Source organism: Cynocephalus volans, chromosome 12 (assembly GCF_027409185.1).
Source record: "Cynocephalus volans isolate mCynVol1 chromosome 12, mCynVol1.pri, whole genome shotgun sequence".
Taxonomy (NCBI): domain Eukaryota; kingdom Metazoa; phylum Chordata; class Mammalia; order Dermoptera; family Cynocephalidae; genus Cynocephalus; species Cynocephalus volans.
Genome location: NC_084471.1, coordinates 17,591,143 through 17,735,321, shown reverse-complemented (window position 1 = coordinate 17,735,321; position 144,179 = coordinate 17,591,143). Strand labels below are relative to the sequence as shown.

The 144,179-nt window shown below is 37.5% G+C and overlaps 3 protein-coding genes and 1 pseudogene across 5 annotated transcripts; 2 read left to right on the top strand and 2 right to left on the bottom strand.

The window, feature by feature from the left end:
* Positions 1-13,807: 13,807 nt before the first annotated feature.
* TMEM263 (transmembrane protein 263) lies at positions 13,808-29,992 on the top strand. Its single transcript, XM_063075885.1, has 3 exons — positions 13,808-14,111; positions 23,400-23,469; positions 27,136-29,992. The coding sequence occupies exons 2-3, from the start codon at positions 23,406-23,408 to the stop codon at positions 27,420-27,422; spliced, it is 351 nt and encodes a 116-aa protein (XP_062931955.1). The 5' UTR covers positions 13,808-14,111; positions 23,400-23,405; the 3' UTR covers positions 27,423-29,992.
* Positions 29,993-33,646: 3,654 nt separating this feature from the next.
* MTERF2 (mitochondrial transcription termination factor 2) lies at positions 33,647-38,458 on the bottom strand. Of its 2 annotated transcripts, XM_063075867.1 has the most exons (3): positions 38,300-38,458; positions 36,488-36,587; positions 33,647-35,013 (listed from the first exon to the last, which is right to left on the bottom strand). In XM_063075867.1, the coding sequence occupies exon 3, from the start codon at positions 34,953-34,955 to the stop codon at positions 33,798-33,800; it is 1,158 nt and encodes a 385-aa protein (XP_062931937.1). In that variant the 5' UTR covers positions 34,956-35,013; positions 36,488-36,587; positions 38,300-38,458; the 3' UTR covers positions 33,647-33,797. The 2 variants fall into 2 exon arrangements, with proteins under 2 accessions (XP_062931937.1, XP_062931938.1); XM_063075868.1 differs by lacking the exon at positions 36,488-36,587.
* Positions 38,459-41,714: 3,256 nt separating this feature from the next.
* On the bottom strand, positions 41,715-118,023 carry CRY1 (cryptochrome circadian regulator 1). 2 transcript variants are annotated; one of them, XM_063074827.1, is made up of 13 exons: positions 117,003-118,023; positions 67,796-67,904; positions 53,230-53,372; positions 49,810-49,994; positions 49,355-49,443; positions 48,648-48,788; positions 48,255-48,566; positions 46,979-47,130; positions 46,539-46,741; positions 46,343-46,438; positions 43,307-43,378; positions 43,122-43,221; positions 41,715-42,346 (listed from the first exon to the last, which is right to left on the bottom strand). In XM_063074827.1, exons 1-13 carry the CDS (start codon positions 117,158-117,160, stop codon positions 42,226-42,228), a joined length of 1,881 nt encoding a protein of 626 aa, XP_062930897.1. In that variant the 5' UTR covers positions 117,161-118,023; the 3' UTR covers positions 41,715-42,225. The 2 variants fall into 2 exon arrangements, with proteins under 2 accessions (XP_062930897.1, XP_062930896.1); XM_063074826.1 differs by having other exon boundaries at positions 42,258-42,346; positions 43,122-43,225; positions 117,003-118,020.
* LOC134361206 (ferritin heavy chain-like) lies at positions 92,805-93,343 on the top strand (annotated as a pseudogene).
* Positions 118,024-144,179: the final 26,156 nt, after the last annotated feature.

Sequence of the window (144,179 nt, the reverse complement as noted above, 5' to 3'; positions counted from 1 at the left end):
AACAGTAAGCAATACGTTTAAGATGTTAGGTTTTATCAACTGCTGTTGGATTTGTAGACAAAGACAAATGTTGCTTTAAGAAGTAATTATAATTGGGAATAGGCTATAGATGTGATACTTGATATTTTTAAAGATAAACTTGTTTGCTTTCATGCATTATGCTTAAAAACTTTAAAACATGTATTTTCATAGCTTAGGAAAGATTAGTTCCCTCTTCTTTCTCTTCCCCGTCTCCCTCCCTATTTTTTCCCCTTTCCTTGTCTTTGAACAATTCAGTCCAAGGCCATTAAGAGGAACTAGTAAGGAAGGAAGACAGGGTTGGGTGAACATGTGCATGCGGGATGGAGACTGTATGAGATTTCAGAACCCATGTAGAGTGAAAAGGATGTTGGTGTAGGAGGGTGGGTGCTCCTGTGCCCAAGTGGGAGAGGAGGGTATGCACAAGGAAGAGGGGGCTGTGGTGTGGATGTTTGAGTACATGGAGTGGGATTAAACAAATAAGTAAATACATTAGAGATAATGTATATAATTATTTATTACTAAATACATCTATCAGAGAAGGAATATACAAACATGGAAAAGGAAAAAGCAAAAATGAACTCTGTGGTGTTGATTTGGAATTGGAGATATTGGTGTGAACTCATGGTTGTCAATATTACAGACATATAGAAGTATAGTTGTGTATATGTGTGTGTGCATGTGTGTACAACCTAATAGCAATGAGCCTACTCAGCGCCAGATCTTAGTTTCTAGATACCATTCTCTACTAAAAGGACTTTTCCTGATGAAATGAATGATTCAGTGCTGGGGCAGGGACAAAGCTGGAACATCTTGTTGTGCCAGAAAGTTAGAAACTGCTCAGAGTTATGGGGACAGAAAAAAGGACATAGAAGCCGACTTGAAGGGGCTCTCACTAGCCAATTCCAGTATCAAAATAATGATAGTAATGGATTATAACCCATCGAATAAAATAGAAATCCATGAGTCCATATTGATTTAAAGAAGTACGTGAAATAACTGAAAGGCTAATGAGTAAAATGGGAATGTTTACCAAGTCTCACAGTACCTCTCTGCACAAGATACTTATTAATTACAAAGGAAAAATTAACATTATAATAGAGAAGATTCCACCTTAAACAAGTGGTCAAAGTGAACATCATGAGACAGATTGAAATCATTAGCCAAATGATAGTTTGAAATGAGAAGAGCATAGCATCACTTCTGTCATACTCCTGCTGTTCTGGTTATCTCTTGCTGCTTGACAAATCACCCCAAATTTATGATGGGAAACAAAACCAACTTACATGCTCACAGATTCAGATTCTGTGGGTCAGTATTTGTATGATGTACAGCAGAGTAGTTGTACCTGCTCTAGTGTCTGAAGCCTCAGTTAGGAAGACTATAACTTTTGGGGATGACTGAAACAGCTGGGGGCTAGAATCATCTGCAGGCTTTTTTACACAGTTTGGTATCTGGGCTGGGATGATTCAAAAGTTGGCTTCAGTTGAGGCTGTCAACAAGAGCATCTGCTTGCGGCCTCTCCATGATATTTGGGCTTCTCACAGCATGGTGCCTGAGTTCTGAGAGGGAGCATCCCATGAAGAAGTCTGGAGAGTGGAGATGCTAGCTGCAAGAATTCTTTTAATCTAGCCTTGGAAGTCATTTTCTATTGGTTGCAAGAGAGTCATGAAGACCCACCCAGATTCAAAGGGAGAGCAATTAGACTCCACTTTTTGAGGGGAGAGTGGCACAGTCACATTGCAGAAGATCATATGGGTTGGGAGAAAGACTGGTTGGATATGAAAGTTTTTACTATACTTCCTTTGTTTGTGTGTTTTGTAGTTATTGCTTCATTGTCTCCTGGTGTGGAATGTTTCTGTGAGAAGTCACTGCATGTTTTGAGAAGAGCCTAATTTTTCTTCCCTGTATAAATGGCTCAGTGTGTTTTGCCTAGCTGCTCAAATAATCCCTTCTTTCTCTTTCTAAACAGCTTTAATAAGGTATAATTTACAACCATAATATCTGCCTATTTTAAGTATACAACGCAGTGTTTTTTTGTAAATTTACATAGTTGTGTAACCATTACCACAATCCAATATTAGAACATTTTTCTCAACCCCTAAAAATCTTTGTGCCCATTTACAATCAAGCCCTATTCCCACCCCTAGTCCCAGGCAACCACTGATCTGCTCTCTCTATAGATTTGCCTTTTCTGAACATTTCACATAAATGAAATCATATAGCATGCAGTCTTTTACATCTGGCTTCTTTCACATGTGGGAAACTAAACTTATCTAACATTACTGAGGAGGGTTGAACCATGCAACTTAACCATATATACTTCTGCACTGGCAGAAGCAACCATAGGAGGCATTGATAAACAATTACATAGAACACAACATCAGAGTGAGCCTGTTAAATTAAGAAAATCAGAACATAAGAGTAAGACTGATGAAGAAATATGAAAAAGATGTCGGGGAGTAAGCTCAGTATAACTACTGATATAGATTGAAAAACTGCTTCTGGTTTTTAGAAGCAGGATGAAATAAAACAACTGTAGCTTTAATTCCTGCTAAGTAGAGGTGAAAATCCACTATCACTTTATAGCCACTTGTGGGTTACCTGCAAGCACTTTGGTATTTTTTGCTCAATAATGAAATTAACTAATCCCATATTTATGAATTGGCATGTTCCTTTGGGTCTCAATTTCTCATTTCCCCTACATACACAGCAAACAGTTTTTGAGGTTCTTGTATGTTGTAGCATGTATCAATAGTTTGTTCCTTTTTGTGGTTCAACAATACAGTTGACCCTTGAACAACATGAGTTTGAACTACACGGGTCCACTTACATGCAGATTTTTTTTCAATAAGTACTCCAGGCCCTATGTATCCACGGGTTCCACATCCACAAATTCAACAAATCACGAATTGAAAATACAATATTTGAGGGATGTGGAACCTGCCTCTATGGAGGGTGACTTTTCATATCCATGGGTTCGATAGGGCTGACTGGGGACCTAAGTATCCACTGATTTTGGTATTTAAGGAAGGTCCTGGAAACATTGAACTCATGGCCAACAGCACTGTATGAATGCCTGAATGAAACTTATCTAACACATATTTTCTCTGTGAGGTGCATCATAACCTTCTTGTGTTTAGGAACTAGATAGCACTATGCTTGGATGCCATTTTAAACAATAAAATCACCAACAAAAAGCACAAAAATGCAAAAAACATGGCACTGAATAGACTATAAAAAGGACAGTTGTTTATAGTATGAAAGCTAAGAGGAGAAGGCATAGCGTCACCTTGTTTGACCTCAGCTGGGAAAGTGATTTTGATTTACATTTCCTTTTCCCTAATGACTAATGACTTCTGAGCATCTTTCAATTTGTTTATTAATCATTCACACATCTTTAATCCTTTATGGTGGAATATTCATATATTAATATTTTGCTAATTTTTAAATTGGTTTGCTTGTCTTATCATTACTGAGTTCTTTATATATTTTGGAGACAAGCCCTTTATCAGATGCATGATTTGCAAATATTTTCTCTGTAGTTTTGTCTTCATTTTCTTTTTTTTTTTTTTGGAGGCTGGCCAGTATGGGGATCTGAACCCGTGACCTTGGTGTTATAAGGTTGTACTCTAACCCACAGAGCTAACTGGCCAGCCTGTCTTCATTTTCTTAATGATATTTTACGAAGGGCAAAAGTTTTAAATTTTAAGTCCAGTTTGTCAATTTTTTTTCTGAATTGGATCGTGGTGTTGTATCTAAGAATACTTTGCCTAACACAAGGTCATAAAGCTTTTCTCCTATGTTTTCTTCTAGAAGTAATGTTTTGTTGTTGTAGTTTTTATTTTTTGGCGGCTGGCTGGTGCAGGATCCAAACCCTTGATCTTGGTGTTATCAGCACCATGCTCTCCTGAGTGAGCCAACTGGCCAGCCCTAGAAGTTATGCTTTTTATCTTTAAAGTCTAATGATTATAGTAGAATACTGTGTTGACTATTATTAAGCAAAATTTTCCCTAGATTATGACGTACCAGTCAAGATGTAGACTTTTTTTCAGGAAAAATGTATTTTAAAATTTTGCTTATAAATATTTGTATGTTTCACAATTTTGCTTTTTTCCTTAGGGGACTATTTTGCCTATTTTCTATTATCTGTCATTTTCTCTGTAACTCTTTTTATGTCTTTTGTTCTGTTTCATCTTTTCTTGTCTCATTTCTAATCTGTATGCCCCTAATTGTGCTTTTGATCATCTTTAGTCTTCCTTGTGCTTCTTATAATTTAGTCTTTATTTTTTGAAATGGTTTTGCTTTTTGATTGTTTTTTCTTTCTTTCTTTCTTTTTCTTTTTTAAAAGATGACCGGTAAGAGGATCTTAACCCTTGACTTGGTGTTGTCAGCACCACGCTCTCCCAAGTGAGCCATGAGCTGGCCCTTGATTGTTTTTTCTTTGACACATATCACTTTATGCTTTACCTTTGCTATCATTTAGCTATTACCACCTATTATCTGGCCATTTCTTTCCTAAGCTCTTTTACTTCTGCTGTATGTTTTTCCTTCTTAGATTCAATTGAAGCGCTCAGTTTCTAAGAGTTGATGTTGGGGTGTTGGGTATTCTTTTCCTTTGAGTCAACATTTTTCTGTTGAGTTTCTTTGTCCTGAAGAAATTTTGTTGCACTTTTTCATTTTTTTCTTATAGTTTCTTTGTAAAAAAATTCTAAAATCATATATTTAAAAAAATCTATTAGCTATAAATTCTTAAGGAAGGTAGAAGAGGGCAACCTTCTAGGTTTTGCAATATAAAATAAGTTTGTCACAGAAGCCCTCCCTAATAAGTGACATTTGAGCAGACCCGAAGGAAGCGAGGTAGCAAGCTGAGAATTCCAAGCATTCTAGGAGATGGAACAGCAAGTACAAGGGGTCTTTAAAAAGTTCATAGAAAGATTTGTATTATCTTTCTATTTTTCTGTGAACTTTTTGAAGTACCTTTGTATGAAGGCCCTGAGTAAGGAGCATGTTTAATATGTTTGAAGAATAGCAGGGAGCCAATCTGGCTAGGGCAGAATGATTAAGGAGAAGATAATAGAAGATGAAATCAAGGTACAGAGAAGGGGAAGGAGTATGGTTCCCATAAAGCCTTCATAGGGACTGAAAGGATTTTGGCTTTTACTCTGAACGAGATGGAATACCTTGGAAGATTATGAGCAGGAGTTGATTTGAATGATCACTCTGAATGCTTGAGAAGTGACTATACGGAGCAAGGGCTAGAATAAGGAGACTGGTTAGGAGGCTACTGCAATAATCTAGGTGAGAAGTAGTGGAGGCCTGGACCACAGGGGTAGCAAGTGAAAATGGTGAGATGTGATTGGATTTGGAAAAAATATTTGAAGATAGAAGTAACTGGATTTCCCCAGATTTAATGTGTGATGTAGGCAAAAGATGGAGCTCAAGAATGACTCCAAGGTATTTGAACTGAGCAGTTAGAAAAATGCAGTTGTCATCAACTGAGTTGGGAAAGACCGCTGAGGATCAAGTTTGATGGGCAAGATCAGGAATCTGGTTTTGGACTTCAAGTTTGAAATTCCTGTTATATATCTTAATGGAGCCTTCCAGTAGACAATTGATTATACCTACAAGCCTGCAGTTCAAGGCAGAGATCTGGACTAATGATAACTTAAGTAATAATTAGCACATATATAATATTTAAAGCCATTATACTAGAACTAGACGAGTAATGGAAGCTACTCAATCTAGGGAATCACTTTCTTTTTCTTTTTGTTTTTTTTGGGGGGGGTGGTGGAGGGAGATCACTTTCAATTAAGATGTCTAAAGCCCAAACCCTGGGGCACCACAATGTTTAGAAGTCAGGAGAAGAAGGCACCAACATAAGATTCAGATGTAACCTGAAAGATCAGTGAATTCCCAGTGGACAGCCCAAGAACCCATTCACAGAGCAGCTACCCTGTCTACATTGCTGAGTTCATGTACAAAAACCAGACAGACTCTTGGGAAGGGAAAAGGTGACAAAGACCACCCTGAAAGACTAAGCATTTACTGCTACAGAAACTAAGCTGACTCTAAAAAGACTCCTTATAATGGAAAGAGACCGAGTTAACCTTAATAGCAGGCAAATTCATGATTTTCCCCCTGCCTCCCATGGGAATAGGAGCACCAAGACAAGTTATAGAAAATAAAGAGTGCTATATGCTTTACACATTTGTGTAAAGTGTGCAGAATCTAGACTGTGCTACACTGATCGACATCCATGTTTCTCAGTTCCTATAATGCTCCAACAGCCCCGGCAGATCCAGTCTCTTCCCAGACCTCAAAAGCGTGAAGGGAGAAGATGTTGTGCCTTCAACTGTCTATCACAACATACACAGCTACCATGTATTAAGTACTTACTCTGTGGGTGAGGGGTAGAAAACAGCATGTTACTCAATCATCATCACAATCTTAGGAGATGTGGATTATTAATCCACATTTCTGAGATGACAGGAAGAAAGCCCAGACAAGTCAAGAGACTTGACCAAAATAGAGTCATAATTAAAACCCCAGTCTGGTTTTAGTACCCAGACTTTGAGGCACCATACCATATTGCCTCGTCATGTCATTTTGAAACTCAGGTTTCATACTCAAACCTCCAGAAATATGGGGAGAAAAAGGAGGGGGATGGTTAAGGCAACCCACCAGAGACGAACTGAGTCAAGGGAGTTGGAGGTAATAGGCACTACCAGGTATATTCTAGTTCAAATTTTGCTACTCCTATAATCCATCCTTCTAAGAAGCAATGGGCAGTGGAGACAGTGGTATATTTAGAGACTATTAACTAGCACAGAAGCTCTGAAAAACCAATTATTCTGTTGGCAAATAAATGATTAGACTCATGAGAGGATGTGCCCTGAAAGCAAGAAAAGTGGGTCAAGCAGTCACTGATACAGATACAGATTTTAATTCTGCTAAAGGATTGGTGGCTATTTCCTTCACATTCAAGAGGAATATAAAGAAAAAAATTCAAGAGGCGCACTAAAATAGATTCTCCCCCTCCTAGAACTCATTTGTCTTTGCAAGAGGTTTAATATCAGTATTTCAAGTTGAAAGAAATTCATCTACCCTGGTTAAAGAAGACTTAAAATGCTAGGCATCCTCAGGCTTTTCTTCACCTGTGAAAGATGGGCCTTGTCCCACAGAATTCATACAGCATCGCCTAAACCATGGGGTGAGCAAGTGTTCCCAAACACAGGCCAAGCTGAGAGGCTCTTGTAGTTCACACAAATCCCAGACAAACCATATTGTGTTCTGGGGTCATGTAGAAGATAACTCAGAAAATCTCCCTTCTCATGGTAAACATACATGTACTTTCAAGCTGGCTATTGCAGATGACAATAAAGACCCTATGGTTCAGCTTTAGGCTGCTCTATATTTTTTAAAAGGTCCACCTTACCCATCTTCACCAATTCCCATGCAGCATCTCACCATTGATAAGGCTTATGCTGGGTGAGCTCTGCCACCACTTTTGGTGCTTTGCCCCAAGTGAAGTAGATGAAGTTTATTACTAGTACCCCTCCCAGATTCTAACATCTATACTGGATGTGGGTGGAAAATAGTAATTGTTCGTCTGTGCCTATTTGTAAGTATCGAGCTCAAGTCCTTATAAAGGCACTCAATATTCATTAAAGATAATTTCTCTCCTCTCCCTATCCCAGAAGATTTCTCCAGCCCACATCCATATCTATCTTTTCTGCATTCATTCAGTCATTTTTTGACTACTCATTTTGACATTTGTATTTATTTTTTAGTGATTTGTAAATGCTTAATGTGCACACATCTTGTCTTTCCCAACTCCTAAGGTTAAGATTTATGTCCTTTATTTTCTAGTGCTAGACACATGGGTGGTAAATAAAAAAATGCCCGATATTTTGGTTAGATTCTCCTGGTTACAAGAAACAAAGGCTTACTTCCCATAAGTAATGAGGGAGACTATTGAAGAACAATCCAGGGCTGGCTGGTTAGCTCAGATGGTTATATCAACAAGGTCAAGGGTTCGGATCCCAAAACAAAAACAAAAAACAAACAAAAGAAAAAGAATCCAAAGCTAAACAGCCCATAGGAAGAGCAGTACCTGTAGCAGAATCAGGCTATAGCATACTTAGCATTCCACCACTCTAGAGGGTAGAACCAGGGGTAGAAACCAGATACAGACTGGGATATTCAAGTTACTCTACTGGTTACTGTAGAGATAAGGGTATTTGAGAGCAGAAAGGAGCCAACAGTGGTGAGCAACTAGGCAAAAACTAAGAGCAAATTGAGCATCTTCAAACTTTGGTTGTATTACCAAGACTACTGTGAAGTGCTGCCCACTAGGAGCATAATTGGCTGCTCACTTTTAGACAGGTCTTCATATTCATGGTGCCAAGTGGCACTATCTCATCTCTCACCCCCATTTCAACATCTGTCTTTTTAAAGTCAGGCTTATTGAGGTACAATTTACATACAGTAAAACCGCTCTTTTCAGTGTATAGTTTTATGAGTTTTTGCAGATGCATACATTATGTAACCCACATCACAATCAAGATGTAGAACAGTTTCATCACCCCTCAAAATTCCCTCAAGCTCCTTTATACTTAACCCCTCCCACTTTCTAGGCAACCACTGATTTTTCTCTCCCTATGGTTTTGCTTCTTCCAGAATGTCATAAATGTAATCATATAGTATGCAGACTTTTTAACCCTGTATCTTTCACTTAGCATAATGTATTTGAGATTTATTTATCTTGTGTAGGAATAGTTCCTTTTATTGCTGAGTAGATTCCATTGCATGTATGTACCACCATTTGCTTATCCATTTACCAAATAAAGGGCACTTAGGGTGTTTCCAGTTTTTGCTATTATAAAATGTATGTTCAGGTTTTTATGTGAATATTTTAAAATTTCTCTTGGGTAAATATCTAGGAGTGGGATTGCTGGGTCAAATGTTAAGTATATGTACAACTTTATAAGAAACTGCCAAACTGTTTTCCAAAGTGATTTATCATTCTGCATTCCCATCAACAGTGTCTGAGGGTCTTAGTTGCTTCCATCCTCAACAGAATTTTGAATTATTCTTATTTTAACCAAGTAGTGACCTTTGTTGTGGATTTAATTTGCATTTCCCTAATGACTATAATATTGAGCATTTTTTTCATGTGCTTATTTGCCATCCATATATCTTCTTTGGTGAAGCAATTGTTCAATTAAGCACATTTTAAAATTGGTTTGTCTTCTTAGTGAGTAGGAAGAGTTTTTCATATATTTTGGATCAGTTTTTTTAAATCAGATATGTTTTGCAAATATTTTCTCCCAATCTGTTGTCTTCATTTTCCTAACAATGTCATCTAAAGAACACAAGTTTTTATAAATTTATCTTTCTTTTTTAAATTGTTTTGTGTTGTATCTAAGAAATCTTTGCCTAACCCAAGATCACAAAGATTTTCTCCTATTTTCTTCTAAAAGTTTTATAATTTTGTATTTAGATCAATGATCTATTTTTTTTGTTTGTTTTTTCGTGACCGGTACTCAGCCGGTGAGCGCACCAGCATTCCTATATAGGATCTGAACCCGCGGCAGGAGCGTCGCTGCGCTCCCAGCGCCGCACTCTCCTGAGTGCGTAGATCAATGATCTATTTTGAGTTACTCTGCATATGGTGCAAGGTATGAGTTGATGGGTTGAAGTTGCTTTTTTCTTTTTTTTGCAAAATGAGGTCCAATTATTCCAGCATCATATGTTTCTTCTCGCTGTCTTTTAATAAGGCTCCATTTAGCAGACGCTCTATACAGGATTCACAAAAAAGAAGGGAATCTTCTACCTTTGCTGTGACAATCCTATGGCTATAGGTGGAAGGGCAGTTTCCAGTTTCTTTGGCAAGAAATGCCTATGAAGTATGCTTTATAGTCCATAAAAATGCATGGTATAGAACAGTCTAGAAAGAATTATCAATGTTCTCTAGCCAAAGATCACCAGGAACACAGCTGTGGTTGACCAAGTTGAGCTTATTATTCATTGCAGCAAGGGAGAACACACACTATGGGGAACCACGAGACTTCTCAGTAACAGGGTGTTACAAAGGAGTTATATTTGATTTAGGCTTGTGACAGGCAATTTGGTGGAAGGTTTAAGGACATGGAACCTTGCTGTATGCTCTAAATCAGATACTATCAGGAAGGTGGGGGAAGGGGGTAAGTCTATGATTGGGTATCTTAATAAAACTTATCTAGAAAGAAGGAAGACTATAATGAGGTCTTCTTAACGGTGTAACAGAAGCAACAGTCACTTATATGAGTTTGGCATTTTCATTTTGTATATTTCATTTGGCAGCTTGGACAAAATTCATATTTTTATGTTCAGACACAATTAGACTAGTCTTATTTTTCTCCTTATCCATCATGATCATGGAGTGGCCTTGTCTGATGTTGATGTTCAAAAATACTGTTGATGAACAAAAAAATTGTTTTTGTTCAACAGAACACCAAGGCCTAGCTGTGCCAGGCCACCTCCTAGCAACACCAAGTTCTGACGGGGGCTAGGCCATCTACTGGATGTGAAAGACTGTTTTTCTTCTCAGAATATAGAGGTTAAGAACTTGGGCTCTCTAGTCAGACAAAATTAGGTTTGATTCCAGGGTCTACTCTTCACTAGTTGTGGTACCTAAATTATTTCACTTCTCTGTGCCTCAGTTTCCTCATGTGAATATGGGGAATATATTAGTACTTGCCTCATTGGATTGTTGGGAGAAATGAGATGTCACAGGCTAAGAGCCTGTGTCACATAACTCTTAGTTATTATGATTTTATCACAGGAAACATTAAGGAAGATATTGGCACAGGAAAAGGAAAACCAAGAATAGTCTAGGTAATTGTGCTAGGAAAGGCAAAGAGCAATAAGAAAGTGAGGACAGGGCTGGTCACTTGGTTAGCTCACTTGGTTATAGTGCGGTGCTGATAACATCATGGGTAAGGATCCCCATACTGGACAGCCACCAAAACAAAAAAAGGGAGGCCAAAAAAGCATAATTATTTACCTTGGGTGGTAATCTATAAAAAGCTGTTAATTGTCAAGCTCATTTCAAAATGCCAGGATACTGCATGACATTCATGAAAACACGGTGCAACATAGGAAAATGTGTAGGCCTTACACCAAGTGATTTGTTATTTAAATGAGTCCACGTAGAAACATTGGGAAGAGTGACTGACAATTCAACAATGAAAACTATTATGTGTATGACAGGAGGAAGATTCATGTTGAGTAGACGATTGGACTGGATTCCTTTCAACTTCAATGTACTATCAACCTGTGAATAATTTTCTTGCTTTTACATTTTTGGTTTCTGGCTCCATTCTGGCCTCAACTTTTTGAACTATCCCACATTGTTAAGCAGTCTTACATCTAATTTCTCCAGTTTTTCCAATTAGGAAAAAAGCTCTCTGTGTGTACCCAACTAAAGAAAAACCCAACCATTTAAGAAACTGGAAATATGCTGTATTGAGAATTTATTCTGTTAAAAGGCAGTTATTGCCTGAGGCAGTAAGAATTCATCATTTTAACACATTACAAAATCTTTCAAAATAACATCCAGAAATAAATAAAAAGTTTCATTTTAATAATCTAAGAAAGGAATTTCACAGAATGGGAATCAAGAACTGAGAGGAGTTCAGCCTATAAAATGAATAGAGTCTGATGTCCTCGAGGCTCCTTCTGTGGCACCAAGGTACCCTGAATCAGGTTAGCATCCTTCTATAGAAGCCATTCCATCAAAATCACCATTATTTATTCTCATTTTAGACCTAGGAGTGGGTGCACACTGAGTGATGCTATTCATTTTTATAGGTAAGAAAATTGGGGCTATAAAAAATCTAGGGTCAGACTTACAAGATAAATATGACTAGCTATACTTGCAGTTTCAGAAGGTTCTGGTGAACTCAACAACCTCCCAAAAGAGCTCCCCCATATCTTGGTTGGTTTATGATTTAGATTTAACCTCTGCTTTGAATTATGGTCTTAATAACTGAGAAAATGTAAAACCTCCCAGGAGTAGCTACAGTTTTGTAAGTCACTTATAACTGAATAATAGATTCTGTTGTAGAAAGAACTGCAAGGGGAAGAAGAAGCAGAGTGTAGTTGCGCACTTCATAAGTTTACCTAGAGTTCAACCTTGAAAGGTCACATAATAAGGACATATTAAGGACAGAGGTTTCTGTGACAAGAAAACAGAAAAGGTATCTGTCTTTACACATGCTGGGTAAACACAACAATCTATATATTGAAGTGACAAGATTATTTAATTTCCCCCTTAAGCTCTGGAAAACTAAAATATCTTTGTAGTCTCAGTACAGCGGTCTAAGAGGATTTAATTCGCTGATTTGAAAAATGAATGATTAAGGCTGGAGCCATAAACTATATTTAGTCCATTCCATTTAAGACCTGGATCAAACTTAGCTTCTTCTGGGAAGCTTTCTTTGGTTAGCATGGCCTTTTTTCCCTCCTTTTCTGAGCCTTGTCAACAGTGATTATTCAGGTGCACCACACTGATTACTTTGCATTTGAAAAAACATTTTGAGGTTTTTTGCTTCAGGTGTTACGTTCTGACTTGCTAACTATAATTAGATTGTAAAAGGAAAAAATCTCACATTTGTATAGGACTTCACCAGCCTGTAAAGCCCTTTCACACCCCCCATATCTCTTTTGATCTCAAAGGACCTATGATGGATTTACTGTCGTTCTCATTCTACAGGTTTGGAAAGAGTGTCGAAGAAAAGTTAATAGAATCATTTATCTAGTCAAGCAGCTTTTGCGCAGTTTGTCTTGTTTTGTCCTCAAAACCCCCTTTTGAGGTGGCTATCACAAACCCCATTTTGAGGCTCAGAGTGAGATGTCTCACCCACATCGCAGGTGGCCGGACAAGTCGGGGTCAAGGCTACACCCTCTTACTGCTACACGCTTCTCAGCACCTTCGGGGCCGCCAGGCAGGGCAGACCCGCAGAAGGACCTAGTCAGCAGGTGGCGGGGGAGCGGCCAAAGCCAGATTTCCTAACTTCCAATCCACTTATTTTTTCACGACTAAACACCCACTCTCTTCAACGAGTTTCCAGTGCCTGGCAAGCCCTGGGCACTTCACTAAGCGCTGGGTGACGGCGACGTACTGGGCGGGTTGTTACTCTCAAGGAGCTCAATTCTAGGCCAGGGAAGAGTTAAAACCAAAACCCACGTCCATAAGCAAAGTCTCTCCTCACCCCTGTCACTTGGTCGCAAAGGCGTGCAGAGCCCCGACGAGGACGGCCGAGAGAAGGCCCAGCTCGTCACGCCCCCGAAGGCAGCAGGTGAGGAAGGAAGATTGCGGCCCCTGGGCGAAGAAAGCCGGAGAAGCTGGCGACCGTCCCACGTTCCCAGGGCGCAGGTTCTAGATTCCGGAGACCGTTACTCGGCGGCGGAACAGAGGCTTCGGGAATCCTCCGCAGCTAAACCTCCTGGCCTCAGGGCCCCCGCCTACGCGTCTCCCGGGCTTAGCGCCCCTCGCCCGATCTGATTGGACGGTGGAGGGAAAAGGGGCGGGGAGACCTCGGGAGGAGTCGCGCGCGCAGGCCGGGGGGGGGGGGGGGGGGGGGGGGGAGGGGGTCCCGCGGAGGCACCCAGAGGGAGAAGGGGCGGGAGCCGACGTCGGGGCTCGCGCGTGCGCACATTGGGAGGAGGCCGGCTGGGGGCTGCTGGGAGGGCTGGGCGGTTCGAGAAGCGGGTGGGCGTGTGACCGGTGGGTGCGGGAGGGGCGACTCGGGTGTGCGATCGCGCGTGCGCGTCGGAGCCCGAGCGGCTGGAGGAGGCCGGAGCTGAGGAGGTGGCGGAGGGGGCGGGTCGCGTCGGGCGCCACGTCCGCATCCAGAGGCTGCCGCCGCCGCCAACGGAGTCTTCTTGCTCCGCAGCCTGAGAGGACGCCTCCGGAGCCCGCAACTGCTCGGGGTTGTGTCGGCCGCCGCTACCGCCCAGGCCACCTCAGCTTTCCTCAGTGCTGCCCGCTCCTCTGCCCGGCCCCGGCCCCAGCCCCAGGCGCCGGCCCCCGACCGCGGCGGCGAGTAAGTGGGACTGGGGGGCAGGGGTCGCCGTCCCGCGTTAGTACCGTCCTCTCTCGTCGTCCTTCTCAGCTCTCCTGCACCTCACCTCCTCCCTCCCCGGGCCTGGCGGCTTCGAGCCGGGCCTTTCGGGCGCCCCGAGCGGGAAAGGGGGAGGGGCGGGCCGCAGTTGGGGGCGGGTGGAGCTTCGCTTGCAGGGTTCCTCCTCTCTTGTAGACACATCCCTGACTCCGCCGCCGCGCCTGGAGATGGGGGCTCTCCTTGGAAGGCTCCGCCTGACCTCTCAGCATCGTGGGTGTCAGGCTGGGGGCTGAGCTGGGAGGTGTGCGCTAGCCGCCTGGGAGAGGGATGCGGCGGAGGGGCTTGTGTGCTGGGCTTCCTCGCCCCACTAACTCCCGACCTGTTGATAAGGCGCACCGTTGGGTTCAGGCACTCGAGACTTGACCCCCAGTGGACGTTCCTAGTGCTCTCTCTGGGTAGGAAGGCTCTACCCCTACGCCTAAACTAACCTGGAGTGGGAACGGAGAGGTGCGCTGGCAGCGCGACTGGGAGCGCTGGGGCACTCGTCCGTGGTGCCGTCACTGCCTCCCAGTCTAACTGAACCTGCGTGCTGTGCAAACGCAGCCTCAAGACTGGTCCCCGAGCTCCCACTCCCAATCAGATCGCCTCTCCTACACTGTTCTTACGTACAAATCCTGGAACCCTGCGGGAGCGGGGGTGTGGTGGGTGTACAACGTGGAGCCGAGGGAGGAGGTTCCGATCTCAGCCCCAACCACGGCGCCTCCAGGGTCATTTTCTTCCTCTCCTGCCACGTCACTCCCTTTGCTAACGAAAAAAAAAAAAGACTTGGTAGTGCCTAAAGGGATCAGTGGAGGGAGAAGGGGCCGCGGGGAAGGGTTTAAAGACACCAAGCCAGAGAGTTCTTATTTGATTTATTGTGCCCTTATGAACATAGTGCTAATTCCAGATGAAAATACTTTACTGTGTGATGATTTGCTAATGCTATTGTTTAACCTTTAAAACTTGCACTGGTGTGGGTGCTCTCAAGGGCTCCCCAGGAATATTGATATCACACCAAGGGATATAAGTGTGTGTATGTTCTCTTGCCTGTTTTTTAAAAAGAAAAGAAGTAACCTTTGATAAACCCATATACATCCTGTTTTGCTTTTTCCATTTTCCTTTCTTTACTCTTTGTTCTAACAGATGTACCAGAAACCAAGTTCAATAAAAATGTGTCCATATATAGAAAGCATCTTTAGAAAAGTTTAAGTGGTTACAATATTAGATAAATATACAGGTCTGTTTGTGTGAGTGATTTTTTTTTTTTTAAACTCCAGGAAAATCTTTATCTTTCTTTGTCATTGAGCATTTGCTCTTTTCCTACTTCCTGAAGATAACCCACTAGATTATATATAAACACTTTGAGAGAAGGGTAGTAGTGTCTAGCAGAGTGTCTGACACATAATAGGGATGCAAATATCTGTTGAACTAATGAGGCATAATTTAGTGAAGATGACTGGTGTCTCTAGTTTAATAGAGTATTGTAATTTTGCTTAATATTCTATTTAGGGACAGTATCAAAAAATGGCCATTTTGACAGTGTCAGTTGTTAACACTGGCACATTACTTTTTCTTCCTTGCCAGATTCATTGCATTTCTTATAGTCTGTTTGTTGTTGATTTAATGGGCAGAGGCCATCTTTAAAAGCAGCCTGTTTGGTATAGTTGGTTAACTAGAGAAGCCTAAAAACAGTAAGCTGGTGTTTTAATGCACACTGCCTGTTGGTGTATGTGTATTAAAGCTTTGCATAAATTTATTTTTGAATTTCCTTGCAGTTATTTGGCAAAAAAGCTGAAACATGGCAGTGAGAATATGGCAAAAGGCCTATGTATAGAATATGTAGAAGAATTTAGCTAATTCATTTATAGTTGTCTCTTTTTCTTATATAGGGAAATTGGCACTTACTGTTTAATAACAGGTATTTTGAAGCTGTTTTAGAGGTAAACTATTATGCACTGTATTTTGTAGTTAGGCTCTATATATGTTAGTGTTATTTAACTTCCTTTGGTGCACAGAGGAGTGATATCCATAGCCAAATTTGTGTACTGTTTTAAGACTTTGGTTTTGTTATGAATAAAAACTCTAAATTTATTTGTAAAATATTACTGAAACCCACAAACAACATTGATTCATCTGTTTTCCTTTAAAAAAAAAAAAAAAGTTTCCAAGAGGCATTTGTTTACTTATTTCTATTATTGGAATAAATTACCCTCTAGGGAATAGTGTTGTTATTAATTCTTGCTCAGTATATTTGCCAGCTGTTGTATGTATGATACTATTGTACTGGACAAGAATTATTTATCCCTGTCTCCAATGCTTAAAATAACTGCTGATGAATTTGTAGTCATGATATAGAGTCCACAGCAAAGAAGTTTTTCACATTTCACCATTTCTTAAAAACCCACTTAAAAAACCAGTTTTAGTTGGTCTGTAATACGTTTGTTTACATGTCAGGACCAAAAGATAAAACTGATTTATGTCCATAGAATAAGTTAAAACACTTGTCCTAATCTAAAGACTACTGTCTGTCATTATTGCCTTCCTTAGGAAAATACGTTTTTAATAAAAACTTGCGTGCATTATGAGCTCCTAGAGAGCAGGTACATTTTGCTTCTTGAATGAATGATTCATTAAACTGGTAAGTGTCAGGAAAGTGTATTTCCACTGGATTGTAAACTCTGGCTTAGAGAAGTGCCTTTGTGTGCTTAAAATTATGCTCTAATCTTAAATGCATAACAAGGTGCCTGCCATATAGTAGGGCTCAAGTATATGTTGAACTAACGACTCAGGGAGTTTAGGGCAGATGGTTTGCATAGAATTTAATAATTTTGTTTAATATATCATTTAAGGATAACATTTCTAAATTGCCTTTTTTTTTTTTTTTGGTGTGTGACCGGTAAGGGGGTAACCCTTGGCTTGGTTCGTCTGCACTGCACTCAGCCAGTGAGCGCACCGGCCATCCCTACGTAGGATCCGAACCCATGGCCACGGCGCTCCCAACGAGGCATTCTCCCGAGTGAGCCACGGGGTCGGCCCTAAATTGCCATTTTGACACTTTTACTGTCAGTTGGTACTTGTCTCCACATGTATACTTTAAAATTTTAGCAGATTATTTACCTTGCATAGTTTTAGGAGATTAGGAGTGTGTTTGTCTTCAGAATTTTCAATTTAAGAGAAACAGGTCTCCAGCAATGGTAATATAAACAGTATTTCTCCTTAGTAATAAAGTGTAATATCCATAAAAAGATAATATGACTAAAAGTTTGGCACATATATGTGTGCAGAGGTTAGGAATGGAATGGTTTATGTGAATGAAAATAGATGGCACTACAGATGGGGATTTTAGCAAACACCTTTAGAGTGTAACTCAGTGTCTATGACCAGATTAGGAATTCAGAAAAAAATATATCTCAAATACTTGTGGCTTCTACACAATATGTATTACCCTAAGAGTTCTAAAGGAATTTTAATACTACATACTAGCTATTAAGAGCAGTGATGTACAAGAAACCCGAACATTAAAACAAAACAAAAAACAATCTCTGTGGCCCCTTATGACTTTGAAGGCCCTCTAGAAAGCAAGTTTCTTTAGTCTAAGTAGACATGTGCCTGGCCTTGCAGGACTCCAGATTTGCTATTTTATTGTTTACTGATAGTCCTGTTGGTAACTATTGCTAATAATTTTAAATGCTTACTGTGAATATTGCTATGTAATGTTGTTTAGCTTTCGACATTTCAAACACTTCTACAGAAATACTCCTAATTTAAAGGCAGAGTGAACTGATGGTGGGAGTGGGAGTGTGGTTGGGCTGGCAAGGGAGAGCTGGTAAATCTGAGAGTATACCCCGAAGCAGCCCTAGGTAGGAATGAAATTTCTTGAAAATATAATTATCTTTAAAAAATTCCCAAGCACTTTTCATTTTACTTTTTAATGTGTGTGCATTTAAAAATAAAACAGTATTTTAAATTACTGTGGGGTAAACTGTATGCATCATGTCTCTCATGACTCTCTTGAAGTCCCTGGGATACTCTTAAAAAGGTACATTTGAGAAGCATGACTCTAGCTTAGAATTTTTTTTAAAACTAAAAATTTGCATATATTGGTATGCATCTTTTCTTGTGATGCTTAAGGTTAATGTGGATGCAGGTACAAGGGCACTTCAAAAAGTTCATGGAGAAGTGGAATTAAAAAATAATAACGAATCTTTCAATGAACTTTTTGAAGACCCCTCATTTTATCCCATTTATTTCACAAACATTATGTGGCAGCTCATAACAAAAACATGTACTAACAAAATGGTAATATATGGTAAAAATATAAATAAGACATTCAAATTGCAAACCAGGAAAAATAGCAGTCAGAGTGGAGGTCTTGAGGGGGTATGGAGGAGTGGGGGAATAGAAAACAACTATACAGGGCACAAGAGCCTACCTAAGTGAACTGGGATTTTAGCTGTAAGTTTCTTGGAAGCCAAAGAGAGAAGGGAGACATCACAACTTTGTATTTTTTAAATAGAAAAATACATAGATCTCTAAGAAAACATGCTAAATATTTGGGGGAAACAAGACATTTTCTGAATAATTACGTCTAAAGAAATTTCTTAAATGGAGTTTCATATCAGAGCTATGAAGTGATGTAGGGGGTAATGTCCTTAATATTGTATGGTTAATGTAGTAATAACCTGCAGGGTTCATCAGGCTGTTCATCAGGGTTTCCTTACCAAAACCGTGAACAAGATTCAGTAATATTTTCTTAAAGAAAGGATTATATGATTCAAGTATGTTATTTTTTTAGATGATCAACTTCATCTGTGGATAAAAATTTAGAATAAGTAGGACTAGATAAACTGCATAATCTTTGAAAATATTATTTATGAATATCACTGATTTCCAAGACCTAAAAACATGTATGTTTCTTTAATTACAAAAGCAATACATGTTTATAATAGAGAATTAAAATTTAGATGTTAACTACATATAAATACTGTATATAGTATATATTATAAATATATATAAATGCCATATAACACATATATACACATATATAAAATTCTATATATGTTTCTGCCCCCTAGTGGCAATCTTTGTTAACACTTTGGTATTCTTCCAGTCTTTTTGTATACATTTTTTAAAAAATTGGATCATGAGCTGGCCAGTTAGCTCATTTGGTTACAGCGCAGCCTTGTAACACCAAAGTCAAGGGTTTGGCTCCACATACCAGCCAGCCACCAAAAAAATATGTAGGTAAATAATTGGATCACATGATATATGCCTTTTATAGTCCCCAAATAAAACATTAGCATTTTCCTGTAGTGTTTGATCTTCTTAAATTATTTTAGCATCTGCACTGTCTATGTCTTTAGGAAGCTTATACATTTCTCTCTTGCCTTCCATGAGGCTGGACTCATTTGACTATGCATTTTTAGGTGTGTTTCATTTGTTTTTGCTGACTTCTCTTCCACTCACTTATATATGAACAGTCCAACTAAGGTTATCACTTCTTATCACTCTTTTCCTTTATCAGATCACCCAGCTCCCATAGCTGTCACTTCAAACCACTCTCAGAACCTCAACTCTAACTCAGACTTCATGCTGAGTGGCCCCTTAAATCCAGTTGCCTATTAAACATCTCTTGTGGGTGCCCTCAAATAGAACTTGTTCAAAAACAAATCCTTCATCTTCTCTAAATAGCAGTTTCTCTTCTAATATCCCCTCTCTTCATCATTATCTCTGTCTACTTAGTTGCTCACACTAGAAATCTGATGTCCTAGATTCTCCTTTTGATCACACATCAATACGCCAGTTTATATTTCACTTTATATAAAAAATGCAAGTATTTGAGTATCCACCATGCATCAGACATTGATTAAGGCTTTGGGGATGGAGTAGTGAACAAAACCAAGTGCTTGTTCTCATGGAGCTTACATTCTAATTGGGAGAGACAGAAAATAAACAGACACATATCAAGTAACAAGAGCTATGAAGAAAATAGATCAGGATTAGGTGAAAATAATAAGGAGAGGAATAGAGGGTGTTCATCTTTTATAAGGTGGTCGGGGAAGGCCTTCTGATAAGGGGACATTTGCACAAGGATCTGAATGAAGTAAAGAGACAAGCCACGTACGTATCTTGGGAAAGAGCCCTTCAGGAAAGGATGAACAAGGAACTCTGTGTTACTAGAGTCGAATGAGCAGGAGGTAAAATGGTAGGTGACATCATGGTTAGGTGTCTGGCCCCAAAGGCGAAGGTGTAAGGACTCTAGATTTTATGTTGAGTAAAACAGGAAGCAGTTGGAGGGTTTTAAGCAGAGCATGATACGGGTGGACTGTAGAGAGAGCAAAGGTGGAAGCTTGGAGAACAGAAATTTTGCAGTAGTGCAAGTAAGAGATTATGGGGCTTAGCTGGCTTAGACTAAAGGGATAGTAGTAGAGGTGATAAGAAGTGGTCATATTCTGGATTTATTTAGGCAACATAACTACTGATGATTAGATGGGAATGTGAAAAAGGAAGTCAAGGATGACTCCTAGAGTTTTGGCCCAAGCATTTATTTAGATAGGAAAAACTGGCAGAGTTAAGACTGTTACTCTATCTCATTGGACTACTAAACTAGCTACTTACTGTATTTAATCTGTCTGTCCTTCCATCTCTTCTTGCTTCACTTTGCTTCTTGAAGCACAGATCTGGCAGTGGTACTCTGCTCATGACTGCTCATTGCCTATCCACAGAATGATGAAGTCAGTTCATGTTATTTAAATTAATTTGTGTATATCTTTATGCTATCACATAGTATAAAGCAGCTCTAATCTTTTTAAATGGTGTTTTTTTTCTTTTTTAATTATAAGATAGGTACAGTGTAGAAAAATAAGGAATTTTTAAAAAGGGATTCTATATTTGGAGGAAAAGGTAAGACTTTTAGTAGGGAATTGGGGGATAGGGACCAGAAAGGCACTTTTGAAATTTATGCAGTTACTATCATAGTCATAGCTGTTTTTAAACTCTGGCTAAAATATGTAGGATGTATGTCATATTTCTGTATTGATTACTATTGATTAGTAGATCAGCCAGGTGATCTCCTGGATTTGTGTGTTATGTGTATGGTATGTAGATACTGTTATTACAATGATGAACAAATTAGACAAAGGTGTCTGTCCTCTTAACAGTCCAGTGGGAAAGAAAGTGGCTTCAAAATTGTCATATTCCTAGAAGAAACACATATTCTGCCAGGAATTTCTGCATGTTTTGTTTTGGAATTTGTTAAATAATATACTCAGGGTTAGGGCTAGAATATCTTTAATTTCTATTTTAATTCTCCTAAGCAGCAAGTATCTAAAGAAGTTATTTGTCCTCTGCCATATAGCTTATGGTCAAATTGGGATTCAAATTGAGGCTTTCTGATTCCAGAACCTTCACCACTACGCTGTATAATTTATGATCTTACCATGATGATAAATCAAAGAAAATATAAATATGAATGGAAGTAAATGTAACTTTCCGGTTAGAGGGAGTTTTAAAATGAAGGCAAATCAGTCAAGGACCCCTTCTTCCAGTAGTGCACCAGCTGATATTCTTTTTGGGGTTTTTATTTTGTGAGACATTACATAGTTTTACTATTACTTTTTAAATCTTAAGTATATATGGGGTGGTATGTTAAATTCACAGACTAAACCAGGGTAAGATTATGTCCTGTTGATAAGTGACTTGAGTAAGGATTTTCGCTAGAGCAAATGAAAATCTATTTGTTAAATACGTTAACGTGCTGCTGGACTCCGTGAGGTACAGTGAAGTACCATCCTACATAAGATTTAGGTTTTAAAGGCATAGCAAGACGAATTGCATGAAGTTAAAATTACCTTTGAAAATCCCCACTTCTCACAACCTCTGCCTCTATCACCCTGATCCAAGCCACCAACTTTTTTTTGCCTGGATTATAGAAATGGTCTCCTAACAGGTCTTTCTGCCTCTGCACTTACTGTCCTATTGCTAGTTCTCTCCACAGCAGCCAGAATGATCTTTTAAAAATATAAATCAGAACACTTCCCTCCTCTGTTCAATACCTTTCACTGGTTCCCCATCTCAGAGTTAAAAGCCAATCTCCACATTGCCTGCAAGGGCCGATGTGATCCAGACCTCACTCTTTGACTTCCTCTCTCACTGCTCTTGAATGTGGCCCTTGAAATACTTTACTTTCTCTTCCCTTTTGTTGCTTCAGGTAAGCTCCCATCTCAGGGCCTTTGCTCTTGCTGTTTCTTCTGCCTTGAAGATCCTTCGTCTAATGTCTTGTATCCTTACCTCCTTTGGGATGTCACTGCAATGAAGCCTTCATAAAGAACACTTTTAGAACAATCGACTTGTCTTAATCTTTACTTAGTCAAGTGAATTTAAAAGCATTTTTTTTTTCCCCTGGTGGCTGTCGGTACAGGGATTGAACCCTGGACCTTGGTGTTATCAGCACCATGCTGTAACCAACTGAGCTAACCTGCCGGGCCCAAAGCACATATTTTAAGATAGTTAAGGAAATTGTGAGAAGAAAGTTTAACCATGTTTTCTTCACCCCAACATAGCTTATTTATCTCTTAGTTTCCCTTACTACTTTTACTTAGAGGTAATAATAATATATATATTTTTTACAGTAGATTTTGAATTGTTACTACCTTTGTTCATAAGAGCTCTAAGAATAACAAAAAAGTCATCAAAATCTATCTTTTATTGATTCTGACTAGTGGTATCATCTTCATAAAAAGAAAGTGAGGTGTAGGTCATTTAAAAAATGTTTTTAGAACTTTTTCAGATGGAACATCTTTTTTAGTTATGGTGTAAGTTTTTCTTTAAGCCTGTTGTAAAATAAGTTACAACTAAGTTAGTCAGTATTCTGTAGGAGGAAACACTTAAAATTTTTGTCTGCTAACCCCTCTACCTTCTAGCTCTCTTTCAATTAGTATTTTTCAGTTTAAGTTGAAGCACCACAGTAACAATGTAAGGAAGTTTATATTACGACTGCCAATATTTGGTTGGTGTTTCAGATAAGATGTATATTGTTCACTGGTGTAATTTAAAGTATTACTTAAATGCTACACTTTGAAGTAGGAGACAAGATCTAGTAGTCTTGTAGTGGGTGTTTTAAAATGTTTACATGAATATAGTTGATTAAATCTTAATTTAGCATGTGATAAGAGGTAGTTTCACATGTTAAGGTTAAAATGAAATGTGTTTGTATTTTTTTTTTTTTTTTAGGAGATCATGAATCAGGCAGATAAAAATCAACAAGAAATCCCATCATACCTTAGTGATGAACCACCAGAAGGTAAGTATGCATCTATAACACTAAGAATAGAAAAAATATCCTTGTGAATTAAAGCTCTGATTGTTTTTATCAAATTTAAAGAAACATAAACTGTTTACCTTGTCAGTAAAGATGTTCCAAAAATAATTGAAGGTAGACATTTTAAGCCTTGAATAAGAAAGCACAGTGTCTTAGTCCATTTTCTGTTGCTTATAACAGAATAACTCTGGGTAATTTATAAAGAAGTGAACTTTTTTGTTTTTACAATTCTGGAGGGAAGTCCAAGGTTGAGGAGCCGCATCTTGTGAGGGCCTTCTTGCTTGTGGAGACTCTGCAGAGTCCCAAGCTAGTGCAGGGAATCACATGGCTAGGGGGCTGAGCATGCTAGCTCAGGTCTCTCTTCCTCTTATACAGCCACCAGTCCCATTCCCGTGATAACCCATTAATCCATGAATGGATTAATCCATTTTTGAGAGCAGAGCCCTCATTACCGAGTTACCTGTTAATGGCCCCACCTCTCGATACCATAGATTTCGCACTCTCTTAATACTATTACAATGGGAATTGAGTTTCAGCAGGAGTTTTGGAGAGGATAAACATTCAAACCATTGCACACAGATACTGGTGAACCGGGATACGATTTATCATATAAGGTCTATTTTCCTGTCACTCTTTTATTCACAAGTAAGAGTATATCCTTTAATTTTTAAAGGGTAGGGTGGGATAAAGGATGGACAGAGGAAGGATGGACTATGTTTTAAGTTTTGATGTCCTGCATAAAAAAATCAACCTAATTCAAGAGGCATTTGAGATTTGTTGTTAAACTATTATTCATTACTTTATGATTGGTAGCTCTCTGTTCCTACATTAATACATGGTCTGGGGGTCTGCTTAATTTGTCTTTCTAAATCATAATTCTCTTTTAGTTTGAAAATTGTGACATCATGAATCATTTTATTCTTACCTTTGTTTCAAAAATCTTTGGAAACACTAACTGCACAACTAAATGCCCTGACTATGTACAGAAAATGACTGCAGGCATTTTTTATTTATGGTTTTCGTATAGACTATTACTAAACTTAATTCAAATAGTGATCTCATTGGAGAATTGCATGTTGATTGCTAGGGCTGGAAGTCGTGATTCTAGGTATTGTATTTTCCTCCCAGTTCTGTTATTCACTGTTCAAAATTTTCTTCCTATATTTCTTATCTTACATTGGTAGGCAAAAATGAAATTGCTAGAAAAATAACACAACAATAAGCTTACATTTAAGCCTAAAAGAAGATGGAGGAACTAGCTGATTATGTTTAGTTTGTCTGATGGAGGAATGGCCTGGAAAATTATTAGCTCAGCTTTTTCCCTGCTTTATTTTTTTAGGAGTAGAACCATGGAATTTCAAAAAGAAACTTTAGGGCTCAAGAGAAAGTTAGTAAGGACTTTGTGAAAAGGAAATAAGGAAAAGGATCAGTAAAAGGTTGTCCAGGATCATGATTGTCAAGGAAGAAAACAGCCTCAGGAATGCCTTTATATGCTATGAAACAAGAATAATCTGCAAAGCAGATAATTTATATGGTGATAATTAAGAGTACCCTGTAAGTAAAGAGATCAACTGCATTAATATTTGTCTGATTTGATTAGGAGAAATTATCTGTTTTCATTAAATGCATGTGTATGAAATTTGGCATAGCAAGATCATTATACTAATGAGGGATTTGGCATGAAGCAGTTATCTATTTTATCTTCAAATCAGGATTTTGCCTCTTTTCGTAGTGCTGTTGACCTTGATTACAAAAGAATTACCAAATATGGAATCCTTTCCATCATACTTTTATAATTAATATATTCAAATGCTCATCTCTATCTTAAATCTTTCTTTTAGCCATTTAAAAATTTGTATTAACTTTGCTTATTAAGTTTTAATAAAAATATTTAGTTGGTTTTTATAAATTTAGCCATTGCTATGTCTGTACACTATTTTGACTAATCAATACGATTTTCCCACTTGTGATAGAATGTAAAACCTCCAAACAATGAAAAGAAAAATTATCTCAAGGTAAATCTGTATTAGTAAAATTCGATTTTCAGAATTTTTTTTTTCCCCATCAAATATTGTTGGTTTCTCCATGTTACTTTCTCTGATGACCTTATTCTGTAAGGATCTAGTGTCTTTGGTGGTCTTAGTTGGACCTGTGTACCCAAGAATTTACCTTTCATGTGTTAGATTATACTTTTTCAGTTGCTAAAGCCTGAATTGTATAATTACCAAATATTTTTCCACGAAATTTAGAAAAACACCATTGCTTATGTATTGTCACCTAAATCATTGGCTTGCAAAAGAGGAAAGGCTGGTATTTATTTGAAGCTGATGCAATCAGATTTTTATGAAATCTTCCTGCGAGTCATTTTATGCCTAAGTTTGAGGTTACATTTTAATTTGTGTGGCTTTTTTTTTTTTAAAAAGAAAAACAAAAAACCCGAACCAACCACAGAAAACAAACCCATGACTTAAAAGTGAATTTTTCATATTGATATTACCTTTTCTGAGGGCATCTGAAAAGTTTTTTAAAACTAGATGCTTAAGACACAGACTTTCTACTATAAGAATTACTGAGGCGGTGATTTAAGCATTAATCATAGCTGTTGTTTGTCTCCCCTACTTCCATCTGAATAAAAATGATTTTAGGTAGGTAATGTGATTTTATAAATGATGAATAAAAGGCATTAACTCTTTAAATATATTATTAAGGGACACGTAGAGCAGAGACACAAATATATCTAGCAGTGATTCTGAAATTTTTTGGTTTCAGGATCTTTTTATACTCTTAAAAATTGAGATCCCAAAGGGCTTATGTCTTTGTCAATATTTACTATATTAGCAATAAAAACTGAGAAATTTGGTATTTTATTGATTAAAATAACCCAGTTGACGCATTACATGTTAACATGATTCATACAGTTTTATAGGAAGTAACTCTTTTCCAAAACAAAAAAAAAATTGTGAGCAGGGTGACATTGTTTATACATTTTTGCCAATCTCTTTAATGTTTTGATTAATGGAAGACAGCTAGATTCTTGCAGCTGCTTCTGCATTCAGTCTGTGGCATTATCACACATCATCTAGCTTCTGGGAAACTCTTCAGTAGACTGAAAGTGCAAAGACAAATGACATCTTAATATTATTATCAAAATAGTTCTTACCTTGTGGACCTCCTGAAATGGTCTTGGGGAATCCCCACGAATCCCAAATTATACTTTTAGAACCATTGCTGTATTTGAAGAAGATTGTTTCAGCAATGATTGCTTGAATCCTATCAAGGAAATTAAGGCTAAACATATATATTTTTTCATGCTCTTTTTAGGATATAAAATAAAGGTTATTTATTAACAATGAAACTGTAAATCAAGGAAGGATTTAAAATAGCATCCTATTTTATGAAATCTGTCTAGTCTCTAAAGCATTTCTTCTCATAAATACTAAGACTTAGCATTGGACCAAGATGTTGTAAAAACAGGTACATAACTATACCCTTGAGAGAAGAGCTCTTCAGTGTCTTTTCACTCAGTCAGTGTGATTGGTTTTATCAAATCTACCTCCTGATTGTGAGGATGTTTTAGGTTATGTAACGATTTGTACTGCTCTTTTAAAGGCTTATTATATTTGTCTGTCTCATATTTTCTCTCATTAGGTTCAATGAAAGATCACCCACAGCAGCAACCAGGCATGTTGTCCCGTGTGACTGGGGGTATCTTCAGTGTTACAAAGGGAGCTGTTGGTGCCACCATTGGTGGTGTGGCTTGGATTGGTGGAAAGAGTCTGGAGGTGACCAAAACGGCTGTTACAACTGTGCCTTCCATGGGAATTGGGCTGGTGAAAGGGGGCGTGTCTGCTGTGGCTGGAGGTGTTACAGCTGTTGGGTCTGCTGTTGTAAACAAAGTGCCCTTAACAGGAAAGAAGAAAGACAAATCTGACTAAAATATGGAGATAATATTTGCTCTCCACAGCATTATGATGCCAGTGGCATTGAATTGCTCAATTAGGGACTACAACCAAGTCATCTGTTTTGGACATTTATCTTCTAAACTGCTGTGTTGAAAGTATTGATGACTGGCTTTCGTCTAAAAAGAAGAGACCAATACTAGCACAGTGTATGAAGGTTTCTCATACTTAAATTCCAGCTTTTTATCTGGTAAAATGTTACACTTACTCAGTTGTAACTGAAGATATGGTATGTCTTAAGTATTTAGTATAAGTTTTTCAGTTTGACTAAAAATGTGAAAGTTGAATCTAGTAGATGATCTTTACAGTTCCATGTATATAATGTGCCAGGTAACTCATCTGCCCCTTAAGAAGGGAACTTTGAACTACATAAACTGTACCTTTGATGTGCCTAATAGTTTCAGATGTCTTAGTTTTTTATAACCATAGTTGATTAGGCCAAGAGGCTTTCTTTTCTTATTTAAGCTGGCAAAAGTAGCAGGAATTATAGAAATTTAAAAGAAAAGATAAATGGTTTTATGATACTGAGTGTTAACCATATTTTGTTAGATATGCATTTTCTTCATTGAATCATTGATGCCTTACAAAAGAAAACATCTTTTCTAATACCCTAAATATGTGCAGTTTTTAGAATTATCTATGGATTCTTTTAAAGGTTGTTTGTGAAATTAGTTTTCCCTCTTAAGAATCTCAGAAGTAGTGGGGTAAAAGCATTTCTTGATGACAGCAGATAAGATAGTGTTTGTTAACTGTCTTGTTAGTAGTTAAAATTGAATTGTACACTTCAGCCTGGGTTCATGCTCCATCATTAATACACCTCACAGTGCCTAAGGAACATTTCTTTACTGGTCACAAGGTCTATTGGAAGAGTTGCATATTAAGGAGGAAGAAATAATTTTAAGTTCCTAAGAATTACCTGAAGCATTCAACATATAAAAAGAATCCTTCACACTTATTCTGTCTCTATGTGTCTTAAATTATTCGCAGTATCCCTTCTTAAAAACATGGTAAAAGCAACCACAAGTATATGAGGACTGACATTTAAATTGAATGAAATGGGTACCATAGATTGGTTTTGAATATAAAATGTAGTGTTTTCAGTGGTTTATATAGGCTTTTAAAATGTTATCTTACAGTCCTTTAAAGTAGACTTTGTACCATTTTTTAAGCCCATTTCAGGCAGAAAATTGAAGTTTTTGATTATGGATAAGTATGTTATGTCTTATTAACATGTCCCATCATGTCTCATTCATTTTCAAAGAATATGACTTAGCTGGAATTCATTATTTTTTTTGTTTCATGTTAAGTTTCATAAAAATTTTAACCACCAGCATATATGTTTGTTTGGCATTCCTCTTAACTAGGGGTTATAATCCAAGCCTGAAAAATCTTAAATTTCTTTATACCTAAGTTTAGAAATTTGTCTCCATTCTGCTTTTATTTTTTGTAGTGGAGGGAAGGAAAGGCAGTGATACTCTAAAGTAAGTCAAACCTAGCATCCCAGAGAACTTGAAACAGATCACTATAACACCCAAGGCTTAAATGTTTGTTTGTAAACCACCAAGAGTATTACATGGATAATGTGGGTCAACAAATGGATAAGAATATAACAACTTTTAAAAGCTTTCATAAATATCAGCAGGGATTTTAAGAAAATCTCCAAAGGTTCTTGAACCTTTGTATTGCATACAAACTGAAAGGTCATTAAAGAGTTCAGTTCATCAGTTATTAAATGGTTGTTCATTTCATGAAGTATGATTTAGGTGTATTTGTTGGTATATCTGGTCAGGTGTGATAATTTGTAAAGGGGATTTTTTTAAACTCCAAAATTAATAGATGAAGACTAAATAATAAGCTAATGGTATTGGAGAGCTTGTTTCCTGCTATTCGGAAGAAATTATTGCTTCTTTGCTAGTTTATGTTTCTAATAGGCTGTGTTGTGCTTTGTACCTGAATTTCTAAGCATAGAGTTTAGTTTGCTCTTTGCTTGCATATTTATTTTTAACTTTGTCTTTAAAACTGCTTGAGGAAAAATGGTTGTAGTTAATTTCTGCTGCAGTAAAGCCATCTGGTACATTTTATCTCATCAAGATTGTTTTCAGTTCTGAACTATAACTTTGTTCAGGGGGGCTTTTGCAATGATAGCAGAGAACTGTACAAATGTACAGTTAGATATAGAGGTTTTTGTTGAAATGGACTTGCCATATGATGATATGTACAGCTGTATCCTTGAGTCTTTTCCAGTTTATTTACGTAGACTAGCAATTTGACCTGTTAAACAGGACTAGTTCACGTCAAGAAACTAAGGTTGTTGAGTACACCTGGAGGCATCTGTTATTATTCAACTTATCTTTTGAGTGGGTATTTGGTACAATGAGGATAAACTTGTATAACCCACTTGAGTGACTGATGTAATAATGTTGACATGAATCCTGTACTTAGTGAAATGTCAGATGAAAATAACCGATGATTGAATAATTATTTTGTATTAAAGGGATGGGAAAAGAACACATGAATCTGTTAATAAAGCACTATGATCTGCAAAAGATGGAATGTTTCATAAAGATCTGAAGAAATAAAGGAAATTTTAAAACAGGGTAATCTTAAAATTTTTAGTTACACAGCAGTTCAGAAACTGTGCTGTAGTCAATTTTTAAATTTGTTTGATAGTAATGTACAGACATATCCCTGAATATGTATTTTGATGCCAGCACAGCAGTGAAATACAAATATATTTTAAACTCTAATATAGATTTAAAATGCAGATTTCTAGGTTTTACCCCATCTTGCCAAAGTTCTGGGGCCCAGGACTGCATTTTAACAACTTCTACAGGTTATTCTTGTGCACACTAAGGTTTGAAAACTAATGTGGGAATTATAAAGTAGGGAGCACTTCTTTCTATTCTGAACAGGTGTGGAACCACTTAGTCTTCTCATGGGACACAAATGATGAAAAGGGATAGGAAAGAGAAAAATTGTTATTTAGAAAATTATTATTTACTGGGCATCTGCCTTCTTGACAGATACTACCCATACCTTATCGAATTTAATCAGCATGAGGCCCTTATGAGGGAAATATTTTTATTCCTACTTTACAAATACAAAACAGGCTAACTTTCAGTATCAGTTGAATTCCCCATATCACTTTTGAATTAGCGCAGTCACAACTTCTCCAGAAACAGAAATGGGGCTACTCAATAACTAGTTCTTCATTCTGGTGTTGACATTCAGTGTAGCCTGTATGCTTGACTTTCCAGGCTATCTAGTCTGCAGCTCACTGAAAGTCTTCCAGATGATCATATTTACTTTGTCAACTAATTACACTTTGCTATAGAAATGAATTGTGTAATTATATACCAGTTGTCTGAAGAAAATTAATTTTGCTGTTAGTCTTTTTCATAGAGGAAATAAAATTTGATTCTAGTGTTTTATGTAAGGATATCTCCCCTTGCTATGTTGTTGATTTTTGAATTTTTAAAATTCTGTTTCATAGGGAGATCTGAGTGAGAGTATAAGAATGGAAAAAAGCAAAGCAAAACTATTTCAGAGGTTCAAGGGCCAAAAACAATGGAATGGGATTTGGCGTAAGGAAAAGTCAAGTCCGTATACTGCATGATTGACTATGAATGTGGATCTTTTTAATGTAATCTTTTCAAGTTAAAGCAATCTACAAATGTATTTCTATAACCGTAACTGCCTGTGGTTCTGTGCCTGGAGCTGAGCACCTGAATTTGGTGCTGTACTTAGTTTCTTTTTAAATTAATGGCCATAAACATGGCCACTCAACTCTGCCAAACTTTCTTGTACACCCTCTTGTTCGATGTTCACTTTCACACTCCTCAAGATGACTATCTAATGTCTCCTCTTTTAACCCTCCTACACAATTCCTTCCTCCCATTTTACTGGCCTCTGTAAAAAGAGACCACCAGACAGCGGCTCTCCTGCCTCTCACAACCTTCCGTGTTCCATCAACCTGCCTGCATTTCTTCCTACACTGAGTGGACCAGACCAGCATTTCTGCTCTTACCCAAAGTCAACCCACCTTCACTTCCTCAAGTACATTAATCCCACAGTTTTTCCATCTCTTACCTGTCTCTCCTGGGTCATACCCATCAGCATATAAACATTTTTTATTTTTTTTGGCTGGCTGGTACAAGGATCAAACACTGGACCTTGGTATTATCAACACCACACCCTAACCAACTAAGCTAACTGGCCAGCCTTGTTTATTAAACAAAAATGACTCAACTTCACAACCTCAATTTTTCTGATTCCCTTTGCAGAAAAATTTCTTGAAAAACTTTATAGTTCCTGTCTCTTCCTTATCTCCCATTCTCTTTCAACCCACTCCAGTTGGCCTTCTCACCTTCCTCCTCTTTATACCAGAATCACTTGTAATAGGATCAACCAGTGATTTCCTTTTTGCCAAATCCATCCGTCAGTTCTCTGTATCTCACTTGACCTCTCAGTAATACTGACTACATACTCTTTTCTTCCTTTAAGCAACTTCTTTCTCTGATCAATCTTTTCCAGGTGTGGCCAGCCACCATATTCCAAATCTACACTCTTTTCCAGGCAATCTCGTCTAGAGCCATGGCTTTAAATACCACAGACATGCAGATGACCCCCAAAGATATATCTCCAGTCCTTATTTCTCACCACCCCAGACTTAGCCATTTGCCTGTTTGACATCCCTACTAGAATGTCTAGTAGGCATGTCAAAGTTAACATCTAACTACCTAGGTGACCATGTAATGTATAGTGTGTTCCAAACAGACATTCTAGAGTGAAAGGGAGAGACCACCATTGATGACTTGTTAGGACAAGAAGCATAAACTAAAAACTCCCCCTCATACTTAGAATGAGATCTTGCTCCTTAGTTAGACCTGTGATGCTTATGTCATCTTGTGTCACTCTCCCCATCACTCAACCCTGCTCCAGAGTACTGCTATTCTTTTTCTTGAACAAACATTCCTTTATGAAGGTGGGTAAGTGACTTACCGAGTCTCCTCATCTGTAGAACAGTAAACAAAGGTACTTAACTCTTAGGATGGTAAAAGACTTATGATGAACCTGGCACTTAGTAGGTGCCACAGATAAAGCCATCTCTTATGATCCTAAAGAACTGAACAGATTTGGATAGTGAGGGTAACATGCCTTTGCTGAACAAATGGATAGAGAGAGGACATTGCCTGCATTTTTCACAATTTTTCATTATTCTTTAAAGGCCATGCATACATAGTGCACGGATGTTCAGTGATAAGAGTTAATTGTTTGGTTATGGATTTGTTACAGAGTTCAGACTTCACAGTTGAAAGTGAGCCAGTCTTTATCTGAGTAATGTTTATCTTGAAACAATTAGAAATGGAAACTTGAAACACTACCACTAAAATTTGTAGCAACCATCACACACTTTCCCTTATAGGCAGACCTGGATTTCCAGAAAGCTTTCTAAAAAGCTGCACTTATTTCAAATGTATATAAGTTGGATAATTTCAAATTAAGAAACTTTAAAGAGAAGATTTCATAAAGGCCCCCAGATTTTTTGCTAGTACTCATTCCTTTTGGCATGTCAAGTAGGGGTGACTTCTCTTATGCCAACTCATGAATAATCCTTTCCATTCACAATATTTGAACAGAAACCAAATCTTAATAAATCTGGGCTCTGCCACTTGGCAGCTGAGTTTTATCTCTAAGCTTCGGTTTCTTCATCTGTAAAATGAAGAAAGTAATGAATGCACATAAGTTTTATGAAAGATACAATGTGTTTAAAACTGACCACATAAGTAGGCTGTAACTATTCTTTTTGGATGAGTAAACATTGGTTCTTGAAGACATTTACTCCAAACACAAGATGAAATTAGTTTTCTCAAAAAAAAAAAAAAAAAAAAAAAAAAAGAAGGTTTGCTAATGTTCCACTTAACACTAAGCTACGGAACTCCAGCCACAGTAGAGTGATGTTTCAGGGTTGGTAAAAATATTAGATTTGCATTCTAGATGAAATATGCTATGTGAATAAAAATGTAACCGTACCTTGAATTAATGGAGTGTACTTGTCAGTTTCTTAGCAATGATTCATTTATGAAATATCACACTGATGTGCCATTTAATAGTGCATGAATTTTTGAAATAATAGTTAAGTCAAAGTTACCAATTTTATTTAAAATAACTAATTTATATTTGAAAGTATAGCAAATGAGTAAGAGATTATCTCTTTTGAGGTAACTTAAACACAACTCAGAAACTAAGTATGTCCTTAAAATTACTAGCCCTATAAACCTGCCAGAATTGTTGAAGTCTTTGCTAATCAGTTTCACTCTGCACTGCTAGAAAGCACCATCAGTCAGTAAGTCACTCTTCAACATTTAATGGTGCTACCGGGTTAAATAACGGCCTTCCTTTTTTGGCTTGAATTTTATCAAAGTTTGCCTCAAACTCTTTTTTTGTTCCGTTTAGATTTGCAAGATGTCCATCCTTTATTCTATAGCCTAAGGAATTCAGTTTCCTTATCCTGTACTGTGCTATCTGTGGCGTTAATTCAAGAACCATTGGCATCTCTCTTATCTGAGCTATAGAAATTCCTTCTTTCAATAATCCCTGAATTCTCTCTTCTAAAACTGGAACAGAATAATATAAAAGGGCAGGACATTTCAAAACTAATTGCTTCAGGTCATGATCTGTGCATTTAAAAGCATTTTTAGAGAAGGAAATGCTGTTCTGTATATTTCTTAGGCAAAGCTGAAAAAGAAATCCTTTGAGTTTGGACATAAGTTGGAGAATTTCAAAGTTTGTGAAACCTTGCTCCTGGAGAAATTCTAGTGTTTCCTTTACAGCTGCAGGAGAATTTAACAAGATAAATGGGTTTTGGCTTAATAATTTTAGTAGCCAAACTTTCATGTTGGCCTCAGAGCCACCTAAATTTAGATAACTCTCCTGGAGAATCGTTATCATTTGCTTATTCTTCTCAACAGGATTATGAAAAATATTAGATGCAGTTGTCAGAAATCTTCCAATGACCACATTCTTGAGTCCCAACTCTTGAAAGAACTGAACATTCAGCTTCCGGTTTTCCTGGTCTTTAACAGTAAAGAAAGATTCTGGAAACTGTTCTATTAACTTGATTAATTCTTCCTCATTTTTGCAGACCAACTGCCATAGTTTTCTCTGAGTGTTAACAGCAGTTGGACTACAGACAATTGCTTCTGGGCAGCGTTCCAAAATACTGGCTATAGCAGTTTCATTGGCACCTAGTTCTTGTAAAATATTTGCAATTTCTTCAATGTAGGTTTCATCCTCCAAAAGCACCCATCCTTTTAATCTACGAATCTTCCTAATGTCAACTGAAAATTTATAGAGCTTTTCCACTGTTCTTTTATTTTCTTTGTTTGATTGTCTATCAGTTGTATAGGTGAAGCATGCTAAAAAGGGTCTGTATTTTTGAGGTGATAGCATCTTTCTGAAAGAACACAGCCTGCAGGGCTGGGATCTCATCAGCAACTTCCACAACATGCCTGCAATCCAGTGGCTAATTCCCACCGTCCTGGGACTCAGAATGTACTCATTCTACCTGTAAGGAAGAAATTAAAGGTTTTTAATATAAGGGTTGTTGGCTTTTAGAACATATACAGTTACAGATTTGATCTGTAAGTAGTAAGTATGGAAATAATGTAGATTAAATTAGAAAGGAAAAGTCATGGGAATATTAGAAATATCCTGTTAAAACAGTTTTTTGAGGTAATTGTAATATACCTCTTCACAATTCAGACATCTTATAATTGATAAATACATTACGTATTTGAGCTTTGCAACAGCCTTGTGAAGCAGTTACTTCCATTTTACATATTAGTAGCAAGACCACAAAGAGGTCCAAAGGTTCATAGACCTCAAATGTTATTCTGATACAAATTCTCTTTGCTACAACTGTTATGCTTCCTTTTAGGAGACATATATCACACACACACAGGGTTTTAAATGTTTTACATTTTCAAGTTGATGTCTAGCTGAAGCAGATAAGATATTAAGAGGGGGAGTTCATTTCTAATTTTATATTTTAGGGTAAATATTTTTGCTGAATGACTATAATCCAAAGTGGGTTGGTTATTTAAAATGAGTTAATAAATGTGTGTTTTATTATAATTATGTGAATGAAACTCCTTTTTATAAATCCAGAATTAAAATGTCTTAGGCAGGTAAAATGTGAAATGCCACATGATTGCCCAGTGTAGTCATGGAAAATCTGGGCAGCTGTAGAATGGTGACCATACTTATAAAACAGTCTAATCAGCAGTTCCCACTTGAGATCTCTGGGTATCGTGAGATGGCTATACTGTGTCTGATGCGTGATAGCCTTTGCTGTTCTAAGGGCGGGAAAACACCTAGTGCTGGGCCTGAGAATTAAATTGACATAAGATAGAGTAACAGAAGAAAAGCATATACACTTATTTAATACAAGTTTTACATGGCATGGGAGCCCACATAAGGAAATGAAGACCCAAAGAAGCAGTTAAAGTCATTTACTTACATACTCAATTGGACAAAAAATAGTAAGTTATGAAGAAGCAACTAAGTTCTTTGGGGAAAAAGGAGTTACTTTAACAAAGTCTGAACAGACTTTTTTCAACCCCTCTGGCCTGAGAACTCTAGAGCCTGTCTTTTTTACATATTCTGTCCTTCAGCTGTATCCTCCTCTGACGCTCCACTCTTCACATCCAGAGCTTTTCCTCTCACTGCCCCTCCGGCTAATACCCCATCTTTCCCTTCCCCTCAGCTAATTCTTACAGAGCCTTTTCTCCATTTCCTTTCCTCTGACTTACATAGTTTCCAATAATGACAACTTCCACGTGGCTAGACCTGCCTCTTTTGACTTCTGTAGCTTTCAGCACAGCTGACCACTTTCTCCTTGAAATATTCTCTGACTTGACTTCCAGGACATTCCACTGTCCCAGTTCTCTTTCTTCCTACCTATACTTCTGGCCATCCTCTATCTGTTTCTTCCACAGGCTCATCTTCAAGGCTTGGTCTAGACCTTCTCCTCTTCTTACCTTACAGTCTCCCTCCAGGGATCTTGTCTTCGTCCAGGGCTTCAGTTAATCCACTTGGGCTGTCTCCAGCTTCTTCTCAAACTGTGATCTTACCATTTCCCTGCAATCAATGGCACTTTAGAAATGCCTTACCATGGCCTGCAAGACCTCGTCGGGCTCTGCCACCACCCGCATCCCCACTCCTACACCAGCTGCTCCTGATTCCTGTTGATCCCTGGTGTTCTACCCATTCCCACCACATGGTGTTGGAAGACTGTGGGATATTCTCCATGCCCAAAATGTCCCTAACTCCTAGGTCTAAGTGTCACTTTCTCAAGAAAACTCCGACCTTCGTGAACAGATGAAGTCTCCTGTCCCCATTACAGGCTTTCTTGGCACTGTGGCCTGCTACTCGGTACCACTTACCACAGCTGCAGCTGTTCATGTGTTGCTTCTGTTTCAGCACTTCCCAAGGGCACAGACTGTACACCACTGTGTTCTAATGAATTGCTTCCCTACCCTTCACTCAGGTGGAATACTCTAGAGGCATTCCTGGGCAGGTGACCCCCATGTGTGCTCTTCCACACCCTGCCCTTGACCCTACTGTAGCACATATCATACTCTCTTAAGTTCTTCGTTCAACCAGTGGGGTTTTTGTTGTTTTGTTTTTCAAGTTCAAGCTGTGTATAAGGTATTATGCTAGGCACTAGCTCTTCTGCTAAAACAACACTTCTTTGTACCTTTCTTTGGATAACAGACCATCTGAGATTGGAACCTGAGAGACACAGACTCTCTTTCCAGATAAAAAAGACCCATACCCACAACATTTTGCACAAAATTTGAGCAGGATTCATGGACACCTTGTAGCCCAGCCATGAACAACTTGTTCTAGATTTACGAGTGCTGGAAGGGCAGAGACTGAATGCTGTTCTGTGTTATCCCCTGTAGCCAGCAAAGAACTTGGTCCACAGAGGAACAAATCAGTATTGGTCAATTGAAAGTGAACAAACAAATTAAGTTCATGAAGCAACTTAAGGTAATAGGTAAAACTGGGGGTTACTGGAGCCAGACTGCCTGGGCTTAATTCTTGGTCAATACTTATGCTGTGACTTGAAGTTACTTCATCTCTCTGTGCCTCAGTATGGGCAATAGGAAAATAGGAACACCATCTCCAGGGTGATTGTGAAGATTAAATGAATTAATACCATAAATCACTTGGAATATTCAGAAATCTTCACATATACTAACTCATTAAGTCATCACAACAACCTATTTTAAAGATGAGGAAAGAGATGCAGGTCAGGTAACTTGCCCAAGGTTGCTCAGCTAATAGACAGCAGAGTTTAGATTCAAACCCAGCAGCTTGGCTCCAGAGTCCTGCTCTTGCCTTGTGCCCTACCTATAGTAATGCTCCTGGTAAATGTTTGTTAAAATTCACAATGTGGGCTATTTATTCTCTGATGCTTCATGTTTCCTAAGCATATGTGAACAGTGAAATCACTTCTGTAATAGCACAATTTTTTCAGTTTAGTTCTATTTTTATAACACATATGATCCGCTGACAGTTTCAAATTAATTCCAATGTTTATAAGCAAGGAAAAATGAGGGTCCACGGAAGAGGATCCCCAGGACTGATGGAAAGCACATTCACACGCGGGGCCTCCACTTTTCCAGAGGAACCTTCTACCCGCGATGACCGATGTCGGCCCAGGCCAGGAAGGCGGCTGAACGTCCGGCTGGGCGTCCGGTTTTGCTGTGAGCAGGCCCCGGCCCCGGCCGTTGTGCCGCAGGTAGCAGGGTCACCCCCAAAGGCGGCGGAAGGGGGCGACTCACCGATCGGCGTCCACTCCAAGGCAAGGCAAGGCGCAGGGAATACCGGGGCCCTGGCTCCCTCCTTCCTCCTTCCTGGGCCAGTCTCCCGAAGTCTGGGGCTGGGGTCCTGGGGCCCGGGCAGCCGGGCCTAATCACCTGGAGACATTTCCCCAGCGGCGCCCAAGGGACCAGCTACCGCTCGCCCGTAGCCAATCAGGGCTCAGGAGACCGGGGAGTCCGCAGACACGCCCCCGCAGCCCCAAGCAGCCAATCAGAGCGGGGGACACAGGCTACGAGCCCCTCCCCTCGCCGCGCAGGCGGGCCCGCGTGGGAATCAGCTTTGCGGGGAGCAGCACCTGCTACTGGCAGTGATCGCATCGGGAGTTTTCACGCCCTCTCCTTCCCAGCATTTTAGGAAAGCTGGACTTCCGGTCGCTTCGATCCTTAGAGAGTGTCACCAGCCCGTAAGAAAAACGACAGAAATAACTTAGAAACCGCTATATCTTTAAAATAGAGCAATTCAGAATTCCAAAATAGTAAGTAAAGAACCAATGTACAAAAGAAATGTTTTAAAAAACCCAAAACTTCTTTGGAACATGTAACCTCCTCCACGCCCCCACCCTACCCCAGCAGTTAGCGACCGTGTCTGACTGGTCTTTAAAAGCCATCTTCTCCCCTTTCCCCACCCCCTTCACCTAAATAACTCCCCTTTTGCCTTACATTCTAATTATTATCTGTGATGCACAACCTCATAAACTAAATAAATTTGTATCTCCTTAGATACAGGTTCAATGTCTCGTTTATTCTCATTTATCCATCCAATTAACATATTTATGGAACTCCTATTACTACGTGGCCGGCATATGTAACAGCAATGAGAATCGGTGGACAGGACAATGGGGACTAAAATACATTCCTTGTCCTCATGGAGCTTACGTTCTATTGGAGGACAAAGTCCTAACAACTAATAACATGATTAATCACAAATAGAGTTAAATGTTACCCAGGCAGGGTACTCTGACCCTGGCCTAGTTGTCGTGTGGAGTTGGAATCAGGAAAGCTGTGGTTTTCCCAGGCTGTGGTCCCTCCTATCCCGTGTTTACAGCACACCGTGCAGTTCTAACACAGCCTTCATTCACAGCACTGTAAGCCTTCCAGGCTGCCCTCTCACCCTGTGAACTCCTTGACGATACTGATGATTTTTCTGTGAACAATGCTTGGCACACAGGTATGTACATAGGAAATGTTAACCAAATTTTCGGGTCTCGCCTTAGTATGCAGTTTATGCTCAACAGGATTTATTGGGAAGGACTTGCACTTAACTCTACAGAACAGCAGCAATAATCCGGGCTCCTCAACTCAAAATCAACTCTGATCTCTAGGATATTCTAGAATTAACTGAGCAGTTAATGTATATGGGCAAGGGTTGCTTGTTCACATCCCTTCTCCCTCTGAGTAACCCTTATAAAAGCTCTTATTATTCATGGATTTATTGCACACTTTTTCCTGAAATACAAGGATTTGCGGTCCAGACTAACTAAAGTGTATTACTCGCATTTAGGAAGAGGGAATTAGAGTAGGATACAAGACAGAGAAGGGAGTTAAGGAATGTAAACTCACGACTTAGAACTGCATGCCCTGGTCAGGAGGGAGGGAGCAGAAATGTGCACCAGGGTGCTGGAAGCTTGTACTAGGGCTCCACATAATTATGGCAGGAATGACAATACCCTGAATACCCTGTGCCTTGTAATCAAAACTTGAAACTGACCAACTTAGCTATGCCAACTGCATTAAATAAATGATACCCAAAGTTTTTCCATCCCAAATATTTAAACTGCATTTCAGAAAAAAAAAACCTTGGATGGAGAAATTTGAAGGAAAGAACCTACCATTATGCGTATTATTTACAAGAAAATCACAAACATTTTTGAATTGTGGGAAGATCCTGAAGTTTCCAGTATGCAAGAGGTGCATTAAAAACAATAATGGTATTGTTCTTTTATATCTCAAATTTACTAATTTGTTTTAAGCAAATGTGAAAAATGTAAGGACTTTGTATGGGTTCATTCAAAAGCTGGGTGCCGTCAACTCAATTCTTCCAAGTTGTCAGCAGTTTTTGGTAATAAGAATCCAAGAAGTATTTGCTGAATGGATGAAAGGTCTTAAATCCCTCAACCACCAGTAGTACTTCTAGAAAATTAACACTTCTAGTTAGGGAGAGAACACTGCATCCAAACACAGCGCATCTGCTCAAGTTCAGCACCTTGGCTGACACCTCCTTTTCCCTTTCAGTGATTTATTTTGGTCACCATTTAGACCAAACTGAAAAACTTTCCCTCCAAAACCCCTAAATAACGATTCACCCTACATTAATAAGTAATATACCAGTGCCTATGCTAAAATAGTGGTTTTTTTACTAAAATGCTTATTTATTCAAATTAAAACAATATTTTTTCTCTTGGATGGTGATGGTAAATACCAGGCTTATGAATTTCTAAACTCTGCACAGTATAATCGTCCAAAGAGTAGGATGTGAAGTACAGTATTATGAAAAATAATTAAAAATTACTTTTGGCACTCGTGCAAAAAGAAAGATAAAGCACAGGATTTCTTCTTTTCTCAGTAATGGCATTTATTGATTATTGTTAATTCGTTATCCAGTATATTTAAAAAATTCACATCCTCTAAAAACGTTGTTGTTCTTGCATTTTAACTCAAATTTATCTTCAGTTACCCTTAAATACAATTATCATACTGAGTATCTATCACTACTGAAGACAGGAAAATAAAAAGCCACTGGTAATAATTCAGAATGGCAAGAACTAGCCTACTAGAGAACAGTGAAGGGATAATGACAATAGTAGTGACAATGGCAGTTGTGGCGTACAGCTAACCAGAGCTGTGGCATACAGCTAATATACAGCACTGTGCACTGTACAGTCCAGGGAGCTACACAGCACGACAGCCCTGCAGATAACATTTATTGAGTACCCTACCACATATGCCAGGCACTGTTACGAGCAATCTTACATGGAACTGGACTATGAAGCAGATACTACTCTCACTGCTATTTCACAGATGAGAAAAAAGAAGGCATACAGGTTAAGGACCTGCCCATGATCTCAAAGCTAATAAGTGGCAGAGCCAGGAATTTGACTCCAGGGCCCATACTCTTAACTGTTATCCCATACCACTTACTCATAGTTACAAGCCCCATTACTTTAAAAAAATCCCTTTGGGTTTAAATCTTTCTGGCAGGTAATTTTGAAAAATACTGTTTTACTAAATATTTGGTATGTGTTCCTGCATTCAAAATGGTGACATGTGGTTTATAGAATCTGTCTCTGTAATTTGTAATTGTATCTAACTTTAGCAATGTTCTTCCCCTTCCCAAAAACAAAACAAAACAAAAAAAAACACCACCAAGTACACAAGATTACATATTTGCATATACTTTAATAACAAAGTCACTTTAGTTGAAACTGAACAAAGAAAGGGAGACAAGGAGAACTTTACTCATGATACTTCCACAAGCTTGGGTCAAACAGGCACACATAAAGCTTCAAAACATGTATTGTCTGTGTTAACAGAGTCAACCACCAACAATTTTGATTTTGCACATTTTAAAAGATTATCAAAGAGTGCAAAGTTAGATCAAACAATGTCAAGAAAAATTTGTCCTAAAATTTTAACAAAGTCTTTTAAGAAAGTCTAAAAACCTCTATTTTCCCACATTGACTCTCAAAACTTTAAGTTTCATATCAGAATATCAGTTCGCAACTTTAACTTTTACCATACATGAAAAATTATCAAAAATATATTGATGGGTCTATTCTAATTGTGACTATACTTACATTAAGCAAATTCTTTTACCAAGTTCTTTATATACAAATTACCATTTGTACTATGTGAAATTCATTAAAAAGTTAAAAACCATAGAAATGTCACTAGAAACAATGCATTTCAAAATGTAACTGTTTTCCATCAATGAAGAACATTTTTAAATAACTGAAAAGTATTGGACTCCCCACCAATTTCAGCTGCAACGGTATTCCTCCTGAATGTTTTCTGTGATTTAAGGAAAAAAAAAAACAAAACAACTGGGTAAAGTTTGATTGCAAAGAATTAAATAATAAAAATGTGATGAGTGTTTACTGATCTTCAGGATATTTACAGTCTAATTAGGTTGGCATATAAAGCTAAGTGACAGAAGTATAAACAGTTTAAGATAACTGAAGAAACAAAAAGTCTTTCAAAACTGGCAAATACACTGTATAAATACTTTTCATAATAATTTAAATCACAAAATTAAAATTAAATTACATGGCTTTTTGAGATTCTAAAAAGGGCCAGCATTAAAAAAATTTTAAACTATTCCTAGACTGAAAAGAATTTAGATTTTTTTAAATTGAAACATGATTGTACAGAATTTAGATTTTGGGAGCATCACAGCAGATGAAAGAAAGTTACAAACATTTGTGAGGCAAAGATTTTGGGGAAAAAGATTATATTAATGCCACTAAAATAAAAAGGCAACATTGATTTAGACTCATGGTTACATAGTAAGGAAATCAAAAAGTTGTCTTACTTGACCACAAAATCATGAACGTTTAAATTTAAAGATCATTGATTCAGACAACCATAAAACTAAGTGCAGCACTTTTTTGGTAACGATGCATCTCTCTTGTCCAATAATTAACTGATTTTGTAACAACTGCTCAAAAACTTATGCCTCAAGATTCTCTGGTTTGAAAATAGGTATTAGCTCCATTTTGGAAATTATCTAAATTTATGTTAATTAGACACCCTAGTAAAGCAAGATACAAAGCTCTAAAATATTTACCTAATTAGTGCTCTGTCTCTGGACTTTAGGACCAATACTCTGTGTGTCCTCTTCCTGACTAGGACGTTTCCCACTGCTGAGACTAGTGCCCGTGGAGCTTCTTCCTACACATTTAAAAAATGTATGTTTAAGACAGAAAAGGTGAAAAGAACAAAGAACAGTATGCTCAAATTCTTCATTCTTACCTTGCTTCAAGAGATGAGTTTGCTGACAGTCACCATGAGCATAATGTAAAATACCACTCCCTTGAGAGCAACCTGTTAGTATTTCAAATACAGTAAAATTACTTAAAATTCAAGATGTATGTATTAAGACTACAAATCCAATTTTTAGAATCTGTATTTAAGGTTATTTATATGCTTTTTAAAGAATGAATCTCAGTCCTCCCTATGAACAAAAAAATCACATGCCCAAATAAGGAAAACTTAAATTTAGACTCAAAATTACCAGGGGGTTAAAAAATTGTAAAAGGAAATACACCAAAATTTCAATAGTGACTGTCTCTATTGAATTGTGGGTGATTTTTGTTCTTTCTCTTTTCTGTTTTTCTGAGTTTTCTAAATTCTCTATAGTGACTGGTTTTGTTTTAACAACTTAGTGGTGCAACTCACTACACAATTTACCTGTTTTAAAATAAATAATTCCAGGTTACAGCACTGAACGTTCTGTGTCCCAGAAACCCTTTAATCTCAGGCAATCAGTAGCTGCTGATCACCCTAAGTGGGTGTGAAGTTCATTCCATAGCGGTTTTAATTCGCTTGTCCCTAATGACTAATAATGCTGACAGATGCTGTACAACAGAAAAAAAATTAAACTAAAAATTAAATAATAACTAAAACACATGGCTATAGTAAACAGATTGTGGTCTATTTTATTATAAGAACAAAAGTACTTTAAGACATCTATGAATAGCTCATTCTTTCCTGAGAATAAAAAAAATACATAAAAATGAGAGGAGAAAAACGCAATTTGTGTTGTAGAGATTAAGAATTTTTCACAGTCATTTAAAAATCTAAAAAAAAAAAAGTCAAAGAAAATTGTCCTCTGACATGCCTCATACTATAAAATAAAAGCCTACAGACAGGATAAGCGTAGGACATAAAGGGATATGCTTTAGAAACATGTAAGTCCTTTCAAATACAGCAGAAACCTGAAGGAAGAAATGCTTAATAGCATAGTCTAAATCCTAAGGATCTTTCCACAATCACTCCCATTTCCAGGTATAAAATGTTCTCTCTTTTATCTGACTACCCAAATCTACCCATTTCACCATTTTCCAAGAAAATTTCTCTAATTCCTTCAGCTCTCAATGATCTCTCCCTTTTCTCTTATTGTAGCATCTTACAATTAATCACTTTTTCATTTGTTTTTGTTTCCCTCCACACCCCCATTTAGGCTGTAAGCTCTATGTAGCTTTCATGTCTTCTGTGTCTTTTGAAAGACTCATAGAACCTAGCTACAAAGTGTGTTAAAGGTAAATATTTACATGATTAGAATAATTTCAAGATGTATTAATTATTATATCATAAACAACCTTATGTTTACAAGTTTGTGAAGCAAAATTATCCCAATTTAACTTAATACCATGATAGCTTCTGAAGTTAACTCCAAATAAAGGATAGAAATTTGAGTGGACTACAAGGCAGTATAGACCATCACTGTCCATGAGTCAGGTACATGGAGCCTGCTGGTTCCCATGCCTTTGCTACCTGCCTGTTATCTCACTGCTTCACAGAGCTTCTGTCCCTCACACTTGTGTGTGGGCTGACAAGGCAGGCTGTGAACTGAAAAGGAGACTGAATAACTTTTGAAATGATACCTTGTTGAAGTTTACTTCAAATTGTAGGAGACCCTGAGAAAGAACATTTCTGAAGCATATTGCCATCTCTGGCAACTGACTGCTGGGTGAATCACATTCCAATAATAAAATATTTTATCTTCTAAACAATATATATGGCATTACATTTGCAGAGGAGGCCCAATGATGCAGTAAAGAAGACAAGCTTTGCATAGCTAGTCAGACTTGGATCTGAATCTGAGCTCAACTACTAATTCTCAGATCTTGTGAAGTTACCTAACCTTTCTGGGATTATTTCCCCAGTCATAAAATGAGGATCCCACTGCTACCTCCCCAGAAGGTTATTATGAGAATGTAAGCAAAAATCCCCTACTACTGGGCACAAGGTAGGCAGTCAAAATGTGAGTGCTTTTGTTCCTTTCTCCCAAAACTAATTCTTGGAGGATAAAATACATGCTGCTCTTATAAGTATGCAGGATATTTCTTTCTTTTTGTGTGTGTGTGTGTGTGTTTTTGTGACCAGTAAGGGGATCGCAACCCTTGGCTTGGTGTCGCCCGCACTGCGCTCAGCCAGTGAGCGCACCGGCCATTCCTATATAGGATCCAAACCTGCGACGGAAGTGCCGCTGCTCTCCCAAGCGCTGCACTCTCCCGAGTGCGCCACGGGGCCGGCCCATGCAGGATATTTCTGAATTAAAAAAGGTTCAACTTTTTTTAAAGGTTTTATTCCTACTATCAACTTAGAATATCTGACTTTAAAAAAAATAAGCATTCCTCAAATGCTGACTTGTTTTTAATCAAATTACTTAGCCTCATGCTATTTTTCATTAGCAAACTGATACAATAATTCAAATTTCCAAAACATACTGACTTCTTGATATTATGAATATAAATATTAAAAATTAATATAACTAAATACATATCAAACAGAAAACTATCAGAGATCAGACTTTGTAAAACAAACAAACAAAAAACTCAAGTGCAAAAGGATTAAAGGCCCTATATGTGTGTATGATAAATCTTTTGGCCATGTTCACAGGGCCACTGACCTTAATTAATTACCTCAGAGCTGACATGCACCTAAAGAGAGTAAAAAATAATGATCATTCTAAAAACATGAGATTTAAGTTTCATTTTACCCTTAAAATTACTCTCCTCATTCAGTTTGCAAGAAGATCTTTAACTTGACCCAGTATCTACTACATGTATCTATTCCATCTACAAGTACCTACTCCATCTCTAAAATGTCACCAATAGAGAGAGGAAAAATGTGTGTGTATGTGCAAGTGCACATGTATGCCTGTGTACAAAAACTCTAAAACACTAATTTTAAAGATAGATTTTGTAAGACATATTACAGGGAGGTTCAATAAATTATTAATCTCTTTATATTACTAAGTAAAGAAATTTCCTTTTCACTTACTTCCACTGTTGCTACAACCTGGGATATTTTCTCCAGGAGAGTACCCCATGAAACCTCCATTCCCATTAGGATTAGAAGGTACTGATGCAAGAAGACCTACAGGGAAAAAATTTCTAGTAAGTATGATGATCAAAATACAATTCAAGGATGGGTACCTAAACAGCTGACAAAGAAACAAAGGCAGTTACTGACATACCTAGTCCTCTGTATCGTGAAAGCTGCTGATAGATCTGTTTCATCCTTTCAATATTCAAACGGCTTGCCTCAGCATGGTTCACCATTGGTTTAGGATAATTGACTCCTATCAAACATTTGGCTACCTTCTGGATACCTTCTGGTGCATTCCAGGGATCATAGATGTATTTTGCAGGGAATCCTCTTAGGACAGGCAAATAACGCCTTTGGGAAGAAGGAAGATAAATTATTAATAAAATGCACTATAAGCAAACTATAACAAACTAATTATACCAGCTATGGGTAACCAAAATTGAATCAAAATCATTGAAATGATCTGTCTACCCTTCTCTTCATCTCTGCTGCCCATCATGAGTGAGGAATACTTTAAGCATTGCTTAAACATGAAAAGCTCTTCCTGGATTAGCTATTCAAACTGAATAATAGTTACCCTTGATTTACCTGATATAGTCTCCATTGGGATCTGTTCTCCTACCAAAACCAACAGGACAATAGCAGTGAAAAAACTGTTGGAAAAAGGAACTACAAGACAGCCACATCCAACTTCCAGCATTTATGCTCCAATCTGCATCAAGCAATAATTCTTCAAATACCTTCAGAAGTAAGAGTAACCAATTAGTTTGCACACACCATAATTCTTAAAGCAAGCATTTTCAAGGTCACTGTAGGTCAAAAGTCAAGGCAAAGAAAATTTAGCACAAAACTGTAAAATTAAATGTTCCAAAGTTAGTTTCCTTGTGTATGTTCTATTCTATAGCGAGCTATTTTAGGGAAGAAACATATTAGTAATACAGATTTCTGAACAGAATTTCCTTCCCAATCTTTGCAGTGTTATTGGCAGGAGAGTAAAAAGAATCACTCAAGTCACTGACTTAAAAGAATAAGATAGGATATTAGTACATAGAGAAAAAGATTAAATCAATTTCAAGCAGGCAAAAATGCTACCAAAAATCACCAACAAAAAAACTTTTAGAAGCTTTGTATAATGGCCTAGAATAGGGAAGCACACCCAAATATAAATGTGCTTAAAAAATGCACTAACATTACACAGTTTAAACTTTAAATCCCTTGATCCAAAAGAAAACAATTAAAATAAATGCTTTCTATATATTCATTAAGTGCATGCTTTATATACAACCTGGTACTAGGAATATAAGATGCAAAAGAAACACAGGATCAGAAATGATTCTTGGATAATGAAAATTTGATATAGCCAGAAGGGTACTTGTAAGTCCTGTTATGTATAACCACAAGGTGATGTTGCAAAATGTAGCATGATTCACTTTACACAACAGAAGTAGTACTAAGAAGCTGTGACATTAAAGTGAGGTGAAATTATTTATATTTTAAAATTTATTATATGAATTCACTGTTTCTAAGAACTCCTTAGTGAATTCTTTTTATGACAGAAATGATCACCTATAAATATATCTATCCAATAAACACAGAGTATTAAATCTTATAATTCTCTTAACAGCTAGGCTGGTTTAACCATTGAAATTACTTTAGGTTAATCAATTTAAATCAGTTATCACCATTTCTTCTGTCTGATTACACAATCCTCTCCAAAAGTGTGCCTATACTGCAGTGATTAAATGTATTATCCACTAAAAAACTAGACTATAAATGAATCTACATAATAGACAACTTCTAGGATTTGTTTTAATAAGGTATGGATTCTTTCAAGATAAAACCATGCTACATTATCTAGACTTACCTTCATTCCTTCTTCCCAACTAATCCACAGGTCACCTCGCGTCAGGAAGCAAGCAACTGCATGTCTGGCTAAATGATGAATCCAACCCTCCTGACGAAGCTGTGTCATTATGGCATCAATCCATGGAAAGCCTGTCCGGCCTTCTGCCCATTTGGCTAAAGCCTCAGGATTCTTATCCCAAGGAATCTGAACACAGATGGGGTTTCCTTCCATTTTATCAAAGCGTGGATTATTTGTTGCTGCTGTATAGAAAAATTCACGCCATAACAGTTGCCCATAAAGAGAAAGGGGAGGGGAACTATTCTTCTTCACCTACAATTAAAAAGCAAAGAAGTATTATCAGCAATTTTTTAAAAAGTATTTTGAAAAATAAGCTCCAATTTTAGATAATACCTTTTTGTAGAGATCTGTTAGTTTGAAGTAAAAGAGTCGACAGGACAAACAACCAAATCGGAGATAAGGACTGAGTCCAGTAGGGCTTGCAAGCAGGGAATTTGCATTCATCCGAGGTCTTTCAAAGTTTGCCACCCAAGCCTGGAAATACAGAGAATTACATTAACTAATTGCCTTTTCCATTTTAAAAGGGTTAAAAATTGAGATAAGAAAAAAAGTTACACAGTATTTGGGGAATAAAAATCTTATTATCCCAGCCACAAATTACACGTTTTAATAAAAATTAAAAAGTGAGCATTTTGTTTCAACCATCCTCATGCAGCACATACTCATGTGAAATAAATTACCTTCAAATTCCCAACACAAGGCTGAAAACACCTTCAACCTGTCTCTTTGACACTGAGGTAAAGGTGACAGAGAAGAATTCTATCCTAGCTTCAAAGTTATGGTCATCAGATACCAGCTTAGGTAGAAAGAACAGAAGAGGTGTATGGAAGTAGCTAAAGGGGAAATAATCACAAGAGGAGGGAAAGGCCATTTAAATGAGGAACAATTAACTTTCAAACAATTAGGTTTGCGCTATCTTAATATTTCCCTTAATCCTCCTTTTTCAACAGTCTGTTTTTTTATTTTAAAAGAGAGTGAAATTATTTTTAAAATGTCAGGCTGGAAATATGAGCATGGCTATGTAATCTACACCATCATACTTTTCTTTCCAAATGTCTTTCCAAACGTGTAAGTGCTTCAGTTTCTCCACCTGGCCACACTGCAGAAGATAAGCCATCTGTATCAAAACCTAAAAAAAAAAAAAGGAAAACCATTCTTCTGAAACTAATTTTTATTTAACCATAATAATTGGGAGGACAAATTACAGAAAAATTATGAGTAGCATAAAAATGAATTCACAGCCTGGACAGGCTCTCACCTACAGCTTCAGAATGTACATCTTAAGGTGATCACAATAGATCACATATTTATAGGACACATACATAATGTACAGATTAAATCACTTCTTAGTTTAAGAGTTTCTTTTTTTCTTCTTTGTTTTCCCCTTTCTTTCCCTCCTAATGCAAAATACTTTACATGGCAAAATTAGAAGGAGAATTTGAGTGATTTGTGATTTGTTAACTCTTAAACTCCACATTTATTAGTTTACACCTACCTAGTTCTTCCAGTGAAGGGACACCATATTTCTCATCATGGTCATCAGACAGTGGAGTTGTGCACTTTTCTATCACTTCTGAAGTAATTGTCTCTACTGGTATCTCTAGTGTTTCCATTTTGCTGATGAGAGTCTGGAACCTTTTGTAAGTTAGAGGTGGTTGTCCACCATTGAGTTCTATGATCCTATTACAAGAGTTAGTAAAATGCAGTCAGCATAAAAAAAAACAATATATGTTTGTTGATAAGCTCTGAAAAGGCTTAAAATCAGAAAATAAAATTAATCACTTAAGACTTCTAGGAGAATGTTAGCTTTTTATATGACCAGGAAATGTGTTCAAAATAGTTAATGAGTCTAAAAATCATTCTCTTCATCTTCTAGACATCTGCTAGGTGCCAAAAATATACAGTATGCAAATACCAAAACCTTTAAGACAAAGAGTATTAAGGACTTACGAGTGAAAAAACAACTAAGTGGCTAAATTAGCCTAAAAGCAATAACAAAAAATTAATATTCATGGATATGTAAAAAACATATTATGGTCCAGCTCAAAGAATCTTTCAATCATGGATAAAAATTAAGCTAAACTGATAATTATATCAAGATGGAATCAGCAAATCTCATTTTTTAAAAATAAATTTTACTGTGTATATTTGAGGTTTACAACATGGTGTTATAGGATACATATAAATAGTAGTAAAATGGTTACTACCGTGAAGCAGATTAACATATCTATAATCTCACAGTTACTTTTTTTGTGTGTGACAAGAGTAGCTAAAATCTACTTATTTAACACAAATCTCTAATGCAATGCAGTTTTATTAACTATAGTCCTCATGCTGAACAGAATACTTCTAGAATTTTCATCCTACATATCTGCTGTTTTGTACCCTTTGACCTACATCTCCCCACTTCCTCCAGCAAGTTTTACCAACTAGGATTCTATATTACTGTAGTGACAATTACTTACTATTTTCTATTGTGCTCATGCCTTCATTACAGATGCCATCATGTTTGTCTATGTCACATACTTACAAACCCCAAGATTTCAAGTGATTTAAATACAAGTACCTTTTATATTTACTTCTGATCATTAATTGCCTCAATCAAATCAAACGTCAAAAAAAAAAAAAAAAAAAAAAGAATAACTTTGCCAATGGTAGTTTAGATTAAATTTAGACTGGATGCTATTTTGGAATAATTAATTATTCTTGTTCACTATGGCCATTTTAGCATTTGGCCTTAATAAAGAATTACAGGTAAAACCCAACTCCACTATTTTATAGATGCAGAAACTGAAGCCTACCAGGAGGGTTATATAAATTAGTCAAGGTCATATAACTGATAAATGGCAAATCAAAGTTTTCTTAGTACAGGGCCGGCCCCGTGGTGCACTCGGGAGAGTGCAGAGCCTGGGAGCGCAGCGGCGCTCCGGCCGCGGGTTCGGATCCTATATAGGGATGGCTGGTGCGCTCACTGGCTGAGCGCGGTGTGGGCGACACCAAGCCGAGGGTTGCGTTCCCCTCACTGGTCACAAAAAGACAAAAATAAATAAAATAAAATAAAATAACCCCTCCATTAAAAAAAAAAAAGTTTTTTTAGTACAAATATTGTGTATTTTTCATTATATCACATATAATTATGTTTCAACTGCATGTACAAAAAGTAGTCACCATATAAGCCATTCTATCTGCTTTCAATATCTTTTGCTTTGGTGTAGTATTTTATTTTATACATGGGATTATAATGAATTTTGTTGATTGTAGTGATACTGCAATGATACTACTGAAGACCCTGTTAATTACATAACAGTAGCAAAATGAAAACCTTAGGAAAAAACATTTTCTATATGTTACATTTTTATACGATAGAGTACATATGGTAAATACTCACATTCCATCCAATAAACACTATATATATAAAACTATATCCAATAAAATTATATATAACATTGAGTCTCCCTCGTAGAAACAACTGTTCTTATCCTGTTTTGCCTCCTCCTTGCTATCAGCTCCCTAAAATCCAGCAAACTGGTAAACTAGAAGGCAAGTTTATTACCAAAGAATATATGACTTATAGCTTAATATTAAGCAAGACCCTTGTCTTAATAGAACCATGATTTTTTGATACACTTGGAAACCTGGGATAAGATTAATAAATTTGTTATGTACAGAATTAGTTTTATTAACTTGATGAAATGTGTAAATAACTAAAAAAGTAAAATAATTTAAAAGGTACATAAAATATATGGACAACTAGATGCCAAAAGTTTTAATAAGTTAACAAATCTTATGAACCTTCAAAACTCACATCATATAATACATCCTAAACTTAAATTTGACCTCAGAATCTTTGTTGGACAAAGTATCATCAGGGTTTGGTGTTTCAAGAAATATACTATGTATTGCTACAGTAAAATGAAAATATTAACATTATTATGTTATTGGGTTGCTAAGCTTCAATGAATAACAGGAATTATTGTTACTTGCTATTTGCATTTCTTTTATGAGTTGCAGCTTATGTTTGCTTTAGTTTTCTACTGCAGTTCATTTCACTCTCATGAATTTGTAAGATTTCCCTGTATTTTAAAGATAGTAACTCTTTCTCTCATATATGTTGCAAATAATTTTTTTCTAACTAGTACTGCGCAATTTAATTCTATGATTTTTTTTGAGAAATAACACAGTACTATGCCATTGTTCAGAGCTATGCAAAGTTATATTACCTTCATTTTGTATCTGGACTTAAAATCCAGATAGAGAGACAAGATATACACACATGAAATAAAATAACATAAGACAACCATACAAAATATGCAAGGCAGTTTATATGGTTATGTATCATATAAACTATAAAATTAATAATGCTAAGAGATCAGAAAGGCAAGATCACAATAAGCTGAGTTAGTCAAGGAAAGTTTTGCAATAGTCTTAATGATAGTTTTGACACTGAAATGCTGAGTATTTTTATCTTATGCACTATGTCTATAATTTTTTTTTTTGACTGGTAAGGGGATCGCGACCCTCGGCATGGTGTTGGCAGCACCATGCTCAGCCAGTGAGCGCACCAGCCATCCCTATATAGGATCCGAACCCACGGCCTCGGTGCTACCAGCGCTGCAGTCTCCCGACTGAGCCACGGGGCCGGCTCCTATGTCTATAATTTTGATACCTGTCATTGGGTAAATAAAAATCACAGCAGCAAAATAAAATATTAAGGGTTTGACATATTCTTTTAATCCACCTACAACTCTATGATGTATACGTTGTTATTTCCATTTTACAAACTTAAGTTCCAGTGGTTAAAACTTACTTGTCTGTGTAGTTAATACCACTGAACTGTATACTTAAAAATGGTTAAGATGGTAAATATTATGTTATGTGTATTTTCCCACAATAAAAAAATAAGAAAAAAACTTACTTGTCTAGGTCATATAATGTATGTGAAATTCGTACAATGACTTCTACTCCAGCTTCTGTAGCCAATTTCTTAATAGCTGCATCTCGTTCCTTTCCAAAGGGCTCAGAATCATACTCAATTGAGAGTTTAGTAATGTCCCATTCCTAAAATAAGAGAAACGGGCAACAATGTACACCAATTTTAATAATTATCTTTTTCTATTTTAACAAGTGAAAAGCTCAAAATATACATATCAAAGGATTATGCATAAATCAAACTTCAAATATGCAGGAAGAAAATACATAATTTATCAATTCAAAAATATGTAAATAACAAATATACTCACTAGACTCCAGGGATTGTGCTAGGCACTAGACAATCTAGCAATGTTTAAAACCAGCTCTTACACTAAATGTGTTTGTGCAGCACTTAACTTTTTCAAATTACTTACACTTAACATTATCTCATTTGAGCCTCAAAATAACCCTCAGAGTTTGGCATTTTGGTTGGTATCTATGTTTTCCAGATAAGGTTATTTTAAAAATTTAGGGACTAGCTCAGGTTCACAGAGAGCCAGAACAACTGAACTTATTAGGTCTGTTGATTTTGAGACATGGTCTTTAACAAACCTTTGACAGTTGATATGGTACAAGGTGCTTTGCTGAGGTACTCTGTGTATAAATATTTTTTCTTATTCCTAAAAAGTGTTAACTGTTGAAAATTTGGAAATAGTAATAATAATAGTAGCTACCTATTGAGTGTTGGGTTATTAATAAGTTCTGCACATTTCCCTATAATGATTTTTAAATGAGGAGACTGACAAGGGAATTTAGTGATTTTTCTTAAGGCAGTCAAGATTTTTTTTTTTAAATCCTCAAATCTACTCTGATTTATCTCACAAAGAAAAAAAAGTCACCTGTAATTCTACCATTATTTGACTGACTACAATAATAACAAACTGTAATTCTCCAAACCCATACAGATTAGACAGGACTGTTCCCAATGGTGTTTTTTTTTTTTTTTTAATGGTTATTATAAACTGTGCCGTATATTATCTTTACCTTTATGCATACATCTCACTTTGGGGTATTTATCCTATTTTTCCTAGAAATATTCCTTGAAAAACGATTGATGGATCAAAGATAAACACATCTAAAATTTTCAGTCTCCCAAATTTTCTACCAGATATACTGTACTAATTTACATTCCCATTATTAGTACACCAAAGTGCTTGCTACACACGCACTTGCCAGTAATATGTATTTTCGATCTTTTTAAAAATCTGCTAAACTACTAGGAGAAAAATAATACCTCATTTAAAAAATTTTCCTTTATAGGAAGTCTTGAAGAATGCAAACCAAACTGTTAATAGCTGTTATCTTTGAGGAGCAGAATTTGGAAGTGTAAATAAGATAACTTTTTTATTTTACACACTGCTACATTGTTCAGTTTTCTTAGGATAAGCATGTACGACTTTTGAAATTTAAAAATAAAATTAAAATGAGAATAGGAAAGTATATTTCTTTGCTTTATAGTGAGGCAGTATAGAGTTGTAGTTAAAAAACACAGGATCTAAAATTCAGACTTCCTTAGTTCAAAGACTGGCTCATCGACTTAGGCAAATTGCTAAATTCTCCATGCCTGTTTCCTCATCTATAAAATGGGCAGAATGTAAGTAAGGTGCTTAGAGAGTGCCATGCACATAATAAAAACTATGTATTTGCTATAGTAAAATGAAAAAATTAACAATATTATGTTATTGAGTTGCTAAACCATCAATGAATAACAGCAATTATTATTACAAGCCATTTATATATTTCTTTTGTGGGATGTAGCTTGGTTTTCTATTGCAGTTTATTTTACTCTTATGAATTTGTAAGAGTTCCTTATATTTTAAAGATAGTAACCCTTTCTCTGTCATATATGTCACAAATAATTTTTTTCTAACTAGTGGTTTGCAATTTAATTCTGATTTTTTTTTGAAAAATAACATTTTAGATTTTACTAGTAAATGTTTGAGATGAGTCAATAAGTAACACTCCCTGTCCTTTCACCTTCTTGATTTAAGTCACATAAATCAGAGAGCGAAAGATCAAAATATAAACCACATTACCAGTAAAGGTGAATTGGAGAAAACATATCAGGTTTAAGGGTAAGTAAGCTTGCTAATATTTCACTGCTGAATTAAACACATTTACCTCCTCAATCTTTAGCAGTGCCTCTCCTGCAGGGCTGCCCCTATAAAACTTACTACATAGAAGAAGAGAATGTAGTGTGTGCTCTCTGCAACTAAAGAGGAGAAAAGAAACAGTCTGAGTCCAGATCCTCCTAAACTCACCGAGATCATTCACTTCTCTTCCCTGGGGATAAATTAATGAACGTCTCTCCACAAGAAAAATGAAGGTCCCTTCCACCTGGAACTAACTGAGGAAGACTGGCAATACAGAGGTAAATACATAAATACATAGTAACTATTAGGGAAAAATGAATGGTATGATAGAGAATATGGGGGTGGGGATGAGGTGGTAAGCTAATTATCTATTCTTTCTCTTCCATGATTATACATTGGCTAGATTTCCAATAAGTGAGAAAAGCAAATATCCCCAATTTGCTTCCTATCATAGGTGGAAAGCATTCAGTGTTTTACTGTTAAGTATGATTCTGTGTTTCTTTGTAGACAGTCCTTTCTCAAATTACTATTTAGCACTCTTCTACTCCTAGTTACCAGAAGTTTGTTTTTTTAAATCATAAATGGGGGTTGAATTCTGTAAAATGTTTTTTCTTCATGTATTGAGATAATCTATCTTTTCCTTTATTCTATTAATAGGATGGATTACATTAATTGATTTTTTAAATGCTGAGCCAACTTTGTATTGCTGAGGTAAATCCCACTTGATCATGATATACAGACTGAACATCCCCAGTCCAAAAATCCAAAATCTGAAATGCTCCAAAATTCATAACTTTTTGAGCGCTGACAAGATGCTCAAAGGAAATGCTCACTGGAGCATTTCAGATTTTGGATTTTCAGATTAGGAATGCTTAACCAGTGTGCATTCCACAAATATTCTAAAACCTGAAAAAAAATCCAAAATCTAAAATACTTCTGGTCCCAACCACTTTGGATAAGGGATACTCAACTTATAGCATTATTTTAAAATACTGCTAGATTCAATTTGTTAGTATAGCCAAGTGTCCCCAAGGATTTCTGAATCTATGGTTAGGGCAGACACTTAGCTAACTTTTTTTTTCCCCTTAAAATGTCTTCATCAGGTTTTGGTTTTTCTGGCTTTAGTAAGTTGTACTTTTCAAGAAAATTTTTCCCTTCATCTCAGTTGTAGAATTTAATGGCATTAAGGAGTTTACAATATCCTTTATTATGCTTTTAAACTCTGGAGAATCTCTAGTGATGTCTCCTTTTTTATTCCTGATAAAGGTAATTTGTGTTTTCTCCCTTTGTTCTGCTGATCAGTATTACGAGGAATTTATCAATTTTATTAATCTTTTCAAAGATCCAGCTTTTGGCTTTGTTGACTAAATCAGGATTCATCTGGAGACGGAAATCACATAGACAATTTGAAAAAGAAGAATTGAATATAAAGAATTGTTAACAATTAAAAGGTGGTCAACAATGACAAGGAGAAAAAGAGGAGCTAAGGCTATACTGTCCAATATGGAAGGTAGCCATTAGCCACATGTGGTTTCTTTTTTTCTTTCTTTTTTTTAAAAAAAAGATGACCGGTAAGGGGATCTTAACCCTTGACTTGGTGTTGTCAGCACCAAGCTCTCCCAGTGAGCAAACCGGCCATCCCTATATGGGATCCGAACCCATGGCCTTGGTGTTATCAGCACCACACTCTCCCGAGTGAGCCACAGGCCGGCCCTGGTTTCTGAGCACTGAAATGTGACCAGTCAGAATTAAGATGTGCTAGAAGTATAAAATATGCACAGGAGTTCAAATACTTCAAATTAAAAGGTAAAATAGCTTATTAATAACTTTATAATGATTTTATATTGAAATATTTTAGATTTACTGTTAAATTATTAAAATTAATTTTACCTGTTTCTCTTTACTTTTTTAATGTGGCTATTAGAAAGTTTTGAACTACATATGTGGCTTCTATTGGATAGTGTTCCAAAGTAACAACTGCAGAAAGCAACTACCACTTCTATGTGGTGGGAAAATAAGCAAGGAATGAATTAAAAACTTAGTAGAGCTCCCTTCCTTCCAGCCACTGGGATACACATCTCATTGGATAGGGTGTACTACTGCCATAGCCACGGGTAACCTTTCCTGAAGAGGAGAAACTTGCCAGAGGGCAAGGGCCAGAACTGATTCATGTGAATAGCCAGTGTGGGGGCTGAGAAACTTCCTGGTGGATATGGGCTAACGGGCTGATCTGTAGAAGTGATCCACTGGGTGGCATAGAAACTTACCAGAGAATATAAGTAGGCTGGGCCTGGAAGGCTGCAGGGGTGAGTGCTACTCTCGCATGCTCATCTGCTGGCTATTGTGCGAGGAAAAAAAAAGCACAAGGATACAAAGAAGGAAAGCCCCTTCTTTCCTGCTATGACCTTACATCTGTTGACAAGGCCTAATATCAAGCCAGGTGGCAAAGAAGAAATGTTTACAGTGTCTAGCTCTAGTATCACAAAGCAGGGCAAAGGGTGAACTTGGAGTTGAGACAATAAATTGACTACTGCACATTGATTTTTCTGTTCTTTTCTGTTTCACTAATTTCCATTCCTCTATTTATTGTTTCCTTTCTTCTACTTACTATTGATTTAATTTATTCTTTTTCTGTCTTTAAGGTGGAAACTTAGTTCTTTGATTCCTTTTTTTCTAATATAGTATTGAAAGCTACTAATTTTTTTCTAAGCACTGCTTTAGCTGAATCCCATAAATTGTGATATAACTGAATGATAATGGAAACAGTATAAGTATTTCCTATTCTCTTGCTATGCATTTAAAATTTAATTCTGTTGCTTTCGGAGAATATATCCTATAAGACATTAGTCTTTTGAAGTTAACTGATACCCATTTTATGGCTGAGTGTGGTCTATCTTGGTGAATGTTTCATGTGCACTAGAAACGAATATGTATTCTGTAGTTCTTGGGTGTACTGTCCTACAAATAGCAGTTACAACAAACTGTTAGGTTGTTCATATTGCCTGTACCTTTATTAATTTTTGTATGTTCTATCAATAACTGAGAGAGAGGGGTGTGAAAATTACCAACTATGAATGTGAATTTATCTATTTCTCACTTTAGTTTTATCAGTTTGAGATTCATGTGTTTGGAAGCTATTAGTAGGTACACATACATTTACGATGGTTATAGTTTCTTAATGTGAAACTTTACCTTTTATCCCTGGTAATTTCCTTTGTCTCGAAATACTACTTTATCTGATATTAATATAGCCATACAAGCTTTCTTACCCTTACTGTTTGCAAAGTACATCTTTTTCATTCTTTATTTCAACCTATGTGTTTCTTCATATTTTTAGTGTCTCCTGTAATTGGCATATAGTTGGTTCTTGCTTTTCTTAAAATCCAGTCTGACAACCTGTGCCTTTTAAATGGAGAGTTTAAGTAGACCACTTACATTCAATGCAATTATTGACATAGTTGGGTTTCAATTCACCATCTTGGTATATGTTTTCATTTTGCTTATCTCTTCTTTTGCTCCTCTGTTCCTCTTACCTGCCTTCATTTAAATGAGTCAAAATTTTTTAGTATTCCATTTTAAACTCCTCTATTAACTTTTTAGCTACAGCTCTTTGTGTTATTTTAGATCACAACATGCATTCTAATTGAAGTCTACCTTCAAATAATATATTACTATTGAACAACGTAAGAATTCTACATATACTCCAATTATCTTCCTTTCACCTTGTGTAATCTTGTTGTTATAGAATTTGTTTCTATATATTTTACAAGCCCCATAATATTGGCATTATCCCCTACGATTCATTGTTATTAATTGGTTTTAACCTATCAATAGTGTTTTATAGAAAATAGGATATATAAATATACATAGCTAAAAAGAATTAAAAAAGATGGTCTTTTGTATTTACCCATATATTTAGTGCTCCTATTTTCCTGCAGATCCTCTTTCATCTAGAATAATTTCCTTTCATCCAACAGAACTTTCTTCAGCATTTCTTGTAGAACAGACCTGCTGCAAATGAATTATCTCTGCTTTTGCCTGTCTAAAAATGCCTTCATTTTTCCTTCTTTTTTAAAAGAATATTTTGGCTAAGTTAACAGGATATTTGTAGTTCTTTAAAGATGTCTTTCCATTGTATTCTGGACTCTATTATTTTTGATAAGAAACCAGCCAACATTCTTATTGCAGTTGCCCTGAATATAATATGTCTCTTTTCCTCTGGCTACTTATAATATTTTCTGTCTTTGGGTTTCAGTTATTTGATTCTGATGTGGCTAAATGTGGTTTTCTTTGTATTTATACTGTCTGAGGTTTGTTGAACTTCTTGGTGCTGTGGGTTGCTATCTTTTACAAATTAACCTCAAATTTTCTTTTCTGCCCCAATCTCTTTCTCCTCTTTTCTTCTAAGACCCCAGTTATACATACTGTAGATGGTTCATTATTCTTCTGTAAGTCTCAGACACTCTGTCTCCTTTTTTTTTTTTTTAAGTTTACCTTTTCTTTGTGCTTCAGTTTGACTAATTTCTATAGACTGCCTTCAAGTTCACTGATCCTTTGTTCTGCTATGTCCAGTTTGGTTAAGCTCACTGAATGAATTACTTCTAATATTGTATGTTTCAGCTCTAGAATTTCCATTTGGTTCTTTTTTAATAGTTTCTGTTTCTGTGCTGAAATTATCATCTATTCACTATGTTTTTCACCTTTTCTTTTATTGTTTTCATTTAAACATATTTATGGGGAACAGAGTTGACTATCAGTATTTGTGTATAGAATGTGATTATCGAATCCATATTATTAGCATGTTCTTCATTACAAATCATAATTACTTTTTGTGTCCCTTACCCAATTACTCTCTATCCTCCCTCCCCCTCCTTCTTTCCCACCTCTAGGAAATATAGGTCTGTTCTCTCTTTCTGAAGTTCGTTTTATTATAGTCTTTCTTTCTTTGTTTCTTAGCTCCCACTTATGAGTGAGGACATGTGGTATTTCTCTTTCTGTGCTTGGCTTATTTCACTTTACATAATTTTCTCTAAGCTCATTTGTGCTCCTGAGAATGGCAAAATTTCATTCTTTTTTATGGCTGAGTAGTATTCCATTGTGTGTGTGTGTGTGTGTGTGTGTGTGTGTACCACATTTTCCTTAATATGGTGAAAATGTCCATACTATCCATAGCAATCTACAGATTCAATATAGTCCCCATCAAAATACCAATGACATTCTTCACAGAAACAGAAAAAAACAATCCTACAATTCACATGGAACAACAAATTGCAAAGAAATTCTGAGCAAAAAAAATAAAACTGGAGGCATTACACTCACTACCTGACTTCAAATTATACTACAAAGCCACAGTAACCCAAATATCATGGTACTGGCAGACACCTGGACCAATGGAATGGAATAGAGGACCCAGAAATCAGCCTAGGTACTTACAGCCAACTGATATTTGACAAAGGTGCCAAGAACACAGACTGGGGAAAAGACAGCCTCTTCAATAAATGGTGCTGGGAAAACTGGATATCCATGTGTAGAAGAATGGTTTTCATCTTTTCAATGAGATCCTTTAACATATACAGCATAACTTTTTAAAAGTCCTTTATTCTAATTCCAACATCTTTGCCATCTTCATCAACCTCTATTGACTGCTTTTTTAAAAAATTAAACTTAATTGTGAACCATATTTTCTTCCTTCTTCATGTGCCTCACAATTTTTGATTTTATGCCAGAAATTGGAGTAAAAGACTAGAGATGGAATAAATAATATTTACCTTTAGACAAGTACATTATCTTTTGCTCTGTCTGGCTGCTAGGATAGAAAGTAAGTTAATGTAGTCTGTAACTGAGCTGGATTTTGCTCGCCGCATTATTTAAATTCCATTCACCACTGGCTTCAAATATTTTGACGGTAGGAACCAGATTTTCTTTCAACATGGCTTGGGATTTGAGCACTGACAATACTGCAGATCTGTGTAAGACATCTCTCTCTGCTTTGCTGTTCAGGCATCAGCTTTTACTGTTCCTTGGGAGTCCTCTTTGTTTTCCAGCCTCTACTTTTCTAACCCTGTAGAGACATCTTTCCACCCTGCTGCCCTGACCCCAGCTTCAGGGGGCTGCTACTCTGCACTAAGTGAATGCCTAGTGAACCCAAAGGGAGATCTCTCTCAGCTCCTCTATCCTGTTTCAGCTTTTGGCATGCTGCCACTGTACACTCCATGAAGGCACTACAGCAATGAACTGAAGAATAGCTGTAAACTTGCACTGTGACTGGGGCTCCTTGGGATTCTAATCTGTCATGTCAGCCCATATATGGTCATTCAAAGCTTGTTAAATTTTGACTGGTTTCTCTTTACTCTCAACTATGGGCTCCCTTCTCTTCCTGCTGTGTCCCAGGGATGGAGCCATGGGTCTCTTCTTTCCTTACAAAAGGCTCTCATTTCTGGAATTTAGTTATTTAGGTTTCTTTGTGTCCTCAACTCTCTGACAGGTTAAAACAAAATAAAACAAAAAAACCCCTATGACTTTATGGGATATTCACTTTTGTCTCATTGTTAAGATGGGAAATTATGTGCTTTCTACATCTTAACCAGAAGTGGAAGTGCCTATCTACTTTTTAGGACAGGGTCTTTATTTTAAGCAATATGTGATTACCCTTGAAATTCAATACTTGAACATAATGGTAAGAACACAGGTAGTGCTAAGATATTTCCATATGAGTAAGTGTGAAACTCTATAAATTTCCATCCATCCATCCTCCTTCCCTTTTTTTCATAAATCTTAGGGTTTAAAATATTATTTATATACTTAAGTTTTCTAAATTTAGTACAGACTTCTTCCCTGAGCACCGGATGTGAATGCCTCCTCAACATGTGCACTAAGACGCTTAAAAGGTATCTCAAACTTAAAATGTTAAAGCAAACTCCTGATTTTTCCTTAAATTTGTTCCTCCCACAGTCTTTGTCATCCCAGTAAATGGCAATCCATCCTGCCATCTGTCCAGGCTAAAAACCTAGGAGTCATCCTTGACTCTCATATAAGCAAACCTTATAGCCTCTATTTTAAAAATAAATCCCAAATCCTACCACTTCTCAAAACCTCTATTGCTAACCGAGTCCTAGTCACCATCGTCATGTTTCTGAACAACTGCCACGGCCTCCTAACTGGTCTTTCTGCTTTTGCCTTTGGAACATCTTCACCTCTGTCTATTCTCCACAAATGGCCACAGTGATTCTTTTATAAGATGAGTGAGATCATGTCACTCCTTTACTAAAATCTCTCCAATGGCATCTCATTTCACTGAATAAAAGCCAAAGTCTGTAACATGGTCCTTAAAGCCTTATAATCTGGCTCCATCCAGCTTCTCTGACACTATCTCTTACTTTTCATTCGCTGCACTCTAGATATTGGCCTTCTTGCTGTTCCTAAACAAATCTTGCACATTTTTATTTTAGGGCTTTTGTAACTGCTGTTCCCTCTGCCTGCAATGCTCCTTCCCTATGTTGCAGTTATCTTAGTAGCTTAAAACAACAATTTATTAATTCTCAAAATTCTGTTTGTTAACTGGATGGTTCTTCTGTTGTTTTCACCTGGGCTTGCTCATGAGGCTATAATCAGCTGGCAGTTTGGTTGGTGCAGGAGGGCCTAAGATAGTCTCACTCACACATCTCAGACCTTGGTACTTTTACTGGTTGGCACATTCTCTCTACACGGTCTTCCATAATTTGATATTCTAGCCCAGGCTTCTTTACATGGTAGAAGGAGCATTCCCAGAGGGGAAAGGTAAAAGCTGCAAAGTCACCTGCACCTAGCATTTGGAATTCACATGTTTTGATACTTGGCCAAAACAAGGTATAAGGCTAACCCACATTCAAGGGGGTGGGGAAATAAACCCTACCTTGTGATGAAAAGAGCTGCAAAATATTGTGAATTCAACATACCACACCCCAGATATCTGCATGGCTCACTCCCTTCATATGTTTGCTCAAATGTTACCTTATCAGTGAGGCCTCCTATGATTCCATATAAAGTAACTACCTTTCCCTCACCTGGCATTACTATCCCACACTTTACTTTTCTCTATAGCACTTATTACCACCTTTTCCACTACAGTGTAAGCTCTGTGAAGGTGGGACTTTTTACCTTTGTTTCACTACTATATCTCCAGCACTTTAAACACTGCCTTGTACATAGTAGGCACTGAGTCAATATCTCTTGAATGAATTCTACTGAGCATGTGCCATGAAGTAATAAAGTAATAAAGCAAGATCCAAAATAACTCAAAAAGCATAATACAAATTTTACTGTTGAAATGTTAGAGGTTTTATATGTTTCTGTACTCATTTTGTGATTTTGAACAAAACATTTTATTATGCTTCAGTGTGCCCATCTATAAAGATGTTAGCCAAATACCTCTGTTTCTTGGATACAATGAAAATATTTTTTAAAAGTTTAGATATATATTTGATATGCACCTATTCTCTAAAACCAATACTTTAAGCTGTTAGAAGTTTCTGCAGGGCCTAGAATGTGCATAGTTTTGGTAGTTTACCAGTCTGACACCAAATGTGGAAGATATGACAACAGAACAATTATAATAATTTATGAAATATACCTATGATTAGAGTGTCATACAAGTTTTGCCTAGGCTTGTGTCTCATAAGATTATCACTTCTTCAGTAAAACATAAAAACAGGTTAAAAGAGAAAGCTATCTTGTCAGCCTATATTAAGTCAGAATTTAACTTAGAAAATATTTCGGTAGGAAACACATCAGGAAAAACTACAACGGTATATTAGACATACGTGTGTGTACATGTGTGTATAAAAATGTTCTGACCCATTCCTAAATCTACTCAATATTAACAGAATAAAATGAGTGAATGCTATGGAGAAAAGATGCATACAGAAGGAGACATCAATACTGGAGCCACTGTCAACCACTCGGAAAAACTAAAGGCAGTGTTATCAGGTCTAAACCAGTTTTACCCCCAATGTGGGAAACAGGATTAATTAAGTTGTTTAATTCTCACTCTTTGCTATATTAGAATAATAAAACCAGGGAAACTAATTGCAGTCAGCTAGTTACTGACGAAAGAATCTTCTCCCTCAGAGAAACTGTGGGTGTGAGGATTAAGGGTGAGAGGGAGCTCTGCTTTTAATTGTATATCCTTTTAGACACCTTTTTTCTTTTTTTAAAAAACACATACATGTTGTACCTCTAAATAAAAAGTAAAATCAAAATGCTAATTCAATAAAAAAGGAATTAATTCCCTCTATGGTCCTAGACATAGTAAATAAATCTGAAAGGAAGTTTTAATAAATGGTATTTTACATAGAACACTATATGTAGCTGAAGGAAAACTCAGAATAAAATAATAAGTGCTGTATGTGTGTATGTTCATGTATACGTATTTTATGGCCCAAGTGGAAATCCACACCTCTTTGCCAAATTGACATGATTGGACATAATCTAAATGCAAAAGATAGTTTGATCCAATAATATGCTATTTTAGGCAGAAGAAATCTCAAAACAACACAAAAGTCTTGCTGGTTTGAAAAATGTTCATTCAAAACAACTAAATAGGCTTCCGGTCAAGATGGCAGAATAGACGGTCACCAGTGTCACTCTCCACAAATCAACCAATGTACAACTATAAAAAGCAACAACAGCCATGCTAGGGCCGCTAGAGCTCAGGGGAAGAGGAGGAGAGACCTACAGAGTGCATGAAGGTGGGAGAAGCCACGATGAGAAAAAGAAAAAACTGCTCAGAGCATTTTGGGCCATGGCCGTTTTAAGGCTGGAACTGCTGAGCACATGGAGCTGAAACCAGCAAAAGCCACAGCTGTGCCCTTCAGATACAGCAACTTGGAGACGGCAGGGGAGAAGAGTGCCTTGGTGTCCCCCAGGACAGCAAGACCACTAACAGGGTTCCTGTGGACAGACATAGGAGCAAGGAGCAACAACAACTGAAAAAAAGGAGCCATTCAGAAGCTGGCGCATCATCACAAGGGACCGGAGCACAGCCCATGTGACGGGGCACAGCAAGGACAGCTGACCTGCACCCCAATCAGCACAGGACCACTCACAGGAGACTAGTCAGGAATACAGAATTGCATGGGGTGCAGTTTGATGAAAAGACTCAGGCCCAGATCAGAGTTTCTACACAAGCCAGGTGCACCAGGTCTCTGGAGAGCTGAAAGTACCTATAAGGTCAACCATTAAACCCTGAGCTGCACAAAAAGCCTTCCCTAGGGTAACAGCAGCAAGGCAGCAATTTAGCTAAACCACATAGCTCAAGTACTGGTCCCCACAGGAAATTCCCCCATTTTATAAGTAAGCAAAGGACAAAAAATTAGTTCTAGCCCAGGCATACAACCAGTGCCTCAGGGCCTGCCAGGGGACCTGAGGCATGCAGCGGAGAACTGGACCCCCCTCCAATAACCAGGAAAACCACCAGCGCCTCTGGGCCCACCTGGGGTTCTGAGGTATGGAGTCGGGAACTGAACCCCAGCAACAACCAGGCACACCACCAGTGCCAAGGAGCATGCCAAAAACATCACCTCCATGTGGGTGGTCCCCTATAGCCACCACAGTAACCACGGCTGCTGGGAAAGTGGCTAGACATCACAACCACCACACAGATGGTCCACCAGCCACTGGAGTGCACTGACACAATGAGAGTCACCAGCAGAGTCCAAAGAAAAGAGGATGTCTCTCTCCACAAAGCCCATTCCATAGTGACAGAAGAAGCATCTGTTCTACAATAATATGGGAGGACCTGAACACACTTCTCAGCATTGGACAGATCATCTAGGCACCAAATCAATAGAGTAACCATTACTTTTTCAGAGCAAGAGAAGAAATCTAGGGTAGTTAGAGGGGAGAGAGGGGGGAGGAAGAGGGGAATGGGGAGAGACTGGACAAGGGGCATAAAGAATAAGTACAATTTGTAACAATGCATATACTAGTAAGATTGATTTGATCAACAAACATCAACATCGAACCCCCAAAATATGTATAATCAATTATGATTCAATAAATATTAAAACAAAACAAAACAAAACAACCTAAATAAAATTTTGTATTTTAAAGTAACTAAAATCCTCTTAGGATTCATTTTACTTTACTAAATGGATTTAGAGATAGGGTTGAAGCAATTATCCACAGACATTTTTACACTCATGAATTGCTGATAAACTATTACCATTGTTTCTGATATGCTTTCTTGTATTCTATACACCTAGGTTTAAGTCTAAGTTGATGTAGTTATAGTGGTAAACAATTTTTAATGAACGATAAATTTTCACTAGCCAAGAGTGTAACATTAGCCAAACCCTGAACATTGTTTCTCTCATATCAGCCAAAAAAGAAAAGGGGGAGGGGCGGGGACAGGGGACTAGTTAATGTTGATTTGATTCCCAGCACTGGGGACCTTCTCATTCAGGGAAAGGAACTGTTGTTCTCTTCTGCATTTGAAAGAGAAACATTCTACTATAAAAATTTAAAGAATCGAACAGCTGCAAGAAAAAGCAGATATACCTTAGAAATTCTAATGGTAGTAAATAAGAGCGGATGAACATTAAAAGAACAGTCAGGAAACTCACAGCTTCTAATCTGAGCATTTCCATGAGCTAGCTGTATCATACTGAGCAACTCATTTAATCTCTCTAGGCCTAATTTTTAAGATACTACCAAGTTAACACTACAATTTTGTACTATTGGGAGAATTCAACTGTTATAACCCTTTCATGCAGAAAGTTCTCTTCTAAGACTTATCCTACAAATGAACTAGCACAAAGATATGTATACATAGACAAGGACGTTCATTGGTATTATTTGTATTAGCAAAAGGCCTACGGAAAAAATAACGAAATGTTCAATAAAAAGCTAGTTAAAGAAATTTGTAACTATCTACACAATGGAATACAATGGAGTCATTTAAAAGATTGAGACAGTAGTATGGAACAATCTCCAAAATACATTGTTACATGGATAAAGCATGGCACAGAATAGTATATACGGTATGTTCTCATCTCAGTTTTTAAAAAAGGGAACAGTTACATAGACACAAACACATGGATACACATATAAATACACTAATTTTCATATAAATCTTGTTCATGCAAAGAAAATTTCTAACTGGATACACAAGAAACTGGTAGTAGTTGTTGCTTCTGGGAGGGAAATTAGCAGTTTAAAGCAGAAAAAAATTTTAACTTTTCATTGTAAACTATTTTTCCCACTGTCTGATTTTACCATGTATAACTTTTTCATTAAATAAATAAAAAAAAAAAAACCCACAATTTTTAAAATTTAAAAATACTTAAATTCCCCACACTTTAAATTAGCCAAAAGGCCTTATTTACTAAACATGTTATCTTCCCTGACAAAATACTGTTATGCAAATATTTTTCAAATCACCTTAAAAAGCCTGGGAAACACATCTGCTGGTTGTCCACGAATCACAAAGAGACGAGAGTTTAATTTTCGTAGATTGGCATCAAGATCCTCAAGACACTGAAGCAAAAATCTAGAGAGAAGAAAAGCTTATTAAAATTCTTAAAAATACATAATTAGAAGATATAAAGAATTACAAATTTATGTTATCCTAAAATTTGGAATGCCAACCCACTATCTTATATCTTACTGATATATAAATTACTACTTCCAGAAACCATACTTATAAATTTTTTAAAATTACAGCACCCATCAAGGTCAAGGGTTTGGATTCCCAAGCTGGCCAGCTGCCAATAAATAAATGAATACATAAATACAACATACGTTTCCCAGTATTTTAATCAAGTCCTTAATTAAATCACTAATTTTCATTAAATAAAAGTGCCTGTTAGTGAAAATTTAATTTCTGAAAATAAAATTATGTAAAGAAACAGCAGAGTGATTAAATGGATTGATTTCACTGCTGAAACTTGATGAAATAAAACATTTTCTATGTGAAAATGATTTTTCATAAAGAAAGGCCACCTTGAAAAATCTAAAACATCTCCCACTGGGAAAAAAAATGGAAACATCCTGTTTAATGACTCTGAGTGAATAATTTAAAACTATGAATACTTTACTTGAGGATATTGTAATCATCTAAGAGAAAGAAATTATAATACCTATTTTCAAGTTTCCAATCTAATTTTTTTTTTAAAGTGAAAACAAATAGGTGTTAAATTACATGGTATTAACTCCTGAGAGTACAGAATACCAGATTAATTTTAAAAAGAAAAAAGGTTCCATGGAGTAGATGAGGCTACAGACTTTTCCAATAAAATAAGAACTAAAAAGACTTACATCTCACAGATATCTGGGAAAATTCTGGGGGCAGTACCAGAAGACTGCTTACTGTACATCTTCTATAGTTAAGAAATGGAACATTTGCTAAGAGCAAATCTGAAAGAGACATCACCCCTGTAAGGTCAACCTCACTGTTTGCCTCATGTTAATTTTCACCTGGATTCTGTTCCTCTCTGCTTTGCTTCTTTTATGTTTTTGATCTTAAGATTAAATGTTTGTCAGCCTTTTCCACATGCCAGTTGTTCCTAGACAACAATGACTATGACTGACTTGTGAGGAGGAGTGGTTAAGAGGAACAGAAAGGCATATTCCAGAACTGCACTGCCCAATATGGTAACCAAAGGCCACATGTAGCCATTTAAATTAATTAGAACTTAAAATTTAGTTCCTCAGTCATACTTGCCACATTTCAAGTCCTCAACAGCCACCTGTGTGGCCAGTGGCTACCATACTAGATGCACAGATATAGAACTTTTCCATCACTGCAGAATGTTCTACTGGACAGTACTGTTCTAGAAGGTTGCCCAGTCTAGATCATTTTGTTCTCTTTGCCCATTCTGATCCCACCATTTCACCAAAAAAACCTTATTGATTTTTTGCTACTATAGAAATTAGTGACATAAGTGTAAGACATAAGTGTACTAGTCACGTTTGATGTTTTTTCTTCTTTAGGAGTCACCATCTCTATAGCTTGGAGAATCATTGCTATACTCATGAGGATGTTAAAGACATCCCACCATTTTACCTTCAGAAGCCTCAAGGGTGCTCTTAAACAAGTAATAAAAATAAAATAAAAATAAAAGGGTTCTCTATATTCAAATTTTTGGTGGAAATATTTCTAAACAAATAAATCTTTCTTTCCTCACATTTATATTTCACCATGTCCGCTTTCTGTCCTGGTTTGAAGTCACCACCCTAACACCCGATACCACCCCAACCCACCACTACTAATATGCAAATACTTCGAGGGAAAAAACTGTTGTTATTAACTGCATAGCAACATAAAAATATCTGAGTTTCATAAAATTATCCACAACTATGAGTAACATGTCATGTCTGGTGATAAATGTATATTGGAAAGCACCTAATCATGTGTATTTGCTTGGCAAGAAAAGTTTTTAGACAGAACAAAGATCAAAGAATTTTTAGACAGATCAAAACTCAAGAAGTTGAATGAACTAGTAATTTTAAGATTTTTTAAATTGAAACAGTACAAAACCAAAATGTCCTGGAGGGATAATCCAAGGCAAAAATAATCTCCAAATCTCTGTTGTACCATTAGTTTCAGCATCTTCTCTATCAGAGCTGGTAGTAAGTAGGCAGAATTCTCTATATTCAAATTTTTGGTGGAAATATTTCTATGTGGCACAAGAGATCAATGATGAACAATAAGATGAGAAAGGAAAAAAACCAAAAGGACATGATTAATTCATAAAATGAACAATTTAAGTTTATTATTATGAATATTCATGAGATACAAATTACCAGAAATTGCTTTTATACCACATGTCCCCACCCAATTGTCCCCCAACCAACCCCCCCAACTCTGCTTTGCAGCCCTAGGAATGTTCCCTTCCTCTGTAAGACCACTGCACTACTGTGGTCTTTCCTTTCTTCCTTTCTCTCTTAGCTTCCACATGTGAGTGAGCACATGCGGTATTTATCCCTCTGTGTTTTACTTATTTCACTCAACATAAGTTTCTCAAGGTTCATCCATGTTGTTGCAAATGGGAGTATTTCATTCTTTTTTATGGCAGAGTAGTATTCCACAGTATATATATAGCAAACTTTCCTTATCCAATCATCTATTGAAAGACATTTAGGTTGATTCCATATCTTGGCTATTGTAAATAGAGCTGTGATGAACATGGGAGTGCAGGTATCCCTTCGACATGATGATTTCCATTCCTCTGGGTATATACCCAGAAGAGGTATTGCTGGATTGTATGGAAGATCTATCTATAGTTGTTTGAGAAACCTCCATACTGTTTTCCATAGTGGTTGTATTAATTTACAGTCCCTCCAACAGTGTAGGAGTGTTCCCTTCTCTCCACACCCTCCCCAGCATGTTATTGACTGTCTTTTTGATTTTAGCCAGTCTATCTGGGGTGAGGCGGTATTTCAATGTAGTTTTAATTTGCATTTCCCTGATGACTAGTGATGTTGAGCATTTTTTCATGTATCTGTTGGCCAGTATGTCTTCCTTTGAAAAATTCTATTTAGCTCCTTTGCCCATTTTTTTACTGTAGAAGTGCTTAAGTTCTAAGTATATTCTGGATATTAATCCATTGTCAGATGCATAGTTAGCAAAAATTTTCTCCCACTCTGTAAGCTGTCATTTCGCTCTGTTGATTGTTTCTGTTGCTGTGCAGAAACTTTTTAGTTTGATATAGTCCCATTTGTTTTTTTCTTTTGCTGCTTATGCTTTTGGGCCCATGTTCATAAAGCCTGTGCCCAGACCTAATTGCTGAAGTGTTTCACCTATATTTTGCCTTAGTAACTTTACATTTTCATGTCTCATACTTAAGTCTTTAATCCAGTTTGAGTTGATTTTAGTGTATGGTGAGAGATGCATATTTAGTTTCATTCTTCTGCATATGGCTATCCGGCTTCCGCAGTACCACTTGTTGAAGAGGAAGTCTTTTCCCCAATATAGATTTTTGTTGCCTTTGTCCAATATCAGATGGCTATAAGCCTGAGGGGTGATATCTGGGTTGTCAATTCTACTCCACTGGTCTGAATGTCTATTGTTACACCAGTACCATGCTGTTTTGGTTATGATAGCTTTGTAGTATAACTTGAAGTCAGGTAGTGTTTTGTCTCCAGCTTTATTTTTTTTTGCTCAGGATTGCTTTGGCTATTAAGGGTCTTCTGTTTTTCCATATGAAAGGTAAGATTGTTTTTTACATTTCTGTGAAGAATGTCATTGGTATTTTGATGGGGACTGCATTGAATCTATAGCTTGCTTTGGGTAGTATAGACATTTTCACAATGTTAATTCTTCCAATCTAGGAGCATGGAAATATCTTTCCATCTTTTTGTGTCTTCTTTAATTTCTTTCAGAAGTGGTGTGTAGTTCTCATTGTAGAGGTCTTTCACCTCCTTGGTTAAATTGATCCCCAGGTATCTTATTTTTTTTGTGGCAATTATAAATGGGCTTACTTTCTTTATTTCTGTTTCTGTTAATTCATTATTTATGTAAACGTTACTTATTTGGGGGCATTTATTATGTATCCTGCCACATGAGTGAAGTTATTAACTAGCTCTAGGAGTTTTTTGATAGAGTCTTTAGGTTTTTCTATAAATATTATCATGTCATCTGCAAACAGAGAAAGTTTGACTTCATCTTTTCCAATCAGGATTCCCTTTATTTCTTTCTCTTGCCTGATTGTTCTGGCTAGTACCTCTAATATTATGTTAAATAGAAGTGGTGAGAGTGGGCATCCTTGTCTTGTTCTTGTTCTTAAGGGAAAGGTCTTCAATTTTTCCCCATTCAGAATGATACTGGCAGTGGGCTTGTCATAAATGGCTTTTATTGTGTTGAGATATTTTAGTTCTATACCTAATTTGTTGATTCTTTATCATGAAGTGATGTTGAATTTTGTCAAATGCTTTTTCAGCATCTATTGAGATAATCATATGGCCTTTATCCTTGAGTTTGTTGATGTGATGTATCACCTTATTGACTTTCATATATTGAACCATCCTTATATCCCTGGGTTGAATCCCACTTGATCACAGTGTATAATTTTTAAAAATATGTTGCTGTATTCTGATTGCTAATACTTTGTTGAGGATTTTAGCATCTAGGTTCATCAAGGATATTGGCCTATAATTTTCTTTTTTTGTTATGTCTTTATCTGGTTTTGGTATCAGAGTTATGTTGGCCTCACAGAATGAGTTTGGGAGAACTGTTTGGAATAGTTTGAGGAGAATAGGTATTAACTACTCTCTAAAAGTTTGATAGAATTCAACTTGTAAAACCATCCAGACCTGGACTTTTTTTTGTTGGAAGATTGCTAATTACCACTTCAATCTCCTTGCTTGTTATTGGTCTGTTCAGGTTTTCTGTTTCTTCTTGGTTCAGTCTTGGTAGTTTGTATGTTTCTAGAAACTTATCCATAACTTCCAGATTTTCGTATTTGTTGTCATACAGTTGTGTATAATAGTCTCTAATGATTCTTTGTATTTGTGCAGTATTGGCTGTAATGTCTCCCTTTTCATTTCTGATTTTTGTTATTTGAGTCTTCTCTCTTCTTTTATTTTGTTAACCTAGCTAATGGTTTGTCTATTTTATTTATCTTCTCAAAAAACCAACTTTTTGTTTTGTTGATCTTTTCTAATGTTTTTTGGGTCTCTATGTCATTTAGTTCTGCTCTGATCTTAATTATTTCTTTCCATCTACTACCTTTGGGTTTGGATTGTTGTTGATTTTCAAGTTCTTTGAGGCGCATTGTTAGCTTGTTTATGCGAAGTCTTTCCATTCTTTTGACATAAGCACTTATTGCAATAAATTTGCCTCTTAGCACTGCTTTTGCCATATCTCACAGGTTTTGGTATGATGTATCTATATTTTCATTAGTTTCTAGAAATTTTTTGATTTCCTGTTTAATTTCTTCTTGGACCCCATAGGTCATACAGGAGTCTGTTATTTAGTTTCCATGTATTTGTATAGTTTCCAGCATTTTGCTTATTGTTTATTTCCAATTTTAGTCCATTGTGGTCTGAAAAGATAGTTGGAATGATTTCAATTTTTAGAAATTTGCTGAGACTAGATTTGTGACCTAACATGTGGTCTATCTTGGAAAATGTACAATGAGCTGATGAGAAGCAGTGTATTCTTTAGTTGTTGGGTGAAATGTTCTGTATATCTCTGCCAAGTCCAGTTGGTCTAGGGTGTAGATTAAATCCTGTGTCTCTTTGTTGACTTGCTGCCTGGAAGATCTGTCTCATACTGGGAGAGGAGTGTTCAGATGACCCACTATTAATGTATTACGTCCTATTTCTTTCTTTAGGTCTAAGAGTGTTTGCTTTACATATCTGGGTGCTCCGGTATTGGGTGCATACAAGTTTATGATTGTTATGTCTTCTAGCTTTATAGATCCCTTTATCATTATATAATGGCCTTCTTTGTCTTTTCTTGTTTTTTGGTTTAAAGTCTATTCTATCCGATATAAGAATAGCTGCTCCTGCTTGTTTTTGGTTTCCATTTGCATGGCATATCTTTTTCCATCCCTTCACTTTTAGTCTATGTGTGTCTCTACAGGTGAGGTGGGTCTCTTGAAGACAGCATATACTTGGGTCTAGCTTTTTAATACAATCATTCAGTATGTGTCTTTTGAGTGGGGAGTTTAGTCCATTCACATTCAGGGTAGTTACTGACAAGTGTTGCTTGCTTCTTGTTTAGATGGTTTAAATATCTTTTGATCATTATTTCCCCTTTTACTTCTCTTCTTCAGTGTTAGTTGGGAATTTAAGGTGAGATGATTTAGCTTCTTTCTTTTTCTCGCTGGCATTTTTGTTTTAACAGTGTGTTTTGCTCTTTCTTGTGTATTTGTGATAGTAGTCACCATTATTCAGATTCTGGATGAATGACTCCCTTGAGAATTTCTTGCAGGGCTTTTCACGTGGTGGTGAACTCCCACAACTTTTGTTTGTTTGCGAAATATACTATTTCTCCCTCATTTCTGAAGGAGTGTCTTGCTGGGTAAAGAATTCTTGGCTGGCAATTTTTTTCTTTCAGTATTTTGAATATATCATTCCACTTTCTTCTGGCCTGTAGGGTTTTGGTTGAGAAGTGTGCTGTTAGTTTGATTGGGGTTCCCCTATAAGTGACCTGACACTTTTCTCTTGCTGCTTGTAGAATTCTCTGTCTTTGAGCTTTGCAAATTTAACTATAATATGTCTTGGGGAGGATCTATTTGGATTGAATCTGTTTGGAGACCTTTGAGCCTCCTGGATCTGAAGGTCTGTATCTTGCCCTACACTTAGGAAATTTTCTGTTACTATTTCCTTGAGGAAATTTTCAATACTTTTTCCTTTCTCCTCCCCTTCAGTAATACCCACGATTCAGATGTTAGAGCGCTGAGGTTGTCTGCTATATCTCTTAAATTTTTCTCATTATTTAAAATTTTTTTTTTACCTTTTTTGTCTGCCTGAGTTACTTCAAAAAGACCATCTTCAAGCTCTGAAATTCTTTCTTCAGCTTGCTCTACCTGCTGCTCAAGCTCTCAGTTGTGGTTTTTATTTCACTGAGTGAATCTTTCATTTCTAGAAGTTCTGCTACACTCTTTTTTAAGGTATTAATCTCTGTAGATTTCCTCCTTCATATTCTGGATATTTTTTTTCTTGTTTCATTGTGTTCTCTAATTGAGTCTTCCTTTATTTCTTCAAGTTTTCTCAAGATTATTGCTCAAAATTCTTTTTTCAGACATTTCAAAGATTCCCTGTTCCATGGAGTCTGATGTTGGAGCATTACTATATTCTTTTGGTGGTGTCATTTCTTTTGATTGTTTGTACTTCTAGTATTTTTTCATTGACATTTGGTCATTTGGTAGAGGGTCTGCTTCTTCAATTACACTGAAGTTGGCTGTGGAGTGGCCCTGGTTGCTACTGTGGATGTGAATTGTCTTTGCTTGACAGTAGGTGTGGTGGTGGTTATGTTTAACCACCTTGGTTCCTGTTCCAGAATCTGTGGTCATAGAATGAGCTCCTAGTACCGCACGGTTCTGCTTGGCACAGCTCGGTGGGACAGACCCCACAGGCTGGTGCTCCCCCCAACCCAGGACCAAGGAGACGGAGGGGGAGGGGCCACCTCTTTCCCATGCAGTACCACTGCTGCTAGTGCTAGGCTCACCTTTGCGTGGGTTCTGGGGCATGGGGCAGGCTGGCGCTCACCCCTCTGCTTCCCGGGGGGGGAGGGCCACATCTAGGCACGTGGTGCTGCCGCTGCTCGGCTCACCTTGGCACAGGTTCCGGGCAGTCCTAACACTTAGGGGCTATTTCAATTGTCCAAGTCCATTGGTGGATCTCACAACCAAAGAGCTTGATGCTGTATGAGTCAGGGTCCAAAAAGAAGATAAAAACCAATCTCCTTGCCTCCCCGTCACTTGTCCACATACTGGAATCTGCCTTTTGCTCTCCCTTTCTGATCAGTCACTGATAAGAATCCTGAAGCAGCAGGAAGCAACATGTCCCTCAATTTCATGGCTTTCTTGAGCTTCTCCCTGTGCTGGTTCTAAAACTCCAGTGTGCCAACAATTTAAGTCTGGATTAATTAATAATTGGTCCTCTGCCCCCACTTCTTGTTCACAGGCTGAATAAGCATTCTTAGTGCCTTTCAATAAACACTCTGAACCAAACAAATGTTGCAGAGAATGATATGCATTGAACTAATGTATTACAATGGGAAAAGTTTTGCAACTTAAGAATTAATTTTGCTTGGTACTTTATGAAACAAAGAAATAGAAGCTGTGTTTAAGTATGGTATTTTTCTTCCATAGATCTTATTGATAGTGTTTTTCTTCCATCCTACGATGTTTTTGTTCTACAGATGTTATAATTTATATCTCTGATTTCACATAAAAATTACAGAGGTACAGTGGACTCAAATATAGGTACTTTAAAAAACATAGGTACTTTACACTAAAATATTTTAAGTAGAAAAGATCTGTGAAGAAAAGAAAAAGAGAAGGATGGAGTAGAACATACTGTGATGCTGTCTTTTGTCATAAGACTTTTTGCACTATGACTTTTACATTTTTGTATTTTTAATTAAAAAATTTTTTTTGGCTACTGGCCAGTATGGGGATCTGAACCCGTGACCTTGGTGTTACAAGGCTGCGCCCTAACCAGCTGAGCTAACTGGCCAGCCCTGCCAACACTATGACTTTCAAAACTCTATGCATATATTACTTTCATAAAATAAAATTTACCCTGCAAATATCTACTTATGTTTACAAGTGCATAAAAAAATAACTGGAAGGATACTTCCCAAGCTATTAATAATATCTACCCTTGGGGAGTGGGAGTTTGGGGTAAGGATGAGGAAGAGATTTATATACTTCAAATAAATATAAACTTCACATAAAAGTTTAAAATTGATAATTAGCATATATTCCTTCAAAGTAGAACAAAAATGAGTTATACTGTATCTACTGTAAGCCTGGTTTAGTACATGGGAATACCTTCTCAAAGCAACACATATATTTCTATGGCATCAATTTTCAGTTTCATAGTAATCTATTGCATAGATGTCCCATAATTTAGAAAGTCTATTAACAAATTACTATCTTTCAACCAATCCTGAAAAGTCCTATCTAATTTCTTTATCTTTAAAATTGGGGTAGTAACAGGACCCACCTCAGCATCACTTGAGAGAATTAAATAAATTAATATATGTGAACCTCTTAGAACAGTGCCTGCCAATAGTAAGCACTATTATATAAGTGGGATTTACTACTATTTAGTTCCCTCCCTCCTACTCACTTCTATTCTTGCTACAAAAATTCTTTTTTTTTTCTTTTTGGCCATAAAACAAGTCCTTAATACATTTAAAAAGACTTAGATCATAGAAAATATATTCTCTGACCACAACAACAGAAGGAAATTTAGGAAATTCACAAATGTGTGGAAATTGAACAACACTCTTCTAAATAAACAATGAATAAAAAGAAAAATCAGAGGGAAATTAGAGTACTCTGAGATAAAAATCAAAGTGCAACATACCAAAATTTATAGGATGCAGGGCTCATGCAGTGCTTAGAGGAAAATTTATATTTGTAAATACCTATATTAAAAAAAAAATCTCAAACCAGTAATGCAAACTTCTACCTTAAGAAAACAGAAAAAGAGCAAACTAAACCAAAAGCAAATATAAGTAGAAAATAACAAACATTACAACAGAAACATATGGAATTGGGAATTAAAAAACAATAGAGAAAATCAACAAAACCAAAAGTTGATTCTTTAAGAAGATCAACAAAATTTGCAAACCTTTACCTAGACTGTCCAAGATAAAAGAGAGAAGACCAAGACTACTAAAATCAGAAATAAAGCAGGGATATTATTACTGTCATTATGGTTTTTTGTGGTGGTAAGATTTAGTTTCTTTCTCTTTCTCATTTGCATTTTTGTTCTACCTATGGGTTTGTTCTTTTTTGTGTATTCGTGATAATGATTATTGTTTTTTGGATTCCAGATGTAGGACTTCCTTGAGGATTTCTTGTAGGGCTGATCATGTGGTGGTGAATTCCTGCAGTTTTCGTTTGTCTGGGAAATACACTATCTTCCCTCATTTCTGAAGCATAGTCTTGTTGGGTATTGTATTCTTGTCTAGCAGTTTTTTTATTTTAGTATATTGAATATATCATCCCATTTTCTTCTGGGCTGTAGAGTTTCTGTTGAGAAGTCTGCTGTTAGTCTGATATGGGCTCCCTTATAGGTGACTTGACACTTTTCTCTTGCTTCTTTTATGATTCTCTGTCTTTGAGCTTTGCCAGTTTGACTATAATGTGTCGTAGAGAGGATCTTTTGGGGTTGAATCCATTCTGGGATCTTTGAGCCTCCTGGATCTGAAGATCCATGTCTCTCCCTATACCTGGAAAGTTTTCCGTTATTTCACTGAATAGGTTTTCCATGCCTTTTCCTTTCTCCTCCCCTTTTGGAACACCATAATTCAAATGTGTATGTGTCTGCTCTTAGATTTTCTTCTTTTTAAAAACATTCTTTTTTTCTGTCTGCCTGGATTATTTCTAAAAGACTGTCTTCAAGATCAGAAATTCCTTCTTCTGCTTGTTCTATCCTACTGCTTAAGCTATCAGTTGTGTTTTTATTTTGTTGCGTGAATCCTTCAATTCCATGAATTCTGCTACGTCCTTTTTTAAGGTATTAATCTCTTTGTAAATTTCCTCCTTCATATTCTAGATTTTTTTCTTTTTTCCTTATGTTGCCTAACTGAGTCTTCTCTTATCTCAGTGAGTTAGTTTCCTTAAGATTATTGCTCAGAATTCCTTTTCAGTCATTTCAAGGGTTTCCTTCTCTATAGGGTCTGGTATTTGAGAATTACTGTATTCATTTGGTGGTGTCCCATTTTCTTGGATTTTTGTTTATCTAGTATTTCTGCATTGATGCCTGTTCACCTGGCAGAGCAGTTGCTTCTTCTATTACTCTGAAGTGGGCTTTGAGGAGAGAGATGTCTTCTTTTTCTGGTCTCTGCTGGTGACTCTCTTTGTGTCAATGCAATTGAGTGTCTGCTGGGACAAATGCACAGTGGCTATGGCTATTGCTGTGGCATTGAGCCATTTTTGCAGCAGCTGTAGCTATGGCAGTGGCTGTGGTGGGCCACCTGCACAGAAGTGGTGTTTTCAGCATGCTCCATGCCTGCTTCTGGATGGGTGATGCTGCCCTCAGCTCATGCCTTAGGACCCTGGGCATGCTCTGTTTCTTGCCTGCTATGGGGCAGAGGGGGCAGCTCTCAGCTCCTGCCTTAGGATCCCAGGCACGCTCTGTTTCTTGTCTGCTTCCAGGCAGACGGGGTGTCCCTTGGCTCCTGCCTTAGGACCCTGGGTGTGATCTCAAAAATTCTAGTTTTTATTATCCATTGCTTGCATTATTTATCGCAATGCCTTAAAGTAGACTGGCCTATCAACAATCTCTCTATACTCTAATCCATTTTAGACATAATACCAAATCTTTATGAGGCACTTTCATATACAAAGGTCTTCAAAGACTCATTTCCTATATAATAAAGAACAAATTATTTTGCTTGGCCACTAATGTAGAGTTCTACGTTTATTTCCTACCCCACTACTCCCCTTTCTCTCCCACTAAACCAAACTACTTCTCTTTTCCCTACACATCCAATATCCTGGAATTTGCTCCATGCTCTTCCCTTGGCCTGATATACCTTTCCCAATTTCTGTCTCTTCAAGTTTACATCCTACTAATCTTAAGTCTTCCAGCTGAAAGTAATTTCTCCATCGTTTGAACTGTCAAAGGATATAATGTACCTCATCCTAGAGAAACTTTCAGATTGTACATCATATTATAACTATCATTCATACATATATACTCATATATATCACCTCCTCCTGACAGATTTCAAATTAGAATCCCTGGCACTTGGTTGATATTCATTAAACAGAAGTGATTATTATTTTCCTTTGAGAATAATTTCTAATTTTGACAAAAAGCCCATGTATTTCTGTATGTAAATAACTGGGCAATGCAATAGAAAACAATGAATAAGTTGGATGCCTATACCTATATATAGGATCACTCTGAACTCATAACTTCATCTGAATGTGACTTTGAACTAAGCTTTGAAAGAAACCTTTCCCAATGACAAGGCCAATGAGAATATGAATATATATATAAAACAAGGTACGGTACAATTAAGACTCTGAATCAATTAATCTTTAAGCATATAATTCTTCCTTGATAATCCCATAAGAAAACCCTCCAATAGCCCAGGTTCAAAGTATCAACTCATTGACAGGTAGACCTCTTTTTAGTGCTAAACAAATAATGTTACTTGAAAACTATACAAAATCTAACACTTCATCCTTTACCCTCAACTAGGAAGAGAGTTAGATGTTGTTAGATCTATCAGAGTTCAGATTCAGAGTATTCCAGAGAATACACCTATTTCAGCCTTTATACATTATAAACGCATGTGCCTTATAACAGGCATTCAATATTGAATGAAATGAAAGATTTAATATATTCCATTGAAAATGCATAGGGTATAATTTTAACAGGAACATATTTTCAGACCTCCTCCAACTCGGCATATACACTATTTTCATGAACTATACCCATTTGAAGGCTCAGTTATTAATGTATTAACTACATGCAACAGATTGGTTTCTAAATAGGCAAAATGGTAGTAAAACTCACTGCACCCCCTCATACAACTGTACTGTCTACAAAGAAGCACAGTTCTCATGTCATTTAGTTACAACACTGAGTGCACCACTTTAAAATAAATTGAAGAGGTGTTAGGTGAGAAAATATATTTCTCACTTTAAACATTTTAAGAATTTTTTGCCTCCAGAGATCACTCACTACCTATTGCTATTGTATAAAAAAAAGTACATGCACTAAGCTTCCTTATACCATTTCCAAAAGATGACTTCAACATGAATCAACAGAAATAGTTTCTTAAAGTAGGTCATTGCTATAGCAACCAATGGGTGGTTTAGCATACTCCCGTCACAATGACCTACTTTCCAGCCTGTGCTAGACCAGCTTTATATAACTAGAATTTCTAGTTCTATCTATAAAATAGACTAAAAAAGGCAATGGTAAAATACAACATAATCCTATTGTTGCTGAAAACAAGGCATTATGAATTAACACGTATCATACCAGAATGAAGCCATCTGGTTCTGCACTTTAGTTTCTAAAATATATCTTATCATACACTCAGCAATGAAAACTACACTTAGAATATCTAAACCAAACCAATTCATTGCTGACTCTAGAGAACTGATTTACAGAATATAAACTAAAATCATTAAAAACCACATGGAGAATGTCTTTTCTCATCCCCTACCTGAAACAATAACAGAGTTAAATTTAGAAAAGTTCTCGGCATACTATCAAAAAGATAAAAATCGAAGATTCTCAGTCATTAGCCAAATTCTATGTTGTCTATTAGAGATTTAAAAAGTATAAATAGCAATTTGTGTCTCTCTAAATTGAATTAAAATTACATATGCTCCCTTTTCCTGGTCCGCAAAAAAAAATGTTTAGTACTTTCATCTAACTTAATTGTTATTCAAATTGTCAAAATATTTGAGATACACATTTTTCCTGAAGAGAATAGTTTAATATTCAATAAATATAAAATATATATTTTAAAATCAAGTTTTGCACTTGCCAGACTCTGAAGGCAATAAACCATTAACCCATGATACAAGGTCACTTTTTATGACAAATATTTTGAAATGCTATCTTTTAAATCCTGAAATAAAATTCATAGATAATAGAATACCTCCACATACACAATTTAAAAATATTAATATAATGCTCTAACTGTAATATACAGGAGAAATTAAAGGTTCATTTATATTTTAAAAAGAAGTAATATGTACTTTTACCAGGTAAATACCTGGCCATGACATAAGAAGAAAGTGATTAAGTCCAATGCCTACACCTACATACAGAATCATTGAAAATTCAACAGCTACAAAAACAGACTGATACTATTGTGTTATTGATGACCCAAACATCATGAGTAGTAGTACCTTTGGTGATATAATTTTCTGAAATGTTGAGTAAGACTTAGTGAAGTTCTGAACAAAACAAAGCACAATCTTTACTTGATTTATAAAGGCAATAAACACCTTCCAGGAAAACTCAATATATATTAAAATGGTATAAAAATACCTAGTGTTTATATACAAAAATGGATTTAGGGGCTGGCCGGTTACTCAGTTGGTTAGAGCTTGGTACTGACTGAACAAGGGTTTGATCCCTGTATTGGCTGGCTGCCAAAATAAATAAATAAGTAAAAAATGGATTTAGGTTCTAGATTCAGAAAATTATAAAGAAGTATTCACTTTACATTAAACATCTAGTAAGCCATCTGAAAGTTATATGAGACTCAAAACAACTTTTTATTCTGAGGAACTACTCTGAGCATTGAAAGATGTCTTCCATTCTCGGCCTTTCCTCACTAATTCCACTAGCACTTTCCAATCATTGTGACAAGCAAAAATGCCTACACAGAATTCCTAAAATGCCTTCTAAGGAGTGATACTGTTCATTACTTACATAATTTCATTCATTGACTTATGAGAGATACAAAGATAAATGAGATGAGGTTCCAAAACTCATGTAGCTTAAAATCTAGAAAAGGAACTTGAATATGTACGTGATGTATATAAATATAACAGAATCTGCTACAGCAGAATATATACAACATATATGAGCTACAAATGGATACCATTAATATGCTTTGAAAAATCAGGAGGGAGAAATAACTACTGGTTTCGCCTTCCTTTTTTTTTTTTAATTTCAAGGATGTGGTGATGGTAGAGAGGGACACTGAAGTATTAATATGATTTTAATAGCTGGAGATAGGGAAGGAGAATTATTGGCCACTGAACTGTAACTTGAGACTAAGCCTTGTTCACCATTTCCCAGTGCCCAGACAATTCCCGACATATAGTGGAAGTTCAATAAATATTTATCTATATTTATCTAATGACTAACCAAACAAATAAATGAATAAAGGCAAGAGAAATTTTAAAGACATGATTCAATAGTCAATGGAGAAAAAACATTAAAGGGAAAAAAATGTTCTCTTAATGTCTATTGTGCTGGATACTTTATATGTTAGTTACATCCCCAACAACTTTATAAGGTATGCCATTTTTAAAATGATGGACACAAAGGACATTTTCTAAGCTTAACTAAGCAACCAAGTAAAGAATTTAATCTGAATGTATATGACTCCAAACCTATGCTCTTTTCATCATATAATGCTACTTTCCTACAGAATATTAAAATAACTAAAGCTTCTCACTCTGCTATATATCTACTGCAGATCGGCTAAGTCATTTCCATTCACATTTAATTGATTACATGGCCACACCAGACTTCAAGAAGGCAAGAAAGAATAAACTTCCTTTAGGTGGGACATTGAACAATGGTGAACAGTAATTATCTACCACAATATCTAAATATTGATATTTATGTACCATATGGTGAATTTTATTATAAAGGGTATATTATGGCAGCACAGAAGAAACCTAACAGTGGGAGGGAGGGAGTAGACAGAGGAGGGTACAAGGGAAAAAACATTTGAGCAGAGTTTGGAATTAATAGTTGTCAACTAAGAGGTTAAAGCAGGAAAGGGCAATCAAAGAAGAGAAAATAGTATGCTTAAATCAACGAAACTCATAAGAGTTGTGTGTGTGTGTGTGTGTGTGTGTGTGTGTGTACGTGTGGTGGCTGGGAGAATGACAACAATTATTATACTTTCTATACTAAGATGTACATTCTCCTCGGCCCAACATTTAATGTTTCAAAACATATTCAAAATCAATGTCAAAAGAAACCTGTTATCAACTTTTTTTTTTTTTTTTTTTTTAAAGATGACTGGTAAGGGGATCTTAACCCCTGACTTGGTGTTGTTAGCACCACGCTCTCTCCGAACCCGTGGCCTTGGTGTTATCAGCACCACACACTCTAGTTTTGATGAAAGTACCATGGTAATATACAAGATGTTAATAATAGGGGAAACTAGGTACAGAGTACACAGGAACTCTCTGTGTTATGTTTCTACATTTTTTTTTTTTTTTTTTTTGTCGTTTTTTCGTGACCGGCACTCAGCCAGTGAGTGCACTGGTCAGTCCTATATAGGATCCGAACCCGCGGCGGGAGTGTTGCCGCACTGCCAGCGCAGCACTCTACCAAGTGCGCCACGGGCTCGGCCCTCTACATTTTTTATAAATGTAAAATTATGCAAAAAATTTTTATTTAAAAAAATTCCCTCGAGAATGCATAATCTCAATGCAAATTCATGGAATTTATGTGGTCCCAAACATCTCAAGCATAACATTGCATTTAAAGTGCTCCCAGGTTTATTGTGACCTGAGATAATTGTTAAAGGAAATCACATACACACACACATAAAATCACAAATCCTCTCTGGATTCGCAGCTTCAAAATCTATGCTTCAAAGAATTTCCACAAAAAAAATTCCACCAAAAATCACCCAAACACAAAATACATATAGAAGAACTTAATCTGAGTGGCAGAATGAGAGGTGTGAAAATGACTGAGAACTTCCCGGAACTGTTGAAAGACACCAATTCAAAAAGCTCATGAATTCTAAACGGGATAAGAAAGAGAAAGACACAGGACAGGGGCTAGGCGTGGGACTAAAAGGAGAGAAGTGAAGATAGAAATAAAGAGCAGATGTGAATGGGCAGAGATAACGAGAGGGAGAGAGAGGGGGTTGGTGAGGGATCCAAACCTAGACATATCATATTGAAACTATACAAAACCAAAAACAAAGATATAATTTATATAATAAAGCCACCAGAGAACATTATACTGAACAAATGGAGTGTACTTATTCAAGTATACATGAAATATTTATGAAAACTGACCTGTACTACGTTATAACACTGTATTCAACAAATTTTAAAGAATTGGTATCATTCATATATTCTGAAATTAAAAAAAACTTTTCTAAACACTATATGGGACAAAGAACATCGTAATGAATTTTACGAAAGACCTAGAACTGAATGACAATTAAGAAAATACACCTACAACTTATAGAATGTAATTGAAGTAGCACTAAATCTTATCAGCAAAATCATCCTAAAAAAGTAGAAAGAAGAAAATGATAAAGAGCAGAAATTAGTAAAAGTAGAACACAAATTCATAATGGAAATAAAAATCCAAGTTTACCACACAAAGAGACAACAACATAAATTTCTGACAAGAGTAATTAAGGGAAAAATGGGAGAGGGCAAAATAAGCAATATTAATAATAAAAAGTGGATATAATTTTAGATACTGTAGGGATTAAACAGAAAATAAAATCGTATGAAAAATTTTATGCAAATAAATTTGACAACTTAGATGAAATCGATAAATTCCTTACTAAAACTGACTCATGAAGAAATTTAAAGCTTACCAAAATGTACTTGGACTCAAGAGCAAAAAAAGAACATAAACAGTCCTAACAGACATTAAAGAAATTGAAGTAGTAGTTAAAAATCTTACAAGGAAAACACAAGAGCCAGTCAACTATACAGATTTTACAGAGGATTCTTATCTAATACAGAGGATAGACTAAAAAGGAACTCAACTGGTTTTACAAGGTTAAATTTACCTTGATCCCAAAATCAAACAGAGACAGTACAAAAGGAAAATTATAAATTAATCTTATTGAGTAGTATATTATATATCAGCAAACCAAATCCAGCAATATATAAAAAATATATATCGTGATCATGTTGGGCTTATTTTCAAAAAGTTGATTAGTTTAATATTTGAAAATTGTGGGTGCTATAATTTGCCTCATTCACAGAATTAAAAAGAAAAATTTTATGACCAGTTGAAAAGACAAAGAAAGAGTAGCAACAAAAACTCAATTTCCATTTACCCTCAACAAAATAGGACTAGAAGGTACTTCCTTAATCTGAAAAAGGGTTACCTACACCAATACTTACAGTAAACATCATATTTAATGGTGAATTGTTGAAAATGCTTCCTTTAAGATTGAGAAGACAAGGATGCCTGTTACTACTACTAGTTATCACTAACTACTAGTAGACCTAATCAATGTAGTAATAGAAGTATAAGAAATAAAAGATACAGAGATGAGAAAGGAAGAAACAAAACTGTGATTATTTATAGATGATTAGGTGTATCAATACTATCAACACAGAAAAAAAAAAGAAATACACAGAATTAATAAGAGTTTCAAAGGGTTAAAATGACTTAACTTCTGGAATCAATTTACACTAATATAATCTATGTAAGTTATGCCTCTCTGATCTCAAAATCACACAGAGCTATTTATAACCAACAAATCTTATTATTCCTTGTCTAATTTTAGAAACCACTGCATTATGACTCTATCAGTTTAGGCCAAATCAAGTATACAATATACTTCTAGGCTTTAAAGGATTTACATACAACTAAATAACATCTGCTTAACATGTGTTCAAAAGCATGCTGTCCCAGATCTACCTAGAATGGTTTTCTGTAGTCTAACAATCCTATTTAAAATCTCTGTCCTTCAGAAGGAGACTAATAATGCTGAAAAATTATTGTACTTTTTTGATCTATGACCTAGCACATGTAACTATTCAGGCCTGAAGTTTGGCCAGTGGTCAAGATCTTTCCCATACTGACATTACTGCAAAATGTGACAGCTACATAATGCAATCTATCCATTCATCTACCTGTCAAAAATTTATTGACAACCTTGTATGTGTCAGACATTGTTGTGGTCCCTGGGGACAAAGAAGAGGAAAAAAATTAAGTGCTTGTGTCATGATGTCTGTATGTCAGATGATGATGATGATGATTATAACAGCAGCAAGCTTTTAAAAAATGACTTTATCATCCCAGCTGCTTGAACTTGTGGCTCTATAATTTCAACACAATGCCTCCCCCCACAGCAAGGAAAGAACTGGAGCATACAGGGGCTTTACACTGTCCCAGCCAAGCACTTCCTTACACAATTCACTGGACAGAACTAGTTACATGGCCTTGCCAGACTGCAAAGGGAGCTGAGAAGTAAAATACCTCATAGCCCAGGTAAGAAAGGTGAGTTGGACATCAGTGAGCACTACAATGTTATCCTTGTCCCCTCTTTCTTTCATAACCCACATCTAAGACTATGGCTAATCTTACCAGCTCTACCTTCAGAATACATCCAGAATCTGACTTCTGCTCACTACCTTTACGTCTACCAGTCTGACTGAATCCTCCATCATTTCTCATGTAGATTATTGCATTGGCCTCCTATCTGATCTCACTGCTTCCATACTTGTCCCCACCACTCTCCAGTCTAGTCTTTACCGAGATACCAAGTGGTCATGTCATCTCTCTGAACAAATCCTCCAGTTCCGATAATTTCCCAACCTATTCAAAGTTTAAAAAAAAAAAGAGTCCTTAAAATAGCTCTCTAGGTCCTACAGAACCTACTACTCTTTCTTTCACTCACTTTGTTCCAGCCACACAGCCTCCTTGGGATCCCCTGAACACTCCAGAAATGCTCCAACCTGAGTGCTTTTCCACAGGATTCTTTCTATCTAGAATACACTTCTCTCATCTATCTACATGGTTTGATTCCTCACTTTCTTCAGGTCTTCACTCAAACGTCATCTTTGAAGTGATGATCTCTCTGACCACCCTATTTAAAATAGACCCCTCCCCCACTTCTGGTCCCTAGCATTCCTGATCACCCTTCCTTGCTATATTTTTCCCTTTAACATGTGCCTTTATCTTACATACTACATATCTTATGGGTTAGTTATCGGTCTCTCACCCCTACACAGATGTTAAGCTCCATGACAGTAGGATTTTTGCCTCTTTTCTTCACTACATTCAATAAATATATTTTAAATTAATAAATGAAGATGACATGTCAGCAGAGAGAAACACCTAAGGGAGTAAATGACCTATCTGAGACAAGAGAATATCATAGAGGGCAAAGGCCCAGACACATGTGAACTTATGCTTGTTTGAGGAACAAAAAAAATGCCAATATGCTTGGAGTTCAAACACTAAGGGGAAAGAACAGTAAGAAAATGATGTTAAGGATTTACTAGGAATCAAATCATAAGTGGCCATGTAAACCATGGTATGAACCCTGACTTTTACTCAATGAGTTGGGAACCCATTACAAGGTTTTGAGCAGAGGTTGGGACATGATGTGAATTAGCTTTGAAAAGAATCACATGGACTGCTAGGTAGAAAGTGGGTATCAGGCAAAGGACAGAAACAGGAAAATAACTTAGGTGGCTACTACACTTATCTGCAAGAAAGATGATGGTGGCATGGATAAGGTCAATACGATAAGGGGGTTGAAATCTGGATAGAAATTCAAGAGGTAATATAGCAAAGGAAGTGGGATCACTAAATCTAGATTCCAAGGTAGAAGTCTTGGCTTAAGATATAAAATTGGGAGTCTTTAGCACAGAGATAGTAGTCTGAAGACTAGATTAAGGAAAAGAAGGACTAATGAAAAGAAGAACATGAACTTTGAATGAACAGAAGGAATAATAGAAAGATGGACAGAAAGAAGGCTGGAGAGAGAATAAAAAAGGAAAGTAAATATGGAGTAAAGTCTAGATAGACAGATGCAAAGGACACATGTATGTATTTCTAAAAGGAAAGATGGATGGATTGACTGATGGAAGAAAGGAGGAAGGGAGGAGAGTTAAATGGGATAAAGATGAAATGACACATGGGAGAGAGAAGTAAGGACACAAGATAGGTGAAACAAAATGCTGATGGGATACAGAAACAAGAATGGACAGAGAGAGATGGAGGATGGAGAGTCAAAAAGGAGAGAAGAGCAATGCCAGTGAGATGACAGAATAGCAAACCCTGGACTCTCCTTCCACTCATAGATACACCTATTCAACAACAATACATCAATCAATTCTCTCTGTGTGAAATCTGCGAACTAAATGAGACGTTCTTATGCGCCCTGGGCGAGTGCAAAACCAGCCACTCTGAAATTGGCAGGAAACACCCTCTCATCATAATCTCTAATCCTGGCACAGAGCCATATGATTGGGAAGAAACCCCCAGCTTCCAGCTTCACCCTGAGGAGGGAAAGATCTATACCACACATCCAGTGTTCCAACTTTACTGGATGCTGCCTAAGCTTCTGTCTCTATTGTCTTGGAGGGTTGATGGGACCTGGCATATGCTTCACACCTGGGGGCTACAGAGAACAAAGAAGGTGGTCTTAACTAGCATGCAAACATTTACCATAGCCTCCATCCCAAACCAGAGAAGAGCAAGTGGGTGAAAAGCTCCAACTCTTATCTCACCCTGGGGAAGGAAAGAGTTGGACCACACATACAACATTCTAACTTCTTCTGGTGCTACTTGAGAAATTGGCTTCTGTTGCACTTAAGAGTGCTGTCAGGACCCAGCATACTCTAGATATGTGGGGGCCACTAAGAACAAAGATGGCAGTTTAGACTAGTATGAAGGTATGAGAGGCCCACAGAAGCTCTGGCCAGTTTGACTGATAAAAGTCTTCTCCTACATGAAGCCAATTCATGAAGACTGGGAGAGGTGGTGCTTTTTTCTCATGCACAGATACCAACACAGAGTCAAAGATGATGAAGAAATAGGAAAACACAATCCAAACAAAGGAACAAGATAAAACCACCAAAACTGACCCTAATGTAATGGAGATATATGAATCATCTGACAGAGAACTCAAAATAACCATCATAAAAATGCTCAGTGAGATCAGGAGAACAATGCCTGAACAAAGTGGAAATTTCAACAAAGAGACAGAAAATTGGAAAAAGAACCAAACAGATCTTGAAGCTAAAGAATATAATAACTAAACTGAAAAATTCATTAGATGGCTTCAGCAGCAGACTAGTACAAGCAGAATAAAGAATCATTAAACACAGAGACAGGTAATTTGAAATTATTCAGTAGGAGGAACTAAAAAATAAAAAAGTATGAATGAATGAATGAAAAAGAGTGAAGAAAACTTGAGGGACTTATGGGACACCATCAAGAGTTTCAGAAGGAGAAAAGAGGAAAAAAAGACAAGAAAGCTTATTCAAATAAGTAGTAGCTGAAAACTTCCCAAATTTAGGCAAAGAAATGAACATTCAGCTCCAAGAAGCCCAAAAGAACTTAAATAATTTGAATCCAAAAAAATCCACACTGAGACACACTGTAATTAAATTTTCAAAGTCAAAGACAAAGAGAATTTTGTAAGCAGCAAAGGAAAAGCAACTTGTCACATAAAAAAGAACCTCCATAAGACTATTAGTGGGTTTCTCAGCAGAAACCTTGCAGGTCAGAAGGGAATGGGATGATATTCAAAGTACGGAATGAAAAAATATCAGCTAAGAAAACTATACCTGGCAAAACTGTCCTTTAAAAATGAAGAGTACTTTCCCAGACAGACAAAAGCTGAGGGAGTTTATTACCACCAGACCTACCTTACAAGAAATGGTAAAGGGAGTTCTTCAACTTGAAATGAAAGGATGCTAAACAGCAACATGATAGCATAAGAAAGTATAAAACTCATTGGTAAAGGTAAATATATAGGCAAATAAAGAATACTATATATATTACTGTAAAGGTGGTAGGTAACTACTTTTAATTCTAATATTACAGTTAAAAGATAAAAGTGCTAAAAATAACTACAACTAAAAAAGATGTTAATGAATACATAATATAAATAGATGTAAACTATGACATCAATAACACAGCAGTGTGTGGACCAAAAAGGTGAAAGTGTAGAGTTTTTTGTATGTGATTAAAGTTAAGTTGTTACCAGCTTAAAATACACTGTTGTAACTATAAAATATTTTACATAAGTCCCATGGTAACAACAAAGAAAATACTTACAGAAGTTATACACAAATTAGAAAGAGATAGGAACGAAAGCATAATGACAACAAATATCAACAAAATATAAAGGAAGACAGCAAGAGAGGAAAAGAGGGGCAAAATAACAGAAAACAATTAACAAAATGGCAATTTTAAATCCTTCCTTATCAATAATTACTTTAAATGTAAATGGATTAAACTTTCCAGTCAAAAGACAGAGAGCTTACTGGATTAAAGAAAAAAAAAGAACCTACTATATGCTGTGTACAAGAGATTCACTTTGGCTTAATAAAAGGGTCGATTCACCAGGAAGATATAATTGTAAATATATATGCACCTAATATCAGAGCATCTAAATATATAAACATTGACAGAACTGAAGGGAGAAATAGACAACAATACAATAATAGGAAGAGACTTCAACACCCTCCTTTCAATAATGGATAGAACAACCAGACAGAAAACCAACAAAGAAACAGCAACTCTGAACCACACTACAGACCAAACAGACCTAACAGACACACACAGAACATTCCACCCAAACAGCAGCAAAGTCTACATTCTTCTCAAGTGCACCCAGAACATTCTCCAGGAAAAATCACATGTTAGGTCACAAAACAATTAATGACAAATTTAAGAAGATTAAAATCATACCATATATCTTTTCTTACTATAACGGAATGAAATTAGAAATCAATTGCATAAGGAAAATTGGAAAATTCATAAATACGTAGAAATTAAACAACACACTTTTGAATAATCAATGGACCAAAGAAGAAACCAAAAGGGAAATTAGAAAATATCTGCAGACAAATGGAAACAAAAACACAATATATCAAAACTTATGGAATGTAGCATAAATAACGTAACTTTATACCTCCAGGAACTATAAAAAGCCCAAAGTTAGCAGAAGGAGGGAAATAAAAATAATTATTAAAATAAAATAGAGAAGAGAAAAACAGTAGGAAAAAATAAATGAAACTAAGAGTTGGTATTTTGAAAAGATAAACAAAATTGAAAAATCTTTACCTAGACTGAGAATAAAAGAGAGAAGTCTCAAATAAATTAATTAAATAATGAAAGAGGAGACATTATTACTGATGCCACAGAAATCAAAAGGATCATAAGAGACTACTATGAATCATTATATACCAAATAACTGGATAACTTAGAAGAAATGAATACATTCCTCAAAACACCAACTCATTTATTTACTTCTATTGTTTTTCTCTTTTCTATTTTATTTTAATAATTTTTATTATTTCCTTCCTTCTACTAACTTTGGATTGAGTTTGTTCTTCTTTTTATAGTTCCTGGATGTGTAAAAATTAACAAGACTGAATAATGAAAAAATAGAGAGTCTAAACAGATCTACAACTAGTAACAAGTAATCAAAAACCACCCCACAAAGAAAAGCCCGAGAGTGGATCTACTGGTGAATTGTACTAAATACTTAAAGAAGAATTAGTGCCAATCCTTCTCAAACTCTTCCAAAACATTGAAAAGGAGTGGACATTTACAAAAATATTTTATGAGACCAGCATTACCCTGATATCAAAGCCAGAAAAAGACAACACAAAAAAACTACATGCAAATATCCTTAAGGAAAAGATGCAAAAGCCCTTAACAAAACGCTAGCAAAACAAATTCTACAGCACACTGAAAGTCTCATACACCATGATCAAGTGGGATTTATCCCTGGAATGCAAGGATGATTCAACACACAAAAATCAGTGTGATATACCTCATTAGCAGAATGAAGGATAACAATCACATGATCATCTCAATAGATGCAGAAGAAGTGTTTGATAAAATTCTCCACATTTTCCTCATAAAAATTCTCAAGAGACCTTCTTCACTGAGAGTTGCCATAGTTTATTGCTTCAACAGTGCTAGGACAGAACCCAGTGATTGTCCCCCACCCTAGCTGGCTGCTCAGAGCCAGCCCTCTGTGCACTTCCTCACAGCACCATCAGACCACCCCAAGGCCCCAGCTGCTGCTCCAGTACCATGCAGTAGCAGCATCTGCAGCCTCTTCTCAGCCACTGCCATGACAACCATGTCTACCTGGCAGGTGCACCAGAACTACCCCCAGAAGTCAGAGGCTGCCATCAACTGCCAGATCAACCTGGAACTCTATGCCTCCTATGTCTACCTGTATATATCTTACTACTTTGACCTTGATGATGTGGCTTTGAAGAACTTTCCCATATACTTTCTTCACCAATCTCATGAGGAGAGGGAACATGCTGAGAAACTGATGAAGTTGCAGAACCAAAAAGGTGGCTGAATCTTCCTTCAGGATATCAAGAAACCAGACCCTGACAATGGAAATAGCAGGCTGAATGCAATGGAATGTGCATTACACTTGGAAAAAAGCCTGAATCAGTCACTACTGGAACTTCAAAAATTGGCCACTGACAAAAAGGACTTCCACTTGCATAAATTCATTGACATGCATTACCTAAATGAGCAGGTGAAATTCATCAAAGAACTGGGTAACCAACTTGAGCGAGAGCCCCCGAATCTAGCATGGCAGATTATCTCTTTGACAAGCATACCCTGGGAGACAGTGATAAAGAGAGCTAAGTGTCAGGCTAAATTCCCCATAGCCATGGGATGATATCTCTGGTCACCAAGGCAGTGCATGCATTTGGGGTTTATTTTAGCTTTTCTATAAGTTGTACCAAAATATCCACTTAAGTTCTTTCATTTGTACCATTTCTTCAAATAAAGAAATTTGGTCCTCCCCACCATGTACCCCATAAAAACCTCTCAGCAAACTAAGAATAGAAAAAATTACCTCAACATAATAAAAACAGTATATGAAAAGCCCATAGCTAACCCCATTCTTGATGATAAAAAAAAACTGAAAGCTTTTCCTCTAAGATCAGAAACAAGGATGCCCATTCTTATCACTTCTATTTGACATAGTACTGGAAGTCTTAGCCAGTACAATGAAGCAAGAAAAAGAAATAAAAGGCATGCAAATTGGAAAGGAAGAAGCAAAACTGTTCCTCTTTGCAGATGACAGAATCTTATATACAGAAAACCCTAAAAACTCCACCAAAAAACTGGTGGAACTAATAAATGAATTCAGTAAAGTTGCAGAATACAAAGTCAACATATAAAAATCAGTTGCATTTCTATACACTAAAAATGATCTATCTGAAAAGGAAATTAGGGAAACAATCCCATTTACAGTAGCATCTAAAAGAATAAAAATACTTAGGAATAAACATAAAAGATGAAAGACCTGTAAACTATCAAACATTGATAAAAGAAATGAAAGACAACACAAACAAACAGAAAGATATCCTGTGTTCACGCACTGAAAGAATTAATATTGTTAAAAGGTCCATACCACTCAAAGCAATCTACAGATTCAATGTGATCCCTATCAAAATCCCAATAGAAAAAAAAAATTCCTAAATTCTCATGGTGCCACAAAGGACTCCAAACAGTCAAAATCAATTTTAAAGAAGAACAAAGCTAGAGGCATCACACTTCCTGATTTCAAAATACATTACGAGGCTCCAGTAACTAAAACAGTATGGTACTGGTATAAAGACAGACATGTAGACCAATGGAACAGAATAGACAGCCCAGAAATAAATTCACATATACATAGCCAAATGTTCTCCAACAAAGGTGACAGGAATAAACATGTGGGAAGGACAGTCTCTCAGCAACTGGTGTAGGAAAATGATATCCACATGCAAAGGAATGAAATAGGAGCTGCATCTTACACCATCCACAAGAATCAACTCAAAACATATTAAAGAGGGGCTGGCCAGTTAGCTCAGTGGGTTAGAGTGTGATGTTGGTGACACCAATGTCAAGGGTTTGGATCCCTGTACTAGCCAGCTGCGCCCCCCCAAACAAAAGATTAAAGACTTACATATATGACAAGAAACTGTAAAATTCTAGAAGAAAATAAAGGGTGTAAGCATGACATTGGTCCTGTCAAGGATTTCATAGATATGACACCAAAGGCACTGGTAACAAAAGTAAAAATTGGGCCAAGCCCGTGGCACACTCAGGAGAGTGCAGCGCTGGGAGCGCGGCGACGCTCCCGCCGTGTGTTCGGATCCTATATAGGAATGGCCAGTGCACTCATTGGCTGAGTGCCGGTCATGAAAAAAGACAAAAAGAAAAAAATAAAATAAAATAAAAAAGCAAAAATTGACAAGTGAGAGTACATCAAACTAAAAAGCTTTTGCACAGCAAAAGAAACCATTAACAGAGTAAAAAGGCAACCTATAGAATGAGATAAAATATTTGCAAATCATTTATCTGATAAGGGTATAATTTCCAAAATATATAAGAAGCTCCTGCAGCTCAACAGTAAAAAGCTAATAACCTGGTTAAAAAATGGGTTTCTGCAAAGAAGACATACAAATGGCCAACAGATATATGAAAAGACTGCTCAGCATCACTAATTATCAGGGAAATGCACATCAAAACCACAATCAGGTATCACCTTACACCTGTTAGGATAGCTATAAGGGGTCTTCAAAAAGTTTATGGAAAGATTTGTATTATCTTTTAATTCTATTTTTACAAACTTGTTCAAATACCCTCATATTACCATAAAAAACAACCACAAAAGACAAATGTTGGAAAAAGTGGAGCCCTAGTACACTGGCGGTGGGAATGTAAAACAGTGTGGCCACTATAAGAAACAGTATCGAGATTCCTCAAAAAATTAAAAAGAGAACTACCACATAATTCAGCAATCCTGTTCTGGGTATTTATTCAAAATAACTGAAATCAGGATCTCAAAAGATATTAGTACTCCCGTGTTCACTGCAGCACTATTCAAAATAGCCAAGATGTGGAAACAACTTAAATGTTCATGATTAAAAGAATAGATAACAACAATGTGATATATATACACACACACACACGCACACAGACATATATACATACACATACACACACATACATACACACACACACTCATACACAATGGAATATTATTCAGCCTTTAAAAAGAAGAAAATCCTTCAATATGTGACAACATGGATAAGCCTTAAAGACATTATGCTAAGTGAAATAAGTTAGTTAAAGAAGGACAAATACTGCATGATTCCAATTACATGATGTACCTAAAACGGCCAAACTCATGGAAGCAGAGAAAAGATAGAACAGTGGTTATCAGGTGCTGAGAGGAGGGGGGAAATAAGAAGTTAATTAATGGGTACCAAAGTTTCAATTATGCAAGATGAATAATTTCTAGAGATGTGCTGTACAACATTGTGCCTATAGTTAACAATACCATATTGTACACCTAAAAATTTGTCAGAAAGGTACATCTTATGTTAAGCGTTCTTACAACAATAAAGTAAATATAAAAAAAATTTTTTTAAAAAGAGAGGTAGGACAAAACAAACCAAAATTTTACAATCCTAAATCTGAAGTGATTTTCCTTTTCCAAAAAAGGTCAATTTTATTTAATTACTAATAAGTTATGAACCTCTCATGAACCTCAAACACATCCTACACACACTTGATTTCACTTTTGAAAATGACAAATATCTCTTGAGTTTATGGATGCTATGAAAGTATATGACAGAACCTGTTCTATGCTTAGAGAGACAAATATAAGAGGTGAGGCTAAGAATTTATTTTATCTAACATAGAACCACATATTCTAAGGTACATTCTTTCATTTATATAATCAACATCTGGGCATCTCCTTAGGATACAAAAAATAAATCCAGAATTCTAGTCCTTGGAGCTCCAAAGTTTAATGAGATTAAGATATGCAAATTTATTGTCATAGCATTTAAGCATTGTATTATTGAGATCCCTGATGTTAAAGGATATATGAAAGAAAAGCAATCATGCTGAGGAAGATCTCTAAAGTTTTAGAAAGATGATGACTAATCGGGGTATTTCAGTACTATCACAGCACTTTGTGACAGCAGCTTAAGCTACTCTTTACATGAAGTATCTTTTACCTTCTAAGGTTGACTTAAACTAGCATAAGGCTATGTAATTTATGTCTCCCTAATCCCCAAATCACATAAAAGTATCTGAAATCTAGGACATTTACTATTTCACGTGTATTTTTAGAAACTATTGCATTATGACACCAGAAGCCAAAAATCATGTATAAAATCTAGGCTTTACAGGATGAACATGGAACTAAATAAAATTTGTTCTACATGTGGACAGAAGCAAATGGCAGAGCTACATATGTCGATTTTCTGATATTCCCATCAGAAAATTCTCTTCTAATGTTAATTTTATTCTACATACAATTCAAGTTTTTTAGATGCTTTCATAGTGTAGGAATAAAGGAGTACCAGGAAAAGAAAAATAAAACTATAAAAGATGAGACAGGCACCCAGACCTTGATTTCTAAATATCCTTCTCCAATAAGAACAATCAAGGCTCAACAGAGCAGTGGCTGATTTCAGGGCTGGGGCAAGAAAAATACAAGATGAGCTGAAGCATTTCATGGTGCTTCCTTACTTTAGGAAGTGCTCAAGAAAAATAGGATGGGTTCATGTCAAACAATAGAATGGGTGACTAAGCTGGAAAAATTTAAACAAAATAAACAGTGATAGTAATGAATTAAAACCTAAAGAGTAAAATGAACACTCATGACTCTGTACTTTTATAAATAAATGATTGAAAAATTAAATGAATGGGAAAGAAGAAAAACAACTCTTCATTACGGAAGAATTCCAATATAATAAATATAGAATGAATGAAATGGAAAAATCATGATTAGAACATAATTGCTTCAGGGAGGATCTATTGATGAATAGTAAAATTAATGGCTGAAAGTTTAAGGAAAAATAGAATATTTGCTTAGTCTCAAAGTATCTCTCTCAAAATATTCACTATAAAGGAAAAATAGTAATTAAAGTGCAAAAACCTGGCAGACACTAAATTAGCCATGTGATCAAGGTTAATATCGCTAGTAATAAGACATGCTGATACCATACGTCCCCTGATATGAGAAGGGCACATCACCTCTGTGGTATTCTTCCTCCAAAATGCATAACCTCAATCTAATTGTAGCAAGATGCCAGATATACCCAAATTGAGGAACATCATATAAAATACCTGATACATACTTTTAAAAGTCTCAAGGCTATAAAAGATAAGGAAAGACAGAAATAAGAGAGAAATTGTCATTAATCAGAGGAGAGTGCAGAGACATGACACCTAAATGCAATGGAGAATCTCGGTTGGATTTTGGGATGGAAGTGGAAAAATTAGTGAAATCCAAATAAAGTCTGTAGTTTAGTTAACAGTATTGTACCAATGTTAATTTCTTAATTTTGATAATTATACTATGGTTATATAGTATTAACAATAAGAGATTCTGGGTGAAGACTATATGGGAACTCTCTGCAGTATTTTTGCAACTCTTCTGTAAGTCTAAAATTATTTCCAAAAACAAAACAAAACAAATAGATGAATTTACAGCATCTTGAAATAAACAGGTTTGGAAAGCTCTTCCCCACACTGGTATTACTCTATCATGGTAGTAACCACTTGAACAGTTCCATCCATGCACTTATTCACTTGGCAATAAATACTTGAGTGTCTATGTGCCAGGCATATACTAGAGAAAAATAAATAGTATAGTGGGGAAAAGTATGGGGGAAAGGGATCATTGTTTTATGAACTGATCAAAAAAGATTTCATTAATAAGGTGATACTTAACAGCCTTCTGAAGTGAAGTATTAAGCCATGTAGATATTTGGGAAAAGAAACAAGTGCAAAGGCCCATATATGCAATGACATGCCTGAGGAACAGCAAGTTGGCCACTGGTTGCAGCCCAGTGAAGGATAGGAAGAGGGTAAAGAATAAGGTAGGGGAAGCAAATTATTTAGGATCTCCTTGGCCATTGTAAAGGCTTTGGTTTTTATGCTGAGAAAAATGGAAAGCAACTGGAAGGTCAGGAGCAGAAGAACGACTTGAAGGTTTTTACAGGGTAATTTTGACTGTTGTGTGAAGAATTAAGGTGAGGGTACAGACAGATCAAATAAGAAATTAAAGCAATTATCCTGGTAAGAGATGATCATGGCTTAAACCAGCCTATCAATGAAGAGAATGAGAAATAATTGGATTCTGGGTATATTCTGAAGGTAAAATCTACTGGATCACCTGATCAAACGTGAGGTAGGAGAGAAAGAAAGTAGTCAAAGTTGACTCCAAGTTCAGAGCACATAACAGTATGGAATTTCTATTTTTTGAGATGGGTGAATGCAGGATGAACAGTTTTTGGGATTTTTTTATTTGTTTTATTCTGTTTAAGAGGTAAAAATGAAGTGTTCAATTTTAATTTTTATTCTTTTTTTTTAACTTTTACTTTCTTTGAGTTTATTTTTTCTGATTTTTTTCAACTTTTTGGGCATGGATGCTTAGATCACAGATTTTTCAGTTTTTCTTTTTCAACTATATCCTTTTAGGGCTATAAATGTTCATCTAAACACTGCTTTAGATGTATTTCATGAATTCTGATATGTCATTTTTATAATCATTTAGTTCAAAATATTTTTCAAATTTCCTCTGTAATTTCTTCTTTGGCCCATAGGTTATTTATAAGAATAATGTTTAATTATCAACATTTGGGGATTTGTTAATTATATTTTTGTTATTAATTCCTAGCTTATTCTATTGCAGTCAAAAAACATATTCTCTGTTATTACAATGTTTTAAAATTTGATGAGACCTGGGATACAATTAAATTTGTTAAATTTTCAATGTGCACTTGAAAGGAATGTATATCCTGCAGGTGTTGGGTAAAACGCTCTAGTATATAAATTAAGTCAAGGTTGTTAACCATATTGCTTCAATAATAGAAAGAAAGACATGTATTAATAGTTGCCTGTATGACTATATATTTGTATATTTCTCCCTTTACTTCTATCAGTTTTGGCTTTATTTTAAGGCTATATTTTATACTTACAAATTAAGAATTGCTCTATCTTCCTGTAGGATTATCCATTTTAAAGATGTTGATTCCAAAATGTCCCTCTTTTTCATTATTTAATAACAACGTTTCTTGCTTTAAATTTTACTTTATCTGATATTAGTAAAGCCGTATTACCTTTCTTTCTATTCGTGTTCACACGATATATCTTTCTCCATGCTTTTAATTTCACCCTATCTTAATCCACATAATTAAGGTATATTTCTTATAAGCAGCATAATTTATGTTGAACCACATGAAATTGCTAATATTGAACTGTTTTAGATGTGTAAAAACAGTAATTTCATATAGCACAATTTAACAGTTGGTTTTATTTGTTTTTTTAACAATCTTTGTTCATTGGAGAAGGTGGTCCATTAATAGCTAATATAATACTAACACACATAAGGTCTATCTATCATCTTAATATTTGTTCCACTTGTTCTATGTCCCCTTTCTTGCCTTCTTCTAAATCAAATATTTTTATTATGCCATTTTCTTCCATTCTTAGATTGTTACAATTTTTTTAGTGTTCTTTTAGAGGCTACCTACAAATCACAACATATATCCTTGACTTCTTAAAGTCTAATATAAATTAGTACTCTTACTGCCTCACTAACAATGCAAAGACCTTAAAATATATTGACTCCATTTAAACCCTGCCCATCTGTATTAGCCCATCTCTGTTGCTTATAACAAAATGTGTGGAACTGGGTAATTTATAAAGAAAACAAAATTTATTGCTTACAGTTTCAGAGGCTGTGAAGTACAAAATCTGGGGAACACATCTGGTGAGGTGTCACTACAGCAATGCAAGGTGTCACACAGCAGAAATGGCGGAGCAGAGAGAGCTCCTCCAGCACTCTTCTTTTAAAGCCCGCAGACTCACGCCCATAACTGCCACTATACCATCAAATGGATTAACCCATTCACTAGGGCATGTTCCTCACAATCTAATCGCCACTTCAAGGCCCCACTTTTCAATAAAGCATAACAGGATTTCCCACTCTGTACAGTTAACAGTGGGGATTAAGCTTCAGTGACTCTGGGCGGGGACCATTCAATCCACTGCATTCTGCTCCGGCCCACCACTCGTGTCCTTTTCACACAAATACATTCATTTCATCCCCAAAGTCTTAACTGTTTCAACTCAAAAATCCAAAGTCCCATCTGTGAAATCAAGTTATCTACTTCCAAGATACAATGGTGGGACAAACATAGGGTATATATTCCTATTCAAAAAGGGAAAAATAGGCCCCCCAAAAGGGGTAACAGGTCCTAAGCAAGTCTGAAATCCATCAGGGCAGGTATCAAATCTCAAAGCTGGCAAATCATGTCCCTTGACGCCATGTTTGGAGTCTTCTGCATGCTGGTGTGGGGGTTGGGTCCCCGTGTCCTTTGGCAATTCCAATCCTATGGCTTTCCTAGTCTCCAGCAAATGCTTTAACTCTCCCAAGGCTTGTGTTGCATGCTGGTAGCTCTACATGTCTGGGGTTGCCATGGTGGTCCCTCTCTCACAGCTCCACTAGGCATGGCACTGGTGGGGTTTTCGTGCTGCAACTCCAACTCCACATTTCCACTTGGCATTGCTCTAGCGAAAGTTCTATGTGGTGACTCCACTTCTACAAAACAGATCTCTTCCTGGGTTCCCAGGCTTTTCCAAACATCCTTTGAAATCTGGGTGGAGGCTCCCAAGCCTCCACAGCTCTGGCATTCTGTGAGACTGCCAACTTAACATCACAGGGATGCTGCAAAGGCTTCTGGCTTGTATCTTTCCAAAGCTGAAGGTCCAGCCACACATGAGGCCAATTTAGCCACAGCTAGAGAAGCTGTGCTATAAGAAGCTTCCTGAAGTGGCCCTGGGAAGTGAGCCTGTGGAGGGTACCTCGGGCCTGTTCCCTGAGACCATTCTATCACCCTAGGCCTCTGGGCCTGTAATAGAAGAGGCAGCCTTGAAGATCTCTGAAATGCCTTCAAGGTCTTTTCCTCCTTCTTTTGATAATCCTTTTCTGCTGTACTAATCTCCTTAGTAAACAGTCACTGGGCTGACACCCTTGTTTTCATGGCCAGGCTGAAATTTTCCAACTTTTTGCCCTCTGCTTTCTTTAGAATTTTTACACTATGCCTTTTCTCCCATAACTCAGCATAAGCTATTGCAAACAGCCATGTATCTTCCGTAATGCTTTGCTGCTTAGAAATTTCTTCCACCAAATACCCTGGGTCAGCACCTTGAAGTTCCACATTCCATAAAACTTTTGGGCATAAACAGAATGCAGTCAAGTTCCTTGCCAGTTCATAGCAAGGGTGATTTCTACCCTAGCTTCCAATAAATCCCTTCTTATTTATATCTGAGATCTTCTCAGAATGGCCTTTACTATCAATATTTCTACCAGCATTCTGCTCACCACCATTTAACCAGTGTCTAAGAAGTTCCAAATTTTCCCTGGTTTTCTTGTCTTCTAGACTCCCACCAGCAGCTAGGCTTTTTAAAGCCTGCTCCTTCAGATTCTTCTAGCCTTTCCCCATTATCCAGTTCCAAAGCTGCTTCCACGTTTTCAGGTATCTGTTATAAGTAACACCCCACTTCTCTGGTACTAATCTTCTCTATTAGCTCATCGCTGTTGCTTATAACAAAATACCTAGAACTAGGTAATTTATAAAGAAAACAAAATTTATTGCTTACAGACTCAGAGGTTGGGAAGTTCAAAGTCCAGGGAATACACCTGGTAAGGTGACTCTATAGCGATGCAGGGTGTCACATGGTAGAAATGGCAGAGCAGAGAGAGCTCCTCATGCACCTTCCTTTTAAAACCCTCAGAACCCTGCCCATGACTGCCCTTACACCATCAAATAGATTAACCCATTCACTAGGGCATGGTCCTCACAATCTAATCACCTCTTCAAGGCCCCACCTTTCAATTACCATAATAGGATTTCCCACCCTCAACAGTTACAGTGGGGATTAAGTTTCAATGACTTTGGGTGGCCATTCAACCCAGTGCACCATCTTTGGTACAATTGTTTGTGTTTGTGTGTGTGTGTGAGGGTCCTTAAAAAAGTTTATGGAAATATTCATATTATCTTGTAATTCTATTTTTCCAAGAACTTTTTGAAGTATGCTTCTGTGTGTGTGTGTGTGTGTGTGTGTGTGTAATTACTATTGCTTTGAACAGTTAGTATTCGTTCATATTTACCCATAAACTGTTTGCCCTACATACTTATGGGTTGTGCATTTGCAGATGCAACCAACAGCAGATCAAAAATATCTGAAAAAAAAAATAAAAAAGTATAAAACAATAAAACTATTTAAAACAATATAATAACTATTTATACAGCATATATATTGAATGAGGTATTATAAGTAATCTAGGGATTATTTAAAGTATATGGGAGGATGTGTGTAGGTTATACAAGTACTATGTCATTTTATATAAGGGACTTGAGCATCTGTAGATTTAGGCATCCGTGATTGGTCCTGCAATTAATTCACCATGGATATCAAGGGATGACTGTACTCAGTTGCCATTGCTCTTCATATTTTTCTGTATCTCTTCGCCTGACAAACTCCTTCTAGAATTTCCTTCATATCTGATCTGCAGATTCTGGATAAGTATCTTTCCTTTCCTTCTAGGATTCAATATGAATATGCTAGACCCCTTCACCATGTCCCTATGTCTCTTGTGCTCTTTTCTGTATTTTCTATCCTATTGCCTCTCTGTGCTTCAGAGTCTGGCTATTTTTTTCTGAAGTATCTGGCAGTTCACTAATTATTTCCTTAGCTATATCTAATCTTGTGATTAACCAATTCATTGACTTACTAATTTCAGCTACTGTATTTTCCATTTGTAATAGTCTCATTTTGTTATTTTTATAGCTCTCTGCCAAAGTTCCCTGTCCTATCCAATTTTTTGAAAATATTAACCACAATTGTTTAAAAGTACATGACTGATAACTCTAATGTCTGGATCTCCTATGGGTATAATTTTTTTTTTTTTCCTTTTGGTTTCAGTCATTTCTTGACTTTTAGAATGACTGGTAATTTTTGACTGAGTTCCAGGCACAATGTATAAAAAACAACAGATATCTTCTTTTACAGAATATAAGATTTGCTTGTAGCAGGCTTCTAAAATATGGTACAATACCATCAATCAATCAAGTATTAAGCTGATTTAACTGGACCTCAGTGGTTATACAGGATGTTTTATTCCCCTACTCCTAGGAAATTGCCTTTCAAGAGTCCCAACAAAAAGTTGCAAGTAGTCCAGGAATCTTCTTCCTTGGCAGGCTTTGAACTCTTATTTTTTTTCTTCCAGCCCAATGAGACTGCTGAAATTCCGCTCAGCCTCTTAGTCACCATTTTAATTTTCAGAATTGACTTCTGCATTAAGGAAAAAGCAGTATCAAATGTCAAGCTCAATTCTCTTAGTTTTCCTTTTCTTCCAGATCTCAGCCCCACAGACTCTTACTATCTTTGTAACTCTCTGATGATGTCAAAGATATTTAAGAAAATAGTTTGTCAGCCTGTCTAGGAATTTTTAGCAGTTAAGTTGGTCTGAGACAAACGAATCAGCCATTTCCCAAAGCAGAAATGCCCAGGAGTTCAGTTTTACATATATTTAGTTTGAGGAGTCTACTAGACATCCAAGTAAGTTGTTAATTATCAAATAATGTATATAACTCTGGAATTCAGGCTAGACATCTGCATAGCAGATATAAATTTGGGATTCACTGTATAAATGGTACTAATAGCTATGAGAGGAAGTATAAATGGAATGACAGATGAATGTAAGAAAAAAAGAAAAAGAGTTGCAGAATGAAGGCACTCAAAGAAATAAGCAGATAAGGAAAAAGGGATGGTTGCAATATAAGGCAGTGAGGGAGACACACAAAGAGAGTAAGAACTAGAGGAAGCAATCTTTCTAAAAGAAAATAGGAAGAATGAAAAGAGAAGAAGAAAACCTGGAAAAAATGGGAGGATAGAGAGGAGAAAGATGGGCAGAAAGATGGCAAAAGGACAGAAGTTGGGAAGAAGGGAAGTGGGAAAGGAGATGGCATGAAAAAAGGGAGAGACATAGTAAGAAAGAAAGTTTGACAGAAAGGATAGACTTTTGTAAGATGGACTGTGTAAGGATGACAGACCAATCAGACTTGGAAGAACAGACTAACCAATCTTAGAAAGGACAGAGGATGTGTGGATGTCAATCAGGAAGGAAAGAAGGAAGGAGCATGAAATAAAAAAAAGGTGGAATGGAAAGGAAAGAAAGGAAGGGCAGGATAGAAGGGATCCAGATGCTTAGACGATAAGGGTCAACAGGAGGTCAGGGTGAGGGATCTAAACAAAAAAAGAATGATGGAAGAATGAAAAAAATCCAATTAGGAGAAGCACTAATACGATGTAGCTTTCAATGGTTTGAAAAAAGAAAAGGAGAGAAACATTTTAAAAACTCAAAACAAGAGGAGTCCACACCTGTCATGGACTACAAACAAATTCCAATTGCATATGTTTGTACATCTGAAAATAAGAAATATTCTCTAACCATACAGATGTTATACAATTATATGAAAAATATATTCTATGTAGCAAAAAAAAAAAAAAAAAAAAAAAAAAACCCCAGAAACAACTGAAGTGTACTTAATGAGCTAACTGTGTGAGCCATATTATCCTATTTAGGTAGAAAATAGATCTGTATTAATTTCCACTATCTTTGCAGTTTATCTCTGCTTTTATGATCTTTTTATGGTAAATTATTAGTGACTAATAAAATGCAGAAAAGCATATCTGAAGCACTTTCATTCACTCATTCTTTCAATCAACATTTGGGCATTTTCTTGAGATACAAAAATGAATACACTCAATAAAGCTTTAAAGATAGATAAATAAACAAACAGATAGATATAGATTCCCATCCTTGAAGTCTCCCAAACTTAATAAAAATAAGATATGAAAATAAATTATATATTACTTATCAAACTGCATTATTAAAGTTCATGACACTAGAGGAGTCAATAAATCTGTCAAGGGAGGCCCATGAAGTTTCACAAAGATGATATCTGATATGGGCCTTTCACTATCACAGCATTTCATTTTGTGATAACAGCATAAAATGATCTCAAAAATCACACAGAAGTATTTATAACCTAGGCCTCTTATTGATCTTTGTCTATTTTTAAAGAGCAGTGTATTGTGACCCCAAAAGGAGAGGCAAAATGAGGTAGATGATCTGTTTGGTAGCTTTAGGAGACTTACATGGAATTAAATAAAAATCTGTTAAACATTTGTAAAAGGCCAACTGTCTTAACACTATAAATAATGATTTTCTGTAGTTAAATAGCCTAAAAGAAATTCTCAAAAAATTTTATTCAAAGCTGCTGAAAATTATTCTGATTTTTGTGATCTGTGATATAAATTGAAAACAACTATCCCAAGTTTGGCAGAGATTTTTCCAATGGTAACCTGATAAGAATGCTAAGGAAAAAAAAAAAGAAATCAAGAAGTCCATAGAAAGTGAATCACAGTGTTCTAATGTAATTAGATTTGTGACTTTTTCCCAAAATGACAGCACTTCCTCACCACAACGGTGGTCTTTTGAACAATACTATGTAATTAATTTATTCTACAAATATTTATTGAGAACCTATTATGTACTAGGGACTGTGCTAGATGTTAAAGATTCAGAGGAAAATTTTTTTAAAAGACAAAATTTCTGCCATTTGTAGCTTACATTATAGTGGGGGAAGGAGTGAACAGAATAATACAGAAACAAAAATGTAACTTGCTCAGACAGTAATAAGCGAATAATGCAATGTTAAAGAGGGAATAGGGATTTTAAGGAATAAAGGAATAGAGACTGTTATTTTATATGTGACAGTCAGGAAAATCCTCAGTGATAAGGAAACATTTGTGCAGAGACCTGAAGGAAAATGGAGGAGCAAGCCATGCTGGTAGAAAAACATTCTGTGCAGAGGGAACAGCAAATGTATAACCCAGATGAAGAATATGTATAGCACTTTAGAAAGAATACTCAAGAAATCAGTATGGCAACAGCACAGAGAGTGAAACGAAGAGAGGTAAGAGATTAGGTTAGAAAGTCACCAAGTTCTAGTTCATGTGACATTTTGTAAACTACAGTAAGGGCTTTGCCTTTTACTCTGAGATGTAAGCCACTAGTATTGATCTTATTTATGATTATGAAGGATCATAATAGGATGAAGGAAGGAAAGGGAGAACCAGAGAACCTAAAAGGAAGCTAACTATTCTAGGTGGTGGCTTAGACTAAGGTAATTAATACGGAGGCATGAGACATGGTCTGAGCTTGGACACGTTTTGAAGGTAGAGCCAATATAATTTAATTTATAATTTTAAAGTAAAAAATAAGCAAAATCAAGCAAGCAAGCAAAAAAATAAGAAGTCTAAGGAATAAAAAATCACAGATTTGAAAAAGAACCAAAGAAAACCTCTACATATGAAAAATATAATAAGTGAAATAAAAGAATATAGTTAAGTAAATTTATGAAATAGAAAGCTGATAAAAAAGAAACTTTACAAAATGAAGTACAGAGAGCCAAACAGAGATGGAAAATATGAAGGAGAAATAAGACATGAAGAATTCAGTAAAATCGTTTACCCCGTATTCAAATGGATTTCCAAAAGGAGAAAAGAGAACAAGGTAGGGTCAATATTTGAAAAAGTAACAGCTGACACGTTTTCAGAACTGATGAAAGATAGTAACACACAAGTTCAAAGAAACTTACAAATCCAAGAGGAATAAATAAAAAGAAACTCACACCTAGATTCATCAGTGAAAAACTGTAGAACATGTCAGAGAAAGAGAAGACTTAAAATTAGACAAAAGAAACAAGATATTACCCTCAAAAAAGTAATAGCGGGAGTAACAGCTATTACTATACTCCAATATGCTGGAAAAAAAATAGTTCTGTCAACCTAGAATATTTTTTGGCTGGCCAGTACAGAGATAGAAGCCCAGACCTTGATGCTATCAGCACCATATGCTAACCAACTGAGCTAACCAGCCAGCTTTGACCTAGAATTCTATACCCAGTGTAAACAAGGACAGTATCTTCAGACAAATAAAACTTGAGAGAGTTTGCCCTTAGCAGTCCTTCACTATAGAAAATTGTAAAAGATATGTCTGAGATAAAAGAAAAGTGATCCAACTGGAAGGTTTGAGACAGTAGGAGGAATAAAGAACATAGAAAGTAGTAAATACATGGGGTAAGTAAACATTGGCCTTATAAAACAACAATACTAATGTATTTTTTAATATAAAAAGATCAGAATTAGAATATATAAATCTAACATGTAATTAGAGTTTAAGTGTTTTAAGGGCCTTGCATTATCCAATAAAGGGACAAAGTTATTGATTAACTTTTGATATTGATCAGTGTGCCTCTGATAATTTCTAGGGTAACCACTAAAAAGACAGTTAAAATTACATGTAATTTTTAAGCTAGTAGAAAGAAATTAATGAAATTTAAAAAATACAATTTTAAAGAAAGGAAGACAAAGCAATAGAGTAGGAAGCACCAAAAAAGACCACAAAATAAGATGACAGATATAAATCCAAATACTTTGGTAATTACAACAAATGTAAAAAGGCTAAATAAAGGCTTCAATTAAAAGACAAGAACTATCAGACCAATGACCAATTAACAATTATAAAATTATATATAGATATATATTGATATATATATATGCACGCTGTTTAGAAGAGACCTCTACCTACAATAAAGCCTCCAGAAAGGTTGAAAACAAAATGATACAAAAAAGTTCACCATAAAAACATCAAAGAAAAAAAAGTACTAAGTAAACAAAATAGGGAATATCCTACAGAGGGGTTTGTAAGTTATGAGCCACAGGACAAATCTGACCCATGGCTTTCTGTATGAGCCACAAGGTAAGAATGGCTTTCACATTTTTAAAGGGTTGTATAAAATAATAAGAAGGAAAATATAAGTCAGAGTCCCTATGTGTAGTTCATAATGTCTAAAACATTTCCTGTCTAACACTTTAGGAAAAAGTTGCTAACCACTGGTCTACAGTACAGACTCTAAATTAACAAAACGTATAATTTGGGCCGGCCCCGTGGCTCACTCAGGAGAGTGCGGCGCTGGTAGCGCTGAGGCCATGGGTTTGGATCCTATATAGGGATGGCCGGTACACTCACTGGCTGAGCATGGTGCAGACCACACCATGCCGAGGGTTGCGATCCCCTTACTGGTAAAAAAAAACCAAAAAGAACAAAAAAACCCCAAAAGGTATAATCTACTGTAATTCATGGTTCACTGATGTACAGGAGGACTTTACATATTAAGGAAACCAGACTTTTATCATACATACTGCCTTTGATCACTTAGCATGGTGTCTTTAAATTTTCTATATCATTTATACAGTTTTTTTTTAGATTTTATTTTTATATGATATATATTTTTAAATATATTTAATATATATATTTATTTTTATATCATATATAGATTCTTTGAGATTTCCTATATCTTCTATATCACCTATTTCATATATAGTTTTCCTATATCATATATATTTCATATATATCATATATCATGTAGGCATATGCAACTTTTATATGATTATCTAGTTGAATTTCCCAATCTTTTCTTTTTTGTTTCAGGATTGCATGCTAGAAAGACCTTCCCTACTTCAAAGGTATTTTTTTTTAAACATTCCTTCTCGGTTTTCTTTTTTTACCCTCCGTTTTCTACTACTAGTTTAAGAATAATAAGAATAAATGTTTTTTTACATTTTAAATCTGAGACACCTTAAAATGAACTTTCCTGAGGCCTCTGTGACTAGGAGAAAATGACAAGAATCTATACTGGAAGATACCAGACAACAGATTAATGTGGGGAGGGAGGTGTTGGAAAAGTATAGGGGAGAGGAAGATTAAGATGAGCAAGAGTCTGTGATAAGGCTAAAACTTTGAAACTGACTGAATGGTAACTTACAGGTTTGCTTCCTCCTTTCACCAGAAAGCTTCAAACTGTACTCTGCTGAATCCTTGAAAGAAAGTTCTCAATTGAGGAAGTCCCATGGGCCATAAGGCAGTCACTTCATAACTATTACAAACCTCCCTCATCCTTTTATCTGAGAATAAAAGTTTGGGTGGAAAATAAGATCCAATCACTGTTCTCTTTGTATCTGAATTCACATCATCTCTGGGTTGTTGTACCTCTCTTTGTTGCTATTATACATAGGATTTTTCTTCCTATTTTATTTCCTAATAGGTTGTTTATATATAGCTGAGGGTCAGCAAACTATGGGCCAATCCAACTTACTGCCTACTCTGTAAATAAATCTTTATTACTGAAACACAGACATGCTAATTTGTTTCATTTTACAAGCAGGAGAGTTGGGTAGCTCAGACAGAGACTGTATGGACTGTGAAGTCTAAGATATTTATCATCTGGCCCTTTACATAAGAAGTTTGCTAATCTCAATACACCTAAATCCAAACTTATCATCCCAATTCCCAAACTAGCTCCTTCTGACTTTATTATATCTCCTTTCCTGGGATCTCAAAACTTAGAATAATCTCTGACTCCTCCTTTTCCAAAACCTTCTATATGTGTTATCAAACCCTGATGATTTTTCCTTTTTAGCATCTCCCTTTCATTCAATCTTTCCTTTCTACTCCTACTATATCACCCAAAATTATGGCCCTCATTACAAAAAATATTAACACTAAATGCTATAATAAAAAAATGTATTTTAACTCAAAATTAGAATCTGACTACCCATTACATGTTAATACCAATAAAAGGCTTGGCCAGCACATTCTCTAATACATAAACACTATATAGCACAGTAATTTAATATTAATCATTCTATAGCCTTTTAATTCCTCCTGAGCTGTATCACTTAAAACAGCAAAACTAATAAAAATACAAATGTCATTAAGATACTTAGTTAGATGAGATCATCTAAGGAGTAAATGTGCATGAAGAAGAGAGAAGGAGAACTGAGACCTGGAATTAAGCCCCACATCAAAGCTATCAAACTAATGTACATTTTTGTATGTGTTGTTTTTTATGATTACCCTTTTTTAGGGGCGGCGGGGGGGTAGCCAGTACGGGGATCCAAACCCTTGACCTTGGTGATATAACACCAGGCTTACCAATTGAGCTTACGATTACCTTTTTCAAATAACTACCTGCAGGTCCCTATGGTATCACATAAGAGAGGTTTGTTGTTTTTTTTAGGTTCTCTCTTTTCATGTGAAGACACTTACTAATTAATCTTCATCAAAAAGCATTTTAGAACTTTCTGGAACTCATCCTCTCTCAAACTGGTATTGCACACCTCCCTCACCAACACACACACAAACACACACACATCCCCAGCGCACACCCACTACCTATATATACCCCTTTTCCCACTTCTCTAGAATAGTCTCTCCTTTGTGCTCTGACGATTGTCTTTGCCTATTTCTATAGCAGTCATATTTAACGTTTTATATTCTAATAATTTGTCCTTTTGTGGTGTGAGAGTTCCCTTATGGACAAGACCCATGACCTTTATCTTTGTTTCCCCAATGCATTGCACCATGCCTGGCAGATAACAGGCTCACACCGAATGCTTCCTGAATGAATAAATGAAGGGCGAATAACTTACCCAAGCTTAGTCCAACTTCTCAGTAGTAGGAAAGCAGTAATCGTAAGACAGTAGTATGAAAGTAAGAAAAAGTTTTTAAAAGTAAAAAAGTAGTAGGAAAGCAGGGATCAGAACCTAGTATAGCCAGATGTTCTAAACTCACTTTAGTCTGTCATTCAAAGAATTCCACACACAGGCCTTGTCTTATCTATACACCTTATTTATTTATCATCCTGTGAATCCACTACGCTCAGTCTTGACTATAAGACTGGTGACTTGCCCAAATTTACTTTTTCTCAGCCTGTCCAGAATCTACACCTCCAGCTCATTTCTTACCTCTCCCATAAAAAGCCTCCCCTCCTCACATTCCAACTTTTAATCGTCTCCCACTCCTCCCCCTCACCAGCCTCACTTTTGGTAACATGCTATACAATCTGATTTCTATCCTTACAACTACATTGAAGTGCTCTCTCAAGGTTTACCAAAGGGCTTTGTAACAGTTAAAGTATAATTTTCAAAACAGTAAAATCATGATGCTCATACAAATATGAAATGATTGGTAAAGTCATGATGCTCATACAAATATGAAATGAATTTATGGCAAAGATTTGCACTGCTATGGGCAGGAAACATTTGTACTGCTATCAGTTTTCTACAACTTAATTTTTATCCCTTTTTACAGAGTTGCAGAACAGCCTAGTCAACCAAAGACAAAGGTGCATATTCCTCAATCAGAATCATGTTAATTCCTGGAGGAGCCTCCAGACAATGTCTATCATTCCACATTTGCAGTAATTTCCTTTGCCCACTTCCAAGTCTTTGATCATTTTTCTTGCATAACTGTCAAAACTCATCCTAACCTGCCTTCTCTAGACAATACAAAAAAATTCTTGCCACATTCAGTTTCCATGATACGGCAATCTCCTGGTTCCTCTTCTACCTCTCTGATTGATTCTCCTCCATCTCCTTCACTGGTTCCTACTCATCTTAGACACAGTATTCACCAAGATTTTGTTTGGGCCTTATTCTATCCAGTCTTATCCAGTCATGTTTCATCTACTACTTACATAGGAATTATTCCCATATCCACAGCTCTAATTCTATCATCTCTAGACCTGAACTTCTATTTTCTCTATTTCTCATGTTGATAACTTAACAGTACTTCAAATTCATCAATGACCTAAACTAAAGTCACTCTTTTCCTCATCTACATATGGTCTCTTTCTGTGTTCTCTAACTTAGTTAACGTCTCATTGCTATGGAGGCACAAAGCATGAAATCTTACCTTCTACTCTCTCCCTCACTCTCCTCCCCTATAAAACTGCCTTTTCCAGGAAGTCACCTAAGCTATCCACTGTACCTCTACAACCTCTCTCTGGAGTATTTCCCTTCCTCATCGATTTTTCCCTAGTTCAAGCCCATATATCTTTCACCTGAACTGTTGATAAAGTTTCCAAATTGGTATGTTGTCTCTCTCATATCATTCACTCAGCTGTCAAAATTATGCTTCCTCCAACAGGGGTCAAAGCTTTTCTGAATTGTACCCACTTTCTGATAAGAGTTCTTATATAACAGGCATCTGTTGTTTTGGAATATCCACCTACTTTCCATTCATTCTACATCAGTTACTTCAGTCCAGTTGAGCTGATTCCATTTGTGAGGCATACAACTCCAGCTAAGACAATCAGAGGCTCACAATGACTGGTTCAGAAATTGGCTTCTAAAGGCTCACTGAAGTGCCATAAGACTTTTGTTGAGACTTCTAGGACAGAGGCATATTCTTTTTATTGCTGTAATTGCTATTGTTATTGCTATATTTTACCACCAGAGGACAGCCTGTCTGAGAAGCCAAGGCATAGTAAGTGAAGTCCAGAGATGCAAAGAGAGAAATTTGATCCTGGTGATGTCTTTTGAGCCCTAGCATCAACACATGTCTGAAGCCAGTATCCCTTGGATTGTTCAACTACAACTGCAAGTAAACTCTCTTTTTGCTTAAGCCTGTTTGACTCAGGCAACCAACTAGCAACCAAAAGAGTACTAAACACACCTATCTTTTCATATACCATATGATTCAGCTACACCAGCCTCCTCCACCAGTATCAGACTAATGTGCCTTCCTTTCCTTATGCTATTCTTTCAGTCTGGAACTTTCTTCCCCTCTGCTTGGAATTCCCTTCCCTCCTTTCTTTGCTTATTAAGATCCACCTCATACTTCAAGGCTCAGCTCAAATGCCTCAGTGAAACAATTGACCAAGACTGGAAAAAGAAGTGGACAGCCAGATTACACAAGGATTTTAAACCATGCTATGGCTTTTTGAACTTTAACCCAAGGATAAAGAAATGTCACTACAGGGTTTTAAAGCATAAATAATTGACCAGATTTGCAATTTAAAAAGACCACCCTGGTTGCAGTGTAGAGAATGAATTAGAGAAGGGCAGGGGGAACAATGATTTGTAAGCTAATCAAGTAATCTAGGCAAAAGAAAATGGTAATATGGACTAAAGTGGCAATGGAGAGAGAAGAATGTATTTCTGTTAATTATTTTATTTCTGAATAAATCCTCCTCTGCACCACAAACTCCCTGAGGGCAGAGAAATTATCTGTTGACTGTCATTTTACTCACAGAAATTAGCAAAGTGACTGGCACACAGTAGGGACTCAAATATTTGTTGAATAAATAAATACATAATTAATCTAATCTGTAAATTGTTTGAGAAACTGGGTAAATGGTAGTATCATTTATGAAGACAGGAAACAGGAAAAGTCAGTTTAGGTTTTTTTGTTTATTTTTGAGCAGCAGACAAGGGAGATCACGAACTCTGTTTTGAACAAGTTAAGTTTAAGGTAATACATTCAAGTGGGCAGACGGATATATAGGATACACACATATGTACAAACACACACATATCTGGGGATCAGGAGAGATCTGGGTTGAAGACAATGATTTGAGAATTCTGGGCATATAGATGGTAACTAAACTTTATGAGAAAAGATGAGATTACCCAGGAATGTGTAAAATGAAAGGAGGGTGGAGATCACAGACTTAAGGGGTATTTGGCAGCTTAACAGAAAAAGAGAAGTCGAGTTCTGGCAGAAAAACAAAGGAGGGTCCTCTAACTAAAGCCAAGGGAAGAAGAAGAAGGTGTGGTCACATGTGTCAAACATTGCAAAAAATGTCAAGGAGTGAAAAGCTTAAAAGTATCCTATGGATGAAAACAGCTTTGATAGAGTTAGTGGGGATGGAGACTGCATAGTTTGGAGTAGGTTCAAGGGTGAGTAGATGATAAAGAAATGAAGTCAGCCAGTTATTAGATGTCTGGTTCAAGAAGTCTGGCTACAAAGGAACTGAGATGCATAGTTGCAAGAGGAACAGTCAAGGATAGGTTTTGTTCCTTTGTTGTTGCAGGGGTTTTTTGTTTGTTTTACAGAGCTTGGTCTTAAAGCATGTTTAAATGTTGATTGGATGAAGTTGAAGAAAAGGTGAGACTAATCAAAAATGAGCAAAGTCTTTGAAATGGAATACAGACGAAGGAAATGTTTTTGAGTACGGGCAGCAATATCTCTTACATTGAAATCACACACTAGAAGGAAGCATAAAGAATGTAGACACATTTATAGATTTGGTTACTGAGAATTAAAAGACTTTACATATGATAGCTTCAACTGAGTAATGAACATCTTGAAATTTAAACACTAACAGTAATCTGTTCATTAAAAATTTTTTCTGAATTATGAGTTTAAGATACACATTAGCACCTCTCTTTTTATCTACGCTCACTTTCTTACTGTTCATATACAGTCTCATGGCTCCACTAAAATGTAGCTTCAACCATTTTCATGGGGGATTTTCAGCTATTTTTTTTAATGCTGAACCCCCAACACCTAAAATAGGGCCTGGCATGTAGTAGATGTTTGACAAATATTTGTTCAATAAATGGATGAACAAACGGCTTTGTATATTATCTATAAACTGATGTCTCCAATTTATACTTCCTGCCTGGATCTCCATCCTGAGCTACAGATATATCCAACTGTCTATTTGCTATCTCCTCTTAAACGTGTAAAAAAAAAACTCAACAAAGCAAAAGAGAACTCCAATTGGCTTCTCCAACTGACTTCACTTTCTGAGCAAAGTGTAGCTCCATTCTTCTAGTTCCTCAAGCCAAAAATTTTGAAATCATTCCTAACTCTTTTTTGTTCTCTTATACCATATATCCAATCTTCCAACAAAGACTGTGTATTCTGCCTTCAGAATATAACCAGCATCTGACTACTTCTCACCACTTTCACCATTATCATTATGGTCCAAGCCATTATCATCTCTTACCTGGATGAATGCAATAACCTCCTAATGGTCTTCTTGCTTCTTGTCCACCTCTACTCCCCAATTCAGTTTGTATTCAGAACTACAACCACCCAAATTTTTACAAACTTAAGTCAGATCACATCACTTCTCTGTTCATAATCCTGCAATTATTCCCACTTCACCCTGAGTAAAAGCCCCAATCCTGATAATTGCTTATAAAGCTCTATTCAAATCTGGCCCTATTACAACTCTGATCTCATCACCTACTACTTTTCCCTCTTATTCTGCTCCAGTCATACTGCCTGGCTTCCTCTGCTGTTCCTTCCAAAGGTCAAGTACATTTTCACCTCACAGCCTTTTCCCTTACTGTTCCTTTTGCCTGGTATGCTCTTCCTCTAGACATCTGCCTGCAAGTCTGCTCAACTGTCACCTTCTCTGACTTTGCCCCTGATTATCATATTTGAAATTACAACCCCACCCCTACCCTTGTATTCCTTATCCCTTTCCTCTGCTCTATTTTTCTCCACAGCACTTATCACCGCCTAAAATACTATATATTTTACTTTCTGGGACATAAACTTGGAAGAGGACAAGACTTTCTGTCTGTTTCATTCACTGCTATATCCCTGGCACTTAAATCGGTGCCTGGCATGTAGTAAGTGATCAATAATCTATCTGTTGAACTAATGCTTTCATTTCCACCAGGGGGCCTAACAATCATCCAGCCTGGTATTTCAGGAAAAGATAATAAAGCGTCATTCAGATTTTTTCCAGTGCTCTGATCCCTAGAAAGAGTATACTTTGCCTACAAAGAAAAACTGTGCTTTGTCTAGTCAACCACAAGGAGGAGTTCAGAGAGTTGAGCAAAGAGAAACCAGATAATGCTATTTCCCTTGCTTTTCCTACAGTAACCTCAAGGTGGAAGAGAACTGGATTTGGAGCCGACTGTACTGAATGAATGATTTTTCTCCATACTACGAGTTACCTAGACATACACAAACGTAAACATTAAAGACCACAATCCTTTACAAATGCTACAACAGGCCAAGAGAATCAATCCACAGGCCTCTAAGGACTAGCAGGGTGTTTCTTTAACTCCACCGCTAAGAATTCACAAATCGAGGGGAAGATTTCCCATTAGCGCGGTGAGATACGTAACTCACCGACGAAGGCCAAGGTCCTACGTCGTCAGTACTCTCCGGCCAGGAACTATTAAGTCAATTCTACTTAATACTTAAAGCACCTACAATTCTTAAACGGTATAAGCAAGGCAGTCCTAGGTCTAAATTCTCAGATTTGGCCGATCGCATATAATTCCTTAACGCCCGATTCATTAAACCCCGAAACCAATTTCCCACGGGCTTCTGACTCACCGCCACCTGTTGATGCCCACATTGGAGGAGCCGGCGAACCAAGGGTCGAGGATGTAGACGCAGCGGATGGTGTCGGCGCCCTGAATGCATTCCTTCAGGGCGGGGTTGTCGTGGAGCCGGAGCCCCTTTCGGAACCAGTGCACGGCGTTCACCCCCATGCCGGGGCGCGGCGGGCGGCGGTCACCGCCGACTTCCTCCCCCGAGAAATTCACGCCGGGAGGGTCCAGCTCATAATCGATACCTTCGCTTCCAGGAGAATCGACGCGCCCGGGGAGCGAAGAAAGGGCGGCAGAACGGGGGACAGGAAAAAAACGAATCCCAGGAGGGGTCCAGAGAAGGCGACGGCGCTGGAGGCGCAGTGGGGAGATGAATGGAGGCTGCCCAGTCGGCGGAGTCCGGATGCGACGCCCGCCCCTTAGGAGCCTGCGCCCGCCGCAACTGCCTCGAGGAGACGCAAAACTTGCAGGGCCTCGGACCCCGGAGCCTGAGCAAGTTCCAGGAGCTCGAGTCGCCACGACGGCCTGAGCCGGCACCGACAGCCCGAGGACGTTCGTCACGGAAACCCCGCCCCACCGAGGCGGCCCCTGCGGACAAAACGGCCCACCTGAGGTGAGTCACCCGGAGGAAAGAGGGAGGATTCAGCCCCTGTGGGCGACGCTGCCTCTCGGCCCGGGAGAGAAGCCTGAGGAAAGAAGAGGTAGGCGGTGGTCGAGGCCGCTGGACGGTTGCAGGCCAGTGACCGGTCCCGAGGCTGCCCGGGTGACTCCGCCGCCGCCGCCGCGTCAGCGGCCTCGGCCCCGCCCCCGGCTCCTTATTGGAGGGCGCCCTCCCCACGTGACTACCGGCACCTCACGTTTCTGAAGTGTGTTTACTACGCTAACTGGGGCTGGGGAATCTGCTGGCGCTTCGGTAGCTTCCAGAGGGGCTGCCAGCCGGGCGATCCCAAAACTGTCGATCCTCGCCCAGAGCTGGGTTCCCTGCCTCTGCCCCTTTCTTCGGCCGACGGTTCGCAACCCCGGAGGAACCCGCGGTGACCACAGACCCCACGTGAGCAAAAGCTTAGCTCCGCCCCCGGGGGCCGGGAGTACCCACCATTGGTTGAAGCTCCCGGAGACCCGGATGAGCACGGGGATGCGGGGAGCTCGCGGGCGCGCGCTCTGCTCGCGAAGGCGCGCGTGCGCTCTCGCTGCGTTCCAGAGAGGAGGCGCGGGGTGGGGACCCATTGCTCGCATCGCGTTCGCGGCTTCCACCGGTTGGATTTGAGGAAGTCCTGTAGACTGTCTGGTGTGCTTCGAGAGCTAACAGTAGAACCAGGCGGGGGTGAAGGACGGATGGGGTGGAAGGAGGAGAGTAGGAGGTTCCACTTACGTTTCATGCCCAAACCATGTGCTTCAATCCAGCTCTGGCCAGAGAACCCCGCTCTGCAGTGTGCGGAGCTGGCGTCCCTGCCATTCTCCTGATCTTTTTTGCACGGCACCTGCACCCTTGTACACGCTGTGGGGAAGAGGGGTAATTGACTGGGCGAGTGCCAGGCATTCCTGGACTTCTGGAATTCCTTAATATTATCGATATGTTATTAGCGTATCACCCCTTAATCCTTTGCACTTAGTGTGATTTAGAGAGTTCTTCGTGATTTGGCCTTTGCCTACCTTTCCAGCAACAGTGAACTGCAGGGCATGCCATGTCTTAGAAATGTATGATGCCCTTACATTCATTAAATGATTATTTATTGAATGAATCAGGTGCTGTTCAAAGCACTGGACATACAGGGGATAATAAAATAGATAAAAAACCCCAGCCCTTATGTGGTTTACAATTTGTTTCAACCTTTGCGCTATTTTTTTCCTCTATAAAATGCTCTTTGGAATCCGCTACTCACTACAACCACCTTTGAGCTACCTGCGTATTTCTACACACCCCTTTAACTCAGGTGACGTGTTTTCTAACTTGAGAAAATATTCCTGCTGCCTAGGGCAGATTTGGACCTTCCTGAGCTCTCAGAGCATGTTTCTGATACATCAGTTATCACACTGTTGTGAAGATTAAATGAAAAGTGCCTATTGTAGTACCTAGTGCTATCTGTTCAATAACAGTACTTATCATAATAATGTCTCCGATTCCCTCCAAAGTGTGACTTCCCAAGGATAGAGTCTCTGTCCAGTTCATCTTTTGCATTATCGATACCCAGTATAGAGTCTGGTATAAGCATTCAAATGTTTTTTAAATGAATAAATGAGCGCTGTTGGCCTCCGGTGTGTTTGGCAAGGTAAAAAGGAGGAAGGAAGTGCTGATTGTTATGGGTTAATTGTGTCTCCCCAAAATTCATATAAACCTCAGTACCTGTGACTGTGACTGTGACCTTATTTGGAAGTAAGGTATTTACCAGATGATCAAGTTAATATGAGGTCATTAGAGTGGCCCTAATCCAATGTGACTGGTGTCCTTATATAAAAGGGAAATTTGGACAAAGACAGATATAAACCCAAGGAGAACGCCCTGTGAAGATTAGAGTTATGCTGCCACAAGCCAAAGAACTATCAGAAGCTAGGAGAGAGGCCTGGAACAGATTCTTTCTAAACACTTTCAGAGGGAGCATGGCACTGCTGACACCTTGATTTTGGACTTCGGGACTCCAGAACTCTGAGACAATACACTCCTGTTGTTTTAAACCACCCAAATTGTGGTACTTTGCTATATCAGTCCTAGCAAAGTAGTACAGCAAAAAAATAAATTCAGTACTCTAGGGAGCTAATATGTCTGAATAGTTTTCTCTATCTTTGCTTCTGTTGCCGCAGGAAATGTAAATCATTCTTTCTTTGGTTTCTATTAGAACAATTAAATTTATATATGCAAAAACACTTTGTTCACTATAAAATACGAAACATTTATTGGTTATTTTTATTGATGGGGATGAGCCTTGGGTAATCGCTGCTCTGAACCTTCCATCCCTTATGCAGAAGATATGGCATACAGAAATGTGCCCTCACTTGGATTGCCTCATACTCTAGGGCCTATTATTGTACTTTTAAAAATACAGTGCTTCATGTTTGATTTTAGGCAGTTTGAAAGTAACCAGATTGTGTCAAAAGACGCAAGAGTTGTTTTCAAGCATCCAAATGAAATGGTGGGAAGTGGAGAGAATATTGATCCATGTAGAGTTGACTTATGTTTATGGATGTTCATTCAATAAAGATCGATTTTTTTTTTTAACAGACAGCTGTGTGTGTGAGTATGTGTAACTTTTATTTAAACATAAAAGTACTACTTTACTAAAAAAGTGTCAGTACTGTCAACTGTGCATTCCTCAAATATTGAAGGGGTTTTATGGCATATAGACAGTTACTTTAATATGTCTGGATTTTGGGTGGAACTACTATTTACTAATAGCTATGACTTATTGAGCACCTACTATGGGGGTACTTCAAAAAGTTCATGGAAAGATTCATATTATCTTTTAATACTATTTTTCCATGAACTTTTTGAAGTACCCTCATATGTGCCAGATTCTGTAGATAATTAATCCTTATTAAAAATCTTATGATGCAGTTTGCTATTATTTAATAGTAATCTATGCCCACTTTGCTGACAAAGAAACTGAAACTCAGAAAATAAACAGTAAAACCAGATGAAAAACCAAGACTGTTTCTGAATTCAAAGCTCTTTCCTTACCAAATATTGCCTCTCACTGACACACTCTTTCTTTTCAGAGTGAATATCATGTATGAAGGGGACAGAAGGGGTGGAGAGCGTTGTCAGGAATCACTTGTGAAATTCTGGTTGGCTCCAACATCATGGTGGTAGTAGAAAGAATACAGCACTAAGAGGGAGAGTCTGGGAGTTACAAGTTCAGCTTGTCATTAATTAGCTGATAATCTTAAACAAGTCACCTAGGCTTTCCTTACCTGACTAATTTATCTATAAAATGAGGGGATTGAACTAGATGATTTCTAAGTTTTCTGTGTTATTTTAAAATTCTATGAGCATAACCCTGCCATGGGCTCAAAAATATCTAAGAAGAGTCCTGTTAAACATTCCTATAACTGCCAACAATGTTAGAAAAATCAATATCTCTTTTATTTCAAAAGCACCCTTGATAAAAGTGTGTCAGCCTCTAAATTGAAAGCCTGTGTTCTCTCTTTTTTCTTTTCTTTCTTTCTTTTTTTTAAGGATTCAGGAATTTTATTTCCTGCAAATACTCTTTTTTAAGAAAGTTACTTGGGGATCTTCCCTCCCAAAATGAAGAAATATACAAAGGCAACAGGAGATCTAGGAAGGCACAGGTACAACCGAAGAGATCAGTCAAAAGAATTCTCAGGATGATGGTTGTACATCAACCCATCCAGCTTAAAATCGGAGGACAGACTGTGTTCTCCCTTGACCCCATCTTGCAGAGGTGATTTTTGGCATGTGTTATCAACACACAAATAATGAAGGAGTAGACAGTCCGATCAGCACATTCGGTCTTGATATCATATGAATTTTGGCTGGGTGTGCCCCACACTGGAGTCTTTGGGGGATTGAATTTAAATGTGTTAAAGCATAATTATTTTTAAAAAGGTAAATTATGAATATGAATATAAAATGAATATATGTCAAAGATTTAATTTAACTTATTAATTAGTGAGTGAACCTGTAAGATATTACAACGGATTAAAGGGGAGAATCCAAAGAGCAATTATATATATAGGCCAGCAGGAATGTTAAAGTGAATTTGCTTAATATATGTAAAACTGTCTTTTTCCTTAGAGGGGTGGGAGAAGGGAGATCAATTGTACTTTAACAGGACAAAATTTATGTGCATGATTGGACAAGAATCATTTGCATTGCTATCAATTATCTGCAATTTACAGAATTGTAAAATAGCTAAAAGATAGCAAAAATAGCTAAAATGATAGGAAGCAAATACCCTGAAGAGTGTGCTGGACGAGAGACACAGTAATTCTTTTTTATCATTTTAAAATCATTCACAATTTTTGCCACCTTCTTAGAGAGGTCTTCCATCTCTGCCAATTCTAAAAAAGAAATCTCATTATTCTCTATCGTAGTTCTCCATTTACTTTCATCATGGCACCAGTTATGATCTGTATCTTTTTTGTTGAATTACTTATTGTCAGTCAATCTATGCCTGCCTCCACCCCAAATGCAAGCTCCAGGAGGGCAGAATTTTTGTCTATTGTGTTCTTTTTATCACTACCACCTGCCACAGTGCCAGGTACTCAACTCTCAATAAGTTGTTCTAGAAACCATGGTAACACCCAGTTTGTCACATTTAACTCTGCACTTCATCCACACGTCAGTTATCAATTTATTGCCTCTCAGCTCCAAATTCACCTTTCATTGCCTCCTCTGTGTTAATGGAACTAGACCCTGTAAAGATTTCTCCTTTGCCACTGGCATGATATTAAACATTGTCAGTAGAGGCAGTTGGTGGGAAACTGCAGGAAGAAGGCGCTTCTCTTCTTAGTTCTGGTGTGCTTTCATTTTCTTTTTCTTGCTCCTGCTCCACCACTGACAGAGGCACTTGGAGGAGGGACATACAGTGGCACTCACTTCTATGAAGCTTCAGTGACATCCTGCTGGTGGATTCCCAGTGAGTCTTGCAGGCATGCTAGCAGTTGGCTACCCGGCCTCAGCATTATGGGAAGGTGTTTCCTGTGGCTACTCCCTGCAGTGGTTTCTACCTACCAGCCTCCACCCTGTAATTGAAGACCAGCTCTGGCCCAGGACAACCCAGATAAACTTCTTCATCATCCAGTGACCGCCACCATACCTTCTCCAAAGAGGTCTGACTCCCACCCTTGAAGAGGATCCCCACACTCTCCCTTCCAAGTCTGTCCTTCCTTAGGTACGCTCTCTCACTCCTGGGGTAGTCTTTAGAGTTCCTTTTACCCCTTTTTAATTAATCACCTGTTATAATAATTCTCTTTATTAAACATTCCCTGTTTGATTCATTGTGTGGCTTCTGTCTCCTGATTAGATACCGACTGATACAATTCATTAATTCACCCGGTCCACAAGGATGTTCTTGTAAACAGTGTTCTTGCTTGTTCATATCTTTTTCTTGACCAAGTGCATTTAGAGAGTATAAACCTACTGGCTAGCTTCCAAAAAAAAAAAATGTGTAAATAGTTACAAATGTGGCAATATAATATTGTGAAATATTAGCTGTCGGTTTTCTCCACAGATCTTTTTTTTTGTTCTGTGACCATTCACTTGCAGGTCATCGGATGTAACTCCTGTTACCTCAAGTGGGCAGAACTAGAGGACAAAGGTAGTCCAGCATTTTTTTCTAAGTTCAGGAGCCTTGGTCCAGATGTAAATCAGGAGATATTTGCTGCTTCCCACTCCTTCTCTGAACACTGGGTAAAAATTTTCCAAGCTGGGGTGGGATATGAGGACAAGGAAAATAGGATAGATTAGTATCTATCTTGTCTAAAATAAGAACATAGTATCTCAACTACCCTTATCTAGGATGAGCTCCAGATACCTAGATAAGCTTTGAGTGATCTGATGGTAGGAGAGACTTGTGCCAACTTCCCATCTGAAGTCTGGAGGCTGAGTCTCATGGAAGTTCCATGCCACTTTGCTGTGGCCTAGTACTAAAAGCCTGTATGTCTGTATGGAATGCCATTGGAACAGAGAGGACCTGAAAAGACCTGCCAAGCCCCCTACTGGCTAAGAGAACAGCTGGATTTTTCTAGATGTTCCCTCTTCCTTAGAGGGCTATGAAAGTTAGCTGAACTAGAAAATCAGCATGGTACGAACTGTCACAAGAGGTTGTGACCAAGGACCAGATAGGAGCATGGGCATCTCAACAGATGCCAGCCCCAAGAGATAACAACATCTGAGGACCAGACAGGATCATACATTTAGCAGATGACATTGTAGACAGGTAAAGAATGACAGCCAGACCAACACCCTTCCTTCCTAAAGATGTGATGTTCCTTCGGCATCTCGGAACTTAGATGCTACTCTGAAGAGGAGCGGAGGAAATTTCAGAATTCATTGAGTTTAAACTTTAAATGACTGAAGAATCCTGAAATGACTGAGAAGACCTGGAATTGATTAAACCAGTTCTTAGCCAATGAGCAGACAGATTTTAAGACAAACTAAGTTTAGCTATAGAAAAATAAAGACAGTTACTCTTGGACTCTGATTTGTGGACTGAAAATTACTGTACTTGCTGCTAAATCCAGCCAAATATTATAGAAACTCCAAAGACCTTACACAATCTATCTGACTCAGTGATCTGACCTGCTTCCCACCCTCCCCACCTCACCTCCCCAGCCATCTCTCTGGCTTCAACTCTGCCCACTTTCTCCTTACTCCTTGCTGTTCCTCAAGCAGACCAGGAATGCTGTTTCCTCTGCCTGGAATGTTCTTTCCCAAGAAGCTCTCATGGCTTCCTTCCTCATTAACTTCAGATGTCTGCCCCAGTGTCCACTCCTCAGGAGGCCTTCCCTGTCCACTTTATCTACACCCCTCATCATTCTCTGATCTCTTCACTCCCTTGATTTTTCTTCATAGCACACATTAGTCCCTGACATTATATTATATATTTATTTATTTGGTTACATGTGTCTCTCCTCACTACAGTAAGCCTCACAATATTTATTGAATGAATGGATAAATGCCCTAAATACTGTTAATAACATCCAAGATCAATTGAATCCTTAATATGTGCCAGACACAGAACTATTGTATTAGGCACTTTGTGCTAAGTACTTTAGGTATGTTATTTCATTTAATTTTCACAAAGGCCATATGAGATAAATATTAGTATTACTATTTTATAGTTGAGAAAACTGAGGCCCAGAGTAATTGAGTTCTCATAACTTGCCCTTGAAAGTGGAAGAGGCAGGAAATAAAGCCAGGGTCTCCCAACTCCAGAGGCTATGGACTGCCCAGCACACTCTACTGCCTCCACTGCTCCGGCGTTTAGGTGCGTTTATAGAGGTGCAAACCAAGGTCTACCAGAGAGCAGGCCGGAAGACAGAGATTCTGGTTAAGACAAACCTGGGAAGGCTTTTTTGTAGAAAGTAACATTTACACTGGGCAAATGAAAAAAATTAATTTTTAAAAAGGAACAAAGGAAAGGATTCCAGAGGAGCAGATGGTTGTGCCACATATGGCAATACATTTATTTAAAATGTTCATGTAGTGAAATAGGTATATATAAGAAAAAAGTTGACAAGTATAAAGTGAACACCTAGTGAACAGTGATAGAAACCTGGAGGAGTATTTGTTATAACTACAACATCCACACAGCCTGTTAGTAAGAAGGAGGGAAGTAAAGGAAAGAACAAACAGAAAGATGGCAAGAAATCGTGCTGCATATTGCTCAGAATTATTGAAGTGCTTCTAAAGTGCTCAGCTCCATGAGACTTGAGCATTCAGAAGTGAGGAATAAAGCAGCCACTTTTGGGTTGTTGTATTGAGATGGGAGCCCTTGGAGAGGGGTCAGGATACAGGAGTGGATTTAGGAGTTACTTCACATGTTAGGCAAATCCACAAAAGAACTGGTAGGAGCTGCTTAAAGAAAACACACATAATTGACAAGTATTATGAGTTCAACCCTTCTGTCCTCAAAGCTAGATTAAGTAAGAATAGTTAGCAGACAAGACTGAGAAGCAAGTTAGAGAAGGCACGACATATGCACGCTGACTGTGAGAACAGGCACTTCTCATCTGCTACCTCCCCAGCTCACAACCCCTCAGAACCCCAGGAGAGCCGAGAAGTTGCCCGGTGCGGGTGGTGCCACCTGGAGGCTGGTGCAAGACGTACAAGAAATTCCGCAAGAATCTATACATAGACCCGGAAAATCTCCGTTCTTCAAAGACGCACAGTTAAAACAGTAAGGCTTCTGAAAATGTTTGGTTGAAACAGGCCAGTTAAGATGCATGCAACTTATTAATCACAGCACTAACAAAAAATAACGATCCTAGTGTATTAGTCCGTTTCCGTTACTTATAACAAAATACTTAGGACTGAGTAATTTATAAAGCAAATGAAATTTATTGCTTACAGTTTCTGAGGCTGGGAAGCCCAAAGTCCATCTGGTGGTGGTGACAGTGACCCAGGGGTCTCACATGGCAAGATGGTGGAAGCAGAGAGAGCAGGGAGAGAGAAAGACAGACTCTCTTCTTCTTTTAAAGCCCTCAGAGTTCCGTCAAGAAGGCAGAATAGACAGTTCCCAGCATCACCCTGTCCCATAAATCAACCAATTTACAGCTATGAAAATGTAACATCAGCCAAGCCGGGCTGCTGGAGCTCAGGGGAAGAGGAGGAGAGACCTACGGAGTTCATGAAGGCGGGAGAAACTATGATGAGAGAAAGAAAAAACTGCTCGGAGTGTTTCAGGCCACATCTGCTTTAAGGCTAGAACTGCTGAGCACATGGAGCAGGAGCTGGCAGGAGCCACAGTTGTGCCCTTCAGATGGAGTTATTTGGTGGTGGCAGGTGAGAAGAGGGCCTTGGTGGCCTCCAGGACAGCAAGACCACTAATAGGGTTCCCGTGTACCCACTTAGGAGTGAGGAACCAGAACAGCTGAAAATGGGAGCCACTCAGAGGCTGGTGAGTCAACAGAGGGGACCAGTGCATGGGAAGTGTTTGGAGCACAGGCAGTGAGAGAGACGGGCCCACCGGGAGAACACTGGGACGCAGCAAGGACAGCTGATCTGCCTCCCAGTCAGCGCAGGACCACTCAGAGGAGACTGGTCAGGAATGCAGAATTGCATGGGGTGCAGTTTGATGAAAAAACTCAGGCCCAGATCAGAGTTTCTACACAACCCAGGTGCACCTGTCTCTGGAGAGCCGGAAGTACATAAAAGGTCAACCATTAAACCCTGAGCTGTACAAAAAGCCTTCCCTAGGGAAACAGCAGCAAAGCAGCAATTTAGCTCAACTACACAGCTCAAGTACTGGTTCCCAGAAGAAGTACCACCATTTTAGAAGCAAGTGAAGGACAAAAAATTAGTTCCCACCCAGGCACACCACCAGCACCTCGGGGCCCACCTGGGGACCTGAGGCATGGATAAGGGGACTGGATTCTTCTCCCACAACCAGGCAAACCGTGCCAGTGCCTCAGGGCCTGCCCGGGGACTGATGTATGGAGCTGGGGTTCAGACACTCCCCACAACCAGGCATACCACCAGCACCAAGGAGCACGCCAAAAACATCACCTTCATGTGTGGGCCCACCACAGCCACCATACTAACCATTGCTGCTGCGAAAGCAGCTAGACACCACAGCCACCACGCAGATGGTCTGCCAACCACTGGAGTGCATTGACACAAGGAGAGTCACCAACAGAGATAAAGAAAAGAAGACGTCTCTGTCCACAAAGCCCATTTCAGAGTGACAGAAGAAGCATCTGCTCTATGATAATATTGGGAGACCTGATCATACCTCTCAGTATTGGACAGATCATGTAGTCAACAAATCAACAGAGCACATTACTCTTGCAGAAGGAGAGAAGAAATCTAGGGTAATTAGAGGGGGGAGGGGGGAGGGAGAGGGGGATGAGGAGCGATTGGACAAGGGGCATAAATAATAATTATTATTTGTAACAATATACCTGCTAGTAATATTGATTTGATTGACATATCTCAATGTTGAACCCCCAAAATATGTATAATCAATTTTGATTCAATAAAAAAAATAAATTAAAAAAAAAAGCCCTCAGAACCACATCCCTGGTCACCATTATTAGTCCATTGACTACTTCATGGTCCTACAATCCAATCACATCTTCAAGGCCCCACCTTCCAATTACCATAATAGGATTTCCCACCCTCTTAACAGTTACAGTGGGGGCTAAGTTTCTAATACATAAAACTTGGGGCACACAATTCAAACTTCAGTGAGTTTTGGGGGGATATAATTCAATCCACTGCACGTAGTAAAATAACAGCACAATTAAAAAGGCAAGTTTAATTCTCATTAAAGGAATAAAAAGTTAAACATAGGACTTTTAAAAAATGAAGCTACCTTGATGTATAGGGTATATAAGAACAAGTTGAGGCTCTTGACTTATGGAGACAAGAATTCAATGAACAAAGGTCAGGTAGAACTCCAGCTCTAAGACAGAGGGCATGGCTAAATGAAGACAAGAGGAAGACATGGGATGAATCATGCGTATTATACACAGTACTGTGTTCCTCCATGGTTTGCTGCATTCAGCTGTGTACATCTATTTTGCCATGCAGCTATTGTTATTTAGTGGAACAAAATGGAACAAACCTAGCGGAACAAAACATTAATGTATTAGATAAAATTGCATATGAAATGTCACAGTTTTTGCCTTTCACTGACATCATTCCTGTATCAACCAGTCATCTATCAACTAATCTGCATTGCAGAAACACCTATGGTAGAAGACTCTGTAAGTCACTTCTACTCTTCAACACTCAAGGCGATCCGCACTCCCATTTCACATTTCCTCCAGTCTTTGCAAATTAATTCCACCTCAGGCAAGTTCTTTATCTCTCTTATTTAGCTGATATGAATCTCAGTCCACACAGCCAGATGTAGAGGAAAATTATTTTCTACCAATCAACTTAATTGCTCATGTCATACCCCTAATCTGTCAAGTTGGCAAGAAATTTACCTCAGTCATTCTTGGAGCTTCCCTCTTACTTCTTGGGAGTCATATCAAGGTTATGTGGCCTCTGGCATTGCCCACATTTTGGAGGCCATCAATCTGTCCCTACTGGCCTCTGCAGAGATGGTCATTGTCTTTCCCACATGGTCTTCAGATCTGGGTGCTATCTGCTGATTTTGTGTGTTATTTACAGAATGATGGTTTGCTTTGTTTTGTTTTTGCTGCTGGGATCTTCCCCTACCGTGGCCATGTTGTCACCTCCCTAGGCTACCACTCTGCCTCTCAGGGGCCTTGCCACCTACTTGGGACACTGCCACCAAGAAATGTATGGGAATCCTCCTCCATTGCCGGGGACAGTTCTTCCTAATCTCTGGTGATCTGAACTCCACTTCTTGCTTCTCTGAGTTATTTTACTTCTGCCTTCATTTCCTGATCTCCCTCTTAACAGTTAAGAATCTTTTGATTGTAAGCTATAGAAAATACAGCTCAAACTGACTTAAAAGAAAATATATTGGCTCAAATGACTGAAAATCTAGAAGTAGGGATTGTTTCAGGCTGGGACTGAGTTGGCCAGTCAAATATTTTGTATTGCAACATATTCCTATATTCCATGCCATATCTGAGCACTGGGGATACAATAGTGAAAAAATGGATCCTCTGGCTCCCAGATGAGCTCCCATGTGGTGCAGAGACATCCCTCCCAAGCCCTGCTCAAATTGCTTATTAGTAAGCAAATTAGCAATTATTGTTGTTTTAAGCCACTCAAGTTTGGAATGGTTTGTTGTACAGAAATGGTTCTGAGAACACCACTTGTGAGCCCAAAAGAAATCCTAATATCTATTGGTAAATGTAAGATTAGTGCTAATGAAACACTTTTTAATCAAGGATAAGGAAAGGTATATGTTTTGAAATTAGAAAACCATGACAAAATAATCTGCCCTGCTCTGAATCTCATTGAGCCACCTTTCCCAGCCTCCTTACCCTCAGGCTTCCAGATGGGTTCAGCCAGTGGGAGGCACTGGCATTAGACTGGAAGGCAGGGGGAGAGGAGAAGCCAGGGTTTATGTCCACCCACCCCCCTCATTACCATCGCTATTTCTGTGACATCATTTCTGACAGTGGTTGTGATTCCCCCATGCTACTACTCCCTGCTGGACAGCCCCTCTCTCAGCGCTACCAGCTCCTGCCTAGCCAAGACAATTGGCTCTGGCCAGATATTTTCTTCTATTTGCTCTTTCAGGCCTAGGGATGGTAGCCACTTGTTGCTGTTAGCGACCTCTGGGCTAGCTCACCAGACTGTTGGGCTTCTTAGCTCGTCCAGTGTCAGTTTCCTTTGTTATTTTTCCCTTTGTTGGAAAGAGGTTCTTATTTCCTGGCAGGACCCTGATTGATTCAATTGCTAGCATTTATTGTATATTCTAGGAAACTACCATTATTGTCATTTTTTTGCAGGTGGGGGAACTCGGGCACAGAGAGATTAAGCTGCCTATGATCCCACATTCATACTCAGTGCTATGAACATCTACAAGCAATGAAGTACCATCAGAAATCATTTTTTAAAAATTGATGTTGAAAAAACATGGAAGTCACTGTTAGGAGACACAAAAGGCTTTCTGGGGGTGTTGGAAGTATTCTGTTACTTGATCTGGGGCTGGGAGTGTTCCCTTTGTAAACATTCATTGAGCTGTACGCTGAGGATTTGGACACTTTTCTGTATGTTAGACTTCACTAAAAAGTTTACTATCTATATGTCAATTTTGAAAACCTCAGAAATCTTCATGTAACTCCTCATTAAACCTGTTTTTCTCAAACATTAACTTTCAAGATACATTATTTCTTCTATAATTTTAAAGATTAGGTTTCCAATTTTAATTCAGTTCTACATTATAGTTTTTGTGGAGCAATTATGTGCCAGACATGTGTTAGGTGTCAGGAATCTAACAGTAAACAGAGCACAGCACTTGCTCTAGTGGAGCTGAGTGGGGAAGACAACGTTGAAAAGGTATTGTAACCTGGCTGTGGGTCCAACCCAAGAGGAAGTTCATTAGAAAATGGGAGTTTATGAAGAAAGGAGTTAACCCAATCAGAAGTAAAATTGAAACTAAGACCTGAAGGTTAAAGGTGGGAGCAGGGAGGAAATAGGCAAAAGAAACCAGGGCAAAGACCTGCAATGGAGAGAAAGCAGGAAGTAAAAGGCCACTGAGGAGTAGGGAGCCCGGCAGGGGATGGTAGGAAAGAAGCTGGAGGTGTAGCCGTCTGATAAAGCAGGCCATTGTAGGGGCCGAGGGGACAGTTCCTCTTTACCCCTGAAGTTTCATTAATAAAGATCACTGACAAATTTTAATCAATATGAAGAAAAAGCATAACAAATTTTATTATTTAATATGCTGGGAAAGGGGAAAAGCACGGGGGAATCAGAAGAGAGTAAAGTCCCAATTTCCCATGGAGTACACAGCTTATACACCCATCTTCATAGGAAAAGGGGACATGGCGGTATAAGAGTAAATGATAGGGGGACACAATGGGACTGGAGAACATACAATGGCCTGGGACAAAGTCTCTCCAGGTATGTTGACAGACTCCAGTTTTCCTTCCTTGTGATATGAGTAATGTCAATGAAAACTCAGGGAAAGGACCAAAAGTAATTGTCTTCTTCTTTGGCGGGTCTGTATTTTGGGCAGATAAGGAACAGCTTCTTCCTGTGCTTTTGAGAAAGAGAATTGAGGGACAGGAGTGCGGGGAAGGTTAGAGAGACCTTGAGGTTGCTTCTTTATTCAGCATGTCAAAGCATTATATTTTGGGGCAACAGCTTTCTGCACCCCAACACCAGCAAAGGCCACATTTCAGAAATGAATTTTCTGGTTGCAAAAGTGTTATTAGTGATCACCAATGGCTCTCAGGCCTGCCCACAGAGAGGTACTAGGGAATTCTACCAGGAGTCCCCCTTGGGATATCAGGGTATCAGAAATATATCTTTCCATGTAGCAGTGAGATGGGACCCCACCAAAATCCCTTACTACCACTGCCTCCACATCGGGGATGGAGGTGGAGGTTATAGCCAATTGAGGACGGGGTTTGGAAAGGGGGAGGTGAGGAATTATGGAGCAGAGATTCCATGGTTGGACCAGGTTGCCATTTTGCCTCTCCCCCTAAGCACAAACTTCTCAATGTCTGGCCAGCTCCTTTTCACTCCCATTATGCACAGATGGCAGCCGTCTTTCCTTCTCAGACAGGCTCTCTCTCCTTCATTCCTGGGACTCCATTCCTTCCTTGCAGTAAACACATGCCATCAGTAAGACTTTAAGATTGTGCAGATAGCAAAGACAAAAATTTGAAAATATGCACAATTTGATCAAGCAGTAAAAAGATAAGTTGAATCCCATTACAGCAGTGAAGCAATATAGGGGTTGGGGTAGGTCGCAGACTTAAATAGCAGCAAAGAATTAGATGATGGTGTAACTTAAGCCCAGAAGGAGGGTTCACAAATCGAATCATTTTCATATCCCCACAAGTTTATACTTGAAGCTCCCAGCTGGATGGAGCAAATCACTAATTTTTTAAAAGGCTGAATGCATCCATTTTTGGTGCTGGAAAAATCACCCTGAAATTCATGTCCTGCCTTGGGCCAAAAATCTCTGGCAAGAAATAAATGGAACTGGCTTGGGATGGAAGCAGCAACTCATTTTGAGATACTATAACTATTCCCTTAGTCGCAGTGTATACATGTCTTTTAGCTTTGTGAAGATTTAGAATTAAATACAGAAAAATCAAGAGGCCAAATTTGCAGTATTAACACTTTTGTATTGAGTTTAGAAACAGTCTGTGTATATTTCAAATTTTCGCTATTTATGTTTAAAATAATTGGGTGTATGAGAATATCTGAGAGATTACCCTTCTTATACCAACTTGAAATGTGTAGTAAAGTAATTGACTTTAGATTTGTAATTTATTATTGGAAGGTGTAAGAGGATTTTATGGTTTGCAAACAGTATAGGAATGTTTAAGAGATTCATTATACTTATAAATTTAGTTTAGTCTGTAAGAACTTGGGAATGTTTTGCTTGTCAAACAGGGTAGGTGATTAATGCCCTTTAAAAAAGAAAATGGAAAATGTTAAATTTATGAATGCAGTTTAAAGTGTTTTAAGGGAAATTTAATTAAACTAAGCTTGTAAACAGAACTGGTTGGAGGGAGTTTAGTTTGTTCAACTTGAGAATATTAATCAAAGCCCCCTTATTAAAGTGTGCTAGACTTATTAATAGAATAATAGGATTTGTATGTTGAACTTAAAAGGCTTAAGGGAAGCTAGCCTTTAAATTTTATCATTTTAATAACTTGAATATGTTTAAAAATAATCATTTCTGTACATATCACCAACCCTCCACCTCCCCTCCTTTATGGACACCAAGTTGTTTAATTTTTTTTCTACCTAAGAACTTTTACTATTAGCACAATTAGCAAAGAGGGAAAAAGAGGTTTACAGTTCCTGGCTGTGATGAAATCTAAGAGTTCAGGAGAAGAAAACTAGGAGAATGGAGAAGGAGAGAGAATTCCTGAGACCATAAAGCCAACCAGCAGGATCAGCTTTTTTAAGGGACCATGTATGTATAAAAAATAGACATTTGTTGTATCTTTCTATGCTGAGGTTTCCTATAAATAACATAACAGTATTGTTTCCTACAGTTTTCAGTTCATGTGTAATTTATTTCAGCTACAATATGAATTAAACGAGCTTGGAGAACTAGCCTGTAAACTAACCATTGACAAAATTGTTTAGATTGAACTGAAATTCTATACCATTTTAGAACTTTTAAAAAACAAAACATTTGTAAGTTTGAAATCAAATGTTGACTTTCACAAATGAGAGAAAAATGTAAGAATATCTAGGGGGAGTATTGTGCATTAGCTACAAATGACTTTCCCTGGGAGATAATGATGTGTACTTTTACATAAAGCCCATTTTAGAGTGTGTGATAGTGAAGGTATGTTTATGTTGCTGTTTCCATTGTAGTGTTTAAAGGACTATCCCTAATTTAAAGGGCAATTAATGAGTGTGACAAGTTGATATTGCAAAGTATTAACTAAAGTGTTTTCTCTTCTCACCCCCTCCAAAAAAAGGCCCTTGAATTTCTTCATATTTACCATGAGGGTTAGCCACTCAAACAGACTGGACCACTTCAATTGCCCCAGAGGGAAATAGATGCTTCAATTAATGGAGTACAGTCCTCAAATTCTTGATTTTGGGGTGAAAACAAAGCAAATAAAAAGCCCAAACGGGTTTTCAGGTGTGACGTTAAAAGATTTGGATAATTTCTGTTGAGCCATTTGTGACACCTGCCCTTCCAGTTATGCAAGGATCCCATGGGCAACAGAAGAGTGAAGGGACCCACAGAGAGAGGAATAAGTTAGACAAGAAACTAGAGTGTTATTTTCTGCTAGGATCTCTGAGATTAGCTAAAGACATATGGGGGAGGGTGTGATTGAACTCAAATATATTTGGGGAACTCAAGGGAGGAAGCTCACACCCCATTTTCTGCCCGGAACCCTGTGAGGCAGAAGCCACTTAGAACTGCACTGTTTAATATGGTAGCCGCTAGCACTTGCAGCTACTGAACCTGGGAAAGTGTCTAATTCAAACTGAGATGTGTGAAACACCTCTGATTTTGAAGTTGTATAAAAAGAGAAAGTAAATATCTCATTAATAATTTTATATTGATTGCATGTTTAGAAGATTATATTTTGGATATTATTGCAGCAAACAAAATACATTACTGAAATTAATTTTACCTTCAGCCAGGCGATCAAGGTCAACATCAATAGTCATAAATCATATTTATATTATGTACCCTTGATATGATTTGATGAAAATGGCACTTTACCTCTGTCATCCTCCCACAAATGCCCATAACCCCACTGTAATCATGAGGAAAACATCAAACAAATTCCAGTAGAGGGACATCCTACAATATACCTGACAAATAATTCTCAAAACTGTCAAGTCATCAAAAACAAGGAAAGTCTGAGAAACTGTCACAGCCAAGAGGAGTCCAAGGAGACATGACAACTAAGTATAACATACCCTGGATGGGATCCTGGAACAGAAAAAGGACATTAGGTTAAAAAATAAGGAAATGTGGATAAACTATCAGCTTCAGTTGATAATAATGTATCAATATTGGCTCATTAATTGTAACCAATGTATCACTCTAATACTTAAGATGTTAATAATAGGGGGAACTGGGTGTGTCTGTGCATGTATATGGGAACTGTCTATTATCTGCTCATTTTTTTCCCCTTTGAATGTAAAATTGTTCTAAGAAATAAAGTCTATTAATTAAAAAAAGAGTCAAAAGACTTGCTTTGGGTCAAACGTGTACCCCAAAAGTTCGTGTGTTGGAAACTTGATCTCCATTGTAACAACGTTAAGTGGTTGGGAAATCCTATTATGGTAATTGAAAGATGGGGCCTTTGAGAGGTGATTAGATTGTGAGAACTGTACCCTTGTAAATGGATTGATCCATTCACACAGTAAAGGACATGGCTCTGATGGCTTTATAAGGAGAGCGAGTGAGAAGGTTAATTTTCTCTTGCTCAGCCCATTCTCCTCATGTGACACCCTGAGTTGCTGTAGAGAGTCACCCCACCAGGAAGAAGGCCTTCACCAGATGTCTTCCCTGGACTTTGGACTTCTCAGACACCAAAACTGTAAGAAATAAATTTCATTTTTTTTTAAACCACCCAGTTTCAGATATTCTGTTATAAGTAACAGAAACGGACTAAGATAAGATACGCAGAGGGTAGGAGTAGGTTGAGATTGGGCTGGGATGCTTGAAGAGCCTTCTGAGATAGTCAGCAAGGTCTTATTTCTTAATCTGAGTAGTGGTTACACAGGTGGTCACCTTATAATAACTCATTAAGCTATATGTTTGTGCTGTGAGATTTTCAGTATCTGTGATCTTATTTTTCTTAAAGTAAAAAATTAAAAACAAATAAACCAAAAGATTAACCTTACCTTTCCTTTTTTACCTTAAAAAAATATGGCGGAATATATAAGGAACTCAAACAACTTTACAAGAAAAAAACAAGCAACCCAATTAAAAAATGGGCAAAAGAGCTAAGTAGGCATTTCTCTAAGGAAGATATACAAATGGCCAACAGACATATGAAAAAATGCTCAACATCACTCAGCATCCAGGAAATGCAAATCAAAACCACACTGAGATACCATCTAACCCCAGTTAGGATGGCTAAAATCCAAAAGACTCTGAACGATAAATGCTGGCGAGGTTGCGGAGAAAAAGGAACTCTCATCCATTGTTGGTGGGACTGCAAAATGGTGCAGCCTCTATGGAAAATGGTATGGAGGTTCCTCAAACAATTGCAGATAGATCTACCATACGACCCAGCTATCCCACTGTTGGGAATATACCCAGAGGAATGGAAATCATCAAGTCGAAGGTATACCTGTTCCCCAATGTTCATCGCAGCACTCTTTACAATAGCCAAGAGTTGGAACCAGCCCAAATGTCCATCATCAGATGAGTGGATACGGAAAATGTGGTACATCTACACAATGGAATACTACTCAGCTATAAAAACAAATGAAATACTGCCATTTGCAACAACATGGATGGACCTCGAGAGAATTATATTAAGTGAAACAAGTCAGGCACAGAAAGAGAAATACCACATGTTCTCACTTATTGGTCGGAGCTAAAAATTAATATATAAATTCACACACACACACACACACACACACACACACACACACACACACAACCGGGGGAGGGGAAGAAGATATAACAACCACAATTACTTAAAGTTGATATGACAAGCAAACAGAAAGGACATTGTTGTGGGGGAGGGAGGAGAGGGAGGAGGGAGGGAGGTTTTGGTGATGGGGAGCAATAATCAGCCACAATGCATATCGACAAAATAAAATTTAAAAAAAATATGGCTACTAGAAAATTTTAAATTACGTATGTGACTCACATTATATTTTTATTGGAAAGCTTTGCCTTAGAAGCTTCTAGTGTCAGGATATTGTTGCACCTTGTCCTAATGTGAGCCTTTCATGCAAGTTGCTTGTCAGGCTCTAAAAGGGCAGAGAACAGGGACTTCACTGAAATTACAGTGACAGGTTGTGTGATGTTTTGTATCTGTTTGCTAGTAAATGTTTACACATGTTGCTTTTATTGAATTCCGTCTGTTATTGACATTGTATGGAGAAGATACATCAGTCCCCTTTACTGTGGAGCACTCCTGATCCTCATCAAAAGAACCTGGCAATTATAGTGCTACAGGGGCCACTCAGCTCCTGGCTGAAGCTCCCCCAAATTGCTACCAAACTCACAGGTCTGGCTGCCTCTGCCCAGACAAAAGCAAACCACCCAAAAGTCAAATATTGATGAAAATGGAAGTCAGTTTTTATTCAGGAATACTGGTGACCCGAAGAGGGATGTTAGGTTAACCCATCTCCCCAGTAAACCTGAAGGAGAATGGGCAGACTCAAGCCATCTCAAGGACTCAGCTTTACTGAGGGGTTTTGGAAGAGAGGGACGAGGGAATGGAACAGGGGAAATGAAAAGCAGGAGGGAGGGGCACGTGAGCAGCAAGGGGTCCGTGTCGATGAGTCAAGTACAAGGTCTCGCCAACACTCGTCTGTTTTCTGCTCCCGTCCTTATCTCAGGGTGTGGATAGTAGGTGCAAGTCTGCAGCTTCACGCTGGCTGGAAAACAACTTGACATTCACGTAAATAATGTCATCTTGCCCAGCAACCAAGGCTCAAAATATCAAATAACCATGGGAAAAGAGGGAACTCAGAGAAATGCATGCCAAGAAAAAAACTCTTAAAAATCTTTGAGAGCCCATGTGGTTTTAGGTCCCAACATGGCTTCAGTTCTGCTCATTGCAATAGGGTGGATAAATTAACTTAGGTCAGTCTGTGAGGAAGAACAAACCCAGTTGCAAAGGTCCTCGAAAGGCCTAGAAATGAACTGAAAGAGAATGACCCTACAAATGAATTCTTGGTCCCAGTGAAGGGATGCTGCAGAAAGCAGCAAAGATCATGCCACCTGGGACATGGGTGCCTCAACAGAAGCCAGCATGGAAAGTGCCTGTACCCAAAGTTCAGCTGAGATTTACCCTTTTAACCAGCATCAGCACAAGACCAAGGACAACCGCAAATCAGACATTCTCCTGTCTTGCTTCCAAGCTGCCCAGAACTTGGGCAGAGGCCAAAATTAAAAATCAACTGAGTTTAAACCTAAGGTGGCTGAGAAAACCTGAAAACACCCAGACTGAGTTTTCTCTCCTCAGGCAAATTGGGAACTCAGGTAGAAACAAAGTTTGGTTATTGAGAAATATGCTTGATATCTTCCTGGTTTTCGTTTCTAAACATCTGAGTTTTGTGGAGAGTCAATGGTTTTAAGACTGAAGTTGTCATTACTAGTATCAAAAACCACAGTGTGTTCAAGAAAGATAAGTACTTAACACCAAGGTCCAGAGTTAGATCCCTGTACCTGCCAGCTGCCCAAAACAACAACCACAAACAAACAAACAAAAAGGTAAGTACTGGAGTGGTGGATTCCTTGAATCTAGACATTGGGAAGATCAAAGGAGATCCCGATTAGAGCAATTTTAGAGGAGTGGTAGGCTTGCTCTCTTGTTACTTTTGGATCTCTGTGACTGCTGCCATGTGACCAAGCCCAGACAGTCTGCTGGATGATGAGAAACCACATGGAGAAAGGCCCCTATGATCCCAGCTAACCCAGCTAGTCCTATTGACTACTAGCCTTACCACTTTATGGTACAGCTGATGGTGATGTTACCAGAGTTATTAAACTTTCCTTTCTTTCTGGTAGTAATTGACTAAAGGCTCTTGACTCCTGGGCTGAAGAGATGTTTAATGTCAAGAATACAATTTATTGAGAAAATTTCAAAAATAAAAGCTCTGTGCACTATCAGAAGAAGATATTCACTATTTACTGATGCAGACACAAAATTTTTGCCATCACTTCTATTTTTTATTACTTATATATATGTATTTTTGGCAGCTGGTCAGTACAGGGATCTTGGTGTTCTAACCAATAATCCTAATATTTTTGCATGTACTGATTTCTTACATCACCACTTGAGAAAAATTTGTTCTTAAGTCTTGGGTCCAAAAATGTAGCAATAGACCAATTTCACTGGCTTTCAAGGTAACACAGTTCTCTGCGTTTCCATCTGCAACTTGGCTTTTGTGGCATGCACATCAATTTTCACATCTTCTCTGGAAAAGCATGATGGGAGCATCTTCACAGGTAATAAATGCTTTTCCTCTTAAGGAACATTGCTTTGGCTACTTCCTCAGCAGGTTCTGACATGTGAACCACTCTCTGCAGGCAATCTCTGGTGGTTAGCAAGCCCTGCTGTTTTGGTATTTTAATTTGCAAAGTACTGCATTAAAGGCTCTCTTTTGTTCAAGGAGCCTTTAAAAAATGTAATAGCTGCTATTTCATCTTGTTTGAACATCTTGTATAAATGCATGACAAGGCAATTCCAGAATCCCTTGTCTGCCTTGTGGTTTATCTTTGGCTGAAGAGAAATGATAAAAGTGGCGTCTTATCTTTCTGTTTACACTCAGTAATTCTGCTTCATTAGGCTGCATGCTAATTACTTTCTGAAAACACAACCGAAGATGCATGGCCTAAATGGAATTAAATAACTAAAAGCTAAATACAATTTTAGAGGTTATTTAATTTAATGTTATGAATACTAAAACACCAAACAGTTCGGTAAAGATTAGAATTACAATATAGTTTAATCTCTTTTATTCTGCCGTATGTTATTTAAATTTTTATAAAGCTTTAGTGATTCAAAAAGGATATGATATTCTTCTTCAAGTTTTCTAATTAATGCTATCTCTATTTATATACTAGAAATTTCTTTTTTTATGAGTTTACACAATCATCATTATTCTAGCATTTTGTTCTAACAGATTAAAAATATACATTTATATTTCAACTGAATGATAGCAATTTAAAATCCAAAGTGGGGCTGGCTGGTCAGCTGAGTTTGTTAGAGTGTAGTGGTGATAACACCAAGGTCCAGGGTTCAATCTCTACATACCAGACAGCTGCCAAAAAAATAAATAAAAAAAATAAAATCCAAAGCACACAAATAATGACTCTGAGTTACATCTAATGCTTACTTAGAAATAAATAAATAAATAAATAAATAAAACCAAAAAAATAAATAAAAAGCTTACCTATATTTAAAAGTACAAATTCATATATTACTAATGACTCTGATGACATGTCTTATTCTATTATTGTGATGTTGTCATGCTGATTAGATTTAATGATAACCCTGCAGTCACTTGCTCATCGATCATATATCCATTGAGGAAGACCAGAAGTGACATTAAAGTTGCCATTCTTCTACTCAGCCTTCCAAATGTCAAAGCCAATGCCAAAACAGATTTTGGCCAAATATTGTGGCTGAGGCCAAATTTGGTACAATCCTCATTCCTAGGAAACAGCAATTGCAAGAAAGTCCAGGCATTTAGGCAGGAAGCAAAGGACAACTACAACAGGAGAAAGGCCGGCTACAACAGGCAGACATGATTTATTGCTCAAATGAACAGGGAATATAGAGTTAGGCCAAGAATAGAATTTGGTGATCAGGGCTATATAATTCTCTTATCAGTTAAGGGAAGCTTAGATTAAATCTACCCTGTGTGAAAAGGCTGCTAAATGTCACATCAATGGTAAATACTTTCCATGTGCAGCCCAGATGTCTGCTAACTTGATGGGCCCTACTAATTGGTAATTATACCTCAATCTGCCACCCACTCCCATCAGTGACCCCAGTTATTTCCAGAGGACAGCAGTAGGTGTGACTAAATCTTCCTTCTGTCAGTTGGTATCGTGTCTACGGACACTGTCTACACAGCTGCTTAGAGAAGACCCACCACTGCTGCCGTCCAGCATGGCAGAGCTTAGAACCCTGCCAAGGACTGCACTGAAGGTTTGTCTCCAGTGCCTCCAGTTACTCTTTCAGATTGCAACGCTTGGTATATTAGCCCATTTCTGTTGCTTATAACAAAACACACAGTCCTGGGTATTTTATAAAGAAAATGAAATTTATTGCTTACAGTTTCAGAGGCTGGGAAATCCAAGGTCCATGGAACACATCTGGTGAGGGTCTTGGTGGTGGCGACAGTGAGGGATCTCACCTGGCAGAAATGGTGGAGCAGAGAGAAACACAGCTCCTCCTGCACTCTCCTTTTACAGCCCTCAGAACCATGCCCCTGGCCACCATTTTTAATCCATTCACTAGACATGTCCTTAGAATCTAATCTCCTCTTCAAGGCCCCACCTTGCAATTACTATAATAGGATTTCCCACCCTCTTAACAGTCACAGTGGGGATTGAGTTTTGGGGAGACATTCAACCCAAGGCACATGGATGCACAGCAGTGTTTGCCAAGGGTTTGGGCATTATGGTGGAGTAGGTGGGTGGATGTGGTTTCTGCCATGGTTTCTTCTAAAGCAGTTTGGCTTATGCCCAAAGACCCTCAAATCCCTCTTCAATAGCCCTATTTGAGCCAGAGCTCAAATCCCTCTAGAATAGCCATATCTACCTCTAAACTCACCTCTCTTTAGGGGCTAAAAAGTAGACACCATTTTATCACTTTTCTGTTTGGTTTTTCTTTTTCCTTCCACTATCAGCCTGTCCCCTTGTGAAAACACCCCTATACCTTTTTCAAGTTAAAAAAACAAACAAACAAAAAACCCCAACAAAACCCACCTCCAAACGTAGACAGAGATACATCAAAATTAATGTGTGTAGAGAGAGGGTAGGGGGATGGGAAGAAGATATTGTCCCTAGTCATTCTCCAGTTTAGATGTTGTATTTGTTTTCTGCTGCTGCCCAATAAATTACCACAAGCTTAATGGCTTGAAACAACACCCATGTTATTATCTCACAGTTCTGTAGGTCAGGAGTCCAGGCTAGCTCCTCTGGGTTCTCTCATTAAGGTTTTTTTCTCTTCTGCTACCAGCTGGAGAAAAAACAGCTTTTAACGGGCTCGTGTGATGAGATGAGATCCATCTAGATAATCTCTTTTTTGGGGAGTGATAACTCATCATAATCACAGGTTCACAGGGGAGGGCATTATGCAAGAGTGATGCTCATTGGGGGTCATTCTTAGAATTCTTCCTACTATATATGTATATCAGATATATCATTTTGCTCAGAAGCAAATGTGCAGGTTCTCAGTCATCTACACTCCTGTGAGATTCTGGTTGAGTAGCCCTGAGCAGAGCTAGGAATCTGTATGTTTCACAGGCTCCCAAGGTGATTCTGAGGCAGAGTCTTTTTGGGAGAGTGTTGGGATATCATCAAATAGCCCCAAAAGGTCTGCAATGTGTATACCGTCCTTTATCCTCACAATAACCCTTTAGATAAGTATTGTTTCCTCCATTTCAGAGGTGAGGAAACTGAGATACAAAGAAAGGCACTTTCCCAAGATCTCTCAGTAAGTTGAAGAAGCCAGGATTAGAACTTAGGAAGTACGGTTTGCAAAACTGCACACTTCCACAATCTTAGAAACGGACTAATACTAAAATGAAGATCTTGAGTTTTCTGAGAGACAGGGAAGAGGGCTTTAAGCTTAAAAGGACTAGGGTGACAGGCAGGAATTCTGAATTGAGGAAACGAGTAGACATACTTGATACTAGTTAAGTTTAATTTCTCTTGGATAAAGTTAGATTTTATTTACTCCATACATCTTTAATTTCTTACCTATGTTCAGATCAACTGAACATATTTTGTCAAATGTCTATTATTCATTCATTAATTCATTTTTTTAAATATACAGCTGGCTGGTTAGCTCAGTAGGGTAGGTTTTAACACCAAGGTTTGGTCCCTGTTACTGGCCAGCTACTCCCCTCACCCCCCAAATATATATATGAATTTATTTGCAGAAGAAAAATATTTGAATATGAGGTATGGGTTGATCCACACTGGTAGAGTTTGTAGGAGAAATTTCATATAGAGAAACAGATGAATATTTACTAAAATTCAGAAAGCCATCTAACCTGAGTATTGCATAATACATATGGCCATGATGTACAAATAGAAAAACACTATTAAACACTCATTACTGTACACTGTGAGTTCTGAGGGACAGTAATAATAATTTAGGGACCTTTTACAAAGTAAAATCATATTAATTCAAGCATTGTTTGTTAGATACAACATCATAAATTCTAATTTCCAATCCATAACAGAAGAATGTCTTCTTAAATATTTGTAAAGAAAATGTATTACTTGTTTAACCCTTTTTTTCTAACCTCACTAAAATCTTTTATTTGTTTTCCAAACATTTATTTTCTGCCTCTTGTGTTTTGGAACGTGTGTTAGGAGCTAGCAGTATAAGAACGTATAAAATATATTTCCTTCTGGAGTGCATGGTGGTGTTAAGGGAGACAGACACGCAGACAGAAAATAATACATCTTTTCCCTATATTTTCAGACTTTGGAATAGTCTGTAGTGTATTTATTGTATTCTTTTTAGATTAAAAGTTAAACCCATTGCTTTAAATTTGCAGCACATCACCCTGAAAAAGTGTCTGGAGATTGAAGAAAAACTTATTGAGGATATTATTTGAAAATGTGACCAGCATACTATTGAAAAATAAGTTTATCCCATGTTTCCTAACTTTTCTGGCACCCTGTGAAGTGTGGGAAGTGCTCTGGTGGAGTAGTGATTCCTACCAGAGACACTGGGGAGGGCACTTGCTGACCTTTGAGATGGGGCTTGAAGAATCTGCAGGAAATCAAGTGTTTTGGTAAAAGTGCAGGAAAAACAGTTGGGGCAGAGGGAACAAAGTGTGCAAAGGCACAGGGCACAGTATATACTGACAAAGATTCTTTGCTTGACCAAACTTCGGTCAGACTTTTGGAGCTTTTCCTAGGTCCATCTGTGTACTTCCGTGCAAAATCTAGTTTTAACAAGAACTCTGCTAAGTCAGTTTTGCAAGGATCCTCCATCCTGGATATCTGACCTGGTTCCTCATCTCCCACTATCTCCCAGATAATGTCTGATCGCCCTGGACTGTCTTTAACAAGAATCCTGTTAGGTTGGTTTAGCCAGAATCCCTCTTATCCTTGATGTTTCCTCTTAGTAATTTTCCATTCACTGACCTCCTTAGCTGTAACTTCCTGCTTGCCCATGCTGTATTTAGAATTGAGCCCAATCTCTCTTTCCCACAGCAAAATCCCATTTCCATGGTCCTTATACCTATTGCAATAGTCCTGAGTAAAGTCTGTCTTACCGTGCTTTAATAAGTTCCATTAAATAATTTTTCTTTAATAATACAGGAAATAAGAAAAGTTAGTTCACTGAAACTGGAACATAGAGAGCATGAGAGGAAGAGACTGGCTAAAACTAGTTCAGAAAGCATCCTGTATACCGGGGTAAGGACTGTAGACACTTTCTGGAGTTTAAAGGGAGTTAATGAGGATTTTAAGATAGGGACTGATCTGATCTATATTTTGAAAGAAGAGACATCTCTGGCAGCAGG

Excerpts from the sequence above, each read along its gene's own strand:
- MTERF2 (XM_063075867.1), bottom strand. The coding sequence starts at position 34,955 with ATGTTGTGGAAGTTGCTGATGAGATCCCAGCCCTGCAGGCTGTGTTCT.
- TMEM263 (XM_063075885.1), top strand. The coding sequence starts at position 23,406 with ATGAATCAGGCAGATAAAAATCAACAAGAAATCCCATCATACCTTAGT. Across the intron at positions 23,470-27,135 it reads TAGTGATGAACCACCAGAAG|GTTCAATGAAAGATCACCCA; the intron begins GTAAGTATGCAT and ends TTCTCTCATTAG.
- CRY1 (XM_063074827.1), bottom strand. The coding sequence starts at position 117,160 with ATGGGGGTGAACGCCGTGCACTGGTTCCGAAAGGGGCTCCGGCTCCAC. Across the intron at positions 53,373-67,795 it reads TGTTTCCCAGGCTTTTTAAG|GAATGGGACATTACTAAACT; the intron begins GTGATTTGAAAA and ends CTCTTATTTTAG. Across the intron at positions 49,995-53,229 it reads ACATTATATGACCTAGACAA|GATCATAGAACTCAATGGTG; the intron begins GTAAGTTTTTTT and ends CTCTTGTAATAG.